This window comes from Theropithecus gelada, chromosome 17, assembly GCF_003255815.1.
Source record: "Theropithecus gelada isolate Dixy chromosome 17, Tgel_1.0, whole genome shotgun sequence".
NCBI lineage: Eukaryota > Metazoa > Chordata > Mammalia > Primates > Cercopithecidae > Theropithecus > Theropithecus gelada.
In genome coordinates this window covers 16,865,040-17,009,218 of record NC_037685.1, presented here as the reverse complement: position 1 = coordinate 17,009,218, position 144,179 = coordinate 16,865,040, and the positions used below count along the sequence as shown (strand labels likewise).

At 38.0% G+C, this 144,179-nt stretch overlaps 1 protein-coding gene and 1 pseudogene across 9 annotated transcripts; both read right to left on the bottom strand.

The window, feature by feature from the left end:
• Window positions 1–68,737: 68,737 nt before the first annotated feature.
• SLAIN1 (SLAIN motif family member 1) lies at window positions 68,738–134,646 on the bottom strand. Of its 8 annotated transcripts, none has more exons than XM_025364608.1 (8): window positions 133,772–134,646; window positions 114,068–114,207; window positions 90,264–90,413; window positions 89,040–89,189; window positions 86,574–86,915; window positions 79,503–79,658; window positions 71,842–72,124; window positions 68,738–69,824 (listed from the first exon to the last, which is right to left on the bottom strand). In XM_025364608.1, exons 1-8 carry the CDS (start codon window positions 134,404–134,406, stop codon window positions 69,749–69,751), a joined length of 1,932 nt encoding a protein of 643 aa, XP_025220393.1. In that variant the 5' UTR covers window positions 134,407–134,646; the 3' UTR covers window positions 68,738–69,748. The 8 variants fall into 8 exon arrangements, with proteins under 8 accessions (XP_025220393.1, XP_025220394.1, XP_025220397.1 ...); XM_025364611.1 differs by lacking the exon at window positions 90,264–90,413 and having other exon boundaries at window positions 68,740–69,824; window positions 133,772–134,041; window positions 134,114–134,646; XM_025364609.1 differs by lacking the exon at window positions 90,264–90,413.
• A 9,038-nt stretch (window positions 134,647–143,684) lies between these two features.
• Window positions 143,685–144,130, bottom strand: LOC112610960 (annotated as a pseudogene). The gene has a single exon (XR_003116513.1). The product of XR_003116513.1 is annotated as a 60S ribosomal protein L31 pseudogene (transcript).
• Between the last annotated feature and the right edge of the window lie 49 nt (window positions 144,131–144,179).

Below are 144,179 nucleotides of genomic sequence, written 5' to 3'. Positions count from 1 at the left end.
GTCAAGCTCTTCTCCATGCACTCCAGACAGCCAATGAATGAGGACTCATCGCAGAAGAATATTGGCTTTCTTGGTTCACAAAAGCTGTGAGAAACAGTTCCTGCTGTGAAGCGCTAGACAAAGAGAAAATTTTGAATGTCACTGGCTTCCCTCCATCATTGTTTACTCAGTATAACAGCAATTTTCAATACATTTTTCATTGCCCAATAATCTTCTGTTTAATTGCTAGACTTAGGATCTCATCTGATAAAGGTTTCTATATTAAAATGTAAAGAGATTATAATAATCCTATTAGGTAAAATAATTAAGAATTAAGCTATTGAATGTAAAGGAATGCACTAGTAAAAACATAAACCCATGTTTCAAAAATGTAAAGATAAAATTTCAACATACCTCAGTGTGTTGTATAAAATATTGTATAAAATACATTGTATAAAATATTGAATGTATGTGATGAAAATAATATGCTATAGAGTATATCCAAATTAGTGTTAAACTTTCAGTGACAAATAAAAAACTCTAGTAGTCTAGCCACATAGTCTTGAAGAAAGGAAAAGAGGAAGCCTGCCAACTTAAGAACTGATTAAGTATTCAGCAGAGAATTTTCTGTGGCTCTGTCTAAAAGCCCTGTCAGTGCATTTAACTCAGGACAAAAGGCTGCTGAAATCATACAAAGGAGTTTCCCAATTCAAAAGCTATAGATGAAATAATATTCACACAGAAGCATGCCAGATCTTCAAAGTTTAATAACGGCCATGTCTATGCCTTTTATAACTTTAGTGTACAAGCAGAGTAAGAACCTGATATAAAACAAGCATAAAGAAATCTCTTTAGGAATGACATTTTTAGTTTTAATTTACACGTTTATTTCAAGGCACACATTCAGGAAGAAGGCAAGTTCTAAGTCAGACACAAAGAAGAAATGTGATCAGGTTATTTTGCCCCAGTGTAAAAATAGCATCATTTGTATGAGGCCTAAAAAGTCTCATTGTGTGAAAAGTGACCAAACACTCTTGTATCAGAACATTTGTAAAATGAGATTGGAAGTTTAGTAGAAAGGTCTGAAATCTTGCATTCAAAGCTACCGTATATTAAAATTTGGATAAGGCCTAAGAAGTGAGCAAAATGACTCCACATATTACTGGCTCTTTGATAAAACTTCTTTATGTCCATGGGCCAATGGGTACAAGGGCTTCAGTCAATATTAACTCAACAATAGAGAGAAAAAGCAACAGGTCAGTTTGCCTCCTCATGGCGGATATAAATGCTGTGATCTTCTTGTTATGACTCTGTGCTCAATCTGTGGTAGAATCATAGAAGGTTCTGATTTGAAAGAACTTGGTAACATTTAAAACAGAGTTTTCCAAACTATGTTCTACACATTCCTCAGCTCCACAGGAGGGAGAGGGTTAAAATGAGAAGGAAGCCAGAAAAGCAGAACTTCAGCCTCGTCTCTGGAAGACCAGACCGTCTCTTCTCTTACGGGTCTAAATATGGGGCTCCATGTAATAAGCCATTAAAATGAAGAAAAAGGGAAAGAAGGAGATGGAGGAGGGAGTGTTCAACTAATTGTTTTAATTGAAAATTATCTCATTGTTAGAGAAAATAAACCTAGAAACTTGGAGAAGCTAATTTCTCAAAATCACAATGCTAGGTCAAGGCAGAACCAAACCATGGACTTGGGTCCTTTGCCCAAGCTCTTCTCAGTGAAGATTCTGTGATGAAAAGACCACTTCCATTTAAAGGCAGCAACACTTAGAAAATCACAGGCATTAAGACTTAGAAGAGGTCACCTTATGCAACGTCCCAGCCAGCACAGCCATCCTTTCGCAGCACCCATGACATTCAGGCTCCTCTTGGGTATCTCAGACATGGGAAGATCACCTCTTCATGAAATAGCATATTCTTCAAGGGTAAGGACACTCCTAATCTAAAAGCATTTTTAGATACTGGAAAAAATACTGAGATTTTTCTCATTTAGCCTGAAACTTGATTTTACAGGTGGGCCAAGCAAAGGGATAAATAATCCAAAACCATCACAAATGTGATTTTCCAGTATTTGTATTTAATAGTACTTTCCCAGTATTTGTATTAACTTAGGCAGAGCCTGCTGCGCTCCATCAAGTTCAATGTATCATTAAGGCTTTCAGTTGCTAGTCACAAAACAATTTGACTAATAGTGATATAAACCATAAATATATATATTTTGGATTTTTTAAAAATTAAGTAGTTTGGAGATAGGCAGTATCAAGATAAGGTCAGTGGACCGGGTGCAGTGGCTCACGCTTGTAATGCCAGCACTTTGGGAGGCCAAGGCTGGTGGATCACTTGAGGTCAGAAGTTTGAGATCAGCCTGGCTAACACGGTGAAACCCCGTCTCTATTAAAAATACAAAAATTAGCCAGGTGTGGTGGCGGGTGCCTGTAATCCCAGCTACTTGGGAGGCTGAGGCAGGAGAATTGTTTGAACCCAGGAGGCAGAGGTTGCAGTGAGCAGAGATCATGCCACTGCACTCCAGCCTGGGCAGCAGAGCAAGAATCCATCTCAAAAAAAAAAAAAAAAAAAGTAAAAAATAAAATAAGGTCACTGGCTCCATTATGCTTTTAAGGACCCAGGCTCCTTGGTTCCTTTGATCTGCCATGTTCAGCATGTCAACAATGTCCTTTCTCATCTGGTTAGTAATACTGTGTCCCATCTGAAGGACAACAGGTTTAGAAAAAGGGAGAGAGCCCAAAGAGAAATAAATTATTCTAGTATCTCAAATACTGCACAACTGAAAGGGTACTCTGACTTATAAAATTAAACACAGGATTCCTTTGGTTGATATATCCATAGATAAAATAAAATAATCCAGCTAAACTGCTCAATTACAGCAGCCCTGTGTTGTATCATTCAGCTCATCTCTCTTCTCTGATTTTCAAATACTTCCAGTTACAGTACAGTTTTCCATGAAGAATTTCCTATAGAAAAAGAAGGCAATTAATAGACCAGAAGTATATGTATTTCAATGCAGTAAAAATAAACAAAACAGTAGTAGCTTTGAGGCTATACAGATCTCAATTCATATTGGTGTTCTGCTATATACGGCTTTGTGAACATGAATGGGTTATTAAACATTTTTGAATTTTAATTTCTTCATCATTAACATGGGAGCATTCATAAATAGGAGAAACTATATAAAAGTTCAAGCAAAGTGGAGGAATTTACTAAACGACTTAAGGAAAGAGGGAAGGAAGGAAGACAGGAAGAAAGGGAAGGAGGGAAGAAGGAAGGGAGGGTGGGAAGGAGAGAGGGAGGGAGGGAGGGAGGGAGGGAGGAAGGCAGGAAGGAAGGAAGGCAGGAAGGAAGGAAGGAAGGAAGGAAAGAAGGAAGGAAGGAAAGAGAGAGAGAGATTGAAGAAAGAAAGAAGTAAATATGTATATTTTCATTATTAAGTTTATATTCTGACTTATATGTGAGTGTCATCTGAGATAGGTTAGGGTAAGTCCATCAAAAATTGTCTCTGAAATCAGGCTAATTTTGGTTTATGGTCCAAGGGCTAGACTTAAGCTTCAGTATTCCAATCAATAAAGTATGCCTACATTATCAGCTCAAGCAGCCATAACAATCTCAAATGACAGCTTCAGACTAAAAATTCTGGACATCACATCCAATAGCTTTAGCAAGTTCTTCATTGTTCTTGGGTCTGTACAAAGAATGACATAAACCAGGTCCCTGCCTTCTAGCAGTCAGCCTCTGAGATAGTTAATACAGACACACCCATGAGAGGCATGGAGACAGCAGGCCGGGCGCAGTGGCTCACACCTGTAATCCCAGCACTTTGGGAGGCCAAGGAGGGCGGATCATGAGGTCAGGAGATCAGGACCATCCGGGCTAACGCGGTGAAACCCCATCTCTACTAAAAATACAAAAACAAAATTAGTTGGGCGTGGTGGCGGGCACCTGTAGTCCCAGCCTCCTCGGGAGGCTGAGACGGGAGAATGGCGTGAACATGGGAGGCGGGGCTTGCAGTGAGCTGAGATCGCCCCGCTGCACTCCAGCCTGGGCGACAGAGCAAGACTCCCTCTTACCAAAAAAAAAAAAAAAAAAAAAAAGGCATAGAAGAGACAGTAAAATAAAACCAAAATGCAAGAAGCCAGGCTACAACATGTTGTAAATTCAGGTAGAATATTCTTCCTCCACCATTAGAGTCCTATGTTGCCTTCCAACAGCAGAATTCAGGTTCAGAGTCTTGTTTTCTTCCTGCATCTTGTTACTGACTACGCTCACAGAAAAACAAACTCTTCTGAAAATCCCTGAATGTGATCGACATGACTCAAGCATATGGGAGTTATTATTAAGTGTGACAGGGCACAAAATATTTTTCCTTAAGCTAAAGAACTTTACCAAACATCATCCCGGTTATAACAACATACATTTTGATTGAAGCCGCAAAGAGCACATTATGTTTGCACCCCGGCTGGCAGGAGGCAGATACAGACCGTCCATCACTGGGAAGAATGTGAGGGAAAGTACATCATTCAGGCTGGATCACTCCTGCAAACAGCTATCAACTATAGGCATCACAATTACCTATGCAGAGAAGAGCTTAATTTCAATGTGATAAATGACATTTGGGCATGAATCCAATACTGTAATAGTTCAAACATTTATCAAGCTACCATTTTTCTCCAAATGCTTTCTCTCCATAAGTGGAGCAGTAAGAGATTGCCTTACAAAAAAAGAGTGGAAAGACTCTCATAGACTCTCCACCTTCTGAAATAGCACTATAATTCAAGTGCTTCTTGATCAACAATTTTTTTTGGTATTCAGGTTTGTTTTGTTTTGAATTTGAACAATTCAAGTTCTTCTAATCCCTTCTTTCTGTAGCATCAATAGGTCTGCTTGATTTTTAGATCTGCTTGATTTTTTTTTTCTGACAATTTGTTAACCAAGTTTTCTGAGTGTGAATATGCCATTGTCCCAGGCCATGTGTTTCCACTGAATTCTTTCCTTGGGAAAGATGCCGTGATTCATAGCTTAACACCGTATCTCTTCTGCTTCTGCCACCTTCCCCTAGTCCCTCATCAAAGAGTTGTCCATAATAAATAAAGAGCACCTACTTAGAAATGTGTCCCAGGAGGATGCGTTGCAATACTGGCAGCACATCACTAACCTCGTGTGGAGAACACTGGCACCAAATTGTTTCTAGATTTCAGACGTTGAGCTCTGTTTTTAAGTCTCACCCTCACCACACACATTTGGGTGCTTAGCCAGCTGGTCAGCTGGTCAATTCCTATGGATCAAGATGAGAGCAAGGAGTTATTTTCCTGAGAGCTTCTGATGCCTAAAAAAATAGGAAAATAAAGCCCAAACAAGGAAACCAATGTGTAATAAACCTAAAGAGATTGCCAAATTGCAGGAGCCAGAAGTAGATATTAAATGAAATCTGCAACATAGCACCCAGGACCCTAACTGGTCTCCCCTTCACTCCAGGCGCATCATATCCTTCTGTCCCTTAAACCTCCAGGGCTGCAAATGTGGAACTCCACCCAGCCAGAGGACCTGAGCATGCGCTGTCATTCTCTCGCTGGAACATCCTCTCCCACTTCCCTTCTTCTCATCACCCACTTTGCCTAAATGATTTCAACAAATCCTTCAGGTGCCAACTCAAGTGTCAGTTTCTCAGAGATTTTCCCAAACTTTGCATGTGCTCATTGCACCCTCTGCTTATCTCAGGGTATGATTTCTACCTGCTTTTTCTCCAAGATTGTAAGTTCCATGTGGCCATGAACCACATCTGTTTACTCAATAGCATATGCGCATCAGTTAACTCAGCATGTGGCACTTGGTAAATTCTAATAAATATTTGTTGAATGAATGAAATGTGTAAGGACTCAGTGAAGTTATGTATGTCAAGTACTTCATATAAAACTTGGCATATGAAAGTCTCTCAGTACCCTTTTGACATATTCAGTATTAACAATTATGAGCACTTGGCAGCAGGCCTGGAAAGCAACCAGTCCAGACTGCTTCAGAACCTTCAGGAAGAATTTATTCAGAAAAGCAGCAAAGCGACTCTTTGATAGTTTTGACTATGTGCAAAATTGAATCGAGAGGCATTGCACAGTTATTGGAGTATAGAAGACTTAGGCTTAGATTCAAAAATTAAGGAAACAAATTTAAAAAGCAAACTTAGGCTACAGTAATAGTTGAAAATACATAAAATGAAGGAAATATAATTTATGTATATTATATGGCTTAAAAATGAACACGATCACTTTTTTAAAAAACTGCTAGGTAAAAAGTTAACCTAAGATTGTAATATAACTGTATTTTGAGAATTAAATGAGGATTAGGAAAAGGAAACTGGGAGATTAAAATCCTAATTCATCATAATTAAAGTCAGTTGATCAATTAAGTCTAAAATTAAATAATGGGCTGGGTGTGGTGGCTCATTCCTATATCCCAACACTTTGGGAGGTCAAGGCAGGAAGATCACTTGAGGTCAGGAGTTCAAACCTAGCCTGGACAACATAGGGAGACTCTGTCTCTGTAAACAACAACAACACTGAAACAGATTAGCTGAATATTGTGGTACAAACCTATAGTCTTATCTACTTGGGTGGCTTATTTGAAGCCAGGAGGTTGAGGTTACAGTGAACTGTGATCGCACCACTGCACTCCTGTCTGGGTGATAGAATGAGACCTTGTGTCTAAAACAATAAAAAGTAAGTAAAAAATGAAACAAAACAGAAGAATCAAATCAGTACATGCACATTATTTTGAAAATGGATACAAATAACAGAATAAATTGCTAAAAGGTGAGCACAGCAGTAGGTGGGGAGCATAAAGCTCTTTTGCACTTTGAGTACTAATACAATTAGTATGTTTTATTTTGACAAAAATAAAAATTAATTTAACATAGACTTCAAAAGATTTAAAATTACTTTATTGAAACATTTAAGTAGAAAGTCGTAACATCTACTTACCATGTTTTAAAATATTTCAATATGGATAAAGATGTAAAGAAATCGCACATAAGATAGGTCTTGTATTTCATTCACTAATCCCAATCTATTTCAATTATGGCTGAATTTAACCGCAGTTCTGTGTGACTGACAGAAATCCAGCTTTCATCAAATTAACATCAGTGTAGAAGCCATGGTGCTAGTGATCATACATTTCTAATTAACTTCTCTTAAAATAAAATTTACTGGAATAGACATTTGTGACACTTTGTGGTTATCCAGTGTTTTGAACACCTTCCTGTGTTGGGGAACTTCCCACAATAGGAGGACTGTCTCCCCATGGGAACAGCCAGACATTCACTTTCCTGGCCTTCCTATAGTTGAGGTCGAGGCATTTAACTTGGGCTTTGCCAACCCTCTCAAGATGGAGACTCAGGAAAGAGCACCATGAGGGTGCAGACACTGCAATGTACAGACGCTTTTTCTGGACAGGCGGGAGTGAGGAAGGTGAGGTCTGAACTCTAATACTAGGACCAGGTACCATTGTCACCTTTACTCAGTGGTGGGAACAGTGAGGTCTTGCAGGGATCACCACAAAGGTATTTTCTTTTTTATACAGGATCCAAATGTAGTTCATCCATTGTGATTGGTTCATATGTATTACGTATCTCATTTAATCCACAGGGTCATTCTTTGTCCGTTTTTATTTCTTTGCAACTTATGTTGAAAAACCATGTTTACCACATAGAGTTTCTCAGAGTTTGGAGTTTGCATCCCCATGGTGTAGTTTAAATGTCTCTATCTTCTTCAATAAATACAAATAAGTAGATGCTTTGAAGATTAAGTAGTTTCATGCTAACAATTTTTAATGGCAAAACTGCTTCATGGATGTTATTGTATTCTTTCACCAGGAGGTTCATAATTTCTGATTGTCTTATTTTTGTTTTGTTAGCAGTTATTGATGACCAATGGCTAGATCTGTTAGTTCCTTAGTGCTTGCAAAATAAGGATCTTCTAATTATCATTCTTTTTTTATGTATTAGTTGGAATTCTTCCATAAAGAGAAACTTCCTCTTACATACTATTTGGTTACAAATCATATGAGAAAGGCAGAATAAATGCCTGATTATTTCCCTTTATTTGCCAGTTTACCAATAATTAATCGGTTCTCTAGTATCCTTTAATACTAGATGATGACCAATTAGGAATTTAAATTTTAAGTGTAAATGGTGACCAATTACCAAGGAATTTTAAATTTTAGAATTATTGTGAACTCATGAATCTAAACATATTTCATGTGTTTCAGTCAATTATGCTCATTATTCTTACTGATATTTAAACTGTCCCATTTGGGGCCAATGAGAGTCTATTCAACTGGCTCTTGAGAATGTTGAATATGGATTTTGTTTTTATTTATGATTGCTAATACCTTCTGCAGTAGTTTTTCCTCCATGCCATGTCACCAACAAATATAAGTGGTTTTGTCTCTTTCTTTCACTTCTAATTACTTTTAGTTACCTATTTTTCTTGGTTGATACTATCAATACAATGTGAAATAATAGTGAAAATAATGGACAATCTTGTTCTATTCCCAACTTTAATGGGAAATCCTCTAATGTTTCCCCATTAAGTAACATGCTGGCTTTTGGTCTAAAGTGTATGTTTTATCATTTTAAAGAAATAGAGATCCATTCCTATTTTACTGAGTGTTTTCAACACACACACACACACACACCAATGGATTTTGCCAATTTTGCTGCTTATTTTCAGTCACTGATAGCTCTGATGAGAATCCTGAATTGTCTATTCCAACTTTATTAGAGAAATGTCATTTGTTTGCCTTTTCTGCCTGCTAAATTAATTCTGTGTATTTTTAAAAAAGTCTTTTCTCTACACTACCTAACACATTGTATAAAAAAACTAATTCTGTGATGTCATTTCTTTATTCTAAAAACCCCATGATCTTTTTTAACTGATCAACAATTAAGGGCCAGCTAGCTTCTATGATTCTAACCCTGCCATTCATCAAGTATCTAGTCTATCTTTTTTTTTTTTTTTTTTTTTTTTTTAAATACGGAGTCTCGCTCTTGTTGCCCAGGCTGGAGTACAGTGGTGCAATCTCGGCTCACTGCAACCTCTGCCTCCCGGGTTCAAGAGATTCTCCTGCCTCAGCCTCCCTAGTAGCTGGGATTACAGGCAATGCACCATCACACTCGGCTAATTTTTGTATTTTACTGGAGACAAGGTTTCACCATGTTGGCCAGGCTGGTCTCAAACTCCTGACCTTAGGTGATCCACTTGCCTCAGCCTCCCAAAGTGCTGGGATTACAAGCATGAGCCACTGCGCCCAGCCAAGCTGATCTTGAGTGATTATTTTGTATCCATAAGAAATTATCACACAGAATCAAATACCTCTCTTCTTTAATAAAAACTGAATTTTGAAGGAATATATTGGACTTGACCATAAGTTATCTTTGAAAATTCCAAGTAAAATGTTAGAAAGGATTTTAAAATGTATCTCTTTATATACATACTGAAAGTTAGAAAATTACAGAAGCTACTTTGGAAGAAAGTCTTATAAAGAAGAAATTAAGAAATAATGTCAAGGGAAAAAATGTGTGAACAAAGAAAAGATACAGTAGTTTCAGTGAGATATATTTGAATAGAGAATAATCATTTCCTGTGCTTCAGATAGTCTCCTTTTACATTGCTGTGTGCAGTAAAAGCTTATTATGCCTAAAGAAAATTATTATTTGTAAATTATGATCAGGAGTAAAGTGTCATAACGTCACCACCAAATTCTCTATTTAGGTTAGTGTCATGTTAATGTAACTATACCTGGGCCTGTTGGCTATATCCAGATATGGGTAGTCCATTTTTTCTTAGAATTAACATTCAGCAAATATTGATAGATCAATCAAGCTCTCTGGATTTTACTTTCTTAATCTACCTCACAGAAAATGTCAATGCCATTCATTCTCAGAACTCAAACTTATAGTTAACAAGGCTAAAAAGAGATGCTAAACAAATTCTCAAATAAAATCGGGAGGTTTTAGGTAACTGTACAAGAGTTTTTCTTGCCTTATACATCATAAACCATTGTTATACACTTCTAAAAACATTTTCTGCCTTTTGGCATATTTAATCAAAATATTGAAGTGTCTTTTAATACAGCTAGAGTCAGAGGTTTCTCTGATTTAGAAAATTGCCACTTGATTAGGCAAGTTCATTTGTCTACACTCACCTGATTCATTTAAATATTGGATTTATCCCTACTCACATTCCTGAAGCACTACACGTTGGCTAGGCGATTTTTAAAATTTTTAGTAAAATAAGATAATGGGCTTGCCACACATCTCCTCTTGTTTTCATTTATGAGATGTGCTTGCTTAATAAAGTAGAAACGCTGGAGGAGATGGCAAGTGCAAACTGTGTGGCAATTTGGCCAAATCTGAACTGCAGGGGGAAGGCGTGAAAAGGTGGATGAATGAATAAACCGGATGGCAATTTGGGATGAGTGCACTGGGGACACCACCTGCTAAACACCGAAGCCTATAGAAACATTGCTCGTGTGGAGAATGAAGAAGGGTAACCATGGAGCAGAATTAAGAATTGTAGATGATCCACTGGTTGGAGGTAGTTAACACAGGGAATACACTGAAGTTACCAAAGTGAGGACAACTGTCTTGTTAGCACTTAATTAGGATGATAGGTATATCCCTGGTACCCTATCAGGCCTCTTTCTTACTTTTAAATTGTAAGAGTTGGGTTATTAGGCATGGTCTCTTTAATTACCTTTATATTCACTTGTCTAATAAAACTGATAACAGTCATAGTGTCCTTCAGACTCAAAACATTAACTCTACCAGCGGTGAAAATGAGTACGAGGGAGAGGACCCTGTTCACCTCTAATAGGGCTTTTCAACCAGCCTCCTCATCAACTCCACAGCCTGCTTATTGCAGTGAGCCCCGAAGATCAGTAACAATTACATGAATACTGGGAAGGAAGACTTTACTTTTTGCCTCTTGTGCCCATTAGAAAGACCAATCTCACCCAAAACACATGTAAACGACACAGGAGACATCTGAGAAAAGAATGCCTGTTCATACCATGAGGCGCTCTCCAACATAAAGTCTACTCCTTAACATACACCTTAAGTCAAAGTAATCATTTCTTTTGGCAATCAGCATTATGAGGCTTCATTAATTGGCACTTAATTCTGGAATCCTAGAACCAGAAGGAATCTTATTGAATAATCTAATTTAAATCTTATCTCAAAGCAAATACTCTCTTCCTCAATCACATGAAATGGAAGATGAATTATGCTCAAAAAAAAAAAAGGATTTCATTCATTTCTGTCAGCATTAGTGCTTATAGGTTAACCTTGACTGGACTATAAGTCAATGATGAATAATATAGGCACCAAGCTACCTGTGAGTGCTGTGGGGAATTACAATGAAGACATAATTCCTGGCCTCCAGAAATTTACTACGGAATGACAGAGACAGAGCAAACATAGGAAATTAGACATAACCAGTTGTAAAAAAACTGGCCACCCTCAGCCCTGAACTCTCTGGCTCTTATGGGGTACCCCCGCTCCTATCCAGTGGCCAGGTGGTTGGATGGAGCTTCTTTGCTCAGCCACTATTGATTGATGTCTTAGTTGAATAATCTGTCACATTTATCCTTCAAGATGAGTTCTGTCACACCCTGTAGTCAAGCCTGGCCCAGAAGAATTGTTGAGACAAAGGTAAAAAGGACACCTCAGATATGAGAAATTCCAGCCAAGGGATCAGAGAGGAGCTGAAAGAACAAGGGTTTTTAACCTTATGTTATTTCCCCAGTGGGGATGAATAAGCAGTACCCATCACACCATAAAGTACTTATTAATTGACCCTTCAATCTTTTATTTTTATTTAGCACTATCCTATTTTTAAGGACCCCAGAAAGTTCTCCTACTTATTTTAGTCATTTTTATATATTTCTTTAATACTTTTAAAAGTCCTCCTCACAACTCTAAATATGAAACAATACATTTTAATAGCAGGAAAATAAGGTCCCAGTTCTTGTGTGTGCCATAATTATGATTCTCATTGTAATTATGTAATTATGATTACTCATTGAGTTATATAAGCCCAATATAAGTGCCTACCTGCAAATGAAGGAAATAGCACATTCATCAATGAGGCTCCTGCCTATAATTATGTGGGGATGGAAGAGTATCATTTTGTCACATCAAAGATGAAAACCCTGTTTCCAATAACTGTTATGGAAAAAAATGTTGGTATGCCTATGCTTAGTTGTAAACCTGAAACTTCAGTTCAAACAAAGTGTTAGCACATCATTAGAAGTAAAATATATTAATAATTTGTTACTGTTCAAGTTACTAAACAGTATGTCACTGAAAAGATCTTTCAGATTCTTAGCTATCCTTTCTGATGTCTGTAGAGTGGCTGTTTTATCTATTAAACCTCGTCTTGTTATAATCATGAGTGGTATAATTAACATTTATCTTGGAACACAATGAATATTTAGGGATCCTCTTAGTCTACAAGCAGGAAATATAATAGGAGATCCTGGTATGCTAAATGACTTAAATTCTCAAATTGTGGAGCCCCTAGTGACAGGGGGTGGCCTTGCTTTGAAATCCTGGGCTCCTCTAGGCTATAAGATCTCACTTGGAGCTAAGGATGTATTGGGACCAGTGTCCCTCTTCAGGACTCATAAGTCAGGGTCCCAAGAAGAAATAGAAGTCACCACACCTCCTCCAAGATTATTCAAGTGAAGAGACTTTAACAAAGGGAATAATTACAGAGCTCAGGGAAAGGTTAAAGGAACCAACAAGATATGTTGAGGCACTGAGAAGCAACAGAAGGAAGTCATTACTATGTATTTGGTTAAAGAAGAAAAGGGAGGAAATAGCGTTATCAAGATACAATGAAAACTGGAGCCACGAAGAAGGGTCTGACAGGCAAGGGCTGTATTTCAGTAACTGCCAAAGATGTGGTACCAAAAAGGGGAGGAGGTGGAGATGAAATATCCTGATTATCTCTTCTCCTGTCCTTTGATCTCCTGCCAGCGTTTCTCATTGGCTGAACCCAATCAGAATCTAGAAAGGGAGCAGTTTTCAGGGATCAGCCTCCTGGGTACAAAGCAGTAAAAGAATAGATTGGGAGAAAAACAAACACAGAAGAACCACCATGAGCACTGAAGAGCAGCAAAACCAACAGAAGGCAAAAACTGCATGGCTTTCCAGGCTGCTTTCTCCAAACTCCTAGACACTTCTGAGTAAATTCTTGAAAGAACTATATACTCGTACAGTTTTCTGTACGAAAAAACTGATGAAGCCATTCCAAATAATTCTGGCCTACACATGCAGGGATTGCTTGGAGATCTTAATCAGGACTTACAGAAATAGCCAACAAATATAGTCCATTGGAGGCTGAATGGGGAGCCTAGAGTTTTGGGAAACACTGATGAGCCAAGGACCTGGATGAAGGTGTATCTGACAGCATATTTCAGTGACCTATTGAAACTCAGAACCACTTTATATCTTTCCCTGGCTTCCAGAGACCTCCATGGAATAAACTACCTGCATTTCAAACTAAATATGTACCAAAAGCAAACTTATTTCTCTTTTTGCCTAGACTCTCCCATATCGTCCTCAACCCAAGCCTTCCCCTAAACTGACACATACACACTCCCCAACAACCAAGAGTCTATTCTTCTTTCTGTCTTCCTTATTTCTAATAATGGACATTATAATACTATCACCGAAGGAATTTATTGCCATGTCATTATTTTTTATTCCTCCCTGTCTACTGACATCTGGTATCTGATGCCTGTAAGAGACAACTTCCCTCTACATGGCACCTGCCAAGAGTGACCACCAGTCACTGTGCTCACTCCATTGTCTTGAAGCATTTTGGTCCTTCTTATTTTAAAATTTCCTTTGTCACTTCTGGATCCCAAGGCCTTTGCTATATCTGCTAATTCAAGACCCTGCTTCAAGACACCTTGATTCAACTGAGGGCATCATTTACACCTGCCATCTGGACTACTCTTTGTTTTTGGCATCTCCGTGGTAATAAATACCCTGTCTGGACTGACCCAGAAGCTTCCCTCATATGTCTGATTTTTTCTCCCAAGTTTGCTCCAGCCTAGATAAGCAGAACTGAACAATTACCTTCCAAAACCAGCCAGCTCCAGAATCCCGTAGATTCTACGTAAGCAAATGGCTAATTTAAAATAACTTTTTAAAAAATGTGGTGAGTTCTTTTTCTCTTCTATTATCATGTGAATGGTAGCATCTACACAAAGTAGCCATTTAAAACAAACTAACAACTTTGCTCTCAAACTTTCCTGTGTGAGGCCACTATAGCAGGGGTAAGAGACTCTTCCTTGGTCAGTAACTCTCAACTTGGGCTGAACTTTGGCACTACCTGAGGAGTATGGGAAAAAAATATCAATGCTTGGGTCCCACCACCCTGGTTTCTAACTCCACTGTGCTGAGTATGGTCTAGGTAAAGGGATTTGAAAAGCTCTTCCCACCCCATGATTCTAATGGACAGTCAAGGTTAAGAACTACTACTACAGGCTCAGCAAGTGTCTCCATCCTTTCTGTAATGGGTGTGATTCATTACATAAATGCATGGTGTTATTATGACATCAAATAAATCACATATATAAAACTGACTTGCACAGTGTCTGGCATATGGTAGGTGCTCAATGAATGTGCTTTCCTATTCTCCTGCATCCTTCCAGACTCCTCCCTAAAAATGCCTCTGCAGTTTTAAGCCTCTCTGGAGGAGACCACATTCTTCCTAGGTGACAGCTATGTTATCAAATAATGTTCAGGCAGAAATGAACCACTGGAAAGGAAAATTCTCTAGAGATTAGAGAAGAGTGACAGCAAGAATGAGAAAAGTGTTGTTCTCAGGAAAAATGGATGAATACCAAAAATTAGGTTTACCTGATTCAGACTCCTGATTGTCGATCTCTTCAAAAGAAGCCAAAACTGTTTGTAGTGCATGGAGATTTTTCCTTGGCAGTCAGTTTACCTCTCAAAAGTTTTACCGTCATGGACTCAGGATTGTCAATTAATGGAAGCATCTTGAAAGTGCCATTTAATAATGAGAACACATGGACATATAGAGGGGAACAACATACACTGGGGCCTGTCAGAGGGTGGGAAGAGGGAGAGAAACAGAAAAAAAATAACTAAAATAAAGTGCCATTTAAGATGCATCAGAAAATCCTTCTTTCTATCTCATTCCCTCATACCTACTAAAGGCACCTCTCACTCCTCAGTGTGCTGGTCAAACCCTATGTCTTCCAGGAAACTCTCCTAGATCCTCTGGGGTAGAATTATTCTCTCCCTCCACCTTACCGTTGTAACTCTTCATTTCTGAGCACATTACAACTTATCATTAGAGACATTTATGTGTATGACAATCTCTGACAAACTATGATACTGGAAGGCAGGGACCAGAACTTTTCATCTTTATATCCCCCACCATGTACAGAACAGTGACTGAAACATAACAAGTTCTAGATCATTGTTTGTGGAGTTTAAGAGTGTGAGGATCTATATTACACATGCAGTTTTCTATAATGTGATATACACACTCCTAAAAATCACTGCCCTATGCAATATCTTGCAATATAAACCACAGGACATCTGGGAAAATATGGGATTAGGTGCGACACACGTCAGTGACACATAAAAACCAGATAAGAACCTAGAAAAAAGAGTACCATACATTAAGTGGTTAAGAAATACACAAATATTGCAATAAACATTGTACTTTACTTGAACAAAATCCGAAGTTTGCTTGCAGAAGTGGGTGTCTGGAAGGGTTGTAGCTTGTAAGTCATTGTAAAGTATTGAAAGAGGATTTTCCGAAATCAGAAAAACAAAAATGTTGTAACGTAGATGTGAAGGGGAGTGAGGACAGTGGATCATAACAAACCCAAAGACTGTAGATGACCGGTAGACATTTGAGGTGCATGGGGTGGGCTTTGTGTATTCCTTTGCTGTAAGGGCCAGTTGCAAGGGCTGCAGTTTTCTGTGTTTACCTAGTGCTTCTGAGGATGAAATTGCACATTTATGAACATGAACTTCATATCGTGTTCAAATTCTTCCTTTATATATTAATCTTGTTGGAGCCAATTCACATTTTCAAAGTGTAGCAGAATCAACTTAACATATTTTATATACAGTGTGAAATGTTATAGATTTTGAATTGAAAATAGTCAGAAAGCTTTACATCAAAACGCATTCTCTAGGTTACAAATCAAAAATGAGGGCTATGATCTCTTTTCAGGATGTAATTAAAGTAGCTAAATCACTTAGACTCACCCCATTCTTCTTTTTCATTTTCTAAAATGGAGATAATATGTTGTCTTCTTACCAGACAGGTGCAATGTGAAGACTGGGTAATATTCCACAGACCACTGAAGATGAAAGTCATTCTGATAAACTCTGAGGAATAAGCTTTTATAAACTTCATAACAAAGTCATATTCTTTGCATATCAAAGACTAAGCTTTGTCAACAGATATGTTTGTAACGTCTATAAAAAGTTTAGTAGTTGAATGAAAGTCAACATTTTAATATAAAGCATACAGGTCCAGTGGTGCATTGCTTAAAGAGAAATCACTTCCAATTAATTTGTTCATGTCTAGCCATAGCCAGCTGTTCATGAAAAATCATCCCCAACTTGTTCCTATGGCCCTAATAAAACAAACGGGTGAGAAAGTGACATGGTACTGCAGGTTCTCATTTGTAAGTGAGAGCTAAATGCTGTGTAAACATGGACATAGAGTGTAGAATAATAGACATTGGATACTTGGGAAAGTGAGAGAGTGGGAGGATGGGAGGGGAGTAAGAAATTAGGAAGTACTTAAGGAGTACAATGTATACTATTTGGGTGATAGTTGCACTAAAAGCCCAGACTTCGCTGCTATGCAATGTATCCATGTAACAAAGCTAAACTTGTACCTCTTACATTTATACAAATAAGAAGATGGGAAAAAAAAGAAAATGGCATTATATGTTGCTGGCAATATGGTTATGCAACAGCTTCTTCTGCCTTAAGTTTCTACTCTATTTAACACTATTTTTAAAGGATATTTTAAATGATCACGTTTGACAGAAAAAGACATAATAAAGGTGTTTTAAAGTGGAGATATCAAGTAGGTGATTTGAGGAGAAATATAAAATCTAACTCTGAAAACATCTATCTTTGAGAAAACGAATAAGCAAATAAACAGAAATTTACATCAGGTAAGACATCCACTCTCTACCTTCTTCTCTGAACTGAAATCTGGCTTACTGTCTCCAACTTCACTTTTCCTGCAGCCCCTGACCATGAGACTGATTTTTCTCCTGGTGCCCCATTCTGCACTACCTGGATGTCCAAGAGGCATCTCCACTCCCCATGAGGTAGAAGGTATTCCTTCTGCCTCACATAACTATCCCTCTTCTTTGACATTAATGAAACTTGGTTCCAGCCCCTTTTACTCCACATCCCTTGTCTTCCACTGAACCTTCTGACACTAATTCCACATTAAATTCAAGACTTTGGTGCCCGGGCCCAAAATATACCTCTGTACTCCCGCTTTTGTGTTGTCCCAGGGAACCTGAACGAGCAAGTGGTCAATCCGTTTATACCTTTGCCTCAGAGCCCTAACCTCTGATTTCAATGAAATTCAGCTGAACTTCCATACTCAATTCCAAACCCAAATGGCATATCCTAACTCAGAACCACACCACTTCCACCAGATTCAACTCTTCAGCAGTAGTTTCCCGTGGCTGCTGTAACAAATTAATACACAAGAACTTGGTGCCTTAAAACAGCAAAACCTTTTTTGTCTTGCAGTTCTGGAGGCTAGAAGTCAAAATCAGTTTCACTTGCTTTTTTCAGCATCCTGTGGCCTATGTAGATGTGTATGTGCGTGTACATATCCATATACAGGCTTACCTCAGAGATATGCCGGGTTTTGCTCTAGATCACCACAATAAGGCAAGTATTGCAATAAAGTGAGCCACATGAATATTTCGGTTTCCTGGTATATATGAAAGTTATGTTTACACTATACTGTAGTCTATTAATTGTGCAATAGCATTATATCTGAAACACAATGAGCATACCTTCATTTAAAAATACTTTATTGCTAAAAATTGCCAACAGTCATCCGGGCCTTCAGTGACTGATCATCTTTTCACTGCTGGAGGGTCTTGTCTCAATGCTGATGGCTGCTGATTGATCAGGGTGGTGGTTGCTGAAGGTTGGGGTGGCTGTGGTGATAACACAACAATGAATAACACACAATGCCTCTTCCTTTCATGAAAGACTTCTCTGTAGCATGAGATGTTGGTGGATAGCATTTACCCACAGTAGGACTTCCTTCAAAATCGGAGTCAGTTATCTCAAACCCTGCTGCTGCTTTGTCTACTAAGCTTATGCGATCTTCTAATCCTTTGTTGTCATTTCAACAATGTTCACAGCATCTTCACCAGGAGTACATCTCTTCTCAAGAAACTACGTTCTTTCTTCACCCATAAGAAGCAACTCGCATCCATTAGTTTTATCATGAGATTGCAGGAATTCTGTCACATCTTCAGGCTCCACTTCTAATTCTAGTTCTCTTGCTATTTCTACCATATCTGCAGTTACTTCCTCCACTGAAATCTCAAACCCCTCAAAATCACCCAGGAGGGTTGAAATAAACCTCTTCCAAATTCCTTTTAATATTGATATTTTGATCTCCTCCAATGAATCATGAATGTTCTTAGTGACATCTAGAATGGTGAATCCTTTCCGGAAGGTTTTCAATTTTCCTTTCCCAGACCCATCAAGGGAATCACTGTCTACGGCATATAAGAAATATATTTCATATATATAGGTATATATATATGTGTGTGTGTATATATATGTAATACATACATATAAGAAATGTATTTCTTATATTTCATAAGGCTATAGTATTTCTTACCATTTCATAATCCCTTGATCCATGGACTGTAATATGAATGTTGTGTTAGCAGGCAGGAAAACAGTATTAATATCCTTGTAAATCTCCATCAGAGCTATTGGGTGACCAAGAGCCTAATCAGTGAGCATTGTCAATGAGCAGTAATATTTTAAAAGGAATTTTTTCTTTTGAGTAGTAACTCTCAACAGTGGGTTTACGATATTCAGTAATCCATCCTATAAACAGATGTGTTGTCATCCAGGCTTTGTTGCTCCATTTATAAAAGTACAGGCAGAGTAGATTAAGCATAATTCCTAAGGGCTCTATGATTTTTTAAATGGTAAATGAGTATTAATTGGCTTCAACTTAAAAGTCACCAGGTGCATTAACCCCTGGAAATGCTGTGGCTTGTTTCATCTTCTATCCAGGCCACTGAAACTCCTTCTCATCTGTCAAGTCTCCACACAGTGCTTAATTTCTCCAGAAACCCCACCCCACCCCCAGAATGCCCCTGCACACATACATCCATTTCTAGATCTCAGGCTAAGCTACATGGGGCATGTGTTTATCTTACCTCTTGTTACATTCATTGCCTTTTTTAGCTTTAAAAAATTTTTTGATACATGTTTCTGTCCAAACAAATACAAAGAGAAAGAGAATAAATTTTTTAAAAATCTCCCAAATTTTCATAAGTAGAAATTATCATAGTAATCCAAATTATGGAAGGAGTAAGTGGAGGGTGAATGTGGGTGACATTCACATTCTGGGTTGAAGTATGCACTGACCAGACAACTTCTGAGGTCCTGCCCATAAAATATTCTATAATTCTAAAATAAATACTACATTTTAGTCTACTTGATGGTTTATAATTCAGTGCTTTTTGTAAACTGTTTCCTTAAAAACAAAAGTCTTGGCAAGCACCAGAACCATTGTTTCACCTCCTTGTGCAATTTTCTCACAGCAATTGGAAGAGCCCAATCCTGTATGTTGTATCTATGAGGATATTTGCTTTCAATATCTACCAGGCTATTCTGTGACATTGCTCAGGATAAGCTAAGATATGCTGAAGTATACACAAGCAGACCTTGAAATATTGGTGAGTTAATATACAACCCAGTGCAAGTCCAGAGGCTTTCTTGGGCAGCCTCCCTCGAAGCCAAGACTCCAGGACTCTTACATTCTTTTTTTTTTTTGATGAATTCTCACTCTGTCACCCAGGCTGGTACCCAGGCTGGAGTGCAGTGGCACGATCTCAGCTCACTGCAACCTCACCTCCCGGGTTCAAGCAATTCTTCTGCCTTAGCCTCCCGCGTAGCTGGGACTACAGGTGTGCAGCACCAGACCCAGCTAATTTTTGGTATTTTTTATAGTAGAGATAGGGTTTCACCATGTTGGCCAGACTGGTCTCGAACTCCTGACCTCGTAATCCACCCGCCTCGGCCTCCCAACACAGGGTCTCCATAGTCAGCACAAGAAGAGGAAATGAGAACATGGGGGATATGGAGGGAGGTTTATGAAAAGGCCCAGCGCGGAGCCATGTCACATGTGATCACCAAGTGACCATAATATAGTCACATGGTCCAGCCTAGCTACCACAGGGGCTGAGAAATGTAGTCTTCCTACTGGCCCAAGAAGAGGGAATGAGATTGGGAATCATCTAACCATCTGTTATATATATTTTTAGTCCATTTAATTTCCCCCATACATTGTAGCATTATCAAAATCAATTCCTGATTTCTCATTTTACAACGAGCATTGTGTGAAGTTCATGGGGCCACTGAGACTAAAATGACCCAAAGCTCAAGCTTAATAAACATCAATTATTCATTGGTTCACTCTTTATTCCATGTATAATTTGTAGTGCTTGGTAACAAGTATCAAAATAACTATAACAGCTTAGTAAAATAAGAAAGTATTCAAATTTTTAATTATAATTGTATTAATAGTCTCCTTCAATTAATTGTATTAATGGCTAGTTTAAAGTTATGTGTAATTAACAAAATGGAAAGCATTTTTTGAGATAATGACACTTCACACAATGTATCTCTTTAGTGTCTCTGTTATACATTACCTTTTATTATAACTTTGTAACATCAATTACTTCACGCCAATAGCCAGCCATTTAGAAGTCACTGTTGCTAGTGTTGTTCATACTGGTCAGTGAAGTGCTCTAAAGCAGTTTGCTTCTTCAGCAAGAAAAAACTTAAAGATTTGGACTACAATTTAACATTAGGTTTGCCTTTTAAGACAAGTGTCAAGGAGCCAACTTCATTTTCTTTTCCTATACTGAGGAAATGAAATTATGCTCCTCAAAAATGACTTGAGGCAAAAGATATTAATAGTTCTTCTATTCTCAGATTAGAAGAAAGTAGAGGACCACATGAGTACCACATGAGATCAACTAGTCATTTCCTGAGACTCTGGTTTGGATTCACAAATAATAAAATGGGAAATAACTGTATTTTTTCATTTATTGGTTATGATAAATATATTTGGATAATAAGATATTTTATATGTATGTACCATCTACTAGGAGGTTATTTCTTAGTGAAAGATGTGACGGTTATCATTGTCCTGCATTCTACTCATTGAAAATTGACTGTTTCATTTGCCATGTGTTCATTCATTCCATATTCCTGAGATACACATTCTGTGCTTCCTAAACAAAATTGAAAATTTTATATTAGTTCTTAAAGTGTTATATTGATATTCCTTTCAAAAGTTAGTAATTCTGATACTTTATTATATAGAACCAATATGTTTATATTCTCTTTTTCATGTGATCCCTTACTGATTTTATAGAGTACTATAATAACAATAATATGTAAGGTATATATAATTAGATAATGCTTGCTAAGTATTATAGCTACTCTTCTCAACAGCCCTATGGGTTATGTATTTATTCCTGTTTTACAGATGAGGAGATGCAGGAACAAAGCAGTGAAGTAATTTGTCCAAAGCCCGAAAGTTGAATTGTTGAAACTGGCATCTGAAAGTATAAGTAGCCTGGCTTCAGAGTATATGCTTTTAATCGCTGTGTTATACACTGCCTCTTAAATGTGATAATATAGTGTATTTATTAAGTTATTAAAAGAAACATAAGTTTCTTTGTTGCCAATTCAGAGTCCCAAACGTAGTTCCAAATGAGCTTGAATTGCTTTTGTGTCAAAATGTACCTACCCTCACCCTGTCTTGCAAATGCTCTAATTTTACAGCTCTTGTTTTCCCCACACTTTAGTTGATTTTGGTGATTAAAGAGAACTGTTCATCTGCAACAAAAGCAAAAACATTTCTGCCGATAGCAAGAAGTGACAGCTGAAACAGCATTTAAAGTACATCTTGAATAAATGTTCAAAAGCGTAGCCTTAGGGCAATTTCCTGTTTTACTGGAAAATCTACTTTGCTAGTGTCTGATAAAATTGTATGAACAGTAGAAGCTTAATTCTCCAAGGCATGTTCCATGAAGCATTTGACAGCTTATCTGATGAAATCTACTCTACTACCAGTTCAGAGAGACCATGTGCCCCTCACAGAGGAAGCCCCATTGGAATGGCTCTTGTAGCCTTGGGGCTGATGTTATTAGTTCCTAAATGAAGTGATTAGTGTTTCGTTGACTTGTTTTCCGGCAACTGTACATATGCTTGACAAGCCAAAGGTTTTCCATCTTGTATAATCAATCCACTGTTGAAAATGACTTGCTTGTGTGTGGAAATATTATTAGGGCCATTTAATACTTTAAGCCATCCAGGTGATTCAATAAATTTAGATTAAGTCATTACTTACATGAGATTGAATGAAGTGTTACAATTAAATGTCTCACTTTCTGTAAACTATGGCAGGAATAAGCCGCCATTCATAAACGGAAAGCCAAGGGGACAGCTCAGTGCCTCAAGTCTGCCACGAGGCGGTAGAAGAGAGTATGATTTTTAAAAAATGTGTCCTATCTAAAATATGGTCTATGCCAGGTATACTAGCTTATTCTGAGGTTCACTGTCAAAGCTTATGGTGACATATCTAACCACTACTGGAGTCTTGGCATTCCAGTAGTTGCTCAAGGCTCTCTCTCTCTCTCTCTCTGTGTGTGTGTATGTGTGTGTGTGTGTGTGTGTGTGTGTGTGTGTAATTTTTACATCAAATATTGATCAGTACTGATCAGCCTGGTTAAAGAAAATATTTATGACCTGATATAAATGTGATCCTTCAAAAAATGATTTGAAATATAGCCTTTGGACTAAGGCATCCCAGCACCAAGCTAGACAACCAAACAGCATCATTTTGGGGTCCTTGTAGAATTGTTCTTGGTGGTTCCCATAACATTATTTTCAGGGTCCCCATAAGTTTATGTTTTACTCACTCTGGCTTACATGTGCTATAATATTATAAGGGAAAACATGAAAATTTTGATGATATTTACCATATAGACGCTGTAGAGGATATTTGTTCCTCACATTACACAGTATCTTCCTTCTGAGAAAAGCCAAGAATATTTCTCTGGGGTCCCAACATTATTCTGCTTTTGAATCTCTGATTAGTTCTTGTCTTGTGAATACTGTGAAGGGTATAATTATTCTTCCTCTTCTAGACAGTGGAAAGCCAAAATTGTGGCTCACCCCTAGAAAAGGCAACAAAGATTCTGATGGGCATTTTGTGTAATCTGATCTTGTGCCTGGCTTCATACAATATTTTTAATCTGATCTACTCTTGGGATGTTTCTACTCTTCCAGTGATTCAACCAACGATAGTATCCATGAAATTTCTATAGAGCATGTCAGGGTATAAACAAATGAATGGCTAAATGTCCTAGGGTTAAGCCTATCTGTCAGTCACACTCCAAGGTGATTCTCATGAAGGTGTGACAAGGATGAGGATGAAAATGAAGAAACAGATTCTGAGCCTTATGAAGACCTGATAAAGCCAATGACACAAAATTCCTTCATTTACTGGCTCTGCAATGACAAGGAAATTACTTAACTTTCCTGAGTCCCCATTTCCACATTTTTAAGTGAGAAAAAGTATTTTTTGTAAATATTAGATGAGATAATTCATTCATTTATCCTACTAGTAGAGTAGCTACTATACTATGTGTAACAAACTATTCTACATGCTGAGCATAGGGCAGAAGACAAAACAGGAAAGGTCTCTACTCTTCTGAATGTACTTTCTTATGGGGGTAGACAAAAAATAAACAAGTAACCAATAAACAAACAAGATAATTTCAAATAGTAGTAAATGCTATGAATGCTGTGATAGATAAATTGGTTGCATGAGTCTTGTTGAGAAGGTAACATTGAGCTAAGACCTAAGTGCTGAGTAGCATCAGTTATATGAAGGAGAGGGAGGAGTGGTTTAGGTAAAGGCATTAGCAAATACAATGGTTATGAGATGGAAACACACTTGTTACCATCAAACAACAGAAAGAAGGCCACTGAGGCTGATTATGTTGAGTGGGGACAGAAGGCTTGAGAAAGAGAAGACATATATGGCACTTGCTCTGTGTTCAACATATAGTCAGTTGTCATAAGTGGTAGATATCAATCACTGTGTTGTACTATTTTTAAGTAAAGACTGGAAAAAAGATTGCATAAAGTTATGTTTACCACTCTTAGCAGGGGGAAAAAAAAAACCTTAAAATTCCTAAGTTCTGCCATGAGCCAGCATATAAAGCAGAAAGCAAGAAAGTGAGGCAATGTTAACTCCCTAAAGAGGTAGCCGGGATTTGTTCTCTGAGCATGAGCGTAAAGCAGGGGCTGTGATCAAAGTACCTAAAGGTGTCGTCAACACACCTCCAGAGCCCACTCCAAAGCCCTGACATTCCAAAGAGCCAGACTCTTAATCGGGATACAAAACTAGGACAGAAGTGGGTTCATCCTCAGTCCACTCCTTCAGTAGAAGCTGCTTCATCAACATGGAGTCAACTGAACCCAATTTCTCCTTCTGGAAAAAGCGATAGAAAAGAACTATAATACAGCCTCTCCTTTTCAGGTATTTGATAACTACTAAGGAGACAAGAACATATGCACAAGAAAAAATGAAAAATTACTACTGCGCAGTGGGAAAACTCACTACCCTCTGCAAAGGCTGAACATATTATTATATGTTGCATCATGCCATGGTGTACTACCCCCTTACTAACTGTGTATATAATCATCCTTTAGAAAGGCAATAGTTATTTATTACATTAATTACCATAATCACAATGGAACTTTTAGAGAATACATAGTCTTCTGATCATTTCTAACCATTTCAACCATAGCCATCATCCTAAATAGCCTCAAATTCTCAAGCAGCATTTGCTCAATGAGAAAAGTACAGTGACCAAATCCATGTGGCTGAACTGTCAGCAACAACTAGAATTAGGTCAGATTCTTTCTTTCTGATATCTAGAGGGTGGGTTTTCCCAAGGATCAGTATGCTTTGTGCTGGTAGACTTCTGATCTCAACCTAGAAAAGCAAAGCAACAATTAAACTGTCACTGCTCACATATGGTTACACTTCAGGCTACAGAAACTTATAGCTCTCTGATAGTCCCAGGAACTTCAGAGCAGAGTGCAGTCTTCCCTCAACAGTGTTTCAAGAGCCCCAAAAGCATGTCTTGCCAATGTTTAGTGGAATCTGATGCTCTGCAGCTGAGTTCTTTTAACCAGCCATCATGCTTCACAAGCTCATCAGAAGACAGCAGGATTCCCCTCAATTCCTAGAGTAGATACAAATGTGGAAAAAATAATTTTATTTATTTTCCACTCTAAGGAAAATTTAGAGAAAAGATAAGTAGCAGAGACAGGACAAAAAACAAAACCAACAGGCCTCTCTGCTTATGTGACTTCCTGATATCTACGTGACTTTTTAGGTGATAAGAACCATCTGGCATTTGTCGGACAGTTGGGCTTGGCATTTGGGTCTTGTTTCTCTGTTGTTATTTTTGTTCATTTTATGTAGAATAAAAGCAGTTAGAGTGGCCCTTGATATCTTGCTTTCAATATTCTCCTCTAAAACCTTAGAACTTTCACATGGAGGACGTAAAACTGATTTATCATGAGGTTCTGGAAACAAACTTTTGTTGATTAGCATTCTGTAGAGAGCTTGGTGAAATTGCTTTGGTCATTTAAAGCTGAAGAGCAAATGAAATGAAGACCAAAACTAGACTTTAAAAATTTCATGTGATTCATTGATTCACCTAGAACAGCAAATACATTTAGTTGACTCTCATAATAAAATGTCGAGAAGCTAACACCAGCAAATTAATATTTATAAAAGCCTGCAAATGTTCAGAAATTCCAAATATTTCCTTTAGTTATAATTTGCCATGGGAAAAAAAAAAGAGTTTTTTCTTCCAAATGCGCAATATGTGATTCTCTTCCAAACACACAATATGCTTTGTAAAGATTAATGCTTTGAATAGGACTTGATTGATATTAAGACTTAGCATTTGCCACTGAATTTGCCCCTGCCCCTCAATGTGATCTGAGCTCCAGGATTTAGTAACATGATGAACTTGCATAGTTTATATGATGGATAACTTCTTTTCAAAGCACAGACAAAAAATGAAAAGTAGGTAGACAGGCTTTTTCAGAGTTCACAAGTTTTTTCCATCCCTCTCTGCTCCTTAGCCAAGAACGTCAATACTGGCTCTGAACATGTGTTTCTAGAACTTCATATTTTCTTCATGTAAAAACAACTTAGAGCAATTGCATATGAATTTACATCACTTGGTTTTCAAGTAGTCTTCTCATTGTAAGCTCAAAATCTTCCCCACAGACTAAACTAAAACTTTGCTTCACAAACTTGGGCAAGATTCAAAATATAAATCACAGGTACCTGTCAAGTTCATGTAAGCAGTTGAAGGCTCCCCAGGAGCTCATGCAGAGAAAACCTGCCTAATTCCAAGAGCAGAAAAAGAGCCCAGCTCCAGTCAGTGTGTAGGTCTGGTTCCCTTCTGCACAACTCAGACACTTCTAAGCAAAGCCTGCCTTCTTCCTCTTCACAGAGAGTTAGCTGAATGTAACAAACACAATTTAGGCAAAAATAGGTAGTAACCTTGTTCAAGGGATGCCTTGGAACACATCTTGTGTCTACAGATTCATGTACCTCCATGAAACAATAAGCAAAAGAAGCAGCCCAACCAACAACTACCTCAGGAGAGAAATTGCTTCCACAAGAGCTCAGGGAAGTAGCTTCCTAAAAGCTCATCATTTGTCACTGGCACAGAAGTCTTCCTGAGTAATGGCCCTGGAGGAACAGTGCTCCACAACAGGGCCAGCTGCTGGAAAGAGTCTCAGAGCTGGTTATGGAGAACAGTGAAGGCTCAATCACATCCTGGTCAATCAGGCAAAAGGGTTGGAGCTCAGTCACTCCAAAAGTTGGTGAGGACTTGAATTCCTCACCTAAAAAGATACTGTGCAGAAAGAAAAGAGCAATGGGGAAAATGGAGAAGCTCAAAAGAGATCTCAAAGTTCAGATCTATAGTCTCCACAGAGGTCTTTCACTTTGTTTACACACTGGTAAATGAGAATAGGAATGAGTTCTCCCTTCCCTCAACCAGTTGGAAGCTACTACGGCATCCGGAAGTGAGTCAAGAAGTTACCTAGTAGGAAATTGTCTTTGAGAATTAAAAGTGTCCTTCTCCTTTCCCTCTAAAATAAAGAAGTATTATTTGTGAAATCAGAAAATAAAAGGAAATAGGAAGAAGAAAGGAGAAATATACAGAAGGATTGAGAGAAAGATGAATATCATTCTTCACAGAACTAGAAAAAACAGTCCTAAAATTTATATGGAATCAAAAAAGAGCCCACATAGCCAAAGCAAGACTAAGCAAAAAGAACAAATCTGGAGGCACCATATTATTCGACTTCAAACTATACTACAGGGTTATAGTTACCAAAACAGCATAGTACTGGTATAAAAATAGGCATGTAGACCGATGTAATAGAATAAAAAACCCAGAAATAAAGCCAAATACTTGTGGCCAACTAGAATAAAAAACCCAGAAATAAAGCCAAATACTTATGGCCAACTGATCATTGACAAAGCAAACAAAAACATAAAGTGAAGAAAGGACACCCTATCCAACAAATGGTGCTGGAATAATTGGCAAGCCACATGTAGGAGAATACAGCTAGATCCTGATCTTTCACCTTATACAAAAATAGCTCAAGATACATCAAAGACTTAAATCTAAGATCTGAAACCATAAAAACTCTAGAAGATAACATTGAAAAAACTTTTCTAGACATTGGCTTAGGCAAGAAGTTCATGACCAAGAATTCAAAGGCAAATGCAACAAAAACGAAGATAAATAGATGGCACTTAAACTAAAAAGGTTCTGCACAGCAAAAGAAATAGTCAGCAGAGAAAACAGACAATCCACTGTGTGGGAGAAAATATTCACAAACTATGCATCTGACATAGGACTAATATCCAGAATCTGCAGGGAACTCAAACAAATCAGCAAGAAAAAAATCAAAGAATCCCATCAAAAAGTAGGCAAGGGACATGAATAGACAATTCTCAAAAGAAGATATACAAATAACCAACAGACATATGAAGAAAATGGTCAACATCACTAATCATTGGGAAAATGCAAATTAAAACCACTATGAAATACCACCTTTCTCCTGCAAGAATGGCCATTATTTTTAAAAATAAATAAATAAATAAATGTTGGCATGGATGTGGTGAAAAGGGAACTCTTGATACTGCCAGTGGGAATGTAAACTAGCATAACCACTATGGAAAACAGTATGGAGATTCCTTACGGAACTAAAAGCAGAACTACAATTTGATCCAGCAATCCCACTACTGGCTATCTACCCAAAGGAAAAGAAGTCTTTATATGAAAAAGACACTTGCACACATACGTTTGTAGCAGCACAGTTCGTAATTACAAAAATATGGAACCAGTCTAAATGCCCACCAACCAATGAGTGGATAAAGAAAATGTGGTATATATACACTGTGGAATAATACTCAGCCTGGAAAAGGAATGAAATAATGGCATTTGCAGCAACCTAGATGGAGTTGGATGCCATTATTACAAGTGAAGTAACTCAGGAATGGAAAACCAAATATCATGTCTCACTTGTAAGTGGGAGCTAAGCAATGAGGATGCAAGGGCATAAGAATGAGATAATGGACTTTGGGGACCCAAGAGTAGGATGTGAGGGGGATGAGGGATAAAAGACTACACATTCGGTACTGTGTACAGTCTTCAGTTGATGGGTACACCAAAATCTCAGAAACTGCCGCTAAGGAACATATCCATGTAACCAAAACCACTTGTTCCTCAAAGACTATTGAAATAAAATTTAAAAAGAAAAAGACGAACAGAGTAAAAGAGAGGGAGAGAGAGAGAAACAGAGAGAGAGAGAGAGAGAGAGAGAGAGAGGGAGAGAGAGAGAGAGAAATTGCATCTCTTTAAAAAGAAAACAATCAAACAGTTCCTTCCAGGAAAAGAGTTCTGAGCACAGTGACTGTTAACCTCACTCAACTTGGATGAAGCAGAAGTCAACATTTTAAAATTGAGCTACTTTTTATTTCTCCAGGATAAAAGAAATCCAAGGAGATAGAAGTCCGTCCCTTTGGCATGAGCTTCAGTGTTCAATGACATATGTGTCCATACAACTTTCTGATAACATTTTAGAGAAGGAAGCCAAGTGACAATACTATTTACCAGTCCCTTTGCATATGCAATTTCAGTAAATTCCAGCAGCAATTTCTTCACACAGTCATTAATATTTCTACTTCACATACAAATAAACCAAAATTCAAGAGGTTGATTTGGTGAAGGTAGCACAGCTGGAAGAGCAAGGATTTGGACTCAGACCATATAGACTTGGAAACTGGGTAATCTCTTTATCCCCTTGCTACCTGTGGGTCTGACCATCTTATTCAAGAACCATCTCCAGGATTCATTTATTTTAGGAACTCAAGCTTCATGCAAACTAACTGAGACCTTAAAGTCTGGCAACTCAGCTATTTTAATGTTAACATTAGTATGTTGTTAAGCTTAATAAGAATATTGTTGGGTTTTTGTTTTTGTGATTTTTTGAATCAATGCATTTTTTTAACTTTTATTTTAAGTTCAGCAGTACAAGTGCAGGTTTGTTACATAGGTAAACTTGTGTCATGGGGGTTTGGCATCAATGTATTTGTTAGCCAGCTGCTAAGTTGCTAAATAATATGTTTGCTCAATTCAACCCCACCACTGTACTTCAGTCACCCTTGCCCAGGTGGCCAGTGGTTCCATCTTGCCAAATCCAGTTATTAAGGGAGTCCTTATCTCATTTAACATGCTTGATAACATTTGATAAACTGTTGGTTATATTCACCATTTTGAAAGTCTTTATTCACTTTGTTTTCAGAACACTATATGGCATGGTTTTTCTTCTGCCTTAGTAAATGTTCCTCTACAGTCTCCTATGTGGGCAATTTCTCTTCCTGACCTCTAAACATTGTAGCGCTCCAGGGCTCAGCTTCCTGCCTGCTTCTTTATCCACATCAACTCCCTAATTCATTTTATCTGCTGCCTCAGCATCAAATATCATCCATATGCACCAGTTGCTAGCTCTCCCATGAGCTCCAGACTTACATTTTGAACTTTCTAGACATCTTCCAACCGATGTCTAATCATCAGCGCAAAGTCCACATATCCAAAACAAAACCTTTGATCTCCCCTGAATTTCTAGTCCTCCTTCAATCTTTACAATTTTTGTCAATGGGACCACAATTTATTCAGGTGCATCGGTTAAAATTTCAGGAGTCATCTTTAAGTTCTTTTTTTTTTTTCTGACACACTATATTGAATTCAATTATATTACTTCATCTCAACCCTAAAAAACATTTCTAGCATCCAAATATGTCTCCAGCCTCTACTGCCATTGTCTTAATCTCAGATACCATCATCTCTCACATATTCAACTTCAACAATGCCCATGCTCACCTCCAGCTTCCTCTCTTACAGTTTTAGAGTCTATTCTAAGCACACTATTAATAAAATCCACCCCCTTGCCATGGCCTACAAGCTCCTACATGATCTTGCCTGGCCATCTCTATAATCTCGTGAACCTCCTCCCATTCTTCCCTCCCTCAAATCCTTCCAGTAACAATATCTTCCCGTTTTCTATCAAGCTCACAAACTCATTTCTACCTCAGGGCCTTTGCACTTGCTATTCTCGCTGCCTTGACTTCTCCTTCACCAAATTTCATAATTTATCCTCTCTTTTTTTGTATATGAGATAGAGTCTCACTCTGTTGCCCAGGCTGGAGTGCAGTGGCACAATCTTGGCTCACCACAACCTCCACCTCCCAGGTTCAAGTGATTCTCCTGCCTCAGCCTCCCAAGTAGCTGGGATTACAGGCGTAAGCCACCTCCTGTCTAATTTTTATGTATTTTAAGTAGAGACAGGATTTCACCGTGTTGGCCAGACTGGTCTCAAACTCCTGACCTCAAGTGATCCACCCGCCACTGCCTCCCAAAGTGCTGGGATTACAGGTGTGAGCCACCATGCCTGGCCAATCCTCTCATTTCATCCACACCTTTCAATATTTCCCTTCATCTTTCCCCTGCACTGCATGCTATATGAGGGTTCACTGCATCTATCACTAATGTACTGCCTATTGTTTAGTTTATTACCTGTGGTCCAGTAGGATGTAAGCTCCACACGGGCAAGGACTTTGCTGCCTTTGCTTCCAGTGGTATTTACAGTGTATGAACAGTGCCTGATACATATTAAGTCCCCAGAAAATATTTGTCAAGGGAATAGATGAATCAGTGAGTTAGTGTAGGAGGATATATTTAGCAAAAGGAAACTGGTGAGAGAGAACATCACAGAAGTGGCCCAGACCTAATGACATTGGCGCTTATATGTTATGATAAGTAGTTTGTGATACTTTATGTTTATGATAATCTACTCTAAATATAAGACAGCTACACAGAATCTTAAGAAAAGATGACTATCTGCTTTGTGGAGAATGATATGTATGATTTCAGGTAATTGCTTGAAAGCCAATGTGCAAATCAGATTTTTGGTAAATCAAATAATGTTCTTAAGGCATTATAGTGACCTTAAATTTTACAAAATTCAAAAACCATAGGCAGTGGAACTGCTTTCTATTTTATGAAGACAGATTTTCCTCTTAAGGTGGAATAATAGCTGATACCTATGAACTAAATAGATTTATTTCATTTTTAAGAAACATCCTTTAATAGCATGTTCCTAACAATTGTTTAGAGTTCTTTGTTAAACAGTTCCATTCACTGAAAGAAAATAGCACATAATGCATCTCTAAAGAAGTATATTTAGATTTAGCTCTCAAACATGTATATGTAAACCTGTTATAATGAGGTTTTATGAAAAAAAGACAAGAAACATCACTAAGTAGATTTAAAGAAAAAAAAATCTTAATGTAGAAGAATAAATGTTGCCCCTTATTTTCATCTCCTATAAATTTATCGACCTTGATCCTTTTTATTGCTGGTTTGAACAAGCAGAAAAACTTAACCTTACTGTCAGACTTTTAAAAGTTACTTTCCCCTTAAGCAGACAGAAAATAATATATGGATATAGGAGCAAGGCATAGTGTGAAAAGGCCACAAAAGGGAGTTATAAGCCAAAGGAAGTTACCTTCACAAGCTGAATTCATTTAAGTCTTGTTATCTCATCAGAACAATATAACCTTCCCCTTTCCAGAGTAAAAATGAAATCATGTAACTGACTAATAAATCCAAAACAGAAAATGAAGTTCACTAAAGAAATATAAAACATTGCTTGTTTTTGTCAGTATCATGGCAATGGGAAGTCATATTTTATGATATTCCACAATCTTAAAGTGTTTTAAGCAATAATGGTAACATTGCATGCCCTTTTTATGTTGCTCTTTTCTTATTTACAACATCTATAAAATAAACAGAGCCAACGTTCTAGAGGAATTACCAGGATTGGGAAACTGAGGCAAAAACATGCCTGAGTATCATGGGCTATCCAGTCAATTAATAATAAAATGAGGTCTCAAACGCAAGGTCTTTGCCTACGCTTGCACAATTCACATTTCCTTTAACAACATTCACATGTAGAAGATGGATTCAATTAAGATAATAGATGAAACCAACTCTAACCCCATGAATCATGTATATAGAAACACAAAACAGATGAGTTCATTTGCAGTCAGTTATATTTCAAGAGAAAGGTTGTGTGGGTTTAAGCAGACTTCCTAATTAAGGGCTAACAAACCCAAACTAAAGATGACACATCCCTCTGTGAGAAAAAAAAAAGGGAGTTGAGCAGTGTGGGTGGTATGTGAGTTATAAAAAATGATGAATTTGGATGATGACAATGTTTCTGCTCAAAGACAAAGCACACTAGAGAATAGAGAATGCAATTTTAAATGAAGAGGAAAATGAAAATTGTGTTTTTTGAACTATCCCTCCTCTTCTTAACTGAACAATAATCTCAACATTAAAAGTTATTGCATTGATTATGAGTCTTGAAGACAAGAACTGTGTCTTATCACCTTTTAAAAAAGTTCCAATACCAGAAATTCAATGAATATTACATAATACAGAGCAGAAGCTTAGAAGGAGGCAGAAACAAAAAGAAAGGGAAGAAAAAGAGCAAGGTTTTTATAAAAGGCCTTATTTCTGATCTTGCAAAAGGAGTAAATGGGCAAAAATGAGGGTCTGCAGAACTTGGGGACTCCCTTTGTTTAAGTATTTGACCTTAATCCTAAATCAAAACCATTCTCTCTGCCATGAAGACAGCTGTCTAAATCAGAGTAGAGGTTTTAAAGTATACATTTCAAGTGCAGCTTTGCACATTGACACAGAGTCACACTTCCTACTCAAGATAATTTGGATTGTGCTCAGAGCTTGCAGACCTAAGTAAAGGTAGGAGGTGGAAGCCCTATTGCCCTGGACTCGGCTTAACTTCCCAAAGTCCCCCACTAATGCCCTGACTCCCACGTTTCCTGGCCTTCTCTGTCCACCGAATTTCTGTAAAGTGAACAGAAGGGCTGTGATCATCAGCTCTGGAAGCCTTTCACTCTTCCAAGTATGCTTTACTCACTACTTACAAAATGATCCACAGGAACTTTTAACCTCTGCAAGAAGCAGAAAATCCTCTTTCTCTGGATCCACGAATGAACACAACTGAAATCACTGTTGCTGATCTGTTGTTTAAAGAAGATTTGGCATTGTAACCTTCCAGAAAGTGGGCAGTTTGGGTTCTGTTTTTAAACACAGATAAGTGCACTCTTATCCAGTGTGTTTGGGTGCTTTTGATGGTAATAATTATTCTGAGTGATTTGGTTAAGCTAGAATAATAATTATATTCAATAAAGCATTACCGTGTCAGGAGACACAGGGCTGATCAAAAGATTCTAAAAGTAGAAATCTGTTTCAGCAGAAGAGCCTAACAGATCTTGCAAGTCCAGTGGGGCATGGATTGAGATATATTGCCAGTTAATATATGAGGAAGAAAGGAAACATCATAGATCCATGTGTGACACCTGAAATGAGTTCTATGAAAACAAGGGGATAAATAAACTAGGTTGACACACTCAAGCAGGGATTTCAAGCTAAAGGGGCTAGATTAAACAAATGCATTTATCTCTAGCACTCCTCAAGCTCTAAAATTTAGAATGAAGGATAAAAATGATACCAATTAATAAGAACAAAAAGAATTGTAGATGAGACTAAAGGAAACAATATATGTCAGTCGCATTTTGGAAGATGGAAATTCCAATCAAAGAGGAGTTACAACTGATTTAATGGAGTCCATAAAACAGAGTCCTACCTGCCTGACATCAGTTCCCACCTCAGCTCAGATGTGGACTGGGGCTGATACAACAGAACTCATTCAAGTCTTTAAAAGAAGCAGACTTCCAAAGCCACTCATCTGCCCTTACAGCTGGGTGACTGTCCCCTCCAACACAGACACAAAACAGGAGGTTTATTCTCTGGTGAAGGTGGACCAGAAAGTATCTGCTGGGGACAACGGTGAACTTCTCTGGAAACAGGGGGATTGAATTGTATTTTGCACATTGAATGTTTTAATGTTTTAGGTTTATTAAACTCATGGACTCTATGGCTCAGGAATTCAGACAGAGCACATGGGGATGACATGTCTCCCCTCCACAATATCTGGTCTTCAGCTGGGAAGGCTGCAACAGCTGAGGCAACCCAATGACTATGGCTGAAATTGTTGAGTGTCACCTTCACTGACATGTTTGGCACCTGGGCTTAGATGACCACAGGCTTAGCTCATCAGGATCATTGAACAGAACATCTACACATGGCTTCTCCATGTAGCCTGAGATTTCTCGTAGTATTGAGTCTTCAAGGTAGATAAACTTTTCCATGGTCTCTCTGGGCTACAAACGTGAATGTCCCCTCTTCATATTGGTAAAGATGTGAACTGAATGAAGCTCATTGCTGATGGAACAACTGCTGTGTAAAACTGTCCAGTAGTTTCTAATACAATTATACATATATAGAGCAATATGGATAAATTTCAAAAACATTATATTAAATGAAAGAAGACAAGGAAAAAATAATATGTATACACATAATTTCATTTATATGAATAGACAAAAACTAATCTAGAGTAATGGAAATCAAAACACCAGTACCTACATTATGCCTCAAAGGGGGCACGAGAGAACTTTCAATATTATTAAGTAAATAGAAATTATTGTAGGTGTGATGATAGTATTGTGCTTATGTAGTCAAATCTCTGATGGTAGAAATATGCATACAGCAAGTGTCATGATATCGGTACATTACTTTCAAATTGCTCACCAAACAATCAAATTGCTCTATATAAAGACAGAAAGAGAGGCAGAGAGTCAGATCCAGCTAAAGAGAGAATGAAAGATAAGAGATGTATAGATATAGAGAAGAAGGGAAAGCAAGTACAGCAAAATGTTAATAATTAGTCTTGCTGAAGTATATATGGATTTTTTTTATAACTTAAACTTTCATTTTAAATTCAGAGGGGAAAGATGCAGGTTTGTTTACTGGGTATATTGCGTGATGCTGAGATTTGGGGGTATGACTGATCCCATCACCCAGGTATGGGGCATAGTACCCAATAGTTAATTTTTCAGCCCCTATTCTCCCCCCTCCTTCCAACCTCTAGTAGTCACCAGTATCTATTGTTGCCATATTTATGTCCATGATTACCCGGTGTTTAGCTCCCACTTATATGTGAGAGCATGTGGTATTTGGTTTCTGTTCTTGCATTAATTCACCTAGTATGATGGCCTTCATCTGCATCCATGTTGCTGCAAGAGACATGATTTTATTCATTTTAATGGCTGTGCAGTATTCCATGGTGTATATGTACCAGATTTTCTTTATCCAATCCATCACTGATGGGCACCCAGGATGATTGCATGTCTTTGCTGTTGTGAATAGTGCTGCAATGAACATAATTCATGCATGTGTCTTTTTGGTAAAATAATTAATTTTCTTTTGGATATATACCAGTAATGAGATTGCTACTATCGAATGGTACTTCTAAGTTCTTTCAAAAATCTCCAAATTGCTTTCCATAGTGGCTGAACTAATTTACATTCTCACCAACAATATATATGCATTCCTTTTTCTTCACAGCCTAGCCTGTATCTGTTATTTTTTTGATATTTTAATAATAGCCATTCTGACTGGTGTGAGATTGTATCTCATTGTGGTTTTGATTTGCATTTCTCTAATGATTAGTAATGTTCAGCATTTTTCTTATGTTTGTTGGCTGCTTATATGTCTTCTTTTGAGAATTGTCTGTTCACGTATTTTACCCATTTTTTCATGGGGTTGTCTTTTGTTTGATAAGTTGTTTAAGTTCTTTATAGATTCTGAATATCAGACCTTTCTCAAATACATAGGTGTTCAAGTATTTTATCCCATTCTGTAGGTTGTCTATTTACTCTGTTGATGTAATAGCTTCTTTTGCTGTGCAGAAGCTCTTTAGTTTAATTAGGTCCCATGTACCAATCTTTTTTGTTGTTGTTGCAATTGCATTTGAGGACCTAGTCATAAATTCTTTTCCAAGGCTTAAGTTCCAAATACTGTTTCTGAGATTTTATTCTAGGATTTATATAATTTGAGTTCTTACATGTAAGTATTTAATCCATTTCGAGTTAATTTTTATATATGGTGAAATGTAGGGGTCCAGTTTCATTCTTCTGCATACCCAGCTATCCCAGCACCATTTATTAAATAGGGAGTCCTTTCCCATTGCTTATTTCTGTTACCTCTATCAAAGATCAGATGGATAGATGTGTGACTTTATTTGTGGGTTCTCTAGTCCGTTCTATTGGTCTATGTGCCTGTTTTTATACCAGTACCAAGCTGTTTGGTTACTGCAGCCCTACAGTATAGTTTGAAGTTTTGTAATGTGATGCCTCTGGCTTTGTTCTTTTTGCTTGGAATTGCTTTGGCTATTCAGGCTCTCTCTCTTCTCTCTCTCTCTCTCTTTCTCTCCATATACACTTTAGAATAGTTTTTTCTAGTTTTTCATTTGTGAAAAATGAAGTTTGTAGCTTGATAGGAATAGCAATGAATCTGTAGATTGCTTTGGGCAGTTTGGCCATTTTGACAATATTAATTCTTCCAATCCATGAGCATGGAATATTTCTCCATTTGCTTGTGTCATCTATGATTTCTTTCCACAGTGTTTTATAATTCTTGTAGAGATCTTTCACCTCTTCGATTATATATATTTCTGGGGTTTTTTTTTCTTTTTTTCAGCCATTGTAAACTGGATTATGTTCCTAATTTGCATCTCAGCTTGAACATTATTGGTGTATAGAAATGCTGCTAATTTTGTATCCTGAAACTTTACTGAAGTTATTTGTCAGTTCCAGGAGTCTTTTGGTGGAGTCTTTAGGGTTTTCTAGGTATAGAATCAAATTGTTAGTGAAGAAGAGACACTTTAACTTTTTCTTTTCCTGTCTGGATGCTTTTAATTTCTTTCTCTTGCCCTGATTACTTTGGTTGGGACTTCCAGTATTATATTGAATAGGAGTGGTGAGAGTGAACATCCTTGTCTTTTTCCAGTTCTCAAGGTGAAATCTTTCAGTTATTGCCCATTCAGTATGATGTTGGCTGTGTGTCTGTCATAGATAACTCTTACTATTTTGAAGCATGTTCCTTGTATGTCTAATTTCTTGAGGGTTTTTCTTAATCCTGGAGACATGTTGGATTTTATCAAAAGCTTTTCTCTGCATCTATTGAGATGATCATATGGTTTTTGTTGTTAACTTTGTTTATGTGGCGAATCACCCTTATTGATTTGTCTATATTAAACCAATCTTGAATCCCAGGAATGAAGCCTAATTCATCGTGGTTAATTAACTTGGTGATGTGCTGCTGGATTTGTTTTTCTAGTATTTTGTGGAGGATTTTTGCCTCTATATTTAGCAGGGATGTTGACATGTAGTTTCCTTTTTTTGTTGTGTCTTTGACAGGTTTTAGTATCAAGGCAATACTGGCTTCATAGAATGAGTTTGGGAGGAGTCCCTCCTCCTGGATATTTTGGAAAAGTTTCTGTAGAATTGATACTAGTTCTTCTTTGTATGTCTGATAGAACCTGACTGTGAATTCGTCTACTCTGTGGTTTTATTGTTTGGGTTTTGGTTGGTAGGTTTTTTATTGATAATTCAATTTCAGAACTCAGTACTGGTCTGTTCAGGGTTTCCATTTCTTTCTGATTCAATCTTAGGAGATTGTGTGCTTCCAGGAATGTATCCATTTCCCCGAGATTTTCTAGTTTGTGTGAATCAAAGTTCTTCATAATGGTCTCTAAGGATCTTTTGTATTTCTGTGGGATTATTTGTAATATCATCTTTGTCATTTCCGATTGTGCTTATTTTTATCTTCTATCTTTGTTTATCTAGTGAGTAGTCTATCAATTTTCTTTATCCTTTCAGAAAAAAATAACTAACTTTTGGTTTGGTTGATTCCTTAATATAGATGTTTTGGTCTCAATTTCATTCAGTCTTTCTCTCATTTTAATTATTTCTTTTCTTCTGCTAACTTTAGAGTCAGTTTGTTCATGTTTTTCTAGTTCCTCTAGGTGTGATGTTGGTTATTGATTTGAGATCTTTCTAACATTTCGAGGTAAGTGTTAGCACCATAAACACCACTCTTAGCACTGTTTTTGCTGCTTTCCAGAGATTTGGGTATATTATTTCTCTGCTTTCATTTATTTCAAATAATTTTTTATTTCTCCCTTAATTTGTTGCTACCCAAAAGTCATGCAGCAGCAAGTTGTTCAATTTTCCATGTAATCATGTGATTTTGAGGGATCTTGGTATTGATTTCTATTTTTGGTCCACTGTGGTCTGAGAGTATAGTTGGTATGATTTCAATTATTTTGAATTTATTGAGACTTACTTTATAACCGAGTATGTGATTAATCTGGAGTATGTTCCATGTGCAGATGAGAAGAATGTATATTCTATAGTTGATAAGTGGAATATTCTGTAGATGTCTATTGGATCCGGTTGGTCAAGTGTTAAACTGAAGTCTATAATGTTTTTGTTTATTTTGTGCCTCAATGATCTGTCTGATGTTGGTGGGGGACAGGGGTGTTGAAGTCCCCCACTATTACTGTTTGGCTATCTAACTCTTTTCATAGGCCTAGAGTACCTGTTTATGAACCTGTGTCCTCAAATGCTGGAGACATATATATTTAGGATAGTTAGATCTTCTTGTTGAATTAAATGCTTTATCATTACATTATCCCCTTCTTTGTCCTTTTTCACTGCTGTTGGTTTAAAGTCTGTTTGATCTGATATAAGAATAGTAACCTCTGCTCTTTTTTGTTTTTTGTTTGCATGATCTTTCTCCAACCTTTTTCTTTAAGCCTATAGGTGTCATTATGTGGGAGATAGGGTTTCTTGAAGACAACAGACAAATAGGTCTTGTTTTTTTTTTCTTAATTTTTTAAAATCAAACTTGCCACTCTGTGCCTTTTAAGTCTAAATGGCATTTAGACCATTTGCTTTTAATATTAATATTGATATAATATGAGGTTATGATCCTCTCATGAAGTTACTAGCTGGTTGCTTTGTAGTTACTATTGTGTGGTTGCCTTATAGAGTCTACAAGCTATGTACTTAAGTGGTTTTTTGTTTGTTTGTTTGTTTGCTTGTTTGTCTTTTTTTGTAGCAGCAGGTATTGTTCTTTCATTTCTATGTTTAGAATTCTCCTAAGGATCTCTTGAAAGGCCAGTCTAGTGGTAATGAATTCCCTTAGCATTTGTTTGTCTTGAAAAGATTTTATTTATCCTTAGCTCATTAAGCTTAGTTTAGCAGGATATAAAATTCTTGGTTGGAATTTCCTTTCTTTAAGAATACTAAAAATAACCCCTACTCTCTCCTGAATTATTACCTTTCTGCCAAGAAGTCTGCTGATAGACTGATGGGGTTCTCTTTGTACGTGATCTGACTGCTTTCTTGATATTGCCTTTAAGATTTTTTCTTTAGCATTGACCTTGGACAGTCTGGTGATTATATGCCTTAGTGATGTTCATTTTGTATAGTATATTGCAGTTGCTCTCTGGATTTCTTGTATCTAGATGTCTATGTCTCCAGATTAGACATGGTGCCAAGTCTAACCTTGTCTAGCAGAATTAGGAAAATTTTCTGGAATTATTCCCTCAAATTTATTTTACAGGTTGTTTACTTTTTCTCTTTCTTTCTCTCTCAGGACTGCCAATAATTCATAGTTTTGGTCATTTAACATAACCCTATATTTCTCAAAGCTTTGTTCATTTTTTAAAATTATTTTTTCTTAATTTTTGTCTGACTGTGTTAATTTGAAAGACCAATCATCAAGCTCTAAAATTCTTTCTTCTGCTTACTCCACTCTATTGATAAAGCTTTCAATTGTATTTTTAAATTCTTTTTTTTTTTTTTTCAGTCAGAGTTTCACTCTGTCACTCAGGCTTGAGTGCAGTGGTATAATCTCAGCTCACTGCAGCTCCATGGGTTCAAGTGATTCTCCTGCCTCAGCCTCCCAAGTAGCTGGGACTACAGGCATGTGCCACCATGCCTGGCTAATTTTTGTATTTTTAATAGAGGTGGGGTTTCACCATGTTGGCCAGGCTGATCTCAAACTCCTGACCTCAAGTGATCCACCCACGCTGGCCTCCCAAAATTCTGTGACTATAGGCATAAGCCACCATGTCCAGCCTTGAAATTCATTAAGTGAATTTTTCAATTCAAGAAACTCTGATTTATTTATTTTTAAAATACTTCTCTCTTCCTTCTTTTCCTGGATTGCTTTAGAAGTTTCTTTGTGTTAATTTTCAACCTTCTCTTCAATCTCATTGAGCTTCCTTTCAATCCGTGTTTCGAATTCTTTATCTGTCATTTCTGAGTTTCCACTTTGGTTAGGGACCATTGCTGAAGAGCTAGTGTGATCCTTTGGTGGTGTCACTACATTCAGATTTTTCATGGTGCCAGGATTCTTGCACTGGTTCCTTCTCATCTGAAGGTGCTGGCACTTATAATTTTTGTAATTATTTTCATGCAAGTGGATTTTCTTTTTGTTTCCCTATAATATTATTTGGGTTTTGTTATTTCCCTTTCCCTATACCCCCTGCCTAGGGAAATTGACAGTATAGAATCCTGGGTGGCGTCTTTTGACTTTGCTTCTATAGCCCTACGCACTTTTGTTGGCAGGCTTTTATATTGGGCTGTCCAGTTTAACCTACAAGCCAGTTGATAGTGCTTATGGGTAAGAGCCAGCTGCAGCCAGTGTGGCTGGGTATATACTTGATCCTTGTTTTCTGGCAGAAGCTCTCTGGTGCCTCAGGCAATGGGCTGATTCATGGAGTGCACAGTGCTCTGAGCTCCCTGCTCAGCCCCAGGCTGGCAGGGAATCAGATGGGCAGGGCCAGACCGGGCAGGTCTACCTATAGGTCCTCCAATGGCAGGCACAAGCATCAGTGCCAAAGGAGAATCCAGTGGACAGCCACCAAACACTAGCAGTTTGTCTGGGTGTGGAGATGGGAAACTTCTTTGGCCCCAGTGCCCCCATTTAGACTGGGATAGGGGGCAGCCTAAACTCTTAATCCAAGAGAGTGAGTGTTCCAGATACCTGGAGATCTGCCTGGGTTTTGAGTAAAGAGGGCCGGCCCTCCCTGCTGCAAGATCTCTGCACAGAAAGGGTGTGGCAGCTCAGGCTGTTGTTTCAAGCAAGCTGGAACTCAGAATGACTGGAGATATGCTTGGGTATGTAGCAGAGAAGTCTTCCTTGCACCACAGTCTCTGCACAGGGGAGGTGTGATGGCTCAGAGTGCCACAGGAGAGTGGGTGCTTCAGATGTCTGGAGATCTGCCAGAGCATACAACAGAGAGGTCACACCTGCACCAGGATCTCTGTACAGGAAGGACAGGGTGTCTCAGGCTGCTGATCCAGGTGAGGGAGTGCTCTGAATACCCAGAGAGCTGCCTGGACATGGAGCGGAGAGGGCCCTACTGCACCATGATTTACATCCATGAAGGGTGAGGTGGCTCAGGCTGCTGATTCAGGCAAGTGGTTGCTCCAAATGCCTGGATTTCTGCTTGGGAATGGTGCAGAGAGGGCCCTACTGCACCATGATCTCAGGTTAGCAGGCTGCAGCACCCAGAAATGACACACATAGACCAGTTCCAGGTCATCAAGCTGGCCCCAGCTATAAGTGTCATCACCCAGGAGAAACTGCAGCTGTGGCAGCTCTCCTCCCACCCCAAGCTTGCAACAGGGGAAAGCACAATTCTAGCACCTACTGCTAAGGAGCTTTCCACAGTTCTGGCTGTGCAGACCCTACTACACTCCAGAGAAAGTGCTCCAATCCCTGAACTGAGACTAAAATGCACACATAGTTACCCTGCTGGGTTGCCAAAGAATGGCTAACTTGGTATGCACCCGGATTAAAAGTGGCATCCTACTCTTGGTCCCAGGGCTGGGAAAATGCCTGCAGCTTTTTCCTGTGTCTTTCCCCCACAGCAGCTCCAAGCCTCTCCCCAAGCTAGTTCCAGTGATTGGGAGAAACAAAGTGCTCTCCCTCAGCCTGAGTTCCTTAAATCCCCAGTGGAAAGGTGAGTCACAGAGGGAGGCTCTCTGCCTCTCTCATGTACTGAGGCTTCACTCACTGTTATCAGCCAGGCACTGTCACAGAGGCTGTTTTCCTGCATTCTCCTCCCTGAGATCTGGGGTGTCCTTCACAATTTCAGTAGATTATCATTTTCCTTCTTGAATGAAAGCTCACAGAGTTGATGTTTATGCACTATCTTGTTGTTTCCAAGTGGCTGAGTCACGCTAAAAGCCTTGAATCCACTGTCTTGGGGGGGAAAATTTTATTTTGAAGCAAACCTCCACACATTGCATCATTTTATCTACAGAGTTCAGTGTATATCTCTAAAATAAGTATTTCCAAACTGAGATTTAGAACCTACATACAGATTTATGTATTTATCAAAGATCATGCTAATAGATTGAGTTTGAGTTTTCTTTATGCTTTTTGTTTAAATATTTTTTAAAATGAGAGGATAAATATTGCAGCCAGGACCTGATGGCATTGAAAAGCCACTTAAAGTTATCATCTAAATACCTTTAGTTAATCAATGTAATGTCTTAAAGTCAGGGTATTTAAGAGACTTTCTAAAGGTAGAGTTCTGGTGGGAGCTAGTTTAGACTAGTACGCAGGTCTACTGACTCCTAGAATGAATTAGTTTCAAAGAAATTTATATATTTATGGCTGTATAAACTGTAAACTGTAGTAGTATATGCCATCTACTTTGATGACTTAGTATTGTGTAAAGTCAGCTAAACTGGAACTATGCTTCCCAAAATATCCTTCCCTGCATGGTTTAAGTTAGAATTAACTACAAGAGAAACTTGTATGAGATTTATATGGTAGAAGAAAAGCAGCAGTCATGCTCACACTGGGAAGATCACTTGAGAGTCAGGTACTGTTGTAATTCACATCATGCAGATTGTCTCAGATCAGCTGAGTCACCTTATTGGCATGGGGCAGTATCCAGGCCTCAGTATCCAGCTCCTCCTAGATCTTCTTTAGCTTCTCAGTGGCACAGGTACCAGCTCTTTTGCAGTCATTCACATCATCCAAGCAGGAAACTTAGAAGCAGTCAGAGATCACCATGAGTCCCAGTGAGAGATAAACACAGGTTCTAGTTTATTCTCGTGGGTTGCAGTTTGTTCTTGATCTCCTGTGCTTCATGAGCTTCTTCCCTTTGCAACTTCTCACCCAGCTGACTTAGACCAGCACTAGGAGTAACAAACTTACATAACAACCTACCCAGCTCCCGGAATTGCAGAAAGTAAGTCCCTGTAATAAATCCCCTTTATTACTCAATGTGGTTCTGCTTCTATAATTGAATCCTTGCTGATAAACCTACATGACAAATTGTACTGAAATCAGTTACAAACGTAATGGCTTAGAAACATTTCAAACTATTGGCTGCCATTTTCTATCTAAATAGTTTCTGTTAAGAGCATGCATTTCTAAAAATCCATAAGTGATGTCACTGAAATGCACATGTAACCTCAATTTGTACATTTTAAGTTTTTCATAGCCTGCTTATCTTCATTATTTAATATGATAAACTTGTAGAAATATATAAGCATTTAGCAGAGAATGTTGTGAGCAAGCTTAATGGTATAAAAGTTAGAGAAACAAATTTTTTTAGCGTTCTGTAATAGTAGAGATGTTCAATTGAGTTTCCTATTTGTCCATCAAGATATGGCAGTCCCTTTTCAATATCAATTTAGAGGTTTTCTGGAAAGTACATATAAAATATGCGTCCTGATGGACAGTGTGTGCCTAAAGATCTAATAGAGATGAGGCACTTTCTGAAAGATAAATAAGTGATGAAAGCGGAAGTAGAGAAAACTAGGCACCACTTCATTAATTCATTCAATCTTTTGTCTAAAAATATTTATTGAGAGCCTACTACTATTCTCTGAAAATAAAGTAGTGAACAAGACAAATGAAATTCTGCCTTCATTGGAAGTATTCTCATTGGGATGTAGACATAAATAAATGAATAAATGGATGAACAGATAAAATAAAATAAATAATATAAATACACATAAATCTATAGAGTCATAAGTACTAATGAAGACAATAAACAGAGTAATGGAGTAGAGAGTGAGTGAGTCTGGGGGTGCCTAGTTTAGCTAGAATGGTCAGGAAGACTTCTCTGAGAAGGTAACATTTGTGTTAAGACATGGATGATAAGATTAAGCTTGGTTACACAAAGATCTTGGGGAAGAGAATTCCAGGCAGAGGGACAAGCAAATGCAAAATACACATCAACGTGACAAAAACACGGGGAGAGTGAAGAGTGTGGAGAGGCAGGCACAGGCCAGATTGTATGAGGCCTCATGAGCCCTAATAATTGCTATGGTTACAAGACATTTTACTCAGGAAAGAGGCCAGGCACAGTGGCTCAACCCTGTGATCCAGCCCATTGGAGGTGAAGACAGGAGATTGCCTGTAGCCAGGAGTTGGAGACCAGTCTGGGTAGCATAGTAAGACCCCATCTATATGCCCCCAGTCCCCAAAAGCAGAAAGAAAGAAAATTAGCCAGGCATGGTGGTATATGCCTATAATCCAGCTACTAGGGAGGTTGAGGCACGAGGATTACTTGAGCCCAGGAGTTGGAGGCTGCAGTGAGCTATAGTAGTGTCACTGTACTCCAGCCTGGGTGACAAAGCAAGATCCTATCTCTTCAAAAAAAAAAAAAGGAAAATTTAAAAAGTACTTAATCAGGGAAAAAAATATAATCTGACTTACATGTTGAAGGATCTGTCTGGCTTAGAGGGTCAAGAGTGGGAAGCGTAAGACCAGCCACAAAATTAGCCTTCTTGAAGGCATCTTCCTTGAAGGGTGAATCTTTACAGGCATTATAAATAACTAGGTCTTGGAGGACTTTGGAGAATGGTTACCTTTCTCTTGGGGTTGTCTAAACAAAACATAAGGTAACTATATGCAGACATCTGACTAAGTAGTGGCTGCTGGGTTGGCTCTACCCTCATATATTGCTGGGTAATAATGGGGCATGAATGCTGGGTTTTGATAAATGAATTGGGCAGTGTAAGTGGGCATTCCCTCATATGGGGACTCTGGTGAGCACCTGTGAGGTCTGGAATGGTATTGCAAGGCCACAGGCTCCAGTGAGTACAGGAGTCACTGCTGGAGGGAAATATGAGTCCTCCCATTACTCGATGATAGTAAGATTCAGACCTCTTACCAATTCCTCTTCCCTGAAGGGAGTTGAGAAAGCTGTCTGAAAGTCACATGAGGAACTGAGCTCACAGGCAAGATGCTTAATCATTAGATAAATATCTTAGTTTGACTGGTTTATCTCTTAACAGACTTGTTCAGTTACACTGTTTATTTCAAATATTTGAAGTTCATATTTCGTAGCTTAGGAAGACTGTGGACAAAATCCTTATGTTTTTATTTGAAAGGCTTCCCCAGCCTTCAACAATAAGCTGTCAGAGAAAGAGAAGCGAGCATGGAATTTTACAGAATGAGCCAGAGAGGCTAACTCAGCTCCAAGGTAGGGTTTTGCTGGAATGGCCAGCAGCTTGAAGCACAGTGTCTGACAGCAGATCCAGGATGGTTTAACTTCTGATGAGTTTGTCTGAGGGCAAATGTAAATCCAGCTATGATCCAGGCTGCTTTAACTGCTAAGAGGTCTGACTTGTCTCAAATCCTTACATGGTAGAATCATGGTCCCGGAGAGCTTTGACTAAGGAAGGGAGGAAAAGTATAAAATTGGGACAGGGTATTAGCGGGTATAAGAGCAGGTAGGGGTTAAAAAGTGGTCGCAGTCCTGGGCATGTAGATCATTCTTGAGGCTTTATCCCCATAGGGGGAGTCGAGAACAATCTGGACCTCAAGCCAACCAAATCCTAGCATCACTTCAGGAAACACCTGTTGATGGGAATGAAGCCGAGTTGGTCAGGATTCACTAAGGAACCAAGTAAGACTCAGCTGACAGCCGAAATTCTGAAATCCCTGAAGCTGAATGACATATGCCCAAGAGCAACATCTCCAGCAGGTAGATTGACACTGGTTTTTATAGAAAGTACCTCTTTATTCATTATCACATATTTCCCTTTAGCTTTTCTATGCAAACTCTTCTCTGCTCATCATGACCTGTTTGACAGAATAGGCTGATAAGATGCAGGACTTTAGGTAACAAGATATCAAGCACTGACTAAAAAGTTGACATGATCATTGAGATGAGACTTTGGGTTCTATCCTTTTCTATTAGGCTCCACTTAGATTCCAGACAGAATAGTGATTAAATATCAATTTTATCAATTTATGTTTATAGTCAAAGAATTTGTTTCAAAACTTATATTGTGTACTTCAGGGGTTGGCAAACTTTTTCTATAAAAAGCCACATGGAAAATATTTTAGGCTTTGTGGTCCATATGGTCTCTGTTGCAACTACTCTTCTCCGTTGTAGACAACAAGTGAATGGATGAGCATGGCTATGTTGCCTTAAAACTTTATTTACAAAGTCAGGTAATGGGCTGGATTTGGTCCATGGGCTGTAATTTTCTGATAATTCTTCACATCATAATTTGTTACCTACAATCCACAAAGAGGTTGATTGATATCTATAATTTCTCTGCATTCTTTTTTTTCTACTTACAATGTTATTATGTATTTTTTCCTAATTATAAGATTCACTTTCTGTTATCTAAATGTTTTAATTAATATATAATAGATATACATATTTGGGGGAACATGTGATTATTTGATACATTCATATAATGTGGAAAGATCAAATCGAGGTAATTAGAATATTGTCCCCTTAAATATTTATCTTTTCTTTATGCTAAGAACGTTTGAATTATTCTCTTCTAGCTCTTTTGAACTGTACAAAAGATTATTGTTAACTATAGCCACTCTACTGATCTATCCAACACTAGTTTTTACTTTTTCTAACAGTATATTTGTATCCATTAATCAACCTCTTTTCTCTGCATTCTTTAGAATTGTTTTTTTGTTGAGATACCTAGACCTAGCATGAAACATCTGCTTGACCACCACTCAGCAACCTGAGAAAACTATAAAATTTGTTATATCCGGGGCTTTTTCTTTATGTTTTGGAAGCAATCAAACTATTTGCTGTGAATCAAAAGATTATAGTTATTTACTATCTTATCCTAATTTACTAAATAGGAGGTGAATGGCAGAAAGCTCTCTGCAGAGTGAAAAAACAATCAGCACGTGCAGGTGCTCTCCGGCTCTCTACTTTAGTAGCTAACCTGTGGTGTGAATAATCAACCCTTTTGGAACAGAGCTTAGCATGTGTACTTGTCTTCTCTCGCCTAGAGAGGATGACTAACTTGGACCCATGAGCACAGATACAGAAGAATGAAAGGAAAACTTCCAGTGTTCCCGAATCACCTTGGCACCACTCTCACTACATCTTTCCCACAGAGAACCCTCAAAACACTAGTTTATAGACAGACAGTGTGCAAACCCTCAGAAATGTTATGGCAGGCACTGAGAGAAAATGTGCTCGGGCTCTGTCACAGTCAGGGGTATTGAATGCAAGTTCCTTGAATTAAAGTATTGAATAAAACCCAGCAGATAACACATTGTCGTTGTTCTTGACATTTATCAATCCAGTAATGAGCCTGATGCAATCCAGACTCATCTATCTCAGCAGGATTTCCCAGGTCATCTTTCTTAGAACAAAGCACTTCTGCTTCCACACTGAAAGGATGAGACCATTGCAATTAGGCAGAGTGTCGCTGGTAACATGATCTGAATGGGATTCCCAGGACCCCAGTGAGGCGACACGAGGGAATTCATGTGAACCTGCTTTGAGCTGTTCATAAGAACAACTCAACGTTTTGTTATTGATATTTTTAGCTATCTTTGTGTTCCTAGGACTTGGCTGGATGCACTAGGTTGGTACAAGAAGATCAAAGACAATCTTTTCCTTCAAAGAGCTCCCATTTGGGAGAAAATAAAAACCTCCTGGTAGCCAAAGACTGGTATTTGTTTGCATTTCTTCTCCTTCCCGCAGCCTCTCCCTTTCCTCTAATGATTTCACAGAGGCACGGCTTTGGTTGGCAAATTTAATAAAATAGGGTTTCTGTTTGAAAAGGCTAAGAACGGATGAGCTGAGTCTTTTGACAACCACTCTATGTGACACATATTTTTAGATGCTTATATTTATGTATCCTTTATTTTATCTTTGCGTTTCAAAAGCACCATAAAATGCAAAATATAATAAAACAGACATCTGTGTACTGTTACAAAAATTTAATACACTTTAATAATATCTTTCCCTATTGACTTCAGAACTTTTTTAAAAAAAGATGATATTATAGCTGCAACTACAAGCCCAATCCCTCATCTCCCCTGTGCCCACTCCCTGAAAAATCATTGTTCTAAATTTGAGGTTTAGTTTTTCTTGGATTTTTCAGTTGTACTATAATTGTATACAGCTTTTATGATTTTTTATTTTGTTTCGATATTAACATTTGTGTAAGTGCTATCATTTTGAACATATCCTTTGTCACTTGTTTTCTTCATTTAGAATTATGTTTTCAAGATTTTTCTATGCTCTTCCACATAATTTAGCTCATTCAGTTTAATTACCACATGGTCTTCCACTAGGTACCATGGTTTCTTTACCTGTATTCCTTTTGATTTTCATTTGATTTATTTTGATAATGTTGAGAATAATTTTGATTCTTATCTGGTTTATTTCCTATTGTTTGCTATTATAAAAAATACCTCTCTTATCTTTTCATACATCATACATATGTTTTGCATTTTAGGTACTTATTTTGATGCTCTCTTCTTTTGGGGAATATTAATGAAAAACAAATTAAAAAATTTTTTTCCCAACTTTTGTTTTAGGATCAGGAAGGTGCAGATTTATAACATGGGCATATTGAATGAAGTTAAAGTTTGGGGTATGAATGAACCCGTCACCCTGGTAATGAGCACAGTATGCAAGAGGTAGATTTTTCAGCCCTTGCCCTCCTCCCTCTCCTTCCCCTCTATTACTCCTCAGTGTCCATAGATGCCATCTTTATGTCCATGAGTACCCAATGTTAAGCTCCCACTTTTAAGCAAGACCATGCGATATTTTATTTTCTGTTTCTGCATTAGTTCACTTAGAATAATGGCTTCTAGCTGCAACATGTTGTACAAAAGGCATGATTTTATGGTTTTTTATGACTGCATAGTATTCCCTGGAGTATATGTTTTCTTTTTCAGTCCACCATTGATGGACATTTGGGTTGATTCCATGTTTTCACTATTGTGAATAGCACTATGATGAACATATGGGTGTATGTGTCCTTTTGGTAGAGCAATTTATTTTCCTTTGGATATATACCCAGTAATGAGATTGCTGGGTCAAATGGTAGTTCGACTCTTAGTTATTTGAGAAATCCCTAGATCACTGTCTACAGCAGCTAAACTAATTTACATTCCCACCAACAGTGTTATAAGCATTCCCTTTTCTCTGCAGCCTCATTGGCCAGCATCTATTATTTTGTGACTTTTAAATAACAGCTATTCTTATTGGTATGAGATGTTTCTTGTGGTTTCGATTTGCATTTCTCTGAGGACTAGTGATGATGAGCATTTTTTCATGTTTGTTGACCACTTACACATCTTTTTTTGAGAAGTGTCTGTTCATGTTCTTTGCCCACTTTTTAATGGGATTATTTGGTTTTGCTTCCTGATTTAAGTTCCTTATAGATTCTGGTTATTAGACCTTAGCTGGATACATAGTTTGTGAATATTTTCTCCCAATCTTTAGGTTGTCTATTTATATCTTTGATAGCTTCTCTTTCTCTGTAGAAGCTCTTTAGCTTAATTAGGATCCACTTATCAACTTAAAAAAATTTCTTTTACAGGAGAAATGTTCAACTAGCCCCTTGTGCTCATGTGTACATATACACCCAAAATGAACAACATTCCTCAAACACTGGTTCTGAATTACAAAAAAATTTGTATTTTCATCAACTGCAGGATCCTCTATAGTATCAGGAAAGCAACTCAGCTTTCATCTGTTAGCTATCTGAGGTTTTTTATTCTCTAAGGGTTTGCTATTCCAGAACCAAAGGGGGAAGATCTGCATTCACAGGAGAGAAGCTATACAAGTTCTAAAATGTGGCTCATTTCTGGTATTTAGAAATAAGAGAGGTTTTGAAGTTATCTCCAAACTGTGATTTAAAATGGTTGATTCTGGGATTTGAAAATATAGAAACTTGCCGTTCTATGTTTCTGATCTGTGAAATCCTAAACTGCTTTTCTCTACACATAGGCCTATTTCCTTTTCAAGCACTGAAATGACAGTCTTGCTTCTGGAGTTGCTCAGGCACTCAAGCACAGCAACCCTGTTGGCAGGGGTCACTTCTGGGAAAGAAGTGATAATGAGCTTGGTCCAGCTGGGCTGCTGGAAGTCAGTCCCTGAGCAGTGGGGGAGATGAGTGTTTGGGGTTGCCTCTTAAGGTTAACGGACCTGAGAGCATGTGTGAGAAGGGAAGGATGTGGTGCTGAATAGTTATAATAACTTTCTAAGAGGATTTGGGGTTTTTATAATGAGAATTTTTTTTAAAAAAAGGAAGAAGAAAAAAAGGAGCATGCATTTTGGAGTAAAGCCCAAACCAGAAGTAAAGAGCTCTAGCAAACTTGTATTTGGGGCTTTGTCCACCAGGCAGTGTTAATCCTCCTCTCCTTCCGAATATAAGGCTCCTTCTCTTCAAATTTCACTCAGGGTTCAAGTCAAGCCCATGCTACAGAGTGCATGTTCTCTCTCATTTTCCAGTGCCATTCTACTGAGTCCACACTTCCTCCCATACTCAAGTAGCCAACAGGGCTATTGTCCCTTCCTGGTAGTCCCAGAAACCAGAAAAAAATCATGCCACGCTGAAGACCTGTCACCTGTCCCTCCCAGAACCAAAGCATTGGGCTGTATTTGCAACCCACACCCCTCTAAACCTCTTCAGATTCTACATGTGTCTATCATCACCATCATACTGGCCTCTTTCCAACTATATTGGTCCTATATTAGACCTATATTGTCGACCGACAGCTTGTCTATTGTATCAAGTACCTTGTCGATCAACTCAAGGTCAAAAATAGCATCAGCAGTTACTTATGATTTAATTCATACACAAAGTTTTGTTGCATGTCTACTAGGTGTCAATTACCATGACAGATTCTAGGAAGAGGACACAGCCCTGGTCTTGAAGGGGCACAGTCTGTTGAGGGAGACAGACAAATCTATAGGCATCTACCACGTCGAGGTGCTATAAGACATAGCAGTCACAGCCAAGACATCCCAGAAAAGGTATCAGGTGGCTCTGGAAGTAGGGAATGGAGACAAGAAAAGGGTTGTGGGAAGTGCATTTTGAGCAGAGCAAGCAACAAATGCAGAGGACCAAAGGCAAGAGAAGGCAGATCAAGTGTCACCACTCTATAAATAGCACATGGGTAAAAAGAAAAAAATATGAAATTCACATAGGCAGCTCTACTCAACAGACTTCAGGCCGTTTAAAAATGGAGAAACATGACCGGGTGCAGTGGTTCATGCCTGTAATCCTAGCACTTTGGGAGGCCAAGACAGGTGGATCGCCTGAGGTCAGGAGTTTGAGACCAGCCTGGCCAACATGATGAAACCCCGTCTCTACTGAAAATATAAAAATTGGCCAGGTGTGGTGGCGGGCGCCTATAATCCCAGCTACTCGGGAGGCTGAGGCATGAGAATCACCTGAACCGGGGGGGCAGAGGTTGCAGTGAGCTGAGATTGCGCCACCATACTCCAGCCTATGCAAGAGTGAAACTCCGTCTCAAAAAAAAAAAAAAAAAAAAAGTTATAAACATGATACAGTCAACCCAATGTCTCCCAAAATATAATTTTTTGAAGCAAATACACACTTAGGGCCAGTATTATAAACTGTGACAATAGGGACGTAAGTAAAACAGATGGAAGGACATTTGCTCCCTGTCTAACTAGAGTATGTGGACCCTCCTGACTATTTTCTGTTGATTAGTCACAGAGTGGTGTCAATCCAGACCATGACTGTAGGGTGAGACTGTGGTGGGTCCAGAACAGAGGTGAGAAGAACAGATTCAATATACTATATTTCCTTCTAGAGTCACACTTAGATTTAAGCCTAGAAAGTCTTAATTGTCTAAGAACATTAGATTAGACAACTTGATTTTGTTGTGTTTGTGGATCAGAAAAAGCCTCTCTCAAGCACCTGAGAGTTTGAAGATAAGAGAGCATGCTGTCTCATCTGCAGAGCAGCACTTCCTCTTGCACACTAGTTAAGAGAGTCCTGTCTGTTCACAAAAGAGGCACTGCGGGAGCCACCAGTTGGCATATGCAGCAGGAGGTCAGGAAGTCAACATCAGTGTGGAAATTAAGAGAGGGGCTTTACAACAACTCTGAATCAGCAGAAAATATTCTTGATTGCCATGTCCTCAGCTGCCATGGTTATTGGGCCTTACTTGGACCATGTATGCAAGACTATGAACCAGAGAGTGACAGACAGGACAAAGAGGAAAAATGCAAGCAGGAAGAAACAACCAGTAAAAGAATTCAACTAATCCTCTTGGTTCAGACACACACAAAAAATTAATCATAGCACTTATGGTTTTGACAGGACTGATTCTCAATTGCCAAGCATAAACCAATGTTTGCTTAGATTCATACACTATAAGTAATTTACTTACCGGAATTCCTAGTCACTGGAAAACTTCTGAGCACATTTAAGTTTTGAATATACCTAGAGCAGATACTGCCCTCCTGAGGACTGTAGTGATATTGCTGATTGTCTTGTAATAATTTTAAATAAACCTCTGAAGACTACCCAGGTGTGTACCCATTTGCATCTATAAGTTAGTCCATATTGATTTATTCAGAAAAAAACTTTTTTGCATAAATATATTTTAGTGCTTTTTTTCTGTAAAGAAAAATGTTTCCAGATTACTAATTAAAACATGCATCCATTAAGACTGTTTTTCCTGTCATGAATCATAAAATCCATTTTGTGAAATCTATTCCGTGAGTCATAATCAGATTTTCTTTTTTTTAAAAAAAAGATATCAAATGAAACAGAAAAGAATAAGTAGAAAACATTAGAAGGGGTCCCACAGACCCTTAACATGACCTGTGTGCACCAGGATATGGTCATCATGAAGTATAAGGAATATAAGACTTGACTGATGGGATCATGTGAATGCATGCCTTAGCTAGGAAGTGGCATGTGATCCTTTCCTCACTAGTATCTCATTTGATTTGCTGGCCTGTGATAGTTAATTCAACCATCAACATAATGGAACAGTGTGGTAGGCAGGATTCTAAGGTGGCTCCCAAGATCACTGCCCCTTAGTGTGCACATTTTGTGTAACTCCCTCCTAAGTGCAGGCTGAACGGGTGCATAGGATAGAATTTGACTCCCATGATTGAGTTACTAATCTGCTGACTTTTTGGTCAACCAAAAAGGAGAGTATCCCGGTGGGCCAAATCTAAAGTCAGATTTATTTTATTTTATTTTATTTTTGAGACAGAGTGTCGCTCTGTCGCCAGGCTGGAGTGCAGTGGGACAATCTCTGCTCGCTGCAACCTCTACCTCCTTGGTTCAAGAGATTCTCCTGCCTCAGCCTCCCAAGTAGATGGGACTACAGTTGCATGCCCCACGCCCGGCTAATTTTTGTATTTTTTAGTAGAGACGGGGTTTCACCAAGTTGGCCAGGATGGTCTCAATCTCTTGACCTTGTTATCCACCCGCCTTAACCTCCCAAAGTGCTGAGATTACAGGCGTAAGCCACCACGCCCGGCGACAAGTCAGATTTTAAAAAGGCCTGGGTCTCTCCAGAAAGACAGTTGTGAAGCATAGAGGGCATTAGGAGAGGCCACAGGAAAAGGTACTGTTGGTGATCGTTAGGAACTGAGCTGGACCCTGGGCTGACTCCTCACAGAACAAGGGCCTCAGCTCAAGGAACTGAATTCTGCCAACAATAGGAATGAACTTGGAAGATGACCCCCAGCTTCAAAAAGGAAGGCAGCTCATCTGACATTTTGATTTCAGCCTTGTGACCCAAAGTAGAAAACCCTGTCCAGCCAAAACTGGACTTTTGGCCCATAGACACTGTGAGATCATAAATTTGTTGTTCTAAGCCCCTAAATTTGTGGTAATTTGTTATGCAGCCATAGGAAACTAACGCAATTAATGTTCCACAATGTAATTTTGTATTTTACAATTAACTGTGAAGCAAAATGCAGCATAACTTTATCTTTTGCAAAAACGTTGAGACTTTCCACTAGTTTGAGTGATGAACTTTCAGTATTACTGCAGGATGCCTCTTTCAGTAATTCCTAAGTTCTTGACAATTGTTACTTTTTCATTATAATAGTTAAATCATCTTTCAAAATGACTTTGTTATTAGAAGGAAAAAGAAAAATGACATGCAAAATGCAAAGGCATGATCAAGTTCAAATTTAACTACTGGATCCAAAAGTGCAAATAGTATATTAAGAAAAGTGTTGACTCTACTCATCAAACTTTTAATTCATCTGAGCACCATCCTTTAAAAAGGGAAAGATTTTATAATGTTATATTATATTCGTTTTATTGATTATGCAATGTAATGACAGACGTAGCTATATACTTTTTAAACTGTTCTTCAAATTAAAGCTTACATACTTCAAAATTGAGATACCTGAAAATACAAAATGTTGAATTTATTAATGAGTCCCTTGAATATTATTAAAAAGAAAAATAGTGAAGCTTAGCACTATTTTGTAGCTTTTCTACAACTATTAGCAAGTCTCATATTAAAATAGGACTGACAGATTGATTATCTGATAAGCTTGACTACATGGAAGAGAAGTGTTTTACAGTCATGCAGAACTTAAAAACCATACCTGCAAGCTCAAAGAAATCTAAGACTTTTTTTGTTAAATGAAGCAGTTATTAACTCCAGGGAAATATATGAAATCAATGAATGATGTTTTGACCAAAATCTTGTTTATATTGGGAAAGTGAAGGGAACTTCATACAAGAGAGCTGTAGTAGACATAAGTACTGGTCACCAGTATTTCCAGGTCTCTCCTTCTTCCTGGACACAGGATAATATGTTTCCCTGCTTCCTTTGCGGTCACGTGACTGGTGGTGGTAGTAGACAGTTATAGGAGATGACACGTGTCCCTTTTAGTTTGAAGCACGAGGGACCTAGTTGGTGCTCTATTTTACATATTCTCTCTCCCTGCTGTTATAAACCCTGGCACCTTGTGTTGCTACCAGGATTTACTACAGGGAAGCATTATAAGGTAGAGTGACTACATAAGGCAAGCCTGCTTCTGCCCTCTATCGAACATAGACCACAACCGAGAGATAGTTGTTTTTAACCTGAGATTTGAGGATTATTTCTTACTGCAAGACCATGTACACCAGGAACTGGCAAACTCTTTCTGAAAACCATAAGTGAATATTTTAGGCTTTGCAGGCCACAATCTCTGTTACATATGATTTTTTTCAACAACTCTATAAAAATCACCCTTAGCTTGTAACAGAAGAGTAGGCTGTGGGTGGAATCTGGCCCATGGACCATAGTTTGTGACCAAGTTCTAGACAATGGTGGAGGGGACTATTGGGGGCTGACAGCTTTCTCAAAAGCTGAGATGGCAGCTTCAACACAGGAGGGCTGGGAATTCACACCCCTCAGGAACATCCTCAGCCTTGACTGATGGGAGGAGGTGTATACATACCTCAGCTCCTGAGCAGGCTAGCCCTGAGGTGTGCATTTATGTCTCAGAATTTTCTTGTAGAATTTTCCAGTTGCCCACAGTGCTAACTTACTTAACAAGTCTTCTTTATTGCCAGTTTTCCCAGTTCTTCCTCAAGTCCCCACCTACCTATGATATTTCCTGCACCTTCCAATTAAGCTGCTTACCTTGTCTCAGGATCTGCTTTGGGGCAAACCAAACTAACATATCTATACTTAGGAATATACCATTAGTGCAGGAAATTGAGTGTTTCTACGATGAAAGTGTAAAATGTATGCTACTTGGCAGTCAAGCAGGGGGGCATTCGGAAAATGGTATCAGAAGCAGAAAGCAGTGATTCATGTTCTGCCATGGTAAGCATCTGGTAAAGCCTGTAACATCTTAGTCTGGGAGACTGTGGGAGAGCGGACCACAGCCCTCACTCACTCTAACCCTTGGATGTGATGTGCACTAAAAAGAATCTGCCAAGCACAAACCACCAAATTGGCTTAGCTCTGTTAGAACCAAGTCTTTCATCTATATTCCCATCTTTGTGCCCCTCCTATATTTTCCTTCCAGTCTGTCTACTGTTTATGAGGTGAATACAATCATCTCCATAGTGGATATGGTGCTTCTCTGAGCATGTCTCTCTGCATAGCACAGGGACAAAGCTAAAAATCACTTCTATCAAACTTCCTTGCTGCAAGGATTCCAGATGTGACTTAGGGCGCACCCATCACTATTGCAGGAAAGGTGACAGTTCCGCAGTTTATGGTGTTTCTGCTGGCAAGCACAGCCATGAAGACATTGCCTTTACTGTGTGGCAGCCTTGGCAGAGGTCCCCACATATGGTCTATGACTATCCACTTTCTGTTGGTGCAAATGTGGCAGGCATGGCGACACAGCCACGATGCTGCTTCCTGATCCCTGGACCACAGTTAGTGCAGTGTGTTAGTGGGGCCAACAGTTCCAGTGGCAGCTTCAGATTCCCCACATCCCTGTCTCTGGTCACGTTAGCAGATCCCCTGGCAGGCCAGGTCTGTGCTGGTATGCTAGGGGCTGTTCTCAGAGGCCCACCCTAATTGGGCCCGCTAGTCCTCCCAGTGATCTTGTAGGCACTAAATTCCTCTACCAAATTCTGCTTACGTAAAGGATGCAAAATTATAGCTATATAGAAGGAATCAGTTCTGGTGTTCCGTAACACTGTAGGATAACTACAGTTAACAATAATATATTTTTTATATAGTTTCAAATAGAAGGAGGATAGTGAATGTTTTGTAACACAAAGAAATGATAAATGTTTGAGATGATGGATATGCTAATTACCCTGATCTGATAGGTACTGAAACACCACCACGTACCCTCTGAATATGTACATTTATTTATCACTCATAAAAATAAAAATAGGGCAGGCAAGGTGGCTCATGCCTGTAATCCCAGCACTTTGGGAGGTGAGGTGGTAGGATCACTTGAGGTCAGGAGTTCAAGACCAACCTGGATAACATAGCCACATATTGTCTCTACAAAAAAAATGTTAAACTTAATGGATATGGTGGAGTGTGCCTTTAGTCCCAGCCACTCAAAAGGCTGAGGAGGGAGGATCACTTAAGCCCAGGAGGTTGAGGCTGCAGTGAGCCACGATTGTATTACTGCCCTCCATCCTGGAGTGACAGAGTAAGATCCTCTCTCTAAAAAATAATATAAATGAAAAAAAAAAAAATCTGCCTTAAAAACCCTAATTAGTGCTAGGGTTAATTGGCACTGAGCCTGGCTAACAGAATTAGATATCATTCTTGCCTTCACATCTTCCCTCAGAGAGATCTAGCTCCCTACTCCTACTTTGCATGAGCTATGAGGCCCTCCCCAAATTGGCTCCTGCCCAGCCTTCAGCTTCGTTTCTTACACCACTTCCTTATACCCTACAGTGCAGCTAAATTAAACCAATCCCTGATTGACCTAGCAGTGTAACTTCAGTTCCTTGCACACACCATTCCTTTGTACATACTGCTCTCTCTGTGAGAAATGCCCACCAGCCTTATGCCTGCTTCCACTCTTGGCTCTCTTTAATTTATTCTCATATAAAGGTAGAGTAAGTTTTTTAATTTGCTCAACTCACTCCTTTTGAACTGGGTTCAAATCCAAATTCTGCCACTTAAGAGCTCTGCGCCCTGGCGTAAGTTAACCTTTCTGCACCTGAATCTCTCCATCTTTAAAATGGAGATAATAATAGTATTTACTTCCAGCAGGCTGTGTGAGGATCACACAAGTAAAACGTTCTAAAGAGCTACACAGAGTATCTGGCACATAGGAAAAGCATTATGTGCTGGTATTATTAAGAAATCATTGCCCATTGAATTTGAAATAAAGTTCAAAGTGCTTCATGTAGCCTTGAGGTTCCACAGGATTTTCCCTCTGCTTCTTCCTCCAACTCAGCTCTTACTTCTTTCCCCTTAGCCAGGGCTGGCTACACTGGTGTGCCACCTACACGGTATGTGGGGGCCCATGCTTAGGAGAGTCCCAGGCTTGGTTTAATACTCCACTGTCACCATCCTGAAATTCTTAATATGTTTTCAACAAGGGGCCCTGCAATTTCATTTTGTGCTAGGTCCTACAAATGATGTCACCAATGCTGACACCAGCACACTGAGGTCCCGCCATCCCAGCCTTCTGTTGATCCCTCAAATACCCCAAAATCTTCCTCATCTGTGCCTTTCTCCTTCTCTTCACTTGATTAACTCCTGTACATTTTCAGCTTAAATATCCTTTCCTCAGAAGAAGAGGTCCCAAGGATGATTATTTAAATGGGATACCTTCAGAGAACCCCCACTGAAATAATCATTTTTCTCTGCCTCTCATTTCCTACCATTCTATATCTCAGCCCCTACTTTTTCCTTTGTAGAAAGGAAATAGCATTTTGCTTATTTGATTTGAACCTTTCTCACTAGAATCAGGAATGTAATTTCCATGAGGATAGGAATCATGCCTGACTAATTGGCTATTACACCCTCTGCATCTAGTACAAAACCTAACAAAAGTAGACCCTCAATAAATATTTGTTGAATGGATAAACTCAGGGCCTAGTGTAAAATAATAACACTTAGGTTACCTGGAAAACCTTCTTATCCCATCAAAGTTGATCATTTCCTCTGTCCCAAAACCACTCTGCGTATCTTTTTCTACCTTTGGCGACACAATGCTGCATTGTTTATATGACTGTTCTCTCTGAATTTCAGAGAGCCTAAAAGTCTGTATATGATCTCTTCTCCCCAGTCCCAGGCTGACACTTCAATTGCACATACATAGATTAGGTATAATACTAGGGGTCCTTATACTGCCTAGAAGAATGGTAAAGGTAAAGATTAATGCAGATGCAAATTGTAATTTCTTGGGTAACCACTAAAAGAATAGCAAAAGACAATTAGGGTATAATTTTCAAATTAGTAGGAAATTAAAACAGAATGATAAAGCCATCTAAAGTAAGACCAAAATGGAAACCAAAGGAACAGATACAACAAACAGAAAACTCATAAAAAGGTGACAGATTGAAATCTAAATATATTATTGATTACTTTAAATACTAATGGTTTAAATGATGAAGTTGAGTCCACAATTTTCATACTAGATTTTTAAAAAAATCAACAAACTATATGATGCTTAACATAAGAATTCTAATAGTTTGAAAGTAAAAGTTTAAAAAATATACATTATATAAGCACAAAAAGAAATCTGATGTGTTTAAAATTCAAAGTCCTTAACATAGTCGTGATATCAGAAAAGTAGATTTCAAGACATTAAAAAAAGATAAAGAATAGTTCCATTGATAATAGGTCTACTTTGCCAGGAAGATAAAACATGTTAAATATGTATACACTAAAGTCATACGGTGTATGTCAAAAAAACATAAAGCAAATTTGACAGAACTGTAAGGGGAAACAGTTACATTCGCCATTATAGAGGGAGGTTTTATCACAACTCTTGGAAATAGAATAAGTATATACAACATTGGATTGTAAAACATGGCATGATCTGACCTCTAATTCCTGAAAGCTTCACCAGAGATTTATCACATATTTAAGGGAAAAATAATTCCAATATTACACAAATTCTTCCAGATAGAAAAAGACAAAATATCTCCAACTCACTCTGTGAGATTAATGCTATCATCATTCCAAAGCTTAATAGAGACGGTTTTTAAAAAAATTATAGACCAATTTTATTCATAAAATTGAACAAAAATCCTAAGCATTAGAAAATCAAATACATCTCTCTTTAAAAAATCACAATCCTAACTAAATTGGGTATATCTCAATAATTCAAAGTGGATTCAACATTTGAAAAATCTGTGTCAAAGTCAGCATATTACCAGATTAAATGAGATAATCATTTTAATCTACTACTAACAATAGATTATTAATAGAATCATATTTTATAGATGCAGAAAAAATCTGTTAAAATTCACATTCTTTCACAATAAAATAATACTATTAGCAAATTTAAAACTAAGGGCAAAATAGAAAACTTTTTTTCTGAAAATAGCAAAGAGAGAAAGATACCTTTTATTATATATTTAATATTGCATCAAAGACCATAGACAAGAAAGAAAAATATATACAAATAGGAAAGGAAGAAAAAATCTAACACCCATACGTTTGACTGTATATACAGATACAGTTTCTATGTATTCTAAAGACAAGCTAATATAAACCAACATAAATTTAAGGTTGTTGAATAAAACATTAAAAAGAAACCACTAGAGATAAAATTTTTTAAAATATCATTTATAATGGCATAAAAATCAAATAGTTAGAAATTAATCTGGCAAGATTTCTCCATAGAAAACCTATAAAATTTTAATACTACATTTAAGAATACTTGAATCAGTAAGAGGTAGACCACATTCACAAATTATAAGACTTGAAATTGTAAAGATTCAATTTCCCCCAATTGAATGCAAACTCAATCAAAATTCCAATAGGATATTTTTCTTGAACTTGACCTGCTTGCTCAAAAATGTATACAGAAATGCAAAGAGACAAGAATAGTCAAAACACTCTTAAGCAAAAACAAGGGAGCAGGATTGCTCTGCTATTTAGAAAATCTTATATAAGGCTACGGTGATTAAAACAATATGGCTCTGGTGCAAAAATAGACAAGTCCCAAACAGACAAATATAAAGCTATGACAAAGAGCAGTGGGGGTAAGGATGAAGTTTGTCAGTGTTACTGGGACAATTAAACATGCACATGGAAAATATAAAATACAATTGTAACCATACTTTATACAATAGGCAAAGATCAAATCCAGGCAGATTACAAATTTATAGGAGAAAAGTAAAATAACAAAACTTCTAGAATAAAGGAGAATGTATTCATGATCCTAGGGTAAGGAAATATTCCTTAAACAAGACACAAAAGAGTAACCTTAAAAAATGGCAAATTGTACTATACTAAAATAATTATATTTATCAAAACTCTCTATTAAGGGAAATAAAAGTCACGCAACATAGTGGGAAGATATTTTTATAACACATATAACTGAAAAAAGGACTACAGCAGAATATATGAAGAACTACTGCAATTAGCAAGAAAACCCCAATAGAAAAATAAGCAAAAGATCTGAACAGGAATTCATCCAATAAATGAATGAAAAGGAAAAGGTACTGGTCTTACTGGCAACCAGGGAAATGCAAATTAAAACCACAATGAGACATTGCTACACACCTACAGTTTAAAAAGTTAAAGACTAACAATATCAAGGATGAACAGCAAGGATATACTGGAATTCTCATACACTGCTGGCAAAAACGTAATATCATACAGTTATTTTAATTGGCTGGGATTATCTGGTAAAGTTAATGGAAATGTTTTACAGGAGGCTTTTATAATTAAGATGGTCCCAATCATCTTCACCTCCAGCATTCACATTTTTGTGTCATTCTCTCCCCACGAATAAGGGCTGGACATAGTGGCTGGCTTCTAATGAACAGATTATGGCAAAAGTGATGAGACCTCACTTTCAAGATTACGTTTAAAAGGCCTTAATTTCCATCTTGCTGGATCATTCTGATGAAGCCAGGTGCTAGTTTTTGACCTGCCCAAGGAGAGTTCCACATGACAAGAGACTATGAGAGCAGCTTCTGTTGACAGCACACAAGGAAATGGGTTCTGCCAACAACCACAAAAGTGAACTTGGAAGCAGATTCTTCCACAAGCAAGCTTGAGATGACTGCATCCTTGTAAGAAACCCTAAGCCAGAGAACCCAGCTAAGCCATTGCCAGATGCCAGACCCACAGAAACTGAGAAAATATTGTTTTAAATGACTAAGTATTGTGCTAACTTGTTACACAGCATTAGCTAACTAGTACAAGTGTAAACCATGCTAGATTGTCTGTATTAACCCAACACAACAACTACCCTCCACATAAGAGAACAAAGCATCCTCTCTCCTGTGTGAGTTCCAGGTTGTTATCCATGGCATCTCCTGTGAGCAACTCACATGAGATAAAGGGCCTAAGTGCCCTAGATCTCAGTCCTGTGTCCTCTCCTATCCACCTGAACTCACTTTGGTGATCTCTGCCAGAACCATGGCTTTTTGAACCTTCTCCCAGCCATAGCCTTCCCCATATCTGTTATCCTCCTAGTTGATCAGCCCAAAACCCTTGGAGTTTTTCCTCAATTGTTAACACAGCTCATCCAATGCAATGGTTCATCCAAACCAAAGAAATCTTATGGTTTTATTTCCAGAATATATCTAAAAATCTGACCACTTTACCATCTCAAATGCTACCACACTGGTTACCACACTGGTTCAATTCTTCATTATCTCATTTGAAAGACTGAAATACTTGAATTCATTTTGCTGGCATCTACATTTGGCCTCCTACAATCCATCCTCACCAAGTGCCAGGTTAATGCTTTTTAAAATAAGTCAAATCCTGTACTCTGCTGCCCAAACCCATGCAACTGCTTCCTGTTTCAGAGTAAAGTCAAAGTCCATTTGTAGCCCACCATGTCCTACCTGGCCTTGCCCCATCACCTTTCTGAACTCATCTCTATAGCTTTACTCTTTGTTCCCTGTTTGTAGACACATTGGCCTCCTTGCTATTCCTCAAACACACAGGCATGCTCCACTTTACAGCCTTCACACAGGCTATTCCCTCTTTTTTAGCAGCTTTTCTCAAAGGGAATTCTGCAAATCATCCAGAGGGCTCATTCAATAGATCTGGGATGATGCTTGAGAATATGAGTTTCTAACAAGTTCTCAAAAGATGCTGCTGGTGTAAGAACTACACTTTGGAACCACTGCCCTGGGACATCCACTCTCTATAATGTATTAAATTCTTTCCTGTGCATTTAGAGGGATAATAATAGTTATAAACCCTCCTGGGAAGAACTGTGAAAATAGTCACTTCAACTATTTCATGTTCTATACAACTCCAGGTGAAAAAGGTTGTGAAACATCTTCAGGATTAACTCTCCATCGTCAAGCCTCTGCTCATACTAGCTCCTTAATGATATTGAAGCGGCATCATTTGTCTGCGGCAACACCCGAGGTTCGTTGTCTCACACTAAGAAAAATGAAGACCACAAGGTGTGGGTTTAAGAGCGGAAAGTTTAATAGGTGAAATAAACAAAAGAAAAGCTCCCCCATGTAGAGGGAGGGGGATTCCGAATGGATCTCCCTGTTAGCAGCGGGATGCGGTTGGTTTTATAGAGGGGCTTGAGGAAGTGATGTCTGATTTACACAAGACCCAAGGGAATGATTGGACGAGGTGTGACATTTACATGGTCCTCGAAGACACTGGCCATCCCACCCCAATCTTTTGTTATCCAGATGGGGTTTCTACCTGGCCAACGCCATGACACCTGCACATGTGGTGACAAGGAAAAGGGAAGAGAAAACCTTCATGTTGAATGCTTCTGGCACAGCTGCCAGCATTCACGTATGCAAGCTTCCGGCTTGCTTATCTATGCCTGCAGCTTGATTTTCCAGGCTGCTTTTTGTTAGAAAAGAAATGATTTGGGGGCTGCCTTTCATTAAAAGAAAAACCTTACCAAAGACTCCTGTACCCTCACTAACTGCCTAGTTTCTTTTTAACTCCTATATTAATATCTACTAAGGTGACCCTTTTAATAGTGTGATCTCTCCCCACCCCTATTTTCTCTTAACTCCTCTTGCCTTGATCTCCTTTTTTCTCCCACAGAACTTATGACCTAACCTGCAGTGATTTTCTTACCTATTTATGGTTTATGTTCTCTCCCCAACAAGAATGTAAAAGCCAAGATGAAGGGATCTTTGTTATTTTATTGCAAGGGCTAAGCAGACTTTTTTGAATATAAATCAAACATTTGAATGAAGAATGAATTGAATCCTTTAATTTTCTCTGCAGAATAAAAAGTGATTTTTTAAAAAAATATACCAGCTACATGTGTTCCTTGGAAGAGAGCACAGTTGTGGGGAAAAATAAGACTTTTGAGTCAGATAAACCTGGATTCAAAGATTAGCTTCACTATTCACTAGCTAAATGTTTACCCAAGGCGAATGTCACTAATATGGTCTGTATATTTTGTCCCCTCCAAATCTCATGTTGAAATGTAATCCCCAGTGTTGAAAGCGAGTTTGTGGGAGGTTTCTGGTTCATGGGGCAGATTCCCTCTTGAATGGCTTGATATCCTCCCCAGGCTAGTATGTTCACACGAGAGCTCTAAAGAGCCTGGCACCTCCTCCCTTTCTCTTGTTCCCTCCCACCATGTGATACACTGACTCCCCCATTTGCCTTCTGCCATTACTGTAAACTTCCTGACTCCTCACAGGAAGCTGAGCAAATGTTGGCACCATGCTTCCTGTACACTCTGTAAAACTGTGGGTCAATTAAACCTCTTTATAAATCACCCAGACTCAGGTATTTCTTTATAGCAATGCAAAAAATAAACACAGACAATTAGTACTGAAGAGTAGGGCATTGCTATAAAGATACCTGAAGATGTGGAAGTGGCTTTAGAACAGGGTAAAGACAGAGGTTAGTTTGGAGGGCTAAAGACAGGAAGATGAGGGAAAGTTTGGAACTTCTTAGAAACTGTTTGAATGGTTGTGACCAAAATGCTGATAGAGATATGGACAGTGAAGGCCAGGCTGAAGAGGCCTCAAATGCAAATGAGGAACTTATTGGGAATTGGAGTAAAGGTTCCCCTTGTTGCTCCTTAGCAAAGAGCTTGCTGCATTGTGCCCATGTCCTAGGAATCTGTGGAAGGTTGAACTTAAGACGACTTAGGGTATCTGGCGGAAGTTTCTAAGCAGCAAAGCGTTCAAGAAGTGCTATGGCTGCTTCTAACAGCCTATAATCAGATACAGAAGCAAAGAGATGACTTAAAAGTCAGAATATATAAAAGGGAAGCAGATCATAAAATTTGGAAAAGTCAGCCGGGTGCAGTGGCTCACACCTTGTAATCCCAGCACTTTGGGAGGCTGAGATTGGCAGATCAACCTGAGGTCAGGAGTTCGAAAATAGCCTCGAACTATTTGCCTCGACATGGCAAAACCCAGTCTCTACTTAAAATACAAAAATTAGCCAGTGTGGTGTTGCATGTCTGTAGTCCCAGCTACTCTACTCTGGAGGCTAAGGCAGGAGAATAACTTGAACCCAGGAGGTGGAGGTTACAGTGAGCTGAGATCATGGCACTGCACTCTAGCCTGGGCAACAGAGCAAGATCTGTCTAGAAAAAAACAAAACAAAAAAAAAAAAAACAAAAAAAACTGGAAAAGTCACAACCTGGCCCTGTGGTAGAGAAGGAATCCAAGTGGCCTGTGGAGCAACCACGTGAGAGATTAGCATGACAGAAAAAGAGCCAAATGCGAATATCCAAGAGAACGGGGAAAAGGCCTCAAAGGTATTTCAGAAATCTCTGAGGCAGTCCATTGCATCACAGGCTCAGGAGCCCTATGGCGGAAGAATGGTTTAAGAGGCCAGGCCCACTGCACGGTACAGCCTCAGGGTATTGTTCCCTATATCCCAGCTAATCTGGCCCCTGCCTCAGCTCAAAGGGCCACAAACACATCTTGGGCTGCCTCTTTAGAGGGCAATTCATAAGCCTTGGTGGCTCCTACATGGTGTTAAGTCTGAAAATACACAGAATGCAAGAGTGAAGGAGGCCTGGCAGCTTTCATCTAGTTTCAGCGGATGTATCAGAAAGCCTGGGTGTCCAGGCAGAAGCCTGCCACAGAGGCAGAGCCCTCACAGCAGCCTCTACCAGGGTAGTGCTAAGGGGAAATGTGGAGTTGGAGGCCCCCTGCAGAGCTGCCGCTGGGGATGGCCTAGTGCAGCTGTGGGAAGGGGGTTGCTGCCCTTCAGACCCCAGAATGGTAAAGGCACTGGCAGTTTACATCCTGAGCCTGCAAAAACTGCACGCACTCAACTCCAGCCTGTGAGGGCAGCCACATGAGCTGCACCCAGCAAAACCACAGAGGCAGAGCTGCCCAAAGCCTTGGGAGCCCACCCCTTGCACCAGTGTGTCCTGAATGGAGGACATGGGGTCAAAGGAAATTATTTTGGAGCTTTAAGATTTAATGACTACCATGCTGAGTTTCAGACTTATGTGTGGCCTGTTGCCCCTTTCTTTTGGCCAATTTCTCCCTTTGGGAATGGAAATGTTTGCCCAATGCCTGTACCATCATTGTATCTTGGAGTAAATAACTTGTTTTGATAATACAGGTTCATAGGTGGAAGAAGATGAGTCTCAGATGAGACTCAGGACTTTGGACTTGTTGTTGGAATGAATTAAAATTTTGGGCAACTGTTGGGAAGAGAAGATTACATTTTGCAATCCAAGGAGGGCATGAGACTTGGGGGCCGGAGCACAATGATATGGTTTGGATATCTGTCCCCTCCAAATCTCATGTTGAAATGTGACCCCCAATGTTGGCGGTGGGGCCTGGTGGAGGGTGATTGGATCACGGGGCCAGATCCCTCATAAATGGCTTAGTGCCATCTCCTGGGTGATAAGTGAGCTCTCACTCTGAGTTCGCACAAATCTGGTTGTTTTTTAAAAAGTGTGGAAACCCCACCCCACCCCTTGCTGTCCCTCTCGCCATGTGATGCACCAGCTCCCCCTTTGCCTTCTGCCATGACTATGAGCTTTCTGAGGCCTCACCAGAAGCCAAGCAGATGCTGGCACCATGCTTCCTGTACACCCTGCAGAACCATGAGCCAATTAAACCTCTTTTCTTTATAAATTACCCAACCTCAGGTATTCCTTTATAGTGATGCAAAAAACTGACAGATAGTCACCTCTGTGGGACTTGTGTCTTCATCTTTAAAATGGTGATAATAGTAGGTGAAAGTTAGACCTAGATAAATGTATATAAAACATCTTGCACAGTTCTTTTGACTGAAGGGATGCTTAATAAATATTACTTCCCTTTTCATATCTCAACTCCTCTAGGTCACATTCCACTTAAAGTGCAAGTTATTTAAACAAACATTCCTTTTAGTTCTAGACAGAATTACATACAAAGGTATACTTTAAAAAAACTAAAAACCTCTAATGACTATAGGTAGAACTCCATTTTAAAACCTAACATAAAAACTTTGCCTAAACTTCCCACAGTACCTTCAAGTAAAGTTTTCCAACATTTATCAAATATAAGGTAGAATAAGGCTAGCACTTTGCTATTTTACTGACACTGAGAAAGTATTCCAAATTCAACTCCTACAAAATAAAATAAAATCTCCGCTGACAATGTTCATCTGTAAATGTGTTTCTCAGCGACATGCTGCGTGAGTTTTAGTGGCCTCTTTAAATGAACCTAAACCTCACTGTAAATCTACCTAACTGATGTAAGAAAATCACACATTTCTTATCAGGAATATTTGGGAAAACAAAAATAATTTTATGAATGTGAATATTCTAAGTCTATCTGCTTGAGATATAAATGCCTTGCACGAGAACAGGGTAACAATAACCATTTTCACAATTGTAGTGAAACACATGTGTAGTTATACTGTTTATGCTGCACATTCATGCATGACCTGGTATTGCTGAAATAGAGTCTTTATTTCTGAACATTCCAAAACAGCAGTGTACACAGTAACAAATATTAAGTTATATGCCATAAGAAAGCATTCATTAGTGCAAATGGATTTTGTAAAAGGTCTATCAAAAAGATTTATTTGCTTTAAAATGCATTCATTTCCAGAAGCATTGTTAATAAAACATTACAGTTTCATCCTTTGTAATAAAGTATTGAAAATCAATTGTGGTACAGTAGCAAACATTGCAGGTATTAAGTGCAATGAGCTCATGATGCCGTTATAAATATGAAACCCATGTATGACAATAAATTAACAATGAAAAAGACAGGACCATTTAATTCTGCTGTCTGGCTATCTCCTTGCAATGCTTCAAATTATGTTGTGCTCATTCAACACAAAATTATGTCTCTCAAATTGCATGATGTGTTTTTGCTGATATATCCCTAGAGCTAAAAAAATAGTACCTTACCACAAAAATATTTTTATGGCACAAAAGTTAAGTTGTTCCATAGTGGTTCACATAGGTGTAAAAAGAAATAGGCACAAAAAATAAAATTCCTGTAAACTATAAAAAAGTAAATTTCAAAGCATACATTATAGAACCTAGTTGTCAATATGCAATGTATTAAAATACAGAACATGTAATGGAAAGATGTTTAGAACACGTAAGTAAATTGAACAAGTTACTTTAAAAAACTCATATGGCAAAGCATTATTGATACATCTCAATTCTCTCAAAAAGTATTCAGGTACAGAGCAGTTCTACAAAAACTTCCTAGATCTAAGTGTCACAATACTGCAACCATGGGTTTGAGACTGTTGCAGTATCTCAGGCAAATATTTAAGTGCAATAATTAGTCTCTGGTGACTGGTCCATTGAGAAACAATGCAGTAAATATATTAAAACACAAAAGGGAAAGAATATCCCAACATCCACTGCTACCCAGCCAGCTAGGTAACACAACCCTCATTTTTACTTCTTTCCCATTTCTCAAGGGTACATAAAACTGCATCAGTAGCAACCATCTCTCCAATTTCCATCCCTCAGAGTGCTGAGTGAAGACAGAGGCTTTGGAGGCTGAAGAAAACTAAAAAGAGACAAGAAAAACGCAGAGAGATTGTTAATAATCCTGTGAGTCACATTACTTACTTTGACCTACTCTCCCATCTATGCTCCTCCACTGCAGTAATGAGAAGCCATTGGCAGTATCTCAAGTGTACCTTGTGGTTCACACTTACGGGTCTTTACTGCATGCTTATCTCCCAGAACCGCAGTTCATGGCAGAGTGTCATGCGTGTTGTATTTGCACAAGCAAATTTCCAACATAAATAAAGGGGCCAATACCCTTAATGTGTAAAACATATTTTAAAATAAGAAAATACAGACTCCTGGCTAGAAAAATGGCCTAAAAACATAAATGGTTACTCTGTTGAATACAAACAGCAAATGAATACGAATAAACTTTCAAAACCGTATTAGTAATTAAAGATTTGCCTATCATGTTGGCAAAACATTTAAAAAGAACCTTTGGCTGAGTGCAGTGGCTCACACCTATAATCCCAACACTTTGGGAGGCCAAGGCAACAGGAACACTTGAGGCCAGGCATTCAAGACCAGCTTGGGCAACACAGCAAGACCTTTATCTCTACAATTTTTTTTTTCAAATTATCTGGGAGTGGTGGCATGCACTATAGTCCTAGCAAGGCAGGAGGATCACTTCAGCCCAGGAGTTTGAGGTTACAACAAGCTATGACCACACCACTGCACTCCAGCCTGGGCAAAAGAGCAAGACCCTGTCTCTAAAAAAATACATAAAATAAAAAATTTAAATTAAAAAAAATTAAAAGGAATAATACCTAGTATTTGCTTAAGTTTGGGGAAACAGACCATCTTATATTGTCTAGCAGTGACCTTTCCAAGTGTTTAGTTTGGAGACACAAATTCAAGGATAAATGTATGGTCTATAATAACCATATATATCAAATAATGTGATTCTAGTCAGCCATCAGCATGATGACGCAGCTTGGCATTTACAAAGCAGAATAAGCCAAAAATTACTGAATAAATAAACATGTACCAAAATTGTTTCTATCTGGTAGTAGGATCACGGGTCAGTCTTTACTTTTCTATTTTTCAACAGTTTCTGTTTTTCGAAATTTGTTGTTGATCTGAGCATCCATTACTTCTAAACAAAAAACAGAACTATTTATATATCCATAAATGCATAAAGACAGAAAAAATTGCTTGTTCCACCTCTTTCAAATTTTTACTATGTTTCTTCCTTCTCCTCCTTCATATCCTAATTTCTTGAAAGAGCTGTCTGTATTTACTGTCTTTATGTCCTCAATCTTTCCTCAAACCACTTTTATGGATTTTTAATATAAGACACTCCATAATATTCAGTTCAAGAAGGGTACATCATAACCAAGAGCTGGACTAAAATGTCCTTTGAAGTAGAAAAAAAAACTCTGAAACTTTGAAGGGGAAAAAAAAATTTCTACCTGAACCATACTGAACTTACCAACACAAGCTGATAAAGCCCCAGGTGAATGTCATTAAGATGCTTTTCAAACCATAAATGTGTGGGAGGAGGGTGTGCATGTGCACATATGCCTGACACATTTTTCCATATTTTGATTAAAAATGACTGATTCAACAAATATTTGAGATCCTACCCATACTGGGCATAGTTCTTGGCATTGGGGACACACAGCAATGAACCAAAGAGTCAACTCCCCCTGCCCTACAATTTTTGGATACAGCTGCCGTCTGAGCAAAGACCTGAAGGAGGCACGGAGCAAGCTGTGCAAGTAACTTGGGAGAAGAAAGCTACAAAAGCTCTGGAGACAGAGCTTATCTGGTAAAAGCAAAAGTGTTAGGAGTGATAGTGATGAGGGAGTAGGGGAAGAAAATGATATCAGAGAGAAGGGGACCTGACCTACACAGGGATATCCATCACTTTTCAAAGGGAGGAGAGCACAAGTCAGGCCACAAAGGGTAGTGACTTACTAAGGTTAAAGTGAGCCAAAGGAAAGGTCAGCGTGTGTCTGGAGCAGTTTCTAGTTCCAAACTGCAAATGAAATTATGCAAATAAAGATTCTTACCTTCTAACAGGTTGTGCAATTTTGCTTCGAGGCAGGTTACTCCCATTTATTGCCAACGAAGGTCTTGGGAGTGCACTGCGACCCATTATCCCAGAAGCTGCAGCTTTGTTCGGTGTGGGGATTCCTGTGTTGGAATACAGCTGTAAGCCGTTTGATAAAGGCATGTTACTGCTGCCTTGAACGGTTGGACTCACATAGGCTGTGGCTTTAAGAGGTTGTCGGATAGACACTGGGAAATGCCCCACGCTGTGCACTCTGTGTTGAAGCTGTCCTGGTGATGGAACTAGAAGAGAAAATGATATTCATGTGAGCGAGCTTCTACCACTATCCAACTTAGGAAATGTGTGCTATTTTCAGAAGAGCCAATTATGCCTGAGAGCACAATATACACAGAAGGAGATAAATGGAATATAGGCTCCAGATGGCACTGAGTCATGGAAAATTCTAATCCTTGATACGGATCTCCCGGTCTGTCCATGAGCCACATTTTGAAGTGCCTGGCTATATGCAGAAGCCAGTTCTAAGCACAGCCTCCTTTCCTTTACAAATGTGATGATCTCTGAGTTCTTACAAGACAAAGTCTTCCCTGCTTGCTTGCTAGAAATTAGGATTTCTTGATGCTTGCTTTGGTGGTGGTTCCATGAAAACAAAATGAGGAGATATTTTAATAGTTGTTATTATAGAAAAGAAGACAGAGGTGGTATCTGTAGGTACAAACAGTTTATTACAGATATATTCCTTAAATAATATTCATACTTCATTTATCTCTCTTTGAGTTGCTGGGCATTATTACATATATAATAGTAGCAAAACTTATGAAATGAAGGGAACCGGGAACTCTCTGGGTAAGAACCCTTAAAAATTTCATCTATATACTGACCCAACTTTGTGTATCATTTCACATTAAAAGGTAACAAACTGGTAGGCAGAAGTTTTTAAATTTTTTAATCCCTTTCTCCAAGAAAAACAATCAAATTTAACAGAAACTTATGCACAGATTCTGCCTACTGACTAACTACCCAAGCCTTTGCTGCCTAGTACTTGCAACATGGTTAAACATGGACATACCCTGTTTTCTAAAATAGTTGAATTTACTTAATCATAAAATATATGATAAATACTTTTTTGAAATAAATATAAGGGGGAAAAAACCCCAAAAAAAGTATCTATGGTTTTATTTATCATCTCTTGAAAATATTTCCTTAAATTTAGTTTTTCCTTAAAAAAATTTGCGCAAGTATACAAGGCAAAATCTATACACAGAAATACTGATACGTGTGTTATCAAAAAGATAACACATCATGATCAAGCAGGTTTCATCCCAGGGATACAGAAATGGTTTAACATAGGCAAATCAGTAAATGTGATACATCACATAAACAGAATTAAAAACAAAAACTATATGATCGTCTCAATAGATACAAAAAAAGCATCTGATAAAATCCAGCATCCCTTTATGATAAAAACAAAATAGGCATAGAAGGGACTTACTTCAAAGTAATAAAAGCGATATATGACAAACCCATAGTCAACATCATATTGAATGGGGAAAAGTTGAAAGCATTCCCCCTGAGAACTGGAACAAAACATCCTTCACAAGGACGTCCACTTTCGCCATTTCTAGTCAACATAACACAGGAAGTCCTAGCCAGAGTACTTACAGGAGAGAAGGAAATAAAGGGCATCGAAATTGGAAAAGAGGAAGTCAAACTGTCACTGTTTGCTAATTATATGATTGTATATCTAGAAAACCCTGAAGACTCATCCAGAAAGCTCCTAGATCTGATGAATGGATTCGGTAAAGTCTCAGGATACAAAATCAATGTACACACATCAGTAGCACGGCTATATACCAACAACCACCAAGCTGAAAATTAAATCAGGAACTCAATCCCTTTTATAACATCTGTAAAATACAAAATAAAATACTTAGAAATATACTTAACCAAGGAGGTGAAAAATCTCTACAGGGAAAACTACAAAACACTGTTGAAAGAAATCACAAATGACACAAACAAAAACACATCCCATGCTCATGAATTGGAAGAATCAATATTGTAAAATGACCATACTGCCCAAAGCAATCTACAGATTCAATGCAATTCTATCAAAATACCACCATCATTCTTCGTGGAACCAGAAAAAACAATCCTAAAATTCATATGGAACCAAAAAACAGCCCACATAGCCAAAGCAAGACTAAGCAAAAAGATCTGGAGGCACCACATTAACCAACTTCAAATTATACTACAAGGCTACAGTTACCAAAACAGCATGGTACTGCTATAAAAATAGGCAGATAGACCAAACAATAAAGAATCCAGAAATATACCCTAATATTTACAGCCAACTGATCTTCGACAAACCATACAAAAACATAAATTGGGGAAAGGACACCCTATTCAGTAAACGGTGCTGGGAAAACTGGCAAGTCACATGTAGAAGAATGAAACTGAATCCTCATCTCTCACCTTACACAAAAATCCACTCAAAATGGATCAAAGACTTAAATCTAAGACCTGAAACCATAAAAATTCTAGAAGATAATATTGGAAAAATTCTTTTGGACATTGGCTTAGACAAAGAAATCATGACTAAAATCCCAAAAGCAAAGGCAACTCAAACAAAAATAAATAAACGGTACCTAATTAAACTAAAAAGCTTCTGCACACCAAAATAAATAATCAGTGAGTAAACAGACAACTCACAGAGTAGAAAAAAATATCTGCAAACTATGCATCTGACAAAGGACTAATAGCCAGAATCTACAAGGAACTCAAATAAATCAGCAAGAAAAAAAAAAAAAAAAGTAACCCCATCAAAAAGTGGGCAAAGGGCATGAATTGATATTTCTCAAAAAAAGATACACAGCCAACAGACAAATGAAAAAATGCTCAACATCACTAATCATTAGGGAAATGCAAATTAAAATCACAATGAGATACCACCTTACCCTGCAAGAATGGCCATAATTAAAAAGTCAAAAACAACAGATGTTGGTGTGGACATGGCAAAAGGGAACACTTTTACACTGCTGATGGGAGTGTAAATTAGTAGAACCACTATGGAAAACAGTATGAAGATTCCTTAAAGTACTAAAAGTAGAATTACCATTTGATCCAGCAATCCCACTCCTGGGTATCTACCCAAAGGAAAAGATGTCATTATATGAAAAAAAAAGACACATTCACACGCATGTTTATAGCAGCACCATTTGCAATGGCTTAGATATGGAACCAACCTAAGTGCCCATCAACCAACGGGTAGATAAAGAAAATGTGGTATATATACATCAAGGAATACTACTCACCCATAAAAAGAAACAAAGTAATATTTTGCAGCAACTTGGATGGAGCTAGAGGCCATTATTCTAAGTCAAATAACTCAGGAATGGAAAAGTAAATATCATATGTTCTCACGTGTCAGTGGGAGCTTAGCTATGAGGATGCAAAGGCATAAGAAGGAGATAATAGACTCTGGGGACTTGTGGGGAAGTTTGGGAGGGTGCTGAGGGATAAAAACTACATACTGGGTACAGTGTACACTGCTTCAGTAACAGGTGCATCAAAATCTCAGAAATCACCACTATAGAACTCATCCATGTAACCAAAAACCAGCTATACCCCAAAAACTATTGAAATAAGAAAAAAAAAAAAAAAGAAATGCCGATATATGTGTATAGTAGTCAAAAAACTTTATAAAAAATAAGGTCTATATAAGATTCTCCCTTAGGTGTATTCCCATTTAGCTTCGTGACACAGCAAAGTTCTCTTGGTTGACAAATCATCTCTAAGATTCTTTCTAATCAATTCTGTAATGCCTTAATTTGCTAGTTTTTAACCATGCAATTTTTTAATATACTCGTTCAGCAACTGTAACAAGTCTACTGCACTAACACAAGATGTTAATAATAGGGGAAACTAAGAGGATACAGAGGGTGAGGGATTATATGGGAATTCTCTGTACTTCCTGTTCAATTTTTCTATAAGCTGAAAACTGCTTTAAAAAAGTTAATTTTTAAAAAACCTTCAATACATGAATTTGGCTCAATTTCTTCTGAAGCATAATATACATAAAATACATATATCTTAAGTATAAGCTCAGTGAATGTTCAAAGTGAACATGTTCATGTAACCACTCCTCCTATCAAGGTAAAAAGCATCACCAGCACCTTATAAGGCTCTCTCATGCCTCTTCCTAGTCAAAACTCCTCCAAAGGTAAGTGTTATTCCCACTTTTATCACAACGACTGTTTTTTCCTATTTTGAGGAAATTCCTAGGAACAGACTTACTAGTATGTTAACCTTTTAATCTGGCTTCTTTCACTAGACACTTTGTCTGTGAGATTCACCTGTGTTGCTGTGTTACTAAGCAGCATTCCATTGTATGAATGTGATTATTCCCCTGATGACAGAAAGCTAGGTTATTTCTAATTTGGGGTTTTGTGAACCTTCTTGAACATGTTTTGGTGATCATATGCACTCATTATGTTGGGTAACTATTAGGAGATATTAATTTAGCAAAGTTGCTGGATTCAATATCAAAACACAAAAATCAATTCTATTCAAAATACCAGCAAACTAGTAGAAACTGAAAGAAACCTGAGGAAATATTTACAAAAACACTACTTAATAAAAATCACAATACCTAGAAATTACTTTAACTATAGAAACACAAAACCTCTATATAGAAAGCTACAAAACTTCACTGATATTAAAGACCTAAGTCAATGAAGGACTATTCCACATTAATGGATGCAAAGACTTAATATTGTTAAGATCTTCCAAAAATTGATCTACAGAGTCAATGAAATTCCAGAACAGTTTATTCAGGAATACAATCCTACCATCTCTCCTACATATAACATATATCACCACCCTTGATTTAAAAAAAACACACATAAGAGAAACTAGTTAAAATTAATAGGCATAATCCTAATTTTACAAATGAGAAAACGAGACTGATAAAGAATGCTTAACTTTCCAAAAAGTTTATTATTAAGAAAAGACCCAAAACCGGGTCTTTGACTACAACTGTGTTCCTCCTTCTATACTTGCAGCCTTTCCAACTCTCTATCCTACCTCTGTTCTTTCCTGAAAGCAAAATGGCCCAGAACTAGTAATTGTCGTGATAAGAATTTAGAATGCATAAATAACAGTGGCTTAGAATGCTCAGAAATGAAAGTAAATGAGAGCATAATCTTAAGATTTGAAACAAAAGTTATGAGAGTCCTCTTTCTCCTACACATTCTTCTTCTTCTCGGGGGCTTTCTCTCAGTATTATGCTTGACTTAGAAATGATGATTTTTATAATTTCCTCATTTCTTTTACATGTATGAATTAGAATCTACTACAAAGAAGATGTTCCCCTCTTTCTATTTATCCAATTAAGTATGGATCCATGCATATTTATTTTATTCCATCAGTTATAATCCATTACTATAATTATTTACTCTGTGGCTCAAACTGTCCCATATTTGGCCATTAGGAGATTCCTTCAACTTGGTTCCTGTATCCTTTTGACATTTCCCATCATTTTGGGGGCACTTCAATCAAAACTGAACATTCTTTGCAGTGTACATTCTATTTTGGGTTACATACACTTTTCTGGCACTCAAATCTGCTATTAATACACACTGAGTTGGAGTCAACAAAAATTCCTAATTGTTACCATATTTGTTATTCTCAAAACTGTATTTCTCTCATCCTACACTTACACTATTGATTTTTTTTTTTTCTTTTTCCAAGACAGGGTCTCATTCTATCTATTGCCCGGGCTGGAGTGCAGTGGTGCAATCTCAGCTCACTGTAGCCTCAACCTCCTGGGTTCAAGTGATCCTCCTAGCTTGGCCTTCCAAGTAGCTAGCACTACAGACATTGGCCACCACGCCTGGCTAATTTTTGTATTTTTTGTAGAGACGGGGTTTCATCATGTGGTCTAGGCTGGTACACTACTGATTTTTGTAATTCAGATACAGAATTGTATATTTCTATCAGCTAAGTTTCTTCATGATACATTGGCCCATTGTTGTAACCTCCTGACATAAAATCAGTTATTAGTTCTCTCAGTTTCCACCATTAGCAAATTTCATAGGTTGTTTCCATGTCCTTATACAAGTCATTGGTTCAAATATTTAACAGGTCAAGCCTCAACATAGAATCCTGTGGCATTCATTCAAGCATTCACTGAGTTCCTTATGTTCAGGTAACATGTCAGGCACTGGGAACAGAAAACCAAATAAATGATGGTCCAAGCCCAGAGGGAGCTTACAATCTAGTAAGAAAGACAAATACATTAATGGTAAAACATGGTACATTGAATAACAGAGGTAAGCACCAAAAATCTAATCCACTCTAGCATTGTTTGCGGGGTATTTGAGAAAGTGTGTTAGGGTGATCAAGTAAGCAATGAAAACTTCCAAGGGCATGGTATTTGGACTGTATTATAAAAGTAAATAGGAGTAAACTGAACGAAGAAGGAAAAGGAAGAATGCTAAGCAGAGAAGAACAACACGTGGAGCTAGAATATCCTAACAGTTAAAAGCATAAGCTCTGGCAGTAACCAGACCTAGGTCTGCCTCTCTGCTCTTCCACCTGCATGGCCTTGGACAAACTGTTCCTTAACCTGTCAGAACTGTTCCCTCTTCCACAAAATAAGAATGGCAGTAGAAACTAATTCATAGAGTTGTTGGTAGAACTAAATAAGATAATGAATATAAACTAGTTAGCACTGTTCCTTGTACACAGAGTAAATGATGTCACTTGGTTGTTAGGAACTAAAACAAAGAAATGAAAGACCACTGCATGTTAGGGAGATACAATTTGACACCCAAAACTAAGTTTGAGGGAGAAGAGCTACAAACCATTTTCGATGCAGACTTAAGACATCTGTTTGATGACTCTTGGCCAGTACACTCAGAACACAGTCAGCCTCCCAAGTTTGGGCATTTTTATGAATGCTGGTAATATGACCTTGTGCCTTCCTCCTAGAGGTCAGTGTAAGACTTAACTGCAATAACCCATAGAGACAGCATGAGTAGGAATCGGGGGGGATGCCAAAACAGCACATCCCCACATAAAGTGAAGACACAGCACTAGGCCTAATGCTCACTGTGTCGCTCACTGCTGGGTGAAACATAGAAAGTAAGTAACAGAATGTGGGGTAAGCTAAAATAGAGTGGATAAAAACTACTTTAGACACACTAAAATATAACTTCATTTAGGGGGAAAAAGGACAAAAGTATGCACAGGTGAAAACCAAGACAAAAGGAATGGCTAGACAGAATTAAGTGTGCTTATTCAGGTAGACAGCTAGAAAGGGGAGAATCTGCAAGGAAAAAAATTTTTGTATGATGAGTGGATAAATCAATCACCATGTAGTACTTCTACTATCTTAGGATATAAAGGACTACAAATAATTTACTATTAGTATACAATTAACAATTTACTACTATTAATTGATACCACAGGCACTGGTAAAAATACTATTCAACTCTAATGGTGAAATAAAAAAATAAGTTACAGGGCAAGGAGAAAAGTTTAGTGTTTTTGCAAGTAAATATAAAGAAATGGAACAGTAAGTTATTTTCCTTACAATTAAAAATCATAAAAAATAATTATACAATTATACAACATATAATTATATCAAATAATTATACTCACTACAAGACTGTATCCTTGAAATTCCATTTCCAGCTCCATGCAAGCTTGAGTCAAAACTCTGACTATTTCGCACGGTGACTGGAGAACTAACATTGCTACTAATGGCAGTTGTACTTGGCATCCGGGCTAGGTTAGGCATACTTCTTCGGAGTTTATCTGGAAAAGAATTTACTAAGTTAAAAATGACAGATGTTATGCAGCCAAAATACTAGCTTTCAAAAGCAAATAACAAAAGTCATATTGTGGTCAACAATAAATAAAAAGTATTATATGCTGATGATCAAGCTTTCTAACCTATTGTACAGGAAAACACACTCCCCAACCAGAAGGGTTCCACCAAATAAACATGTGTGATGGTTAATATTGAGCGCCAACTTGATTGGATTGAAGGATGTAAAGCATTGTTCCTGGGTGTGTCTGTAAGGGGTGTTGCCAAAGCAGATTAACATTTGAGTCAGTGGACTGGTTGGGGCAGACCCACCCTCCATCTGGGTAGGCACCATCTAATCAGCTGCTAGCACAGCTAGGATAAAAGCGCAGAAGAACGTGGAAGGAGCAGACATCACTTTTCTCCACTGCTGGAGGCTTCCTGTCCTTGAGCATCACACTCCAAGTTCTTCAGCTTGTGGACTCTCAGGCTTATATCAGTGGTTGCCTGGGGCTCACAGGCCTTTGGCCACAGACTGAAAGCTGCACTGTCAGCTTCCCTACTTTTGAGGATTTGGGACTCCGACTGTCTTCCTTGCTCCTCAGATTGCAGACAGCCTATCATGGGACCTCACCTTGTGATTGTGTGAGTCAATGCTCCTTAATAAATGCCCCTTCATATATACATTTATTCTATTAGTTCTGTCCCTCTAGAGAACCCTGACTAATACAATGTGTTAAAGAAGAACAAGACTTCTATAAAAAGACACAGGGACTAGCTAAGCAGTTAGCTATCTGTTCCTATTCAGTAAATGGCTAAAATTATATTTAAAAAGTTAGAAAATAATATTACAGTCATTTAATTTACCAAAACAACCCTAGAAATTGTTACATGCTTCTTAAAAAAAAAAAAAAAGAAAGAAACCTAGAAGAATCAAAACCAACATTTACTGAATCTTTTGCTACCATATCAAAATGGAACAAATTAATACAATTAAAACTTCAGATGTCTTGAAATATCCACTCATGACATTAACATGACCACATTAATCTCTGGAAAGTTTTAACTTTCATGAGTATGCCACCACATGTTTGGAAAAGAAAAAGACCAAGAGAATAGCTTCAATTTTTTTTGCCTTGCTAAGTTCATCTTCTGCCACCAAGAGGCAGCAGAGAGTCACATACAGATCTCAACGTTGAGATGTGTGAAATAACACATGTGAAATAAGCCAGCCACAAGACCACAAGTCTATGAGACACTTTTTCTTTGATCAATACACATTCCCCAAAAAACTAAAGTACCTATGTCAGGTCATCTAAGCTGGGGAAAAAAAGCATATATACGAGTACTAAGCCATAACTAATTCAAGGACAAGTACTGAATTCATTTCTTTCTCCCCTTCACACTACTCCTTCTGCATTACTTAGATCCACAAACTGTAGCCCTGTCCAGCACATCACCTAATCCAAAAGTGTGGGAGTCTCTCAAGATTCACCTTCTCTTTGCACCATACTTTCCAAGTCCTGTTAATTCTGCCTCATAAACATTTAATGAACCTTCCACTACCACCTAGTTCTTACCTCACTATTTATCACCTACATTTTCACAAAATTCTCTTCATTGGTCTCCATGTACCCTTGTGTCTTGTTTCTCCCATCTATCTCCCATACAGCCGATTCCACTCTTCCTAGAGCACAGCACACATCTAGTCACCCACTTGCTGAAATCCCTCCAATTCCAATTCCTCCCCTGCTCCTTCTACTGAAAGGTCAAGCTCCTGAGCACACCCTAGATGAGGCCTTCAAGGCACAGGCTCTTTATACTTCTCCGGCCTGACCTCTCAGCCTGCTCCCCAACCACAGGGGAGAACTCTCATACCTGTGAGCAGGCTGGTCCCTCCATGTGGACACCCATCCTCACTTTGGAGAAGGAACAAATGAATAAGGGAACAAACATTTACTGTGTTTACACTAAATACCAGGCACTCTGTGAGCTGTTGGGGATATCACAGTGTATTAGGCAGATACAGTCCCGAGTCTCATTGAGTTTATAGTCAAGATTGATGGTCTAGGTTTATAGTCTATACCAGTGCTTCTCAATCCTTCCCCACCCATTGTTGATCCTAAAGAGAAAATGTAAAACAAATTTAATTAAACTTAAAATTAAATTTTCTCCCAAAGTAAATACTAAAGATTAACATTTTGATAGGGGTAAACCATGGAAGATCATAAATCATTGTAATATCTAAAATTTTTTTCACCCCTCCAACTTACAAGATCTTTTTATCTTTATTGATATATACTCCCAAACACTAGAGTGCACATATCAGAGCATTCAATCTTGTGGTCATTTTCTTTCAAGCAAAACCAGAAAATAATGATATACTTGAATGCTAATCCAAAAGGCATTCAAGTCAAAATCAAACTCAGCTCTTCTCATTCCCCCTTCACACACTGCTCCTTTGACATTACTAACACCTATTAAATGTTGCCATGGCCAGCAATTTTTGCCCCCTTGGAGTGGAAAAGACAGAAGATTAAACAAGCACAATAAGTATACTTAGATAATATGTATAATAAGAAAGCATAAGAAATTGCAGAGAGTGCTACAGTAAAAAGCACAAAAGAATATTTTACTCATGTGGCTCTTACTAATACTTTAAGATTTGGCACAATTATCCCCAGCATAGAGAAGCTTTTCTATGGACTTCCCAGCTGAGCTATCTACCTCTTACACTAAAAGGTAGATACTTTCTGTGTGTAGTTCTAGAGTAAGGATGCTCAAATATTGCCACTGACTGTTAGATTCCTGAGTACTTTTCCTCATTATCTTCTTGAGGCCTATTTTTAACAATTGTATGTCTCATATTCCCAAATTCCTATTAAAGTTCCCAGCCTCAAACAGCAGGTACGTCATATATCAGCAAATATTATGTGTATGATTTGGCAGACAGTGTGTAGTAAGAAGAGAGGAATTAGAAGGATTCATCTCTACATACTCTTAGTGGCCACATCTAGATCTTTTGAATATCATAAAATCTAGTGTAAAAAAGTCAGCCTCTATCAGTACTAGACTATTTTCACTATATACATTTCCTATATATATATATATATTTAAGCAGCAGGGAGGCACAGGAACATAATTATATGCTATTGAGAAAATTAATTGAGCTTCTATATTTCTTTTTAAAATCTCTCTCCAACTATTTACTATAATAGTTTTCATATATATAGAAATGTTTAAAAATAGTATCATAAACACCTGTTTTTCCACCTGGCTATACTAGTTGTTTCCATTTTGCCATATTTAATTCATCTCCGCATATACATTTGTTTGCTTTGCTAAATGAGATAAAACTTCAGACATCTTGACACTTTTAATGTACATTGTAATTCTATAGAATCACAATATTGTAAACACATGTCAACAAATTAACAATATCATATGATAATCTGCATACAAAATTTTTCAGACATCCCAAGAATATCCTTCATAAGTTTTTCCTCTAAACCACGATCCAATCGAGGTCCATACGTTGCACTTGGTTATGTCTCTAATCTGTGTTAGCCTTTAAAACCAATCTTTACTCATATTTAAGCAACAAGTCAGTTTTACAAAGCTTTAATCTTGAAATATGCTCTCAAAAATAAGGTCTTCCAAATGTAAATATTTAGGACAGTATTCCCCTTGGAACAAAGCTGTGATCTCCAACTTGTGTCAGACCATCTGGAAATGAGGTACATTTTCTGTCAAACAATGTGATTTTTTTTTTTTTGAGGTGGAGTCTGGCTCTGTCGCCCAGGCTGGAGTGCAGTGGTGCGATCTTGGCTTACCGCAACCTCTACCTCCCGGGTTCACGCCATTCTCCTGCCTCAGCCTCCCGAGTAGCTGGGACCACAGGCGCCCACCACCACGCCCGGCTAATTTTTTTGTATTTTTAGTAGAGACGGGGTTTCACCGTGTTAGCCAGGATGATCTCAATCTCCTGACCTCCTGATCCGCCCGCCTCGGCCTCCCAAAGTGCTGAGATTACAGGCGTGAGCCACCGTGCCCAGCCACAGTGTGGAATGTTTTAATAACCACATATAAAGTTCAGGGAACCAAAAGTAATGTTCTATTTCTATCTTAACAAGAAATCAGCAGTTTAATCTTCAAGGACTGAGATGCTGCAAGAAACTGGAAGAACAGAACAAGTAAAGAATTCAAATGAGTTTGCTCACATTAAAGAGGCAGCAAGACTCACCACTCTATGAACAAAGACTCGGGAATCTTTATGGCTAAAGGAGACGCTCATTATCTACCAAACAGCTAGATCTAGGTATCGAGGCAACACAGGCTCCAGGGGAGGTCCTCATGATAATAAGGACTACATCATGCCACCAGTAACCCCTGCCATACCGTGGAAATTATAAGAAAGTTGGTAAAGATTCTACAAGTTTAGTCATTTTGAAATTTAGCAAGTTATTCCAGATACACTTCTTTTAATTCTATGAATCCCAGAAATATCCCAGGAAGTTTTATGAGCCATCTCTTTAAATCTAAGCAGTGTAGGAACTATGAAAGCAGTAAATATTAATATACATTTCTAGTTTATTCTCAATTATTTTAAAAGGAATCAACAGTTTAACAATTATTTTCTCCTATCTATATTATTTTGATAATTTAGAAAAATATTTAATAGATTAGTTTCAAAGTTAGTTACTATTCTTATTTCACAGTTTTGCTCAATATTCTATAGTAACAAATGCAGGCTAGGACATCTGAATCATATGCTAATAAAAGTTTAAAAACAAAAGGGGAGAAGACAACCTTTATTTAGCACATCCACTCCAGGCTCCAGGCAATGTAACATTCATTATTTTCATTTACTCCTTATAATATATTTAGGTGGAGAAAATGTGTACCAGATGGTTTGGTGTGAAATTATATCTAAGTTTCCTAAGAGATAGATATTATCTTCTCCACATTTTAGTTAAGGAAAGCAAACCTCAGAGAGTTGAGAAACTCAGGATCTGCTGGACTTCAGAGCCTCTGCTCTCAACCATTAAGCTAACTAGTCAGAAGTCATATCCAGAAAATTGCCTTTGTATTCCATTTTTCTTGTATTGTGAAAACTAGACATTTTAGGCAAAATAAAACTACCACAAAGGGACCTAAACTGTGGTATGTCTCCACTTTCCTGTGAAGAATATCCCAGCATAGGATTCACAGAAACCCAATGTTTTTCAAACGGTGTTTGATGGAAGTGAATACCACTTTTCTGAGGTGCAACAAACAGCTAAGTGGAGGAGAATGATCCTATTGACAATATCAATCAAGATGCACAGCTAGCATCTGCTTGGCAAATTGACTATGATGTTCTAAAACACTTAAGGAAAAAAAAAAAAGCTTTAGAGAAATGACTCTAGGTGCCCTCTCAATTTTAATAAGATGCTATGACTTCCACTAAGCACATAGAATACATTGTCTTTCTGATGCTATGAGCTTTAATGTTAGTCACGATGACATTTTTTTAGTCACCACTCCTCTAAACTTGAAATCTCAAGGTAGTAAGAAAAATTATGAACATAAAATTTTAAATATTTTCAAATGATCTCTTAATTAGCATCAGCATGAATGATACAAGTACAAAGGAAGAAAGGGTAAAAACTAAATACAGGGTAATGGCTGATCACTAATACAAAATTTGTACTTGGCCTATAAATATTTTTAGAGACCATTTGATCACTTCTGGGCCCAGTTTTGAGTAATAGTGCTATATAATTAAGAATTGTAATTGTATAATTATAAATTATTTTTAATTGGTTGGTTTCTCCATAATATATAGAATTTGTGTGTGAGGGTCCAGGTGATCATCAGTACGAAAACACACCAGGCTCAGAATATTACATGATTGCTTCCCCCATAGTTCTTAGAAGTCAGAGTCTAACTCCTGGGAGTGTGCAAGAAAGATAAATGAAGAGATGGAAAAAGTATGAAAGAATGACACATACAGCAACCCACCACGTTGACAAGACAGATCAATTTCCCATTACCATGTCACGTGCTAATGGACAGCAGCCTCCATGTTCCTGCTGCTACACAGATCTTAATTCTAGATGTCAGGAGATCAGGGGAAAGACACATCCCAAACTTCCCTAGATCCGGCTGTGGAAGAGCAGCATCCTCTGCAAGCATCCTCATTCATGCTTACAACCTCACTCTGTGCTAGGAACAGACAGTAACAGACTGAAGGTTGTGCACAAGGTAAGGAATGACAACTCACAGCCTTTGCCTCCATGGGCTTGACCACAAACTTCTCAGCTTGTACCACCCTGCCTGTGCCACAGGCACCAGCAACAATGCAGAGATACTGCACATTTGTAACTCATTCTGAGCCAGCTATGTCATGGAGGTTTTCTTGAAGCTGTGAGTTTATAAATCTGGGACACATAATCAGAAGCCAGTCAACTAGAGATGCAAATTTAGACCAAACTGAGAAGGTCTGGAGGATGATTTTAAATCTGAGAAACATTGACCAATTATCTATATTTCTCTTAAAACTGTTTTTTGGCTGGGCATGGTGGCTGTCATCCCAGCACTTTGGGAGACCAAGGCGGGCAGATTACCAGAGGTTAGCGGTTCAAGACCAGCCTGGTCAACATGGTGAAACCCTGTCTCTACTAAAAATAAAAATTAAAAAAAAATTAGCCAGGCATAATGGCATGTGCCTGTACCCCGGCTATTTGGGAGGCTGAGGTAGGACAATCGCTTGAACCTGGGAGGTGGAGGTTGCAGTGAGCTGAGATCGTGCCACTGCACTCCCACCTAGGGGACAGAGCCAGACTCTGTCTCAAAAACAAAAACAAAAACACAAAAACCATTTCTTGACCATATATAAAAAAATCAAAGCATATCAAATACCAAAAAAGCATACAACCTACCTCCATTGGTCCTATTTGGTTGCTGATCTGGAGTTTGGGCTTGAGGTGAATAATACTGTTGCTGCTGGTAATTATTTGAAGGAAAATACTGGGAACTGGGACTCCTCCTACAATCCCGAATGCTGGAGAAAGTCTGTGAATGGGGAATTCCTCTTTGGAAAGGGGAACATCTTGGAAGACGAGGCTGAGGTGGTGGCAAATGATCAAATTCCTCTTCATCCTCCAGACTGTATCGGTCATATTCTTGATCACTACATGTCCCTTTTTTTCCTGAACTCAATGACACACTGGAACTATGTCTTGATACAGATGCTGAAGTAGAAGCATAATCTTGCCTGAGACCTATAAAATAACAAATAGTACTCTAATGTCTTTTGATCTAGCTAACATTTAGTTATAATTAACCAAGTATTAGATGAAAAATTGTGCCAAACAAATTACTCACAGAGACTTATTATCTTGTTCTCAAGTTTACTAAATTGACAAGTTAGGTTCACCAAGATGATAATCACATTTACCTGTGAAACAGATATCTAATATTGGACAATTCTGTTTTGCAAAAAGATTGCCCCAATTCCAGTGAAGATTATATATACCTGCCACAGCTCATTCATTAATATCTATCAATTTCCCCAAATGATCCCTTTTCAAATCAAGAGATATTTTAGAAAGGGAACTTAGGAAGAAATATTCATCTCATTATGAATAGTTTGCTATGAGTTAAAACAATTAAAATCTTCAAGTCTCTGCCCAAGTAGGAAGTCATTCTGCTCCCCACCCCCGACTCTTAAAGTCAAAGGGAAAGTTTAAAAGCCAAGGGACAAATATTTTCCCACAAGGTCATCTCTCTATTGTTCTTTTATGTTACTAATGTTACCTCTTTCAAAGCACACTGACACCTCAAAACTTCTAATAGTTTTAGGTCATCCTATATGGTAATCATCTAAAAATAGTCAAACTACAAGGTTCTCATTATTTAACCCATTGCCAGTACTATAATTTTTTTTTTAAAGTGGTCTAACCCTGACTACTTAACTTCTGAAACTGACATACAATATTTTAGCCATATATATTTTTAGAAAGAGTATTTAAATTTGCTTTTACTAAATAATGATATAAAATAACCACTTTTCCCCTTAAAAATGTATCTTATTAAATCCTGCATAAGCATTACCATGTTTCTCATAGAAGCCTTGACTAATTCTGAAAGCAGGAAATTATTATGCTTAAATACTTGATCATTTCTACTTATGTTGGCTGAAAAGATAACTCCAAAACAAACACTCCAGTTCTGTGCCTTTTGATACCATTAATGCCCTTCAACTAGTTCACTCTCAGATTATTTTTTGTAACTTTATCGCAGAACCAGTGACAAACTGTCCTATTTCTACTTATCTACTCTTTCACAATTATTTACCCGGAGAAGTATGTCAATGCATTTTAATTGAAATTTTAAGATAACTGTAGACTCACATGAAGTGCTTTAAAAAAAAACAAAACTGTGTCCTTTACCCAGTTTCTCCCAGTGGTAACATTTTGCAAAATTTTAGAATAATATGACAGCCAGGGTATCGGCAGTGATATAATCCACTCATTTTATTCAGATTTTTGCAGAGGTAGGGGTGTGTGTGTGTCTGTGCGCGCGCGCATGTGTGTGTCAGAGAGAGATAGAGTATTAAGTTGTATGCAATTTTATTACCTACAGGTTCAAAGATCCACCACCAATGAATAGTACCAACACTGCAAAAATCCTGTGTTGCCCTTTTATAACTACATCCAGCTTCGAGACCCTCTTGAGACCCTAAGCCCTATTCCTAAAACTCCACCAACCACTAGTCTGTCCTCCATTCCTAACATTTTTGTCATCTCGAAATGTTGTATGAGTGGAATTATATAGTATGCACTCTCTTATGATCAATTTTTTTTATTCACCATGATTCCCCGCAGCTTCAAGCAAGATGTTGTGCATATCAGTAGTTTGTTCCTCTTTATACAACAAGCTGAGCTGTACTCCATGGTATAGATGTAGCATGATTGGTTTAATCATTTACGGACTGAAGGTCATCTAAGCTAATTCTAGATTTGGGCTATAAAGGTGCTCAGAACATTCACGTACAAGTTTTTGTGTGAACCCAAATTTCCACTATTCTGGGATAAATATCCAAGAGTGCAGTTTGCTGGGCCACTTGTAAGTTGCACCTTTAGTTTTTTAGGAAACTGTCCATCTGTTTCCACAGTGGCAATACCAGCAATGTCTATGTATCAATGTGTTTTGATCAGACTAAGTTCCTACCACCTCATGATAGTGTGAGAAGCATATAACTGGTTCCACCTAAAAAGTAGGACAGTATCAGAGAAAGAATCTAATTGTTTGCCCATTACCTGGAGAGAAATGCCTGAACCTCCCCCTCTGCCTGTATATTCCAAGTGGAAGCCTCATTTTTCTAGTTTAGAAAGAACACATACTTTCTTCTTGCAGACGAGCCATGATCTGAACATCAGTGAGGTCCTGTAATTTATATCCCATGGAGATAGAATCATCCTCCAATTCTGAAGTACTCAGCTCACTATCGATAGATGACTGGGGACTGAGTGGGGAGCCCCTGGAAGTGTAACCTGAAACAAAAAGGAAATGTGTGTTCTTTCATCTGCAGGACTGATATCTGTATATGCTTTACAATTCATATATAAACAGTCAGCAATTTGTCTCATGTTTTCATGCTACAAAAATCACCAACATGTCACCATTTAATGGTCAATGTGCACATGATGTGTATACAATTCGTATATACAAAACCACTTGTTCATTGTTTTCAAATTCAATTTTCACAATTTAAAAAGTCACTATGTACTATATACTTAAATTGTTAAGAGGGTAGATTTCACATTATGTTTTTTATCACAATGCAAAATTCACTACTGCTAAAATCTATATCCTATTAGATATGTCCATATCTAAAGGCATGGTATAAGAATATATATTCATGTGTACTTTAGTAATAAGACATTGACAGTAACTGATTGTATAATTTTAAATTAAATTTTAATCTGGTCCATTTGTTAATGAGTACAAACAGCAGTGCTACAAATGGGTAAGAATATCACACCTAAAAGGCACACGTACATATGCAGAAACATATACAACACCCACATAATATAGACCAGAGAGTAGTCACAGGAGACTTATAGCCACCCATGAGAGTAAAAAACTCGATGGTTTCAGATAAAAGAACCAAAGAACAAATAGAAGAAGGCTACAGGAATGGTGAGATCCTCATTCATAAAAAGCCACTTTTTATGACTATTTTCTTCTACATAGCCTTAGCTAAATTTAAAAGCTACCAGAAAAAACTTTAAAAAAATAAAGACTTACAATCTTGAATAATAAAAACTACCTAAATTGTGTTTGACATTTAATTTTAAAAACACATAAGCATTTGGAAATACAGAACTGCAGGCATATACTTTTGCTAAAGAGGTAAGACTGTCTGCTACATACAACTGAGAGCAGTAGATCAATGGTGTTAGAGTACAAATTAGTGCTAGGCCTTTTGTACCCAAAGTAAATGTGCAGCACAAACTCTCCATTCTAAGATTATTCTGAAGCTTTCCAATGAAAGATGAATATTTAAGCTGTGTTTAGTAACTGAATTACAAAGCAAGCAGCTAGTCAAGAAGTTAAAATATTACCTGTTTTTTCAGGTGTTAGTATTGCTTTATTTGAGGTTTTAGAGAAGCTGGGAGTATTAATGCCATTGCTATAAGGGCTCAGTCTTGCAACAGGACTATAAGGAAAAGCCAGTGAGGCAGCTGAAGAGAAGAGACTCCGCCATCGGCTAGCTGTCATAGAAGCAGAAAATAGCAGCAGTTAGCTACATGCAAGCAGATGTTGACTTGTCAGAAGGAGAAAGGGAAGAGATTTTTTAAAAAAAGAGACACAAAGCAACTTTTCATAAGACTATTTTAACTGACCTCCACTTGTCTAAATACAAAATATATACAAAATAAACAATTTGTGAATTAGGGTCCTATTTATACATCCATTTAAAAAAAGTAAATCAATCTTACTTTGATTAAAGCCAACATGCCCGTATAATAATGAAAATTTATTTTGAGTTTCTACGTTAGAAATGTTTTCAATTTTCTATTTCCATATAAGGATTTAGTGTTTTGCAATATAAAAAAGGATTAGTGTCAAAAGAAAAGCTCAAATGTATAATCTTTCTAATCTTTAGGAATTAAGGGAAACGTTAATATTAACTATATGTAATTCTATATTTTTCTACTCAGTATCAGAATACGTTGATAAAAAATATTTTATGTAAATTCATTATCGGATTATGGGAGGACTCAGAATGACTATTGTGTTTCCGAATGGCCTTGAGACCAAAACAAGGTTTAAAGGAAAAACGACGTACAAAGTAACAGAGGGGTATCTATACCAGAACTTAACAATGACTATCTTAGGTGGCCGGTACAGAGACTATTGGTGATCGCTTGGATTTTTTCTTTTAAAAAAATCTTGCAAATTATCTGCATTAAACATACATATTATTTATATAACTAGCTTTTCAAGGTAGGAATATACATGTTATTACTTTAATACTATGTTTTAAATGAAAAGTAATGAACAAAAAGGAATCACATCAGCCATGGGCAGATGATCTCATTCTTACATTACCTCACTTGTCTAATTAATGTACTTCTCCCCTCCAAAATTACCACCCCTTGTATCTCCATGTTCTTGGGGTCACACACACACTCACACAAATCCCAAATCATAAAAGCTTAAGTCACACCAAACATGGTTTACTCTCCTGTCAGGAGATACAAATCAATGTGCTAGGCAAAATTCACTTTTCTGAAAAGTAATCATTTAGACATGTACTAAGCAGAAGGAATGATATAAAAAAATAAACAAGGCTAAATGTCAAGAAATAACTTGGTTTGTATTCACTGGAAATTTAACAAAACTTGAAAAACCAAGTATTAAAAGGACTGCTTTGAAATGTATGCCCCCAGACCACTTTTAATGAGCAATGCTAATGAGCAATCAGACAGCTGAAAAATGCTTTAAAATGGGCAGTGGGATGGAGAGGGGAAAAAACAAAAAACTGTGGGATGTGGACAGTCAAGAAAATAATCAGCTCAGCTCCATACTGGGACTCTTCAGATCCTTGCAAAACACCATCAAGTTTACTTAAAAAAATATATATATATATATTTCCTTTTACTTCAGAATCAGTATGTACCAACATATTCTAACAATTACATTAAAAATATCTTTTCCTTAAGTATATGGAAGAACTAGGCAAGGAAACTACATTCGCAATGACAACACTTTCAGAATCCACACATTTTGTGAAACTGTGAAGCCTGGTTCCCAATTGACACCATATATGTCACTTATCCAACCTGTAACTTACAGTGGTTAAGCAGCTCTTCCCAATCGGAGCCAGAACACAGACATGCACTCCCAGTTCCTTCTCTTCTATGTAGGTCAACTTGACTCCAGAATACACTACAAACTAGGGGTTAATAACGCAACACACACTAGGTAGCTGTTTCACATGTTCAATCTCTATTATTCAAAGTTTCTCATTAAAAATTCTATATTTCAAAAGGTCAATAGTTCTTTGTGACTGCTATCTTGCTTAACAGATGATGTTATTTTATACCAGTTTGATCACTTGCCCGGCAAATTACAGTAACTGCGTGTTCTCACCCACAGATGCGGGCGGCAGCACATCACAAGTAAGCAGCATTCATCACTCTGCACAATAACCACTGTGACCCAGCCTCCCCACACAATTGACACAGTTATTGTGGCTATGACAGCAAGATCCCAACTAAGAACACAATTAGCGTCTATTGCAAGAAAGAATGCTCTACATTGTTGTTTAGCATTGAAGCTTTTCAGAAAGCTTAGGAAAATTATTGTAGAGGCAAGCTAACAAAACAATAATACTCCACTAAGGCCCAAGGTTACAGTGGAGGAGGAGGAGGACAGGAGTGGAAGCTATCACATCCTACTTGTTCTTCAGTACATAGCTAAAGAATTGTAACAGGAAGCATTTTTATAAAGAATAAAACAAACAAAAAGAGCTTGTAAAAAAGAGCAATTTTATCTTTTTCAATCAATTATCTCAATGGATTTTTGGTTTATAAAATGATGTTAAATGATTTGAGAGGCTCAGTGATGAGCAAAATAGCTCTAAAGAAAGGAGTGAGGCAATTTTGCCAAAAGAGAAAAAATGGGTGATACATTTTTGAACAGCAGTTAAATTTCCCTATACTCCTACTCCAAAGTTCTATTTATTAAAAAAAAAAAAAAAAAAAAAAAAAAGGGAGGGTCACAAACTTGGAGGTGGCATGGACTATGCATGTTTTCATTTAATTCCAGTCCCTAGATAGCATCGAATTGGCCCCAAACAGGACTACACATTGAATCAATGTACAATACTTGGCACAGTTTTCTTTCCCAAATGCCTTAAGCTAAACTGCCTCCCAGGACACTTCTTTCTATATGCTCTCTGTAGTTCTACTGCCACTTCCTTAACCACTCACCACCTCTCATCAGATTACTGCAACCCGCTCTTCAACAACCTTCCAGCCACCAACACTGCCCTGAGTAAACCTGTTCTGAACGTCTTGTACTTTAACTGTATTACTTCATCAATTAAAGTACTGCAGTGGCTTTCCATCAAATGCAAGACTTTAAAGGTACTTCAGCTCATTTCACTACCACCCTTACAGACTGCAATTTATCTCATGCCCATCTCTACAGTGTCTCTGAAGCTGCCTAAAGGATGCACCCTTATTGGTTAAACTTTCTACTTCACCTCCCTTGTCTGATAATCATCTTCTACTGAATGAATGTGAAAAAGTACTACATTGTAGACTGATACCTCATTTTTTTGCAAAACAGTAAGTTGAGTGTGACTAACGGTCTATTATGTTTTGTACATTTTCAAAGTTGCCTGACTGAAAAGATAAATTATAACACATCTGTGTAGTTATTTTTGTACACCATTAAGCAAAGTATGACCAAAAAAACTAGATTTGATAAATGCTCCAGTGGTAAAATCAAGAAAATCATAAAAAGGCAGATGACAAAACGGGTTTAAGAAACAACCTAAGTTTCTTCAGTTTTTCACACTGAAAATTATTCTGTGACCAACAAAATGTTCCCAGAAACAATGACATTCCTACCATTGCTTGATCATATTTAAGTTGTTGTTAAATAGATATGTCTCTACACATAATCAAAATCAAATTTAAGAAAGCAATTACTTAATTCACATATAATAAAAAACTGATTTAATATCTTAGAAGACTCAAAAGGTCAGTGCTGCATTAAACTAAAGAGTTCAAAAATAAAGCAACACCATAATATATTCTGGCAACAATCCTTTTCACTCTTCTCACTAGTCATTTCAGCACCTAATACAAGACTTGGAACACAGTATGCACTCGATAAATGCCAAATGTGGTCAAAATTTTGGCAAGTTGGCTAATATTTCTTTATCTCAAACCATTCTACCACTCCTATCCTGACATATAAATTACTTTGCCCAATTTTTTAAACTTCATTATAATTGTTAACTCTGAAGACAAATAATAGTCTAATTAGACGTTTCAAATCAGCTAAAATCTCAGTGAAAAATAAACCTGGAGGAGCACTTCATTAATACTTCCTAGTAACTACTAAGTTGCTGAATTTTATATCAATCTTCTGGTTTCCAACTAAAGGATGTTATATTACTAAGGCCTAGGATCTGTGACTGGGGTGACAAACACTGAAAAGCGGTTAAACAGGTGACACTAAGATGAGTTAGTTCCTATAGCACTGCATCACACAGTTAAAAGGAAGGATTATGCCAAGCATGCTAACTGGTGGAAAACCATGCAAGAAGGCAACAAAGCTGCCTTTGAAATCTGGAAATGCTACCACTTCTTGCAATCAAAGAAAGAGTTACAAAATGGCTACAATTCTATTTGGGCTGTTTGGTAGGATTTTGATACATTCTACTGCCAATAGCAGGGCATCTGGGTTGGTTTCAGTTAGGTGAGGAAGCCCTGGAGGTCAGGACCCTCACTCTTTCTAGTGAGTTCTAACAGGAGGGTCACATTTCTCATTGGGCAGAAGTTATTCTAGAAAACAAGCCCTCCCCTGTGTCCATGTCTTCTCACTGTTCAGCTCCCACTTATAAGTGAGAACATGCAGTGTTCGGTTTTCTGTTCTGTGTTAGTTTGCTGAGGATAATGGCTTCCAGCTCCATCCATGGTAGGGGGAGGGACAGCATTAGGAAAAATAGTTAATGCATGCTAGGCTTAATACCTAGGCCTAATACCTAGCAAACCTAATAAAAACTCATTAGCAGCAAACTTCAGGTCTGTTTTACTAAAATTCACAGCCTATTTTCTAAATAAGTCATGGTTTTATATCCATGCTCATGGCTCTCTTCCCAGCTAGCCAAATTTATATTCTCCCTCATTCCCTAATCCAGGTTCTGCCTTGTGTAACTGGCCAACTTTTCATTTAAATCTTCATAAGTAACGCCGTGTACCTGAGAAAAAAATATGTATATGTATATGTATATATGTGTGTGTGTGTGTGTGCATGTGTGGGTGTGTGTGTGTAGTGCTCCAGAATGATTCAGATGCCCAACATTTACAACATCTAGAGTCATTCCTTTATTCAACATTTGGCAACAGATACTAAAAAACTTTAAAGGTCAGTCTCCAGTTACCTAAATATCTTCCACAGATACATACAGTATGTGGCATTTCTCTGCTCCACAGTCATTTCGAGAAGTATGCCTGGCCCCTAGACTCCCACCCGCTTTTTAAAATTCATTTCTCTATTCATTTGAGTAGGCACTAACTATTGTAGCTATAGCATACCAGATGCCCCAGGTGCTGACATGAATAAGATATGGTGACTGTTCTCTCCTTCCCACTCCAATTTCTAAAGACCGGCTACTACAGATGACAGGCAAATAAGGTGGAATATGATGCCATATTGTAAGTGCAGTAAAAGCACCATGAGGAGTACACTCAGAGCAAAGTAAAGACAATGATTAACTTTCTGGAGGAATCCAAATACTTCAGGAGTCATTATGTTTAATGTGGCCCTTGAAGGTTGAGGAGCTTATCTCACAGGATATGATACCATTCTAAATAGAAGTAATGCATATGAAACCCTGAACACATGAAACAGCACTGTACATTCAGGGGATGGCAAACTTTTGGAATAAGCATAGGGGTATAAGAGAAGAGTTAGGGCTGGAGAGGTTGGCATGTTTGGGTTTTGTACTGTCTTATATCTATATACTTTAATGAATAGTTTACACTTTAATGAACAGTTAGTGTTTTGACTGTGAGAAGGTGAAAGACATAATCAGACTATGTTTTATGATGATGACCTAAGTAGCCATAGAAATGATGAACTAAATGGGCATGGAGACTGACGTCTGGGAGACCAGTTAAGAGGCTTGTAAAATAGACCTGGTGAGACATGACAAGGTCCTGAACAAAAGCACAAGCAGAACATTTGGTGAGAACAGGTTCGATGAGCCACATCTGGGCTAAAGTGCAGCTATCTGGTGACCCAATGAATATAGGGAGTGGGAAAAAAGGAGACCGAAGCTAATGCTATAGTTCTTGAGACACTGATGCCATCACTTAGATGGAGAGCATGAGATAATCATGCTTAGATTGAAAAAAAAAGTGAGTTGAACCCAAGATGGTTATTGGAAATGCCTATGTGCTTGTGTCCAGTATGGAGTTGGAGTTCAGGGAAGAGGGCTGGAGAGAAAAAGAGATTCAGGGTACATCAACAAATAGGTGTTAGATGAAGCATGAATGAAATCACCCAAGGAGAACATACAGAAGGGACTGGAAGAAACAATTTAGAGTAGACAGACGGAGAATGAGTAAAGGAAACCGAAAAAGGTCATTTGGGGAGAAGAATTCAGGAGGCTCAAAGATGCATCGAGTTCCAACCTAAAAAAAAAAAAAAAAAAAGACTAATGCAGAAGAGTTTCAACATGGGCGCTAATAGTTAATAGTGGCAACTACTCAGGGAGGGCCTGTAGGATGAGGACTAAAAAGAGCCTACTGGCTAGAGCAATCAGACCACTGATGAGAGTAGATTCAGCAGAAGACAAGACATAAGGAAAAATCAGTGTTAGCACGTCAGGCAGATATAAAGTTAGGAAGAAGCCTTTGAAGAGAGATTTGGCTATAAATGTTTTGTTTTGTTTTGTTTTTTAAGAGGGGGGTTGTGGCTTGAGGAGTATAAGGTTCAAGGGAGGATGGCTTTTAGGATCAAGGACACCTGGAGAATAGAAACAATAGAGAAGAGTCTAAGGAAAAAGAAAAACACGGAAAAAAGTTCCTGGAGATCAGAGGAATGGGACAGAGATTAGCTAGGGGAACAGCTTTGGAAAGGGAGGGTTCTCACTTCCTCTGAAACAGGGAGGTAAAGCCAGAATACACAGAATGAGGGAGAGGAAGGTGAGTTTAAGGCTTTTTAATCTGTAAGTTACAGGCAATAAATATGCTGAGAAAATTTATTCCAGAGGCTAGAATAAAGAACCTCATGTAGTAAAATGCTGGGATGGCCACCACTGGAAACAAGGAAAATGGTTAACCATGAAAGTGACTGCCTGAGTGAGTCTGAAAAGCATATCTCTGGAACAATTCTAATCTCAACACAAGAGCTGAGATTGAAAACGTTAGCATATGCCTGCTCTATCATTCTGTAAACGGTATTTATGTCTTACAGGTTCAGGTTTAGAGGGGCTGTGTGAGAGCCATATTGTTCACGGTGATGTCAAAATAAACGAATTTACCATAATTAAGAGGAAAAAAACAACCCCAGTGACTGAAGATCATCTTCCACTGGGAATTTTAGAAACCACTGGGAAGGTCCTGAGAAGAAGAGTTAGATGGGGTCTGGAAGGCTGTATCCAAAATCAGAGCACGGCCACAGACTAACAGTGGTCAAACATTTTCTGTAAAGGGATAGCTGATAGTGTTATAGATTTTGCTGGCCATAGGGTTTCTGTCACACCAGCTCAATGCTGACATTATGGTATGAAAGCAGCCATTGAAAACAATGAAAAGGTTTTATAGCAGCATAGCTACACTTAATTTATATACACTGAGAGTTGAATTTAATATTCATGGGTTATGAAATATTCTTGATTTCTTTTCAACCATTAAAAAGCATAAAAGGCATTTAACATTTTACATTTTAGTTCATAGGCCATACAGGAACAGGCAGAAAACCAGATATGGCCACAGTGTGCCAACCCCTGGGCTAACGTACATTACCAGTTTTATAATGGTCACTCAGAAAAATGTGCAGGGCTGTAACCATAGCATCCAGTGCTGAGACACAGCAGGGATGGCTGACAGGATACCTCTTCACTACAGTTTTCCATAATATACTGTAATAAAGACCAAGAAAAGACTGAAAGGACACTTGCGCAAGAATCCAGATGCCTGAGTTCCAGTCTTTATCCTGCCACATGCTAGTTTTGAAATTTGGAGCAAATCATAACATCTTAAATGTTGCAGTGTTCTCATTTGAAAACAAGTTATGTTTGTAGGAAGAAATAAACAGGCTTTTCGTGGGTACAGGATGAAGGCCTGCAGCAAGCATTCACAAACGATAATACCTTTTTTAATGAAAAGTTATAGCAAGTTGTAGCAAAAGCATTCTACATTCTTACTTATTTATTTAGTTAGTTATTTTTATTTTATTTTGAGATGGAGTCTCATTCTGTTACCCAGGCTGGAGTGCAATGGCATGATCTCAGCTCACTGAAACCTCCGCCTCCCAGGTTCAAGCAATTCTCCTGTCTCAGCCTCCTAAGTAGCTGGGACTAAAGACATGTGCCACCACACCTGGCTGTTTTATGTATTTTTAGCAGAGAGGGGGTTTCACCCTATTGGTCAGGTTGGTCTCAAACTTCTGACCTCAGGGGATCCATCTACCTCAGCCTCCAGAAGTGCTCAGATTACAAGTGTGAGCCATCGCCCGGCCAACATTCTACATTCTGAAAGAAAATGTTCTAGAAGCTAGGTAGGAGAAAAGAGTCTGTAGGAATTTTCTACTTTTCACTTTTCCTAATTCTAAAGAAGTTTAACCTAGTCCTCTCAAAACAATGCGCCAGCTTCTTACGCTGTATCTACCTAGGTAACTATGGAGACTTAGTCTTCCCTCAGTTGTTACCACCTCAGAAGCAAAACTGAACTGTCTGACCTTCAAGAACTTGGTCAGGATAGGTCAACAGTTCTTACTTATTTATCTTGACTCTTAAATAATGACGTTCATTACCAGAGTTCTGGAAAATAAGGAAAAAGTAAGTGAGGCAAGGTTAACTGACTTTCAAGCCTTTTGCTTTTTTCTTTCTTTATATAATAGGCATGCAAGCCTCAGTTCCAAGCCAAACAGAGGAATTTAACTTCTAGTCCTTTATAAATACCAGTTACTGAATGGCCTAAGATCTGTGAAGGTACAGGAAACATCAGCTCCTCTAAGTATTTTTTATTCTCCCTTAAGTTGGCAGGAAGTTTTACCCAGAACACAGCATCTGACCCAAACCCATAAACCACCAGGGCAGGAAAATCTCCATTTCCATAAACCATCCTCCCAGGTATAAACTTCTTAGGTGATATTATATCTTTACATACCTTGAGCCTATAGAAATTCTTGGCACACAGATGCACTCAAATGTTTGCACTAAACTTTAACAAAAGAATTCAAAAACCAAGGTGAAGACAGCAATTTACTGGTTCACTCTTATAAACTCTGTCTGCACAGACTGCAATACAAGCTTTCTGGAAAGGCTGTAAGTTCACAGTAGGTAAGTGCTGCTGACTTGGCTCCAACCTGAGCAACCCTTCTGGAGCAGTAACATATGGCTTGCAGCTTATCTGATCCAGTATTTTTTATTGGGTAAACTTGAGTAGCATTAGTTTCTCCACAGTGCTTGACGACCTGATAAACAAGCATATGGGGTCTAGGAAGTCCTACTACTTTGAAGCAGATGTTCACAGTACTCTTTCCCAGACATGCATGAAATACAGAGAATTCAACTGTAATGTATTTTTCAGTGTATTTACATAAGAAGGGTTAAAGAACTACTAAATGCACCTAATTGGTAGTCTTAGGGACTATTCAATCAAAGTCAGTCAGTCATTATACCCAAGTCTCACAGTCTTCAAATTTAGCTAAGAAAAACTTATCAGAAAGTTACTTTGTATCTTTTCCTGCAGTTCCCATTCATTCAAACTATGACAATGAATGTAATGATTTAAAAATCATTAACCATCATATATATGTATGAGTACCTATGATCCCAGGACACTACAGATACTCGATCTTTAAATTTCCAATTGTACTCAAAATGTAACATTTTTAAAACATGATTTATATGCCATCTTTAAGAAATACCCAATGCAAGAGTTCATTAGTTCATATGTAACTAATATCCAGAGTTAATGAAGAAAATCACTTTTGATATTAGGATTAAGCTTTAAAATATATTTAATTCGAAAGTAGCAAAGCAGTTGTACACCCCTGACGATTGGGACGTAAATGTTCCATAAATATTTGTTGAATGAGCAAATTCCACCATGTTGCAAAAGAAGTACTATTGAATAACATTTATTCCACAGAAATCAGAGTTTTATAATTATTCTTGACACTAAGTTTAATAGGTCAAATGTTTCTTAGGTTTTAACAGGAAACATAATCTCAATGGATAAGGCATCTAATCATAATTAAAGGATTAGACCTTATCTACTTCTCAGATCTTAACCCACTGCACAATCGCACATTTAATGCTCTTCCCTCATGACTATTATTGGATCCTTCTGCGGGACTTCTCTAAACAGGACAACGGTCTCAAAGTGGAGCTGAAAAATAAAGGTCAGAAAGGGGAAGTTATCTCAACTACCAACTTGTTTCCACTTAACCAGTGGTCAAAACTGAAGATAAGACAACAGCTTTAAGCACACCAGACCAAAGCCAGTATTATCCAGGACCAGAGTGACCGCTGCAACTTCACAAGTCATCCTCCAACTTCCCATCTGCAATTAATAGGGGAGATTTTTTTTAAAATGTAGTAGTAATTATACTTCAAAGACATGTTTAAAAATTCCCTTTTATAGAAGCCATTTTCTCTTTAGGTCTGTGTGTCTGCTATAGTTTAAGTCAAACTTAAGGACAATAAAAATGGACACAGACTGTGAGAAGAGGGCTTGTGGAAAAGTAATAATTTAATCTGAAAAGAACAAGGAAGAAGAGTGATCTAATAATTTGTCAACGATGAGATGTTGTCAAGCGGATTACAGACAGCTGCTTCTAATTTAGACTACAGCCACAATGCAAGCTGACAACCAGCTAGAATAACTTCCAGGTTCTACACTGCAATCATGAGGTAAGGGAACCAATATGTTACAGAATCTAATTATATGAAGAAATAGGCTAAATAATCTCAGGTCTGAAAATAGAGGGCCCTCCCTCTGAAAGGACAGACTAGATTTTTACTAAGAGTCTTCACGCCTATGACTGGGTAAAGTGTGGTGGCAAATCCAAGCCACCACACTTTACCCAGTCAAATCTAAAAGCAGGCTTTTAGAAAGCACTGTCGGTTATTGAATGGAAGAGTGATGAGAAGAGAATTTGAATAATCCTTCCTCCCAGTGTCTCCGAGACTAAAAGACTCTTCATTGAATTACGGCTTATCCCAGTAACAGCAAAGGCCTCTGACCCACTAATCTTAAGAGACGACAGAAAGTAAATAAATGAATTCAGAGTTCTGACCAAGGGAAAACTATCTTTGGCCCTAAAACTAACCCATTCATGATTTTATTAAAATATCTGCACATAAAACAACACTAAAATATACATTAAAGGCCTAAAACAGGAGTCTCTTTTCCTTCCCCACCCAGGCCCACTTTCCACTTTGTTTTTCATACTTCGAATACAATTACATAATTAGTATATAACTTTAAATAGACAACAGACAAACCAATCATCACCTTGTTGGTATCTGATTTCCTACCATGAAATGTTATTTAGTATATATGCACCTTCTCCATATCCATCTCCAGATCTGATAGTTCTATTTTTACATTGTCAAGGTTTATTGGATTTTCATTCTATTTTATAGCTGTGATTGGGATAGCTATAAGGTGATCACTAGATATGACAGAACCAAGGTAAAGAAAGTAATTATTTTGCTCCAGAACACAACCACCAGGTGAAGAACATCACAAGCCTGAGAGTCAATCACTGTCTTATTTCATCTTCATCTTTCTCAGCTTCTCCTAGGTCATCTCCGAGGTCACTGTTTTCTAGATCTCATGCGATCTTTTATACTTGTACTTCTCCCACTGTTAAAATACTGTGCACAAAGGGTAACACTTTCAACCATTTTAAGGCAAAATCTAGACTTTGCATAACCAAAAGTTTCTTTTGCTGCTACACTTATTTGCTTTGGTACAGGATTATAGTTTGAAAATAACTTTCTTCCTTAAAACTTTAAAGATAATATTAATTTTTATCTAGCATCCAATATTACTTATAAAATATCTGAAGTTTGTTACACTATAGATAAACTCCTAATAATGTTCAAACGAAGGAATAGTTTATCTTTAATTCTGGAGAATCTGAAATTCAATAACCAGGAGATCTAGGTGCATGGCTTTTTTTCATCTACCTTAGTTCATCCTGAGGATCTGTCAAAGAAATTTTCTTCTATTATTTACTGATTATTTCCTTTGTTCAGTATGTTCCTGCTTCTAGAACTCCTGTTAAGACATGACAGGTTCTGGGTCTGTCTTCTTCTGTCCCCTCACTTCTCTCATATTTTCCATCTCATTTTGGTAGATTCCTTTGGCCAACTTTCAGAGAAGCAGCTTGGTTCTTAGCCCTGTCCATTCTTCCTTTAGCACTTCTAAGAAATTAAAAATGACCAAAAAAAGTATGATTTAATTGCTTGTTTTCCCTGCAACTATCCTTTTACTGATCTAACTTCATTTATCTGAAAATACTATAAAAATAGAGGACAAGACTGAGCATGCATATGCATGCACATTTATACAAGTACAGGACACACCCAATGACAGAAAATCCGCATTTTAAAAGACTAGTACATTTAAACACACTGTTCCTTGAAATACAACCTTACAACTATGACAGCAGAAAAAAATTAAACTCACAAATTGAAAAGAGCTCCAAAACTCAAATATATGAAAGTTATTACTATATAAAAATTTAAAGCTCCCAAATATTATAAATAACTGAGAATATCAACAAATCAAACCCTTATGTTTCCAAAGTAAATTAAGTGTCACAAGAACTTGGCCACATTTTCAACTACCATTTCTCACATGTAGTCACACAAGAAATTTGGGATATTAATGAAAAAGAAGAAAACATTCCCAAGTTTATCTAAGACTCTCCCTTTAAAAAAATGCTAAAGCCTAAACCTACCCATGTTCCAAAGGATTTCTAAAACCACTATTTCACTCTCCACAGTTCACCAGATTTCCAAAAAAGGCTCTGCCTTCTGAGACAATTCAGGTAATATCCCGTAGCTTACCTGTTCGGTTATGTCACTCCTTTAATAAAAATTATTCAAATGTTTTTCAACCATTTTAAGATAAAATACAGAATCCTTAACTGCCCTGAAGACGCTGCACACATGTCTAGTTTCTAGTTTCATTTAGAGTCATTTCCCTCCATTACACCCCCACCACAACAGCCTGCCATTTCCTCACATCATGTCCCATTGCAGGGCCTTTCCACATGCTATTGCTATCCTTCCTCCCCAGTGTCTCCGAGAGTAAAAGACTCTTTTTTAAGTTATGGCTTATCCCAGTGACAGAAAAGGCCTGGGACACACTTCCTCACCCCCTCCTCCTGCTGGATGGATGAACAGATGGACACACGGAGACAGACAGACAGACACACACACATACACACACACAAGAGTTACTGGCTTAACTCCCACTGACTCTCACGTCCCAGCTGATGCCTCACGTCTTTGGGAAATCATTTTCTGACCATACTCCTGGGTTAGGCTGCCATTTGCATCATTATGCTTCTTTTATGGGACAGGAAGAACAAAGAGCTGCTATCTGTGTCATCTGTTTTTTGCACCAGAATGCATGTTCCCAAGGCCAGGCACTGAGCTCATCTTGCTTGAAACTGCACCCTGTATTTAGCACTACAACCGTACCTAGTAAGTACTCAACATATTTCATGTATTGTAATCATCTGATCAAGCCCCAGTGTTTCAGAAAAAAAGAGTCTAGAAAGTCTTGCTTTAAACCCAACTATTCTGTAGAGGTCCCAAGAAACAGGTACCAACACCTACCAAAAAAAAAAAAAAAAAAAAAAAAAAAAAAAAAAAAAAAAAAAAACGAATTTCACTACCATAGAGTCAAATTTAATCAACCATCACAGTAGTATGAAAGCAGCAGACAACTACCTTGGGAGAATCTCCATTGTTTTATTTTTTCCTTGGTGAAGATAGGTAACAAAATAGCATGTCAATAATAAATTCACCAGAACAACCACTATTGTTTATTTTGATAAACACTTTTCGAATCATGGTGGAAATACAAAGTAAATCCAAAGAAAAAAACCACATGGAAACACAAGTACAAATTAGCAAAAGAAAAAGGGATTATTTAAGGAAATCTGGCAAACACATATCAGGTTATAGGGTATAATGGACTGACCCTGCAAATTTCATAGAAGCACAATCCCTGATTATCTGTTACTGTACTAAATCATTGCCAATACCGAAGTAAATGCATTGGGGCTATTCTGAACATAAGAGCAAAGCAACATAAAGATGTAATGAAATCCCACAGCTATGATAATGCATTTTCCATTTTCAGCACACAGGAATGACAGCACACATATCAGGAGACCCTGTCTCTGCACAAAAATTCATACATGATTCCAGATTGTTTTTCCAGTGAGAAAAGAAATTCTTTACAAAGCTTACCCAACATGAACCCTACAGACTAAGTTTTAATTTTGTGTTCCAAGTTTGACAGAGCATCTCGAGACTAGAAATATGAGCTGGTGGAGATAACATCTTGGGCCAAGCAAGGAGAGACTGGACAGATTCCAGAACACAGACATTTGATAAGCTTAATGTCTCACTTCAATCTGTGTGGATTTTAACAAAAGAAAGGGTCACTTGCAGAACTGTGGATTAGTCTACAACTTTCTTCTTCATCGGCTAAATTTGGACATTAACACTCCTTTATAACAACTAAAATAAGATTGGGAACTGGTACCATATGAAGATAAAAGAAAAACTCAATGAATGGGGTAATTTCTATTCACATTTCCTTAGTATACAATCCCAGAGGAAATGACAGATGGTCATAGCGAAACATGAGCCAAGGATAGTAATTATGTAGGCCTCCACTATCTGTGAAAAGTACACCTACTCTGCTCAAATGTGACCTGTCCTGATTCAATAGTTACAGACATTCAAGTACGTTAAGCCAAGATAAGCTTTTATTAACTGGCCCCAAATTAACCAAGCCACATATTGGGCGTTTCAAATTACTTAGATTAGCTTTTGATCATTATTTGGTTATTTAACATCCCAGCCTCATGAATGAACTTACCAAAGACCCTAGATTAGCCTTATTTCAATTTAGGATACCAAGTGAGCTAATCCTACCCATGAAAGTTCTATGCAGTTTTGTTATTTTTATTCTAAAGGGGTTGAGGGGGGGTAGAAAGATGGGCAAGTTCGAAATGGAATACATACAGATCTAATAAAAAATAAAATAAAAACAACCAACTAAAGAGATTGTCTTAGATTTTCTATGATTGTTGAATAAACTACACTTACAAAACTTCTCAGTGTAAGATCCCTAACAAATACCTTTATTTGTAGGTATAGAAAACAGATACCCACCCTCTGCCAAAAAAAATACTTAGTTTTCTATGAAATATAAGTAGCCAGGCAAAGAGGATTCCCTGTATTTTAGGTTCAATTTCTAAATGAAAATCTGTACATTAGGAATGTTTCTGTATATCTATGTAGTACTCCACATTTCTGAAGTAATTTCTCATTCAATATTTCCAGAAATCTTTCTAAAATAGCCCTGTGAAATCTGCTAAATGTCCCCACTTACTAGGCAAGGCCCTAGAAATAAGGGCCACCCTCTCAATCACAGTGGAGCAAGGATGAGGCATAACTATTAAGGTGAAAACTTCCGCCATATTCACTCCTTCAACAATTAGCACGCAACACCTACCGTGCGACGGGAGTTATTCCAGGCACAGAAAGGGTCACAGCAATGAACAAAACAGACTGAAACCCCCACGCTCAGAACTAACACTTTAATGAACACCACTCTGTTTTGGTTTTTTCAGGGTTTTTTTGGCTTGGCTAGTAGGATGCCATTTATAACACCAAATGTTCAATGAAAATTTTTGGTTTGGTTTGTTTTGTTTTGGCCAACTTAAAAAATTTAAACATACTCAAATTAGTCAATTACAAAAAAAAAAAAAAAATTCAGTATTTAAAACATGTTAAAAAATGTATTAAGCACTGGTGATTCAAAAAACAATTTTAGGTACAGACCTCCATCTTCAGATGCTCAATCTATTTTGAAAAAGGCACATACATTAACAACTAAATAAAAAGTTCACAAAACAGGGTGCCTCGAAATGGAAAGCAAACATCGTTAGGACCATCTTCAAAAGAGGAAAACCAGCCAAGATACTGAGCTTTGTTGGAGACTGCATACTCAAATAAGTGGCCAGTGTTTTGGGGGGAAAAAAAGAGAGATTATTCTGTTTTAGACTTTATTAGTTAACTTTATACTAGCAGACTGCAGATTTAGAGATGCCAGGAGATTTAACTTCTAGCAATGTTATTTCACTTTTAACATTACTTTCTGTAGATTATCCAAAAAAGCCATTTACACTATTCAAATACAAGGGGGAGAGACCTAATATTTGAGCCATTATCTAATCTAATTTACAAATATCTATTTCCTTATAACAACACTACAAAATAAATACAAATGTAAAAGAGGCTGAGAAAACTTAAGTAACTTGACTGTGCTGACTACATGATACATAAGACTTTATAAATTGTAAAATTTGAGTATTAAAAGATCAGCTTGGAAAAGAGGATAATAAGTTTTGCAATTTATAATAAAAAGTTTCTTACGGCCAAGCACAGTGGCTCATGCCTATAATCCCAGCACAGAGAGGCCAAGGTGGGCAGATTGCTTGAGCCCAGGAATTCAATACCAGCCTGGGCAACATGGCAAAATCCCGACCCTACAAAAAATCTGCCAGGTATGGTGGCACACATCTGCAGTCCCAGGTACTTAGGAAGTTAAGATGGAAGGGTCACCTGAGCCCAGGGAGGTCAAGGCTGCAGTGAGCCGTGATTGCGCCACTGCACTCCAGCCTAGGCAAGAGTAAAACCCTGTCTCAAAAAAAAAAAAAAAAAGTTTCTTATATCCAAGTCAATTAATATTCCCTATAAGAATTAGGGGCATTAGATACATATTAGTCATATGTAGTAATATACTATATACACTAAAAATAATTATCTTATTGTATCTTTTAAAAAATATTTAACAATTTGCAAAACTGTGGATGTGAAGACAACGTTTTTTTTGTTTGTTTGTTTGTTTGTTTTTTTGAGACGGAGTCTCGCTCTGTCGCCCAGGCTGGAGTGCAGTGGCCGGATCTCAGCTCACTGCAAGCCTGCAAACTCTGCCTCCCGGGTTGACACCATTCTCCTGTCTCAGCCTCCCGTGTAGCTGAGACTACAGGCGCCCGCCACCTCGCCCGGCTAGTTTCTTGTATTTTTTAGTAGAGACGGGGTTTCACCGAGTTAGCCAGGATGGTCTCGATCTCCTGACCTCGTCATCCGCCTGTCTCGGCCTCCCAAAGTGCTGGGATTACCGGCATGAGCCACCGCGCCCGGCCGAGAACGTATTTTTTAGCAGTATTTTGAAAACAGTGATAATGCAGGTGCTGTCTTCCTACAAAATTAAATCTTATGAAAATCCCTTTCCTTCATTTTCTTCAGAAAAAAACTTTCTGCAGAAGGGCAGAATTCTAATAAGCTTGTTCTCACAACCTCAAGACAAGGTTTAACTATGTCCCATACATTCTCTCATAACTTAGCAAGTTTTGTTATCTAGATCCAGGGTCAAAAGTTATCAGATACATCATGACAGCTTTTTGAGGACTCTATGAAATCACAAAGGTAGGCAGCAAGAAGAGAAATAGGCCTGGGACCTGCAAGAAGTTACAATCCAGATGAGCTCATTAGCAATTGTGCAGTTAGAGACAATCTTGGGAGAAATGCAGCCAGATGGACCTACAGAAACCAACCTTGACAAACCCTTACTCAGATGGCTTCTTGGGGATGCTTACTCCATAAACAAGGAGGGACGGCTAACTTGCCACCGTGGCTAACTTGCAGCCAAGAAAACAGCCTGGGCTAATGGCCTAGGGTAAAGAGGAAATAAGGTAGAAGAGGGTTTAAGACCAGCTCCACCCACCAGAAACATTCTGGCTCCTCTCAGCTATGCCCCTCTCCACATTTCCTAGAAGGGAATTAATCTTTACTTTTTGAAGAATTTTCTTTTCAAAACATGAAGGTCAAAAAAGAGGAACCAAGTTTCAAAAATATTTGCTCAAATATTACATAAGCAGCATCTCATCTGAAGCTCCAGGCTCACATTAAGGAACTTCTACCTATCTGTCAATGAAAGAGTTAAGAGTATGAGACAAAAGCACAACGCAGAGAGGAAGAGGATAAAAAGGAGAGGGTAGCTGTATCCTTTGTTTACCTCTCATCACTCCTACTCATGGTTGTGAATTTCTTAGTGAAGTGTCTATAATTTCTGTGTGTATAGAGGGAGATGTATAACTCCTAAGGACTTCAATTAATCACCTTGGAACAAAATGTGTAAGATAAATAGAAACTGATTGTTTTAAAGTAAACATGCCTGTGAATGGGAAAGCAATACTGCAAGCTGATACTTCAGCTAATGCTAGTCTACGCCCTGAATGTAAGAGGTGGCTAATAAGGAAACGTTGCAAGGACCCCAACCCATTTTAATTATTCAAAACCAAAACTGAAACAGAAGTAATAGTGACATTGGGTTCAAAAAAAAAATTAAAGCATTCATTTACTTTAGCAACAGCATCTACTTTGTGTCAGGTACCCTTCTAGGAGTTAGAGAACTGGTGCTCAACAACACAAAGTCCATTCCCTTGGGCAATTTATATTCAAATGAAAAGAAACAACCCTAGTCCCAAAGAAAACACTCAGTAATATCTGTTACTCAAAAGTGCTGACTGCCCAAGGGAGAAATTAAGTCTAAACAAAAAGAAAAATGCTTTATTAGAGAATTATTGAAACTTCAAAAATATAGAAAGCTTGTATTATTCCAATTAAATCTTTATACTATGTTATGAATAAAGTGTGGGTCAAAACCATAATTTTTGGTATATGTCAATTAACCATCATTGACAAAGGACCCCCTTAGTTGGAAGCCAATAAGTCTTCTTCAATATGGGGGATTAACTATGAATTCCTCCCTATTCTCTTATAAAACCACACTACAGTAAGAGTTAAACTCAAACTGTGTAAGCCCATAGGAAGACTGAATGGGACAGGAGACAATTATCACACTGGGGATGGTCACAACATCTTAGAAATGAACAGCGGAAACAGACTTGGGTTTTGACATCCACCACTCTATGGCCTTACAGCAAAAAGAAACTAATAAGGACCTGGCAAGGTTCTGGAATCACAGGTGCAAAGTACCACAGCGGGTAGGGAGTTCTGTGGTGAAGTGAAAAAAACCAGGTAACTGAAAATCTGTAGGAAAGCACTAAAACCCTCCAGCTCCCCACCCTGCCTGCTCAGGCAACTGCTCCTCTCCTACTTTTATCAAAGACAGGCTTCATTCCCTGAATAAACTGAAACAGAAAGCCACTAGATTTAAGGATACAAACACAAATAAAAGTACCTTACAGATCTGGAGGACTAAGTGAAAATCTGAATACTAGAAGGTGAGCTTAATGAGGGCAGACACTTAATATCTGTGCTGTTCACTGATGCATCTCCGTCACCTACAATGGTACCTGGTACATAGAAGTCACTCAATATGCAGCAGAAGAGTTTAGAAGTTGTGTTTTTTTTTTTTTTTAATCTCCAAGAAAGTAGAGCAACAACAACCACAACAAGATCAAGAATAGAAAGCGAAAGAGAAAAATATAAAATTTGAACATCAATCCAGGCAACTCTGATCCACAGGAGTATCTAGAAAGAATAGAGAAAACAAGGGCGGAGGGGTATAAATACAAAGAAATAATGCAAGAAATTTTGCAGAACTAAAGTTTCTAGCACACACAAAATAAACAAAATTTCAGAATATCAAGAATAAAAGACAATATTCTAAAATATTCATGTTATTTTAGGTAGAAAGGTCACAAATAGAATCAGAAATGAGAACGGTGCCGGACTTCAAAAGCAACCCCGAAGCTAAAATATAATGGAATAATGCCTTCTAAACTCTGTGGGAAATGGTTTTTAACCTAGAATTCTATACCTAGCCCAAAGAACAATCCTGCATAAGGGTGAAAGTAGGAATAAAGACATTTTCAAACACAGGAGGTTCTCAGAATTTACCTCCCACATATCCTTTTTCCCTCTACTCTCCCAAAAAAGCAAATGCAGAAATATTCCTTTCTTTTAATGGAATAGAAAGGAAAGTATTTGTATCTCAGAAGCAGGTAATATAGCACTGAAGAGGGGCCAGAGGAATTCCCAGAATAAGGAAAATAAAGTCCCACCATGATGGCTCTTCAGAGGCTAAACATGACTAGTTCTAATTAGAGTAAGAGAACAGGGCGCTGCCTGAAGGAACAGTAACAAAACAAAATTCTTGGATTTATGTGTCTCACACTGCGGATGGTTCATGAGGAGAATTTGGGGATAAATTAATGACAAGGACCTTGTCTTATAAATTATAACAGCAACAACAACAACAACACTAAGCATCTTTTTCCAATGAATTCTTAAAAAAAATGTTAGATGGGCTGGGCACAGTGGCTCACGCCTGTAATCTCAGCAATTTGGGAGGCCGAGGTGGGTGGATTACCTGAGAGCAGGCATTCAAGACCAGCCTGGCCAACATGGTGAAATCACATCTCTATCAAAAATACAAAAATTAGCCAGGCATGGTTGTGTGTACCTGTAATCCCAGCTACTCAGGAGGTTGAGGCCGAGAACCCCTTGAACCCAGGAGGCAGATGTTGCAGTGTGCTGAAATTGCGCCACTGCATTCCAGCCTGAGCACAGAGCAAGAATCTGTCTCAAAAACAAAAAAGTTAGATGGAAAAAGAAATGATAAAATATTGCATGGCTTGAATATAACTTTCTATCATAATAAATACTGACGTCCCCTAAAGTTGGTAAAAGGTAACATAAAAAGGACATGCAGAGAAAAAAATATAGGAGTGAGGCGTAAAGGAATTAAATCTTCACCATCCAAAGTCAAAAGCCAATGGATAATGTTTAAAATGAAAAATTCAAAGCAATAGCCATATAAACATGGAATTTAAAAAGAGAAGTAAACAGTAAAACCAAAACAAAGAGCTTTTCTTAAGTGCATCTGGGAAATAAAAGGGGCATGAGAGATTAGGGCAGCAATTCGATATTTGTCTTATAACAGTTGTAAGACTATTTTTTAAACTATAGACATATTTTATAAAATACAAGTTGAATTTTTTAAAAAAGAGAATTTTCTCCAGTAAACAACCTAATTGGTTACCTCTCATCTCAACAGGATTGTGGATTATGGATCTCTGGAATAAAAACATTTAGTCTCACAGCAAAAGAAGTTTTGAGTTTATATACAAATTAAGTAAAAGACTAATTTTGATTTTGAAAAAGTCGTTCTCTAAACTTTTACAGGACATTTAAATAAATTACATCATGAACAAAACTGCAGTGTGACAGTTCACATCCTCATGACCTCACGATTCTGCCTGAGCTCCACATCAATGAAAGGAAAATCGGATAATGAAGCACTCAGTCTAATATCTTAATAGCAACCACCGATTAGGATTATTTTTACTTTTTAAAAGTTTCTCTTCTATTTTTAGAAAAAAAAAATCTAACCTTATATGTAAATCTATCTAGTGTGCAAATGACGTAAGGCCGGGGTGGGTAAGGCCGAAGGTACCCCAAATCCAGCCCACTCCTGCTTTTGTAATAATTCACCAGCTAAGAAAGGTTTTTATATTTTTTTAATAATTGGGAAAAATATATACATTTTGTGACATGTGAAAAACCACACAAAATTCAAATGTCAGTGCTTGTAAGTAAAGTTATATTGGAACACATCTTCATTCATTAATTTCTGCATTGATCATTGTTTTCTGGGCATGGCTAAGTTGAACAGTCATGACAGAGATTATGTAGCCCACAAAATCTAAAATATTAACTGTCTTCTTTCAAAAAACGTTTGTTGACCCCTGACATAAAGGACTGTAATTCTGAATTCATTTTGAATTTTACTTCAAATTATTGAGCCAAATTCTTATATTAAAATATGGATATAAGTCACTGAGTCAAGGATTAAGTAAGGAGACTTAGGAATGGTCTTTATAACCCTTCAAAGAGTTAAGTACAAAGGGATTTAATGGTTTGTGTATTATCTGTTCTCACACTGCTATAAAGATACTACCTGAGACTGGGTAATTTATAAAGAAAGGAGGCTTAATTGATTCCCAGTTCCACATGGCTGGGGAGGCCTCAGGAAAGTTGCAATTATGGTGGAAGGTAAAGGGGAAGCAAGGCACGTCCTTATATGGTGGCAGGAGAGGAAGAAAGTGAAAGAGTGAGGAAGTGCCACACTTAATACCATCAGCTCTCATGAGAACTCCCTATCTCGAGAACAGCATGGGGGAAAGTGCCCCCATGATCCAGTCACCTTCCACCAGGTGCCTCCCTCTATATGTAAGGATTACAAATGGAGATGAGATTTGGCTGGGAACACACAGCCAAACCGTATCCGTTTTCTTAGAGTCACTGAGGTAAATGGGAACAGAATGAATACTAGAGCCCCCAACTCTGAGATGGTTGCTCTGTTAGATAAGCATCTATCACCAAAGTTTTAACCCTAACATGCCTTTGTCCCTACACTGCTCTTCAACTTTCCATTATTAAGCCACCCGTTTCATTTTAGTTAAAATGTTAATAAGATACACTATTTCATCCCACCTTCCAAGTATTTAAAGCAGATTTCTGTTGATATTTACTTATGACCATGCCAATACGGCAGTACAGAATACTAGTTCAGTATGGAGTCTCTGGTGTCAGAGAGACCCTGGCTTTGACTCCGTCCCCGAGTATCATTCTGCCTTGTAACACTGGGAACTTCTCTAAACTGAGTATTTCTCACCTCTAAAGGTGAGTTCAGTTAGACTGAATAAGATGAAGGATGTCAAGAATGTAAAGGTAATGAATGTTACAGAATTAAGAGCTCTAGAAGCATTATCTATTCTACTTTTTCTTATGTCCAAATATGTTATTCGTTATCCTCGAAGGGCTTCATGGGCAGTGTACTCAAATATCAGTGTACATGAGAATCACACTGGTGAACTTGTCAATGCAGACTCCCCAACCCTACCCTCAGACAGTATGATTCTTTAATCTGGAGGCTCCGGAATCTGTACTTTCAAGCTCATGTATGATTTGGAGGCAGGTGGTCCATGGAATAGAAACAGTGTTCCCAGAGGATGAAACAGATGCCCAGAGGTTAACAGACAAGTCAAAAGCCTACATAATTACAGCTTCAAGTAGTTCCCTGCATCAAACAGCAAGGTACCACTCACTCATTTTTGTTGTTTTTCCAACGGCCCTTTTTTAAAATTTAAACTTCTGTTAGGCTCCATAAGTTAATTAATGTTACAGATAATATGAAGATGTCTTAGTTTTTAAAGGTTAGCACTTCCAGTTATACATCCAACTAAATGTTAAAGGCATTCAATCAGGTCAGTACTCAGATCCCCAGGAAACCCTGTTTTCTGCCTTAGACCCAGCCACACAACCTTGTTACCGACCCCAGAGCACTGAAAACTGACCATTTTATTGACTGGTATATTTGCAAACAGAAAAAATAAAATAAAATAAAATGTGTGTTCCTGCATTGCAGTATAAACCAAAGCAAACTAAAAATATGGCTAAAAACAAGCACAAAACTAAACACATCCTACATTGAGAAAGCTTGATGTGTAATACATGTGAAGCTAATTGCATGCAACAGCTGCACCTCAGGGTAAAAATTTTCAATTGAAATGTTTATTCCAAAACCAGCAACAAAAGTAGCACTGAGAGTGACAAGAGTTGGAGAATGTAAATGCACACATTCACAATTACCTTGCTCCAGTCTAAAGCACAGGGAACGTCTTGCTGCTTCCATCTCAGGAGTTGGGTTATCTAGGACATGTCTACACCATTGCAAAGGAGTCAGGGATTTCTCTGATGAGGTGAACGTCTTTGAAGAGCCAACGTATAACCTTAAAAAAAGAAATCTACATTATAGGTATGATATAGGTACACAGAGAGTACCTCTCTCTAGGGAAAGCAACATGTATTTAACAATTTCCATAGAAACACAACTCATATTTGATCACTTCAAAGTATCAGAAATAGTTTTTAACAGGCAAATATCCCCAAATAGAAGATGACACTTCCTGTAGCCTGGTGAGAAGAACTTCCAAAAAAAGGTCTAACAATTTTTCCCCTAACTGTGTGTTTCAGCATCAGAGATCAAGGGCTTTTCTTTTCTTTTCTTTTCTTTTTACTAAACTAGCCCTAAAAAGGCACTGTCATGATCTTACTATCTCTATTGACATGTCAAGAAATAAACATTTTCATCTTTCTCTTTCACAACAGAATCTTTGGTAAACTTGGGCTAATGAAGGTAAACATGATGTGACAAACAAGGCAAATCTTGTGTATTTTAAAAAAATAAGTCTAAACACCCGTAAAAGCCAGTCAATTGATTCTTTGAACCCCTACATAATCACATATTTCTCTTGTCTCAAATCTACACTAACCTTGGTATATGCTTCTTTTTCATTAAAGCCAAACAAAGAGCTTTAAAAGATATGTTTTAGGAAGAGTTCACTTTTAGCACCTACACCATTACACAGTAATGGGTAGTATGCAAAATAACTACCCAGAAGCACTGCAGGTTATAAAAAAGCTTCTCTCATTAATATGCCATATTAATGTAGATTTTAGAATATTTTCAGTGATAGGGCTATATGAAAAGGTTTATCTTGAGGAATAAGTAAGAGTTAACTAAAAAAGGGGGAAAGGTGAATTACCTCCCCGAAACTGCTGGCTCTAATACATGACACCTCACTATTATAAGCTTACATTAATTATAAATCTAAAGTAATCTTCCTTCCAACAAAGCTACCACAATTCTAATATGCACATATTCTTGAAATAACATACTTCATTATTCACACTTTTACTGTTCTAGACAAAACGTTCACCTATTAATTTATCAGTTACCCAAGACAGTTGGGGAATGTACTATTCTTTGGTAAATTATTCTTATAGATCAGGGATTGACAAACGTTTTCTGTAAAGGGTCAGCAAGTAAATATTTCAGGCTTTGTAAGCCACATGATCTCTGTCACAACTACTCAGCGCTGCCATTCCAGTCCAAAGGCATCCTAGACAATATGTAAGCGAATAAACATGGCTGTGTTCCTTTAAAATTGATTTATAGATACTGAAAGTTGAATTTCCCATAGTTTTCCATTCTTTTTATTTTTTTTCCATCATTTAAAAATGTAAAAACGTATCTTACCCACCATACAAAACATGCAACAGCTCTGATTTGCCCTTGGGACAGTTTGCTCACTCCAGTTACAGATGAGGACTCTAAAATATAGATCTCAATGGATTTAATTCTAAGTCCAATATATTATTTTGTTTCCTTAGAGTGTGTTGCACAGTCGTGACTCCATCAAGAGTGTATCAGTTAAAAATTCATATTCTTGGGCCCCACCTCAGTCCTCCTATGGCAAGATTATCACCTACCTATGTAGGTAATAATCCCTTCCACTTCCTAGGAACACACCCTAAACTGTCGGGTACAGGCTACTCCTCCCTGCTCACAAGTATAGGCTAGTCGAGGTCAGTTATTCTCAATGTCTCATGTCTCAAAATTACTCAAACACCTTGTTAAGACAAATTGCTAAACCACATCCCTTAAATTTGATGCATAGGGTCAACGAATCTGAATTTCTAAGAAGTTTCCAGGTAAAGCTAGTATTACTGGTCTGGAGACCACATCTTGAGAGGCACCGGGCTAAGCCAATCACGGTATTTTCATTGTTCCCCTTTGCCTATGACTGGTTTAGGCCCAAGCCCCACATACAATCCTAGCCAAAAGAAACTGAGGGAAAATCATCTGATGGACTTGCGGGCAAGTTTTTCCTCATATTTAAAGGGAGGGGGGAGTGTCACAAAAGACTCAAGTATATGCTTCCTACGGGAAATGCACGTTAAACATGGGCATACAAATAAGTTAAATAGCTAGAAAAGTAATTAAAAATAAAAATAAAAAACTACCCACAAAGAAAAGTCTGGGACCAGAAGACTTTCCTGCTAAACTCTACCAAATATTTAAAGAAAACATCAGTTCTTCACAAACTCTTCCAAAAAAACAGAAGAAGAGGGAATACATCCTAACACATCCTATTAGGGCAGTTTTACCCTGATACCAAAATCAGACACTACAAATTAAGAAACTAACAGCCAGTACCACACATAAACACAGATGTAAAAAGTCTAAATATTTCAGTAAATTGAGTCTAACTTTACCATTAGCATACTTCACCATTAATAAGTGGGGTTTATATCAGAAATAAAAAGTCAGTACAAATTCAAGCATCAATATAACTTACTAGATTAACTAAAATAGAAAAAGTATATAATATCAATAGAAAAAAAAAAAGCATTTGACATCCACTCCTGATAAAAATTCTCATCAAATTAGAAACAGAAAGAAACATCCTCAACCTGATTGAAGGCATCTACAAAAACAGCATAGTGAATAGTAAAAGGGTGAACGCTTTGCCTGTGATATCAGAAAACAGACACAGACATTGGCCCTCATTGCTTCTATTTAACACTCTGCTGAAGATCCTAGCCAATGCAATCAGGCAATACATTAAAAACATTTACATTGGAAAGAAAGAAGTAAATCTGTCTTTATTCACAGATGACACGATCATCTATGTAAAAAAAATCTGAAGACTCTACAAAAATGATAATAGCATAAGTGAGTTTAGTAGCAAGATTATAAGATACCAGATTGACGTAGGAAAGTCAATCATATACTTATACATATTAACAACAAACAAATTCATATTTTTAAAATTTCACTTTTCATTTACGATAGCATTTTTTTTAAAAAACCATAAGATGCTTAAGGATAAATCTGACAAAAGATGCGTAGGACCTGAACACTGAAGACTACAAAACATTCTGAGAATTAAAGAGGACATAACTGGAGAGACATGCCATTTTCCTAAGAAAACTAAATATTAAGATGTCAATTCTCCTTAAATTGGTCCACATAATTTGCAAAATCTCAATCGAAATTCCAGCAGGCATTTTTTGTAGAAATGTAGATGATCTAAAATTCATATGGAAATGCAAAGATCTTAGAATAGCCAAACAAATGTTAAAAAAGAAATGGAGAGCTATACCACTGACTGAAGCTCATGACAGTAATGAAAACAGTTTAGTGTAGCATAAAAATAAACGGATCAGTGGAAAAAAATAGCCCAGAAATAAAACCACACATATATGGAGGATTTTTAGTAAAATACAATTTAAAGGATAGTCTTTTAAATAAATGGTGCTGGAACAAAATGAGTATCTATATGCGGGGAAAAAAAAAAAAAAACCTTTGATCCACAGTACAAACAATATCCAAAACTCAAAATAGAGCACAGACAAATGTAAAACTTCAAACTATAACACTTTTATAAGAAACCAAAGGTAAAAGTATTTGTGTCCTTGAGTTGGCAAATGCTTCTTAGATACAATTTATAAGACTGAAAATATGATCCATAAAAGAAAAAAATATCAATTGGACTTTATCAAAACTAAAAACTTTTCTTTTTGAAAGACATTGCTAAAACAATGAGTGATAAACCACAAATTGGGAAAGACATATTTGCAAATCATCTATCTACCAAAGAACTTTTATGCAGAAAACATGAAACTACAAATAGTAAACAACTCAATTTTAAAAATAGACAAAAGGTTCGACTACACATTTCACCAAAGAAGACCTATTAACGGCAAACAGCTATATAAAAAGATGTTCATCATTAGTCATTAGGAAAATAGCTAAAACCACAATGAGATACTACCACATACCTATTAGAATGGCTAAAATGAAAAATACTAGCCATAGCAAGTGTTAAGGAAGATTTGGTGCCACTGAAAACTTCATACACTGGTGATGGCAATGAAAAATGGTGAAACCACTTTGGAAAAGAGTTTGGCAGCTTCTTAAAAGTTAACCTGCACCTACTCTCTGTTCCAGACACTCAAGTTGTAAGTATTTACTCAAGAGAAATGAAAGCATGTTCATATGAAGACTTAAACATAAATGCCCACAGCAGTTTTATTTGTCATAACTAAAAGCAACCCAAGTGCTCATCAAAAGATGACTGGATAAACAAGCCATGGTTACAATGATGAAATCTAACAGCTCCCACAATAAAAATGAACTACTGATTCATGTAATAACACAAATTTCAAAATAACTATCTAGCTTGAAAGAAGCCAGACAAAAACAAATAGAAGAGTACATATTCTGTGACTTTATTGATGTAAAATTATAAAAAATGTACTATGCCTGTAATCCCAGCACTTTTAGAGACCAAGGCGGGCAGATCACAAGGTCAGGAGATCGAGACCATCCTGGCCAACAGGGTGAAATCCTGTCTCTACTAAAAATATGAAAATTAGCTGCACGTGGTGGCATGCACCTGTAATCCCAGCTACTTAGGAGGCTGAGGCAAGAGAACCATTTGAACCCAAGAGGTGGAGGTTGCAGTGGGCCGAGATTGCACCACGGAACTCCACTCTGGGTAACTAATCTAAACTGCCAGAAAACAGATCAGGGGTTGCCAGGGTTGGAGGTAGCAAGGATCAGGAGGGAAAGAATAAGGAAAACAAGGGGCCACAGGAAACCTCAATTGTCAAAATCTATTCACTACACGTTAACTGTGGTCATGATTTCCTGGGTATATATACATGTTAAAGTCTATCAAATTGTACATTTTAAGTGCAGTTTACATATTATATTCCAATAAAGCAGTTTTTTAAAAGTCACAAGCTAAAGAATCATTGTTTTGTGGTTTTGTTTTGTTTTGAGACATTGTCTTGCTCTGTCACCCAGGCTGGAGTGCAGTGGGACAAACACACCTCACTGCAACTTTGACCTTCTGAGCTCAAGTAATCCTCCCACTTCAGCCTCCTGAGTTGCTAGGACCACAGGCATGCACCACCACGCCCAGCTATTTTATTTTTTAAGTTTTTTTGTAGAGATGGGGTCTCCCTATGTTGTCCAGGCTGGTCTCAAAATCCTGGGCTCAAGCGATCTTCCTGCCTCAGCCTCTCAAGGTGATGGGATTACAGGCATGAGCCACCATGACCAGCCCTCAGTGTTCTTAAGATGAGAAACTCATAGCTGCCATCTACCATGTATGTAAAAAGCCATGAACACCACAGCCCCGACAGAAATGAGCCACTAGTTAGTCAACTGTGGAGTTTCCCTACCTCAATACTTTTTTCACCAATTTTCCTTTTTTTTTTTTTTTTTTTGTTATTATACTTTAAGTTCTGGGATATATGTGCAGAACGTGCAGGATTTGTTACATAGGTACACACATGCCATAGTGGTTTGCTGCACCCATCACCTATCATCTGCATTAGGTATTTCTCCTAATGCTATCCCTCCCCTAGCCCCCCACCCCTTGACAGGCCCCGGTGTGTCATGTTCCCCTCCCTGTCCATGTGTTCTCATTGTTCAACTCCCACTCATGAGTGAGAACATGCAGTGTTTGGTTTTCTGTTCCTGTGTTAGTTTGCTGAGAATGATGGTTTTCAGCTTCATCCATGTCCCTGCAAAGGACATGAACTCATCCTTTTTTTACGGCTGCATAGTATTCCATGGTGTATATGTGCCACTTTTTCTTTATCCAGTCTATCATTGATGGGCATTTGGGTTGGTTCCAAGTCTTCACTGTTGTGAACAGTGCCACAATAAACGTACATGTGCATGTATATTTATCGTAGAATAATTTATAATCCTTTGGGTACATCCCCAGTAATGGGATTACTGGGTCAAATGGTATTTCTGATTCTAGATCCCTGAGGAATCGCCACACTGTCTTCTACAATGGTTGAGCTAATTTACACTTCCACCAACAGTGTAAAAGCTTTCCTATTTCTCCACATCCTCTCCAACACCTGTTGTTTCCTGACTTTTTAATGATCACCATTCTAACTGGTGTGAGATGGTATCTCCTCGTGGTTTTGATTTGCATTTCTCTAATGACCAGTGATGATGAGCTTTTTTTCATGTTTCTTGGCCACATAAATATCTTCTTTTGAGAAGTGTCTGTTCATATCCTTCGCCCACTTTTTGATGGGGTTGTTTTTTTTCTTGTAAATTGGTTAAAGTTCCTCATAGATTCTGGATATTAGCCCTTTGTCAGGTGGATAGATTGCAAAAATTTTCTCCCATTCAGTAGGCTGCCTAAGCTCTTTAATTAGATCCCATTTATCAATTTTGGGTTTTGCTGCCATTGCTTTTGGTGTTTTACTTATGAAGTCTTTGCCCATGCCTATGTCCTGAATGGTATTGTACAGGTTTTCTTTTAGGCTATTTATGGTTTTAGGTCTTACATTTAAATCTTTAATCCATCTGTAATCCATCTTGAGTTAATTTTTGTATAAGGTGTAAGGAAGGAGTCGTTTCAGTTTTCTGTATATGGTTAGCCAGTTTCCCCAGCACCATTTATTAAATAGGGAATCCTTTCCCCATTACTTGTATTTGTCAGATTTGTCAAAGACCAGATGGTTGTAAATGTGTGGATTGTTTCTGAGGTCTCTGTTCTGTTCCATTGGCCTATATATCTGTTTTGGTACCAGTACCACGCTGTTTTGGTTACTGTAGCCTTGTGGTATAGTTTGAAGTAAGGTGGCATGATGCCTCCAGCTTTGTTATTTTTGCTTAGGATTGTCTGGGCTATATGGGCTCTTTTTTGGTTCTATATGAAATTTAAAGTAGTTTTTTCTAATTCTGTGAAGAAAGTCAATGGTAGCTTGATGGGGATAGCATTTAATCTATACATTACTTTGGGCAGTATGGCCATTTTGATATTGATTCTTCCTATCCATGAGCATGGAATGTTCTTCCATTTGTTTGTGTCCTCTCTGATTTCCTTGAGCAGTGGTTTGCAGTTCTCCTTGAAAAGGTCTTTCACATCTCTTGTATTTCTAGGTATTTTATTCTCTTTGTAGCAATTGTGAATGGGAGTTCACTCATGACTTCGCTGTCTACTATTAGTGTATAGAAATACTTGTGATTATTGCACATTGATTTTGTATCCTGAGACTTTGCTAAAGTTGCTCATCAGCTTAAGATTTGGGGCTGAGACGATGGGGTTTTCTCAATATACAATCATGTCATCTGCAAACAGAGACAATTTGACTTCCTCTCTTCCTATCTGAATACCATTTCTTTCTTTCTCTTGCCTGATTGCCCTGGCCAGAACTTCCAATACTATGTTGAATAGGAGTGGTGAGAGAGGGCATCTTTGTCTTGTGCCAGTTTTCAAAGGGAATGCTTCCAGCTTTTGCCAATTCAGTATGATATTGGCTGTGGGTTTGTCATAAATAGCTCTTATTACTTTGAGATACATTCTATCAGTACCTAATTTATTGAGAGTTTTTAGCATGAAGGGGTGATAAATTTTATCGAAGGCTTTTTCTGTATCTATTAAGATAATTATATGGTTTTGTCATTGGTTCTGTTTATGTGATGGATTACATTTATTGATTTGCATATGTTGAACCAGCCTTGCAGCCCAGGGACGAAGCCGATTTGATCGTGGTGGATAAGCTTTTTGATGTGCTGCTGGATTCAATTTGCCAGTATTTTACTGAGGATTTTCACATCAATGTTCATCAGGTATACTAGACTAAAAATTTCTTCTTTTTGTTGTGTCTCTGCCAGGTTTTGGTATCAGGATGATGCTGGCCTCATAAAATGAGTTAGGGAGGAGCCCCTGTCTTTCTATTGTTTGGAATAGTTTCAGAAGGAATGGTACCAGCTCCTCTTTGTACCTCTGGTAGAATTTGGCTCTGAATCCATCTGGTCCTGGGCTTTTTTTGGTTGGTAGGCTATTAATTACTGCCTCAATTTCAGAACTTGTTATTGATCTAATCAGGGACTCAACTTCTTCCTGGTTTAGTCTTAGGAGGGTGTATGTGTCCAGGAATTTATCCATTTGTTCTAGATTTTCTAGTTTACTTCCACAGAGGTATTTATAGTATTCCCTGACGGTAGTTTGTATTTCTGTGGGATCAGTGGTGATATCCCCTTTATCATTTATTGTGTCTGTTTGATTCTTCTCTTCTTTAATAGTCTGGCTAGTGGTCTATTTTGTTAATCTTTTCAAAAACCCAGCTCCTGGATTCATTGATTTTTTGAAGGGTTTTTCGTGTATCTATTTCCTTCAGTTCTGTTCTAATCTCAGTTATTTCTTGTCTTCTGCTGGCTTTTGAATTTGTTTGTTCTTGCTTCTCTAGTTCTTTTAATTGTGATATTAGGGTGTTGATGTTAGATCTTTCCTGCTTTCTCCGGTGGGCATTTAGTGCTATAAATTTCCCTCTGAACACTGCTTTAGCTGTGTCCCATAGATTCTGGTACATTGTGTCTTTGTTCTCATTGGTTTAAAGAACTTATTTATTTCTGCCTTAATTTCATTGTTTACCCAGTAGTCATTCAGGAGCAGGTTGTTTAGTTTCCATGTAATTGTGTGGTTTTCAGTGAGTTTCTTAACCCTGAGTTCTAATTTGATGCACTGTGGTCTGAGAGATTGTTTGTTATGATTTCCATTCTTTTGCCTTTGCTGAATTTTACTTCCAATTATGTGGTCAATTTTAGAATAAGTGTGACATGGTGCTGAAAAGAAAGTATATTCTGTTGATTTGGGGTGGAAAGCTGTGTAGATATCTATTAGGCCCACTTGATCCAGAGCTGAGTTCAAGTCCTGAATATCTTTATAATTTTCTGTCTCATTGATCTAATATTGACAGTGGGGTGTTAAAGTCTCCCATTATTATTGTGTGGAAGTCTAAGTCTCCTTGTAGGTCTCAGAACTTGTTTTATGAATCTGGGTGCTTCTGTATTGGGTGGATATATATTTAAGATAGTTAGCTCTTCTTGTTGCATTGATCCCTTTACCATTATGTGATGCCCTTCTTTGTCTCTTGATCTTTGTTGGTTTAAAGTCTGTTTTATCAGAGACTAGGATGCAACCCCTGCTCTTTTTTTTTTTTTTTTTTTTTTTTTTGGCTTTACATTTGCTTGGTAAATATTCCTCCATCCCTTTATTTTGAGCCTATGTGTGTCTTTGCATGTGAGATGAGTCTCCTGAATACAGCACACCAATAGGTCTTGACTCTTTATCCAATTTGCCAGTCTGTGTCTTTTAATTGGGGCATTTATCACATTTACATTTAAGGTTAATATTGTTCTGTGTGAATTTGATCCTGTCATTATGATGCCAGCTGGTTATTTTGCCTATTAGTTGACGCAGTTTCTTCATAGTGTTGATGGTCTTTACAATTTGGTATGTTTTTGCAGTGGCTGGTACCGGTTTTTCCTTTCCATATTTACTGCTTCTGAGGCCAGGTGTGGTGGCTCACACCTGTAATCCCAGCACTTTGGGAGGCCGATGCTGGTGGATCACCTGCCGTCAGGAGTTCAAGACCAGCCTGACCAACATGGCAAAACCCCACCTCTACTAAAAATACAAAAATTACCCAGGCGTCATAGTGGGCGCCTGTAATCCCAACTACTCAGGAGGCAGACAGGAGAATCACTTGAACCTGGGAAGCAGAGGCTGCAGTGAACTGAGATAGTGCCATTGCACTCCAGCCTGGGTGACAGAGCGAGACTCTGTCTCAAAAACAACAGCAGCAACAACAACAACATATTTAGTGCTTCCTTCAGGAGCTCTTGTAAGGCAGGCCTGCTGGTGACAAAATCTCTCAGCATTAGCTTGTCTGTAAAGGATTTTATTTCTCCTTCACTTTTGAAGCTTAGTTTGACTGGATATGAAATTCTGGGTTGAAAATTCTTTTCTTTAAGAATGTTGAATATTGGCCCTCACTTTTTTCTGGCTTGTAGGGTTTCTGCAGAGAGATCTGCTGCTAGTCTGATGGGCTTCCCTTTGTGGGTAATCCCTCTTCAGCTGCCCTTAACATTCTTTCCCTCATTTCCACCTTGGTGAATCTGATGATTGTATGTCTTGGGGTTGCTTTTCTCGAGGAGTATCTTTGTGGTGTTCTGTGTATTTCCTACATTTGAATGTTGGCCTGTCTTGCTAGGTTGGGAAAGGTCTCCTGGATAATATCCTGACGAGTGTTTTCCAACTTGGTTCCATTCTCCCAGTCACTTTCAAGTACACCAATCGAATGTAAGTTTGGTCTTTTCACATAGTCCCATATTTCTTGGAGGCTTTGTTTATTCCTTTTCATTCATTTTTCTCTAATATTGTCTTCATGCTTTATTTCATTAAGGTGATCTTCAATCTCTGATATACTTTCTTCCGCTTGACTGATTTGGCTACTGATACTTGTGTATGCTTTACGAAGTTCCTGTGCTGTGTTTATCAGCTCCATCAGGTCATTTATGTTCTTCCCTGAACTGGTTGTTCTAGTTAACAATTCCTCCAACCTTTTATCAAGTATTTAGCTTCCTTGCATTGTGTTAGAACATGCTCCTTTAGCTCAGAGGAGTTTGTTACTACCCACCTTCTGAAGTCTATTTCTGACAATTCATCAAATTCATTCTCTGTCCAGTTTTGTTCCCTTGCTGACGAGGAGTTGTGATCCTTTGGAGGAGAAGAGGTGTTCTGATTTTTGGAATTTTCAGCCCTTTTGCACTGTTTATTCCTCATCTTCATGGATTTATCTACGTTTGGTCTTTGATATTGGTGACCTTTGGATGGGGTTTCTGTGTGGACGTCCTTTTTGTTGATGTTGACGCCATTTCTTTCTGTTTGTTAGTTTTCCTTCTAACAGTCAGACCCCTCTGCTGCAGGTCTGCTGGGGTTTTCCTGAGGTCCACTCCAGACTCTGTATGCCTGGGTATCAACAGCAGCAGCTGCAGAACAGCAAAGATTGCTGCCTGTTCCTTCCTCTGGAAGCTTTGTTCCAGAGGGGTATCTGCCAGATGCCAAGCCAGAGCTCTCCTGTATGAGGTGTCTGTCAACTCCTGCTGGGAAAATTCACGTTTCTGTCTGAGCTTGTGCCTGTTGTTTTTAAATCCCTCTCAGCTACCACCTGAAGCTGCTACCTAAAGCACTGCTCTGCCTGTTACCTCCAGTATCCTATGGGAGAACTGCTGATCTCTTCTGCTGCTAGGAAGCTTCCTCCAACCAGCTTGACCCTGGATTCCAGATACTCCCACTTTTTTTTGACAGAATCCTTTTTTTGTTTGTAGGAGAACACCACAGTAAGATGTCTTCAATTACTTAGGGTCTATGTGATACAAATATTTCCTTTGTCCACATAGCCTCACACCATATTCAAAAGCTGCTCCTTTCGACAGGCACATTCAGTTTCTAAGTGACCCACTATGCCATGTTCACTTATGGAGATTTCTCTTTCATACTCCATAGTCCAATTCCTATTGTCTGGTACTATATCTCATTCCCACTCTGCATTTCATAGAGGGTAGGGATGATCATCACACTAAAAGCAGTGAATCCAGTTGAATGTCTACCTAGGGGCAACTGGAATCCCAAATCCCCTTCCATATAGCCAGCCCTACCTCCCCTCTTCATCTTAACCTGAGACCAGAGACTCTGCTATGTGAATAAGCTGATCCAGAGAAGCCCTGACTTCAGGCACACCAAACTTAGCTGAAGGAGAAATGAGGTACCTTACTTAACCAAACATTAAATGGAAGTCCACATGCTGACTTGTTAGAATTCTGGTCCCATTTCTCTCTTTATATTCCTAGAAATGACTGCCTTGCTTACATCTCCTAGAAGTATAGAAGGTTTATGCCTAGAGAAAAAGATGAATCCAAGAGAAGACCTAGAGATACTTGAATGTGGGCTGGCTACCCATCCAATCACTAGTAAACTGCACCAAGGAGCTCCATCCATGGAGAGCTTCAGATCGGCTTCAATACCTCCTTTGGGTATGAACAGACAACCAGTGACACCAAATATGTGAAATATTCCTTTTACATGAAACACTGAGACTAAAAGTAGAAGGGGTAAAGAGAACCAAAGAGAAAATGCAGGGAACAGATGAAAATTTCAAGTATAATTTATATCATCTAAGAGAAAATGTTACATTCACACACACACACACATACACACACAAGCACACACATACACACAGATATTGGGGAAAAAAACAGTTTATTCATCCTTGGGAAATGAGACTATCATAGCAAAAACAAAAGAGTCAATAAATGAGTTTGGAATATCAAGTTGAAGAAGTCTCCTGAAAAGAAAATAAAGACAGATTAACAATGGGAAAAGACAGATAAGAAAATCAAGTGATTAAGCCAGGTAGAATGACCTACATCTATCTGTTACAAGTTCTACCAAAAAAAAAAAAAAAAAAAAGAAGAAAAAAGAAAATAAAGAAAGAAAAGAAAGAAACTGGAAAGTTATTCTGAAGAGAGAGAGGAAAAAAAAAAAAAGCAAGAAAATATCCAGAGTGGAAGACAGGCCATGCAATTCTACAGTGAAAGTGTGCACAAATGTCTGGTATACCAAATAAAATAACCCATACCAAGGTACAACATGACGTTTTAGAATAGTAGAGATAAAGGAAGCAAAAGAAAAAGTCAAAAAGGATTAGATACCCAAACACAGTACACTCAATAACTAGAACATAACAGAAGCTAGAACAAAATAGAAAAATGCCTTCAAACATGAGGGAAAGGTTAACTTAGACTTTTATAGCCAGTCCAACTATGAATCTTATGTAAGGGCAGAACAATCACATTTTCAAATATGCGGGATCTCAAAGTGTGCCTCTCATGCAGGTCTCCTTTCTTAGAAAGCTATTGAAGGCTGTGCTCCACCTAGAAGAATAAGTGAAATACAAAGGAAAAGGACTTAAGAAGAAGGGAATCCACATTAGCCAAGAAACGGAAAGAGTTCCCATGGCAATAGCAGTATGCATCCAGCCTAGGGGGCAAACTACTAGTAAAAACTACAGCAATGAGATTAAGAGTTTCAGAGGGGATAGCACTACAATATAAATTTTTTAAAAAGCGGATTTAACAGATTGCCAAATATTTATGACCTTAATGAGGGATTGTATGGCTCCTTTAGTATGTTTGGGAAAATAATTTCTGATGGTTAATTAAAGAAAGTGAAGAGGGGAGAAGAAGGGCCATTACTAACTGTTGGAGGAACAAAGGGGTTACAGAAAATACATGTTTAACATGCAATTAACAGGACTCAGCTAGTAAATTATAATCATAATGCAGACATTAAATATAAAAGAAAAACCATAAAAACCATCATGAGAAGGAAAAAAATATATGGATATGGTAGTCGAGGGTGAGAGGAAGAGAGCTAAGTTTTCATCTTTCATAATAAGTCCACAGATGTCTAAGATCATAAAGGTATAAAGACTGTTTAGGAAAAAGAAACCGCTAGAAGAGTATAAAGCGATGCCTATGTGAAGGACTCAGCAGGAGAAGGGAGTAGAGGACTGCTTCCTGTAATAAGCCTAACGAAAGGAGTTTTGAAAACCACTTACATGTTATTTATTATATCATTTTGATAAAACTGTTGAGGTGCTATACAAATGTATGGCATTAAGACAGAAGTGATCATTTTCACTTCTGTCTTAATGCCAGTGGGCAGGATAGCTTTGAGCCCAGTGTTTCTATGACTTGGCCTAGAGCGGGATTTAAAGACAGAAAAAGTCCACAATAACCCTGAATGTTTCCAATGAAGTATGACAATTGTCTAGAAAAAAAAGTCTCAGTTATTCTCAAAATATTTGGTTCTAAAGTCATCTTTTTGCAGATAATACAAAAAAACTAGTTATAGAGATCATGTGGCTAAAAACTCCTTGAGTACAACACAGCTCCAAAATTAGATAGGCAAGGTTTAAAAAAAAAAAAAAATCTGTATTTCTCCTATATAGTTCTAACCTTCTAAAGAGTCATTTTAAAAATCACTTTATTCATTGTCATTAGAATGCAAGTAACATTTACAATATCCTATCTTGCCATCATTAGTGCATCATACATTCTGACTTATAAAGATTTTTTCAACTTCAGTAGTTTCATTAAGGGTATATTGAATTCTGGCAAGAATATCTGAAAAGTCCTGATCTAAATTTTCAGAATTCTTCAAATTATGTTTGAAATATAAATTTCAAACTACTATTTGGAATGTCATTCCAATTTTCTTTAACTTTTCTTCAATTGCTTCCAAACCACACACACCAGAAACTACTATCCTTCTCACAGAACCCCTTCTTTTCCATACACATCACATTCTACGCTGGGAGACCAAAAATAACACAAAGCCCGTGATAACCCTGAATGTTTCCAATGAAGTGTGACAATCGTCTGGAAAACAAAGTCTCAGTTATTCTCAAAATATGTGGTTCCAAAGTCATCCTTTTGCAGATAGTACAAACAACAAATGGTACAGCCATACATATATACAAGTATATACTGTGTGTGTGTGTGTGTGTGTGTGTGTATTTAGACCTGCTACTAAAAAGTATATGTGGTAATTTTCAGACAAATAATTTTAAGAGCCTTCAATCACTGCAAGTTTTATTTTAAGGAAAGCTGAAACATCAACACTAATAAGCATAATCAACAAATCTTTAGTTCTCTCTAACAGTGTTTGAGTCACTGGCACCTGCTAGGATCAATCTAGATAGCCGCTACAACACTTAGTTCCAACACTCTCTTAAAAAGATACATGAAGTTCAAGCTTTACTTACTAAGCTGTCCTATAACAAACTTTCCCTCCACCCCCAACCCTGACTCAACCAGTTAGAGCTAAACTACTTCAGCACCTCACTTCAACATTTAAAAGTTACGTATTTCAAACACACGTCACACACTTCAGTCAATTCCATTTGCTCCTAGAAAACATTGTACATTTTCAATTAGCACTGTCAGAAAGGGAAGCACCCTCTGGTCTTTTCACTGAAAATCAATTATGCAAAAAACAGTTTAGGTGGTCTAATTTAGCTGTGCCATATGTATACTACAAGGTGTTCAACAGCTTTGATGAAAAATTGGCAATGATGTTAGCCAGCTGTCTGGGATCTTGGTATTACATGTGGAAGATGAATATCTCATTCATTAAATTTCCCTTAATTTGTACAAGTCACCATTTTTCCTTTTATAATTAACAACTTTTCTATTGTCTTTCCCAGTTGGGAAAGTTTAAAATCCTTGCCACATCCTGTTTATCTAGTCTCAATGTTCTGCTAATTGTCATTCTACTAAAATAAAGCCTTCTTACATGGCTGTATTTTATATTGGCTGGCTTATTTTCATCGTGGCATTTTCTCATATAGAACCATCTTCCTGGCTGAGGTGTGCAAGACCTAACTTCCCTTCAGAGTACTATACTATCTTCAGTGCTTTTCCACCTGCTTTCTCCATTTTGCTTTCAAACAGTAGAGAGTTTTGCTAACTTTGATCATAATGCAAAAATATGTTTAATATTTTCACATCCGTAAAACTGAAACACATTTAATCAAAGCAAGCATTGTATTATAAGATATGATAAACTCTGATTTTCTATTCTACTGCACTTCACTTTTTGAGAATGCTGGTCAATCCACTAAATTGACTTTATAAATTTGCTAGTGAGTTACACAGCTTGCTCTGGGGGAAAAAATATATCAATTGATGTAAACACTTCTGAATCTGGACAAATAATCTGAATTTTAGTCTGAACTCCATCAGTAACTAGAAGAGCTTACATAAGCCATCTCGCCTCAGAGCTCCTGTCCCTCAACACTGAAATAAGAGAGCTGAAACAGGTCATAGGAAGATCTAGTATGCAGTTAGCTAACGGCTCCCATTGCCACTTCAGACCACTCTAACTTACTCTGTCCTCTGGTGCTTCACAGTCTGGTGACATTGGGACAAATATGAATCTTAAAAACATTTCTTCCATAAAGATAGAAAAAGCATCCAATTACACTGTGTCCCACGTATGCATGGATATTTTACTCCCTTTGAGCTTTTTATTTGCTTCTGATATTGAGACTTTTCCCTTTTCCTTTCTAGCCAATGGCCTTCCAGAGACCTAAGCCTATCAAATTAGTAAGATAACTGAGGAATCAGTATAGCAGGATGAGAGTTTTACTATAGGGCCATAAGAGGACTTAAGAAATCAAGTTCTGGAATTGCCATCATCTTTAACTTTCTGAGACACTTAATTCCAGCAGTACTGTGCTAGGATAATCAGGTAGTATTATGGCAACATTCAAGACTTAAAATTCAATTAAGATAAATATTCAAAGAAATAAGAATATTGTTTCATCAAAGTTTTTTGTTAAAAGGGAAAGCATAACATGCCATTGTCTTTAAAGTTTTTTTTTTTTTTTAAAGATACTCCTTATAGGTTAAATAATTATTCAGAAAAAAGATCTCAAAGAGCTGGTTAATCATTAACTAATGAACTATCATAAAAAGATTGGTTCTGTTAGTCACGATTTTCCTTATACACGTAATTCTTAACCAAAATTTTGTCCAAGTTGTTAATAAAGGAAAATAATGTATTCTAAGGTTTTATTAGAAAAGATATACTTAAAGAATAGTTAAAATATTCAGTGATTAATCTACATTTGTAAACTTTCCTGAACACATGACATTTTAGCAGGAAGTACTATTCTGAATAAATAAGCAAATAAATTTTAACCCATTAGGATGAAATCATAATAAAAATGCACGAAAAACTGTAGGTGATACAGTTAACAGTAACTTGTTCCTTAATATTGTTACTCTAGTAATGATGCCATTGTTACTGGGAGATGTGAAGTCACATGAACACACAAATGTCCAAGGTATGTTCAATGAAAGGCAAGCGTTAAAAAAAACTGATGTGCGTATGTTTGTATATTGATTTGTGTAATTATATTTTTTATCTTGAAGGATCTACAGAGTATTAACATGGTGAATTCTGAGTCACGGTAATAAACTGGGGACAAGAAAGAGAATTTTTGTGACCTTATACCTATGTCTATGTTTTAGTTTTTTTACAATGAACATGTAAAACTTGTAGTTTTAAATATTTTTAAAATAAGGTACTATATACCCACTCCAGTTGTTGCTTAATAAACACAGGAAATAAAAGTAAGTTGCCATCCTGCAAACATATCAGGGAATCCAAACGAACAGCACTCTATTTGTGAGACCACACGACAGGGACACTATAGTCTACAGTGATAAAAGAACTTCAGAGTGCTTTGCAAGCATTAACAAGTGGGTTAAACTTTTAAAATTAAACCCTGTTGATATTTTCTTCATCAAAAAGATTTGCAATACAAAAAAAAAAAACATGATGCATAAAATGTACTAATGAAATAAAATTATGTAAATCAGGTAACTTTAAAATTTTTAAGTCCATCCCACTAAGATTAATGAACCCTCCTTGTTTTTCCACCTGGAATTCTAATCCCAGGCTTATTTTCAGGAAGATTTTCTGCCATTTGTCTCTAGAAACATTTGTAAAGCATTAAGGCTTTGATTTATTCACCTGTATACTTGTTGAATGAAATAGAGCCTGCTTCAACTTTGATTTGCTTCAAACCATATGAAGAGTTAATATACTAATACCACTAAGAAGGTGATTTCTGTTAAAGTTGGTTATTTCAATGCTATTCGGACAAAATTAAACTATAAAAAAAAAGCCTAGGTACCAAAATACTAGCAATAGAAGGATGCTAACTACATATGACAGAAATCCATTCAAAAGAAGAAAAGTTATTAATAGATTACTAATCTAATAAACAAGCAATATCATAATAAATTTTAAAATGCAAATATTTTAAGCATAAAACTGATCCCATATAGCTCCCCATCAAAAATACAAACAAGTTTCCTTCCACATACATACCAAAAGAAAAGGCTAAATAAGGACTAAATCAACCTAAAATAATTTGAAAGTGGCATAAGGGCTGAGAGTTATTAGTGAAATCTAAGGACCATCATGAGAGCATTTTCTAGTACCACATTCAGGTTGAAACTGAGATTGTAATATACCCCGGGCTTTATGGAAATAAGGGTGCAGCTTTGAAAGAATGGCTTAAAGTTCCAGAAAGTGATGAGTTGTTTGTTTTTTTTACACCTTGAGCTACCTGCACAGCTGCCAAAAAGTGTTAAGGTGGATGATGAATACACCTCTGAAAGGCTTACTATAGCTCCATATATTTTGATTCTTGAATCAAACCAACTAACTAATGCACTTTACAGTTAGAGCTCTCACATGGTAGAGTGTAAGGCAAGCTTCCCAATAGGAAACCAGTAAGGATCTCCATTTCCCAATCCCTTCCATGCAATCACGCAACAGAGACACAAAGAAAGTAATGAAAACCCAGCTTGCAAAAGCAGAAAGGGTCCTACATAAAAAGGACCTCAGGTAAAGAAGGACTAAAACTATTCTTCATACCTCTGCAATGTAGAGGTGAATGCTGCTCATTTTCCTTGCAGGAACCCAAGTTCCATCTTATCTGAAACATATCCTATATATCTGGTGACCACAGAAAATGGGAACCAACCAAAAGAAGTGAGTCGTGAAATGACTATTACCCCATGAGCAAGCAGCAAGAAACATACATCATAAAGGAATTGGATGCCTCCCCCTAAAGTTACCCATTCATGAGAAGTAGACAGTGCTAACCAGATGTCAACTGAATAAATGCTGTCAGCCTCAAGTTTTCTGATAACCAAGCTAAAAAGTTTCCAAGAAATAAGAAAATAAGGCTTCTCTAATCTCACTTTTCTTCTACAGTTTAATTTTAAAACTTAAAGACAGTTCCTTGGTGCCTAGGTTTAAAAAAAAAAAAAAAAAAAGTCCCTCCCACCTGTTCATTCCACTCCAAGAAAAGTCCTCTTTATTGGCACTATTTATGGGAAAGCCAGTGAGGTCACCTCATTTTAAAAAACAAGTCAGTCTCTGAAAATAAGATTTCAATGAAAATGCAGCGCAAAAGGGCACACGACTGCAAAATTCAAACAGTAAGAACGAACCTCTCTGTAAAGAGAGATCCATCACTGCGCGGCTTCCGATGCCACCCGAGGAGGAAGAGCACGCAAATCCTGTCCATCGTTCGTTTAAAACGAAAGAACAGTAACAGTCGCAGACAGAGACCAACCCCTACCATCCCCCGTCATCCCTCCGAAAACACTGGGGAAAAGAGCAGCACTGAGCAAAAGGACAAGATGTCATGGATTTTGCACTTAATGCTAACGAGGAGCTTGGGACCCAACAATCAGCAAACAGCAGAACCCAAGATCGGGGGCGGGAGGCGGGGTGGGGGGGGGGGTTCATCTGCAGTCGGAGCGATTAGAAAACAGGTTTCTGCCTTCGTGAGAAGCCTCATCGTGGGAAATGTCACCGCCTGGCTCGACACCTGCTGGATCGGCCCCTCCAGGAGCGGCGGGGAGTCATGCCGGCAACCGCAGGGGACCCCACGTCCGCCCCCGCCCCCGCTCCCCGGTGCCCGCAGCCCCCGAGGCCAGGGTCTCGGGGAGGGAGCGGAGCCAGGCAGTACCAGGTGTAGTCGTCCTCGTCCCGCCAGGCGGCTATGCTCTCCAGATCCAGCAGTTCCACCTCCTCCAGCAGCGTGGGGGCCGGCGAGGGCGGCGCTGCAGCTCCCCCCTGCGGCGTCCCGGCGCCCCCCGGCTCCGGCCCGCCACCGCCCGCGCCGAAGAAGCCCGCTGCCGGCTTGAAGTACACGAAGGGCGCCTCGGGTGGCTGCGCCAGGCTGCAAAGCAGGGAGGGCGCGGGGCTAGGCAGGCAGAAGGTGCCCGGGAACGCGGGACTGGAGCCACCGCCGCTGCCACTGCTGCTGCCGCCACCGCCACCGCCCCCCGCGCCCAGAGCCAGCCCGAGCCCCAGGCCCCCTGAGGCCGCGGCTGTGACCGTGGCGGCCGGGGGACTCCGAGGACCCAACGGGCTGCAGGCCCCGGCGGGGGGCGGCGCGGCGGGCGGCGGCGGCGGCAGCAGCAGCAGGTGCGGGGCGGCGGCCGCGCTGGCCGCTCGACTCCGCAGCTGCTCGTTCTGCTTCTCCAGCTTGCGCACCAGCTCCTGCAGCTTCTTCACCTCCAGCTCCGCGTTCACCACCGGCCCGGAGCCCGCTCCAGAGCTGACCCCCGCCGAGGCGCATTTCACCTGCTCCGCCATCATCTTGGGCCCCGAGGGCGCCGCGGCCGCCGGGGAGTACGCGCCGGCGCGCCGGCTCCTCGGGCCACAGGGAGGCTACGGCTCCTTCCCTGCCACCCCAACCTGGGGGGCCGACCACGCGCGGGCTGAGGCCGAGCCGGCGGTTCGCATCAGCACCGGGCCCTCGCCTCCGGCCGCAGCAGCCACCACCAAGCTGATCTGCACATGCTCAGTGCGTCCCTCCAGTCCCCTGGGCGTCGCGGCAGCTCCGGGTTTTAGCCGCGGCCCCAGGGCGGGGCGGGGCGAGAGCGCCGAGGGGGCGGGGCGGGGGGGGCGGAGAACCGTGGGGAAGCCCACCCAGGGGGCGGGGCCGGCAGCCCTGGTGGGGGGCCAGGGAGCCGCACCTACCCTTGCTACCTAATCCCAGGTGCCTGATTGGACCTGGCCTGAACTTTCCCGCCACAGGCACCTCCTGCAGCTGCTGGGACAGCGAACTGCGCGGGTCTCTGAGCCAGGTGCGGGGGCCAGGGGGTTCCCAAAAAAGCAGCTGCAGGTGCTGGCCCTTGAGGAGTGCACCTAGGGCCCGCTGGTTTGCTTCCTTCCCAGCTCTCTGTTAGGCTCCATGACAGCATTTAATACTCACTGACTAACGAATCCTATAGAAAACTTAAAGGCTGGGGATCCTTATTCTGAAAATCGACAAGTGGATAGGGGAACAGAAAGGCTTTGGGACGATGCCACTCATGTACTCATGGGTAATAGGGAAACAAAATGGTGGGAGACAGGAGGCCGAGAAGAAAGAGAAGAAAGCCCTCTCTCTAAGAGGTAGAGTGGCCAGCTGCTAAGGAGACAAGTGTTTACTTAAGTATTTATTCTAAAATAGTCAAATTTGAACTGTTACCACCATTGTTTGCCACAATAAAAGAAGAACTGCTTTTTTTTTCATGTTATGTATATTCACGCATTCTCCAAACAAAAGATCTTTGAGCACCTACTCTGTGCCAGGAACCATTCTAAGAGCTCGTGATGCGGGCAGTGAGTACAATAGGCAAAAATGGTTATGGAGAGAAATATGAGTAAAATTGTTTAGTGCGCCTTCTGTTAAATAATGTATGAGTTATTAAAGGCAGTCTTGCTGGGGGGAAAGCGGAAAGCAGAAAACCTCAGAATTCTACCCAATATCCTTTAATCTCACCTGCAAATCTGCTATTTCTTACCACTTGGAAACCATGAGCAAATCTGCTTTTTTAAAAAGAGGTTTTAAGCAGAGGAATTTAATCGAGTTGTGTTCAATGAATACTGACTTAGCATTTTGAGTGTTTAACACAATCAAAGGAAAACCTGAGATTATATTATGAGAAAAATTACACCACTGGTTCTCATCCTCAGATGATATACTATCTAGTGAAAGTCCTTGCTAGGGACTTTACATACCAATCTTTGTGACAATGTACCTCGTTTCTCTGGAACTGCTAACACATTGTATCTATTGGTTTTAGATATGGTTTTGTGTCTTCCTGCTCAGAAACACTTGTATCTTCTCAATTGTTAATCTACATCTCTAGCTTCTGTGTGCAGGGTGGATGTTTTGCATTTAACATGCTTGGTGAGACCTTCCCTAAATTGGATAAATGCGTGTGATGACTCCCTTAACCTTCCCGGTATCCCAGCTTGCTAGCCCACCACCTAACCACCTGTATCACCCATCACCTTTCCAAGTTTCGGTCTATCTTTACGATTTTTTTGGTTATTACCAAAACCTGGAAAAGTGGAGTTATACTACTGAAAGTCCTAAGTAAAGAATCTATTGAAGGATTTTTCCCGCATGCTCAGTGGCAGATGCGGGTAGCAGTATCCCTGCAACACAAAGAAAGGGAGACGACAGACACAATGAGAACAAAGAGCTGCTGGGTCCCACACTAGAGAAAGAAATTGGGAATAGGCACATAATAGTGAAGACAACAAGAATTAAGATGTAAAGAAAAGCAGTCATTTTACTGCACAATTTATATACACCCTAAAGAAGGAGAGAAACAGACAGCCCTCTCCTCGTTCATTTACCCAATATGGTCTATATACATCCAACAAGCAGTAGTCAAGCTTTTGAACCCTGTTTTCTAAGTAATAATTATCATCTTTGTTCTTTAAAAAGAAAGCATGCATTGAAATTTAGACGTAGAAAAGAGATGAAACATTGTTTAACAATTCTAGTCTGCATTATTCTTCTGAAAAGACAAATTTGCCCTTTTCCTACCTGTTTTAAAAGTGTGAAATTATTTATGTCCAAAGAAAATTTAAATAATATTTTTGCTTTCTCTTAATGCCCCTCTTTTTTTCCCTTTTGTGAATTGCACATGTACACACACTAGAGACACTCAAAATGCACACTGATTTCAGCTTGGTGTCCCCAGGCTGCCAGTCTCTTTAACGTATAATTAAAGAGGTTGATGGTGTCAAGGTTTTAATTAAGCAGTCTTGATTTTTTATTTTGATGCAAATTAGTAAGCTTTGTGTTTTGAAAGAGATTGCATGCTGTAGTTGCTCAATTGTAGTGTTTTCATTTTAAATAAAATATGTAGGTGATTTCAGAGGTTTACAAAGAAGATATGAGAAATGAAAGTGCATGTCTCATTTAAAAGTTTGTGCTTTAAGCATACATTTGATACACCGTAAGGTAATGTGAAACATCCACATATCACACATTCAAAACTGGATAAAGAAATGCACATTTCTCTCTATTAATTACACTTCAGAACTACCATCACTCAGTGAATTTTAAGAGAGAACATGAACTTATTTTAATTTGTATTTTTCACATATATTTCTAATAGTGTCTATGAATATTAAATAGATCGAGCAACAGAATCGCAAAAGCACCGTAGGTTCTTCTTGAGTATATAAAAATAATTCTGCAAGGAAACTGAGAAACAGCCTGTTATTATCCCAGTTTTACAGATGAGCTTACGAGGTTATGTTACTGCCCAAGGTCAGTCATGAAAATGATGGTTCTTAGCAGTTGCTAGTGGGCCAGAGTAAAATTTCTCCTAGAGTAAGATTCATATGTTTAAATTTTGCGATCAGTACAGCTGACATACCCTAATATGAGTACTACATTAATTCAAGTTTATAGATCCAATTACTGGAAGAAAAGAAAATAACCTAATGTGTTAAACTAAGATCAAAGATCCCCAACTGTATTTTCAAGTCGATTTGAACCACAAGTTTGAGTGATTCTTATGCCTCTTCATGGAGATTCCTGTTTACACATACAGAATAGACTTGAACACTGCAGGTCCCATTGCCCATGTGCAGTGCCTAGCATAGTGTCTAGCACATGGCAAAGAAATACTCAAAAAATTTTAAAGGATAAATGAATCAATAAATAAATCCCCAAGTTCTAGCTGGAATTTAGACAAACACATAATTAGCTATTTCCATAAACCTCATTTATCATAAGGTAACAACATGGGAAGACTAGAGGCTTTTTGCAGATCCCATAATAATCAATTATTTTACATCAGACCCCATTAATAGCCAATAAAATACTTGCTGCACCTAATGTGTTATATTTTAATGTAGGGAGATTATGGAAAGAGAAAACAGAAATACAAGAAGTCAGAATTTATTTTTAAAAAAATCCCTGTGTGAGTTGCTCCATTCTAACCCCACCCAACTCTACTACTCATATTCATGCCCAAACTCACATAATTATACCCTATAAAGTCACATGTGGTGGTAGTTACAAGAATAATAATAGTAATAATAATCATTCTGTTGATTTGTCAAGCTATACCTGTAAGAGCCCCTTTAAATAAACACTCATTACATGTCTATTATTTTCAGGTGCTAGATGAGTTTTAAGAAGTGAGTAAGAAACCAGTGTCTCGGCCGGGCGCGGTGGCTCACGCCTGTAATCCCAGCACTTTGGGAGGCCGAGACGGGCGGATCACGAGGTCAGGAGATCGAGACCATCCTGGCTAACACGGTGAAACCCCGTCTCTACTAAAAAACACAAAAAACTAGCCGGGCGAGGTGGCGGGCGCCTGTAGTTCCAGCTACTCGGGAGGCTGAGGCAGGAGAATGGCGGGAACCCGGAAGGCGGAGCTTGCAGTGAGCTGAGATCCGGCCACAGCACTCCAGCCTGGGCGACAGAGCGAGACTCCGTCTCAAAAAAAAAAAAAAAAAAAAAAAAAGAAACCAGTGTCTCCACCATCAAGAACTTATCTAGTTGAAGAAAGATGCATATAAACAACTAACTATAACACAAAAAATAATATTATGTATCATAATGAAAATATAAATGAACAGCATAAGGAGTGATCAAGAAGGAGCAATTCGGCTAAAAATTTTGGGAAGGCTTCGAGTAGAAAGTAAACATTATTTCAACCAGGCACGGAGGCATGTGTCTGTAGTCCCAGCTACTCAGGAGGCTGAGAAAGGAGGATTGCTAGAGCCCAGGAATTCAAGGTCAGCTTGGGGAACATAGTGATACTTTATCTCTAAAAGAAAGAGAGAGAGGAACAAAGACAGGAAGGGAGGAAGAGAGGGAAAAAAGAAAAGAAAGAAGAAGGAAGGAAGGAAGGAAGGAAGGAAGGAAGGAAGGAAGGAAGGAAGGAAGGAAGGAAGGAAGGAAGGAATCCATTATCTCATTTGGATCTCCTCATTTAAGAGAATTCATTATCTCATTTGGTTCTCCTCATCAAGCTGTTAGGTAAGGCATCAGGGCGAGTGTGATATTCATTTATCAGTCCGCATGGGATGAAAACTAGGATATAGTACCCAGCTCTAATTCTTAATCAATATCCTTTCCTCTGTGGTCGATTTGTTTTGTTTTTATGAATAGCTCACATATGTACTACTGCCATTAGAAAGAAACTGTCTACAATTTATCTTAGAAGCTATCTAGTGCTTACAAAATGCCAAGAATTGCTCTAAACCCTTTACATGTATTAAGTTATTTAACGATCAAACAACTCCTTGAGATACTTATTTTATAAATGAGAAAACTGAGGCACAGAGAGGTCAATTTGCCCACAGTTATCCAGCCATAAGTGGCAGAGCCAGGTTTTGAAGCTAAGCAGTCTGATTTCAGAATCCAAGCTCCTAAACTGTAGTATCTCTTTTTAGGTCTTAAGCAGCACCAAGCAGAGTACTCTGCTCTGGTCCTTGTGGCTTTTAAATAAAAACTATTGACTAATGCAAAATCAGTCAATGGAATGCCTTGAACAAAGTGTGATTCATTAACAGGCAAATATTACTGGAACTTTAAAGGTCACCAAGCACAGATTAGAAAACAGTAAGCTTCCAAGATCAACAAAGTTCCCAGTGCTGGTACAACATTTTTGACAGTACAATGGCTATTCATTCAGTGTGCATTTCTGAGCAGATGACTAAAACAGCATAAATTATCACTGTCCTATTTTGCATTTCTAGCCATTTGGATTCTTCAAATGTCAATACCACTTTTAAGAATACGTAAAAGAAACAATGCCACGAACTATATCAAACCCAAACAGATCCAATACTGGTTTTGGAAATGTTTTGAAGTTCAAAAATTAAAAAAAAAAAAAAAAAAAAAAACCCATCAGGGACTTTTTTTAAAAATCTGAAACTTTTTTACCCAAAGCAAATAGACATTTTTGAACAAGATTTGCTTTTCTTAAAAATAAGTGCCCAAGATTACTTAAACTTTGAAAAATAACATCTTACATAAAAGCACCTTTATTTTTCAAAATTTAACTTTACAGAGAAGAATGAATTTGGTATAATTTGAATCTAGCTGGAAAAATATGGTAATTTATCCTACCATCACATTGGCTATCTATTCTAAAGCTTTTGAAACTATTGGGATTTAGAATTATTTATTTTCTCATTTTCCTCAAATGTTTCTCTCATCATAAAAGTCAATGTGGTCGATTTTTTTTTCTTTAATTGAAAATGGTTCGTTTTCTTTGATAATTTACAGAGCTTTTATAAAACTCCTCTGAAAAAAAAAAATTGCCATCACACCTAAGTGTTACAAACAAAAGCTAGAAATCATTTGGAAGTCTGTGTGACCTGACAGGGCAACAAGCCCTCCTGTTAGTGGATCTTTTTGTTCTCATAACAGAATCTGACACAGGTGCAAGGACATGACTCTTGGAATCTAAGTAAATTGCAATGGAAGGCAGCCCACAGAAAATAGTACACCATTCTCTTCGCCAAATCCTCACATTCTGGAAGTTATAAGTCAGTTTCAGAGAAATTGCTGCAAGTTTATTCAAAACAAACCTTCAATTAGTGCATATTCATAGTCTGTGCACATAATGAATTTTCAGAAAACAGTAACAATGATATTATAGAGGGGTGATCTGTGTTTCAACTACAATATCTCATCCTGGTCCTTCACAGAAACAATGATTATAATCCTGTCAGAGAAGGATTGGGTCATTGTGATTACAGATATGTTTTTTTTTTTTTTTAATCTTCAGGAATGTTTTTTGTTTATTTTCAGAAAAAAAGATATGTGTCAATTGTCATAGAATACTTTGTGAAAGCTGTCGTTGTCTTCAAATCAAAATGCAAAACGTTCAAAGATGAAAGGTTCTGGTAACTAAGGGATGGTCAAATTGGTAGGATAAGGGAGAATTAAGACAGAGTACAGTTTTCCAGATTTATAACCAAATGAAAGCCTCTGTTTTCAGACTCTGAGCTTTACTTGATGGTATTTATAAGCAATTTGTATTAGCACATGGAAATTATATCTGAAAGCTCTGATATTACTAGAAGACTGGAGACAGAAAAAATAACAAACAAACAAATAAAAATCAGTAAATAGTTAAATTACTAGCTTAAAAATCAATTTATACCTGCATTTTTTCTTATATCTCCCTTACCTCTGGGTCTGTTTCCTTATAAAAGTTATTTTTACATATTTGTTTGGTGATTAGGCCAACAAATGGCAGATGCCTATTGGAAGAAGAAAATCTAAACTAATTCAGCTTTTAGAAGACAGAAATCCAGAGAATTACTGTGGAAGCCTAACTTGAAAATGAGGTGGTGACATCAGTCCCTTTGATGCTGCTACCCTGCACATGTGGACAGGCAGAAGGATGATACAGACTCAGGGTTCATCTTTGCTCCTGTGCATGGCTAAGAGAGGCTCCATCTCCATGCTTCTGATAGTGCTAAGAGAAAAAAAAGTGATCTGGCCAACTGTATTGTAGCTCATAAAGCTCCTGCCTAAAAGTGGCAAAAGTTTCCTCCACTCACATTTCATTTACCAAAACAAGTGACATGGTTACAACTAACCTCAAGGGAACAGGGATATGCTATGGTACCATATGGCCAGAAGAATTGGAAATATTTTGTGTATAGCACTGCCTACTACAATAGGTCTTTTACATAAGTATTTCTTGTTACGGAATAAACTGAAGGCTAAGATTTACCTAAAATATTTTGGATGATTCTCATAAATTTTGTACTTTTTTTATGTGGTTGTTTGGCTATGAGTTCTTTGTTATTCTGTGTTTGGCTCAGCGTAATATGTGTGTATATAGTTTAAAAATCAATCTTTTACTATTGTTTCCTAATTTAATTGCATTGTAATTAGAGATTATGGTCTGTATAAATTTGATTGCTTGAAATTGATGGGACTTCCTTTGTGGCTTAGTAGATTATGAATATATGGAAATGTTCCATTTGTACTGGAGCAGCAGTATGTCTACATTCTATTTGTTAGGTGCAGGGTATCTACACACATATATAATTCATATAAATATAAATATATGTATCTAAATATATATTTATATAGATTCATAGCTTATGTATATTTGTTTGAAATCAAATTACCTACTTACCTCATTCAAATCTTCTGTAGTCCTACTCATTATCTATCAATTACTGAAAGAAAAGTATTTAAATGTGCTATTATGGTAATGTATATGTGAAAATATGTATTTGTTGTTTTATATATTTTATGCATAGATGTTCATGATTTAGATATTCTTTGAAGCATCCCAGTTGTTTTTATGTAATGTTTCTTATTCAATTTCTTTTACCTTAAAATATATTCCATCTAATATTAATAATATTAATGTGGCTACTTCAGCTTTCTTTCAGGTAGTAATTTTAATCTTCGGATTTTTCTAAGTTGCTTTGTTTTAAAAGTGATTTGCATAAGGTGCATATAATTGGATTTTATCATTCAATCTTATGTCTCTGTTATTTATTAGGTATTTACATTTATTGTAATAATTGCTATTTCTGAACTTATTTTTATCAGAATATTTTGTTTCTCTTCACTACACTTTGTCCCCCTTTCTACCTTTCCTTGGATTTTCAAATTTATATATTTCATTTTTTCCCTCTACTCATCCAAATGCTATGAATTTTATTTCTGTTATTTGTAGTTACCCTTCATTTTTTAAGAATCATGTTCAAGAATTAAAATTTTCTAACAAATTTTCAATTTATTTCCTTGTATGAATAGAACAGGGATTTTAGAATTCATTGGCACTTTTTCTCTGTATACTTATTAGTGCCTAGATTTTTACTTTCACCTCTTTTGAGGTGAAACTCATACACACACAAATAGTTATTTTAACAGTAAGTAGTTAAATTACTAGTTTAAAAAATCAATTTATATATGCCTTTTTCTTTTATCTCTTTCTTGCTTCTGGGTGTGTTTCCGTTTCCTTATTATAAAAATTATTTTTATGTTTGTTTGTTTGTTTTTAGGAAGGGTCTGTGGGAAAATGTATTTATTCTACCTTCATCCTTGAATGTGCTTTAGCTAGAAATAAAATTCTGGATAGATAGGTATTTCCCTAAGAATTTTAAAGACATAATTTTATTTCTTCTGGCATCTACTGGTAATAATAAGTTTAATTGTAGTCTCTATTTTCTCCCTGGTAGATTTTAACAACATCTCTGTGTTTTGTTATTTCCTCATAATGTGTCTAGTTATGCATTTACTTTTATTTATCTGGAATACATTTTTTATGTGTGTAAATTTAATGGGCATACGTACAGTTTTGTTACATGTATATATTTGTTCAGTGGTGATGTCACCAATAATGTACATTGTACCCAGTAAGCAATTTTTAATCATCCTTCCCCCTTTTGGCCTACTACTCTTCTGAGTCTCTACTTTCTATCATTCCACACTCTATGTCCATGTGTACACATTATTTAGCTCCCACTTGTTTCTGAGTTGCTTCACTTAAGATAATGGCCTCTGGTTCCATCCATGTTGCAACAGAAGATATGATTTCATTCTTTTTTATGACTAAATAGTATTTCATTGTAAATATGTACACCACTTTTTTTTTTCAATTTTACAACTTTATTTGATGTATTTGACGATCAGCGATTAGTTCTCATCCACATTGACTGTCTGTAGATTTTTGAAAGTGGTAACAGGTACATAGGAAACCAAAGTATAGAGCTTATTTGGTGAATCTTCATCCTCATTACGTTTTCTGGGCAGCCGCACACGGATTCGGTATGGGACATTCCTTCTTGCTTTGGCCCAGACAGCTTTGTTGAGCGTGGTATCAATGCGCACTTCTGGAGTTCCCATCTCCTTCATGGCAAATTTCCGAATCTCTTTGAGTGCCCGAGGGGCACGCTTCTTGAAGCCCACTCCATGGATGCGCTTGTGAATGTTGATGGTGTATTCTCGGGTCACCACCTCGTTGATGGCAGAACGGCCCTTTTTCTTCTGGCCACCTTTCTTTGCGGGAGCCATTCTGCCGGGTCCAAGTTGGAAAGCTGTACACCACATTTTAATCCAATCATCTGTTGATGGGCACTCA

Coding starts and splice junctions, on each gene's coding strand:
- SLAIN1 (XM_025364608.1), bottom strand. CDS start 134,406: ATGATGGCGGAGCAGGTGAAATGCGCCTCGGCGGGGGTCAGCTCTGGA. Junction 114,208..133,771: donor GACGAGGACGACTACACCTG/GTACTGCCTGGC, acceptor TCTTTTTTTAAG/GTTATACGTTGGCTCTTCAA. Junction 86,916..89,039: donor GGCTCGTCTGCAAGAAGAAA/GTATGTGTTCTT, acceptor GTTATTTTATAG/GTCTCAGGCAAGATTATGCT.